Source organism: Chenopodium quinoa, unplaced genomic scaffold (assembly GCF_001683475.1).
Source record: "Chenopodium quinoa cultivar QQ74 unplaced genomic scaffold, ASM168347v1, whole genome shotgun sequence".
Taxonomy (NCBI): domain Eukaryota; kingdom Viridiplantae; phylum Streptophyta; class Magnoliopsida; order Caryophyllales; family Amaranthaceae; genus Chenopodium; species Chenopodium quinoa.
The window spans coordinates 12789075-12894497 of NW_018742204.1; the positions used below are offsets into that span (position 1 = coordinate 12789075).

At 36.0% G+C, this 105423-nt stretch overlaps 3 protein-coding genes and 1 long non-coding RNA gene across 7 annotated transcripts in view; 3 read left to right on the forward strand and 1 right to left on the reverse strand.

The window, feature by feature from the left end:
• Positions 1–4705, forward strand: part of LOC110718868 (chaperone protein dnaJ 15-like) — an 11395-nt gene extending 6690 nt beyond the window's left edge. The window contains exons 8-12 of the mRNA XM_021897795.1: positions 1929–2018; positions 2112–2220; positions 2515–2663; positions 2970–3023; positions 3988–4705. Of these exons, the coding sequence (XP_021753487.1) occupies positions 1929–2018; positions 2112–2220; positions 2515–2663; positions 2970–3023; positions 3988–4221 (636 nt within the window). The 3' untranslated portion in view covers positions 4222–4705. The remainder of the gene's footprint in view (positions 1–1928; positions 2019–2111; positions 2221–2514; positions 2664–2969; positions 3024–3987) is intronic.
• Positions 4706–9632: 4927 nt separating this feature from the next.
• On the reverse strand, positions 9633–15640 carry LOC110718876. Of its 4 annotated transcripts, none has more exons than XM_021897824.1 (5): positions 15515–15639; positions 12532–12712; positions 12077–12298; positions 11862–11993; positions 9633–10542 (listed from the first exon to the last, which is right to left on the reverse strand). In XM_021897824.1, exons 3-5 carry the CDS (start codon positions 12252–12254, stop codon positions 9824–9826), a joined length of 1029 nt encoding a protein of 342 aa, XP_021753516.1. In that variant the 5' UTR covers positions 12255–12298; positions 12532–12712; positions 15515–15639; the 3' UTR covers positions 9633–9823. The 4 variants fall into 4 exon arrangements, with proteins under 4 accessions (XP_021753516.1, XP_021753507.1, XP_021753524.1 ...); XM_021897815.1 differs by lacking the exon at positions 12532–12712 and adding an exon at positions 15057–15225; XM_021897832.1 differs by lacking the exon at positions 12532–12712 and having other exon boundaries at positions 11892–11993; positions 15515–15640.
• An 18370-nt stretch (positions 15641–34010) lies between these two features.
• LOC110728772 lies at positions 34011–74877 on the forward strand. Its single transcript, XM_021908447.1, has 3 exons — positions 34011–34296; positions 74237–74583; positions 74629–74877. The coding sequence occupies exons 1-3, from the start codon at positions 34011–34013 to the stop codon at positions 74875–74877; spliced, it is 882 nt and encodes a 293-aa protein (XP_021764139.1).
• Positions 74878–80769: 5892 nt separating this feature from the next.
• LOC110718899 lies at positions 80770–85478 on the forward strand. Its single transcript, XR_002510992.1, has 3 exons — positions 80770–81238; positions 82992–83049; positions 85297–85478. It is a non-coding gene; the product is annotated as an uncharacterized LOC110718899 (long non-coding RNA).
• The last annotated feature ends 19945 nt before the right edge of the window (positions 85479–105423 follow it).

Genomic DNA, 105423 nt, shown 5'->3' on the forward strand with positions numbered 1-105423 from the left:
AACGGTCAAATCTCACAAAAGGACAGACATTTGTGCCCATATATGGCCTTAAAATAATTAGTTATCAGTTTCTCTAAAACAATGAGTTATTGAAAAGTCATTTACCTTTAGAAAGGTCTTGTAGACAATCGTAAATGATATTTCCTCCGTTCTCTTTTGATCGCAACATTTGACTCACACACACTCCTTTTACCATTTTTAGTGATTTACACATTAGGAAAAATATAGTATGAGGGATCTTGTTAGATTTTTCTTGATTTATAATGTCAAAATATTACTTCCTTTGTTATAATATGTTACGATTTGGCTGTTTTTCTCTCACAAAGAGATTCGAAATGTAACTAATAATAAACAATAGAGGGAGTAGCTTTCATTAATGTTAACTAAATTATATTTAAAGATATTGATTATATAAGATATGCATTGACAAGCGTGAAATGCCCAACAACCCAACATGCTTTCCATTTATTTATTTATTAATAATCTTTCCATTTTTTTTTGAACTGCTTTAGTCACACATTTTATTGTCTCCTTCAACAACATATCACTTAATTCTTGACAATAGCAAATTCTCAAACGTCATTGCTTCCGCAAATATAATACTAGTCTCCCCAATCAATTAAGCACTCCAATATCTTAGTAGAAACCTTATTGAACTTAATTGCAGCTTTCGCATTTACATATCTTGAAGCATCAAAATAAATCTTTTTAAATCCTACGGTGTGTGTGTGTGTGTTGGGGGGGGGGGGGGGAAGGGGGGTTTCCCAAGCGAGTTGAGGTCTAAGACTTCTAAGCATTTCCTTCAGTTCGGTAGCTTGGGTTATTTCTTTTAATAAACATGCAATGAGTTGATTCAGTGTATGCCTTGCTAACTAGCCAACAAATTTTTGTCGAACAAATTCCTTGCCGACTTCATATCATATTAGCAATTTTATTTTCGGGGATTGTATTTGATGTTTTTCATAATAAAGCAGTCTTTTCTTCTATTATATGGATATCTTCCTTTGTCTTATTAGGATTGTATGTGGTGTTTTTGATGATGAAGCAGTCTTTTCTTCTATTATATGGATATTTTCCGTTGTCTTATTTCACAAACATTTCATTTTCTATTGCTATCATGATACAGAGTGCCATTTTATTATTAACTACCTTCGTTCCATGAATTGCTATCCACTTTCTGTTTTGATACATTTCATGAATTTCTTACTCACTTGGCATCTTTTCTTTCTCGGTAAATCGCATGTAATTTAGATTTTTTGGACCACACATTCTCTCTTATCCAAGTATTCCTTTTCCTTTGAAATATATTCAACCCTCACTCTGACCTTATCTGTTTTTCTATCTTGGATTTTCGTACCACTTTTAACTGTTACTTGTAGCGTATGGGCTCTGACCTTAATTGGCTTTGGCCACACCTTTAGATTTATGAACTGGCAGTCCTAATACACTGTTTCTGAGAAGAATAAAGGGAAACAGATGGATGATAAGAAGCTATGTTACGCAGACTTGGCTATTAGTATTGGATAGGAGATCTTGTCTAAGTGTCAGACTTAGCTGCTTTATGAAAGATTTTGGATGATTTTTGTCCAAAATGTGATAATAAATTGTCCATACCCTTATTTAAGTGTCAAGTACCTAACGGTCTAACACGATATAAAATGAGGTGTCTGAATAGTACTGGCTATTGACCATGTGGTCCAAGTGATAGAAGTTCTTTTTCGTTCTTTCAGAAGAGAATGCTGCATCTAGTTTAGACTATGGGTCTGATGTTTCTCTTTAGGGATGCAGCTCTATGGTTTCTTATTAGGTTGCTTTGTTGCATATAGTTTCCAGTATCCATGCTATGCTTTGAGAAAAATCACTTAGCTGAATGGAATTGTTTCTTCTAATTAATTAACACAGACTCCAATAAATACATTTGTTTGCAGGAAGATAGTGAAAAGACAGGCAAGGTGACATCTGCTGGCATGTACTTCCTGCATTTTCAAGTTTATAGGTTGGATTCAACTGTAAATGCGGTAAGAATTGGGAATGCAATGTCATTTCTGAAATCGAGCTATTGTTGTTCATGGCTGTACGTGATCCTAATTATTTAATCTGTGGTTCTTCAGTTAGCAATGGCCAAGGATCCTGAAGCTGCTTTCTTTAAAAGGTTGGAGGGTCTACAACCTTGTGAAGTCTCAGAATTGAAGCCAGGCACTCACATATTTGCTGTCTACGGTCAGAATAACTCCATCAAGCTGTCACGTTTCACTGATGTTCAACTTTTATATGGTTGCATTCTATGTTACTCGGACTCTTTCATTTACCTCACGTGTCCGTGTCGACACGACTCGTGTCGGACACCGACACCGACACTTGGACACTTCATTTTTAACTAAAAACACAACTTATTTCAAGAAAATGGGCGAGTCCGATGCTTGGACACCCGTGTCTAATTTGACACTTCATCCGAGTCCAAGTAACATAGGTTGCATTGATTTATGATGTAGCTAACCAATATTTATATTGTAGGTGATAACTTTTTCAAACCTGCATCTTACACAATAGAGGCACTTTGTGTAAAATCTTATGAAGAAACGACAGAAAAATTGATGGACATTGAGGCACAGATTTTGAGAAAAAGAAATGAACTCCGTCAATTTGAATCAGAGTACAGGAAGGTACAACTGCTTGTATTCTTAACAAATACTTCCTCCATTCCCCCTAATATTGCAACAATTACCATTTTAGGAAGTTTCACAACAATATTACCATATATGCACATGTTTTCTCTCCCTCTCTCCCCATCACATGGGTCCCTATATTTGTTTCTCTCTATCTCTTTCCTCATCTTAAACGTGTCATCCCCCTTGTTGCAATATTAGGGGAACGGAGGAGATAATAATTTTATGCTCTTCGTTTCTGTAAAATCTGTGTATTTGGTGCTTTATTGTGCAATATTTATTTGTGACTTGTGTTAATGGCAGGCGTTAGCTCGTTTTCAAGAAGTGACAAACAGATACAACCAAGAAAAACAATCTGTAAGTATGATCATTTTGGTTCATAGTTTTAGTTAAGAGGTACGGAATATCAATTTATTTTGACTTGGGTATTTAGTTGGCTCCCTGAGTTGGATTTTAATCCGTATAATGGGTATTTGAGCTGTGAGTCTAAAATCAATTTGTGTAAGGTCCATATATATAACTAACCCTTTTTCACACTTACACCAAGATGAGCCCTTCAACCATCAACCAGGTCCAAATATAAACCATAAAATGACCGATATCTAAACTTGTGCATAAGTTTTGGTTATCCAAATGAGTCTGTTGAATTTTAATTTCCAAATGTAACCCAAAACAGTGATATCGTTATCAAATGTAGATTTATCAGTGTGGTCTTAGATTAACACTTGGTCAAAATTCAGTTGGGGTAGAACATGGGATTTTGTCCACAAAAAAAAAAAAAAAAAAAAAAAAAAAAAAAAAAAAAAAAAAAAAACCCTAGCACCCTAAATTTGACTGTTGGGGTACATAATTGTTATAGACCCGATGTTATTGTGGTTGATATATCTTGTTTTGAGAAGTGTCAAATTACTCATTTTTTGTACCAGAATCTCATTCATCTTAGATGTATCATTGGAACCCTTTGTCTGGAAGGCTGCCTATTGACTGGTGCAGACTGTATAGCATTACTTGAGTGCCTCCGTACCTCTTTATTATTCCCATTTTATTTATTTATTTCCGTATTTATTTTTACTAATAGAATATAAACAAATACATTTAGGCCCGTCTTCTCTCAAGATTCATTTGTATACAAAAAGATTAAAATCACCCATTGAACTATTTATTTCTTGTGAGTTAGGCCCTGGTCTGCAAAAATGAGGCCTATCATGGCATCTTAAGTGCAAAAAAAACTGAATTGATTCCTGGTTAACACCATGATGCCTGCATCACACTATGTCAAAACTAACCATATCATTATTTTATTCTTATGTCCTTGCTATAGGTTGATGAGCTACTAAAGCAACGAGACAGTATTCACTCTGCCTTCACTGTGGTCAGAACACTCAGTACTGGAAATGCTAGCAATTTGTCAAATGGAAGTACAAGTAAGACTTCTGCTGATGAAGCCAGGGGTGAAAGCCCAGTGGAAGATGGAGGCTCTGATGGAAAAGACAAATCATCTCGGAAGAGGTGGTTCAATCTCAATCTCAAGGGGTCTGATAAGAAGCTTGGGTGATTGCTTTGAGCGGAGATGCATAAACCAATTCACTTTTGATCATCATGGTGATTGCTTTCAGTGATCACCTTGTATCCATAGCTTAATTTTTGCCCCCCAATGATTCCGATAATCTGATTATTTCACCTATGCTTTCAGCCCTAGAAGAACGGAGAGGGGAACATACAAAAAGGTAGAAGGATATTTGTTCGATAAGTCGAGTTCTTTTTAAAATGTATTTTGTATGTGTTTGTTATTTATCAAGGAAGAGATTGATATTTTATGGTCTGTTGTAGATATTTTTAAAATGAGTGAATATTTTGTTGTAAGTATAAAATCTTCATTATTTGATTTACCTGACAATTTGGTTCTAGCAATATGCTTGTATACATTATGAGCAGTATGCGCGAAGCGTTTGTTCATTGCAGAATTACTGTTGCATTGTTTGATATTTGGATGAAGCAAACAATTGAACTGCTATAACCAATAGATACATTTATGCATGTTAAGTCCCTTGTTTGGGAAAGTTACAACTTACAAGGGTACTGCGGTACTGCCGGCTTGTGGTTGTCGTGTTTTTCTCATCCCTGGTACAATGTAAAGTTGTAAGAAACTCTTACGATTTGAGCATAATGTGTAGAGACCAAAGGTAGCTGTTAGCAGTTCCAAATAAAATGTCCAGAAACTTTCACATCAACCATAAACGTGTAATTGTTCGATGAAATACTCATAATGGAGTTGACCTGAACATGAATTGAAACTCGAACTTGACCCGATCTAAAGTGACTTGAAACCCGAAGTGACCTGACCCGATTTAACCTCGTATTGATTGACCCGAATCGACCTACCCGAATTCACATGACCCAAAATGACCTAATTCCTGAAGTGAATAGGGTGAAATACTTATATTAGGGCTTATCTTCTTTCCTAAGCAATATGTACTCACGATTTTACTTTATTTTTCCTACTATCTTTTAAAATGAATTTAATTTGGTGACCCAACCCGACCCAAATATTTGCCGACTCGAATATTTGCCGACCCGACCCGAATATTTGCTGACTCAACCCGACCCGACCCGAACAACTCGTTTGCCAGTCTAGAGACAATATATTGCTGCCAAGTGCCAAAAATGTTGGAGTATACGAGGTATCAATACATACAAGTTGATGGGAAGGAAATTGTGAATAAGAAAGACAATCTAATACGAATATATATATATATATATATAAGGAGAGCTTTTTCCCGAGTTTTTAGAGAGTCAGGTAGGATTTAATTTTTTTTTCAACGCGCCATGTAGTATAATAAATTTTAGTGGTAGCCAATTAAGAGCCTGTTCACATTAACTTAATTTCAGTTCAGTTCTATTCAGTTCAGCTCTAATCAGTTCAGTTCAATTCAGTTCTACTCTTAATTTCCCTCTCTTATAAAATATTCATTTCAGCTCAGTTCAGTAAAGTTCAATTCAGCTCCAATCAGTTCAGTTCAGTTCATTTCAATTCAGCTTAGTTCAGTAAATATGAACAAGCCCTAAATACGAGAATATTAAATTCTTTTAGAATTAAATAATTTAAATAACAAGTAAGTAAAATTGGCGAATGAGATTATTTCTCAATTTGAATTAATTAAATATAAAATATTATCTTTTGATATTAGGAATTTTATCTAAATATATAACACATTTTAGCATATATATATATATATATATATATATATATATATATATATATATTAAAAATCATTTTAAAAAATTCAAACAAATCATGCATCGCACGGGCTTCATCTAGCTGAGTTGGTAGGGGATGTAAGAATGCGAGGGTATGTCTAGCTTATTAGGGATTTGTATACTAATTTAGGGAGGAAATTAGAAGAATGGGAAAGGCATTGAGAAGTGTAACATGGTCTTTGCGCCTAAGGGTTTCAATTCGGATGATCGGATCGAGTTTGATATAGTCGGGTCGGGTAAATTTTTAAAGTTAAGTCATACTAAATTGTTATGTCCACGCGAGTCTAAATTTGAATCGGATATTTTTCGGATCGGTTTCGGATCAAGTTGGGTCAGGTGTGCTTTTGACACCTCTATTTGCACCACTATTCCAATTTTTCAAAATGTTTTGCCTTTTCTATATTACTTCATACGTTTTTTTTTTTTTACTTGACCCACTTTGACTTTTACACTATTCAGATCACCACCCTTTCTTTATCCGTCTTTTGTGAAGGAAAAACATATTCATGTTGAATGTTTTTGGATTCGTCTCAATAAGTACTATCATAGTATATAACTTTCATATTTTTTACTTACGGAGAATTAAAGTTATTGATCATTAAAGTTTTATATTGACAAGCGTGATAAAAAAAACAGATCAAGTAAAAAAGAACAGAAGAAGTATGCTTTTGTGTCATAACTTGAACTGAAGGGAAGTTTTGAGTCATTACAAGTGATATCCGTAGACACCTAAAAATGTCTCCCCAAACCAAACCCGATGATGAACAACATTTCACCGCCATTATTGGTCGGGTTGAGTATTTAATCTCTTAGAGTGCTTCAGGTAGCGATTACCACAAGAAAAAAAGTGAAAGGGGAGATGAGATCGGGTTAGGAATGAGAAATGGGAGGCAAATAGGGAGGGAAGGGAAAGATTGGGCCCAAAATGACGTCATGTGGTAGTTGGGAGATAAGAAGGTGGTAACTTTTGATGTTTTTGAAAATAAAAGGTGGTAATTTTCAAAAAAAAAAAAAAAAAAAAAAAAAAAAAGAAGGTGGTAATTGCTAAAATGGACATAATAGAAGGTGGTAATTGTCAAAATTTCCTTTATAAAATTATAGTTAAGATGGGTACTTGTTAGAATTATTTCAATCTATAGTTTTTAAATATCAATTAGAAGAATTAGCAAAGGGTTGAAAGCGGACAGATGCCATCGAATCAGATGTCTTCTTTCAATCCGCTCTTATTTATATAATTTATAGTATAAAACAGGGGACTTAATTCTTGCAAAATGTGGGGTAAAGGGACTCTATTTATTTTATAGAGGAAATGGGGATTGAGGTTAAATCTCCGGTGTTAGGGGGTATTTTCAGGTGACTTAAATCACCTTTACCCCAAGAAGAATTAAGTCCCTTGTAAAGAATTGAGTCCCCTCATTATTGCTTTGATTAAACCAGACAAATTCAATTCCATCATTAATCATTCCTGCTGATTAGTTCAAAAATATAACTGTTCGAAATTAAGAAAGTGCATCATCAGTACAAAAGTTTTGTTCTTGAAATTTTTTTAATGTTTGTTGTCCAAAAAAAAAAATTATTCTTTCAACAACAATAATAATAATAAAATAACAAAAAAAAAAGTCAAAACATGTTCTTCATCTCTGTGGTTTATTGTAGCTTATTTGTCTTGCATTTGTTTAATTATGTGATTATATTAGTTGGTAGTAGAGGTGATCAAATCGGACCGGGTCTAGACAAAACTCCTCGTGCCCAAACCCACAAAAAAAGTAGTGGGCTTGTCGAGTTTTCCAAGCTAGGTTCGGGTTTGTAACCAAAAATATGTTTTAAGGCTTGCCTAAACGTGTCTTATTTTTGGGCCGGATCAATCCGGGTGTGGGCCAGACTGATGTTGAAGGTGATAGGTGGGTTGACAGTCCATGTGAGTCAGAGTTAGCTTGTGAGATGGTTGTGATTTTAAAGAGAAATATAGAGTTGGAAGGTCGAGGATGTAATGAAGATGTGAAGAAAACAAACATTCAAAGTATTGTATTTCTATGCCTTATTTTAGTTTCAAAAAGTGGAAGGGATTCTATTTTTGATTGGTCTTAATTTTAAATAATTTAAATAAAAATAAATAAATAAATAAATAAAAAACCGAAGGGACTCAATTTCTTAACCAAGGGGAATTTTAAAGAGGCTTCCATCGGTTTTAACCGGTGGAAAGCCCCAATCCTAGTTTTTTTTAAAAGCTTTTTTAGGTTTTCTAATAATGTTTCCTCCTTTTGGGAGGAATTTTTCTCCCTCGAAAGAAAGGGTTTCCGACCTCCTTCGAAAGACAAGGGTTTTTCGATCTCCTTCGAAGACAAGGTTTATCTCCTCTTTTCAGGGGAGAAACTTCTTAGTTTTGAATCCATGATATTAGATCTAATGGATTGTCGTGAAATTATTTCATTGGTGAAAAAGTTATCAAGTTTTCGAATGCAGACAGATGAATCAAAAGAAAAACATCATCACGGCTACAAAGGATCGCTAGATTGTCTCTCCAACAAGGCTGTATTTTCCAACGATATAAGCGGGAGTTGTTCCACAGTGCAAGATCTACTCGACGATCGTAGTTTTTATGAAGGAAATTTTTTTTTTATTCAATATCTTGTGTATTTGTTAACGTCGAATCTATATTGTATATGTCGTATGACTTTTATTTAATGAAATATTTTTGCTATTAAAAAAAAAAAGGGGGACTCAATTCTATCCCTTATTTAATTATTAAAACCCACTGAAAATCTGAACCCATTCTAGTCTATTCCCTTTTCCTCTGTAAAATAAATAGTCCCCTTTCCCCACATTTTGCTAAAATTGAGTCCATTATTGTATGCTTAACTCTAAATTATAGTACTAATAATTAAAGATATTATTGGTAAAATTGTGCATGGGCATATGTGCCAAGTCAAATGACCCAACAAAATCCAAGAGGAACAAAATAAATTGTGACGTCATTCTCAAGCTGGTTGAAAATGGAATTGAATGTCAATTAACAAGTTACAGTAGTTAATATATATATACTTTTTAGGCAACAAATTTTCTGTTATCATTTGCAATTACTAAAGTGAGTACTTTTAATTATTGTATTTAACAAATTTACTCTTAAAACCCCATATGTCAAATCAGAATTTTGGGTTTCTCTAACTAAATAAAGTAACACAATTTTCCAACACAAAATTTTTAAAAAAAATCGGGTGTACTTGTACATCCAGATAGCATAAAATGATTATAAGTTACCCCTAAAATGAATAAAAGTTACCCCAATATGCGTAAAAGTAACCCAATTTAAATAAAAATTATCTACGCTTTATTAGTAAAGAATCACATTTTAATTGACTAAAAATCAATTATTAGTGATTCAATGTAATCAAATTACCTCTATAAAACTTTTCTTGTTATCTATTTATATAAAAATTGTATTATGTTTAAAGTTACCCAAAGAAAGGCAAAAAATTACCCTAAAATTAACTAAAAGTTACCCTTATACTGCTCGATGTACACTAATATTAGTGTAAACCGGATGTATACAAAAGTTTTTGATTTTCCAAACTCACACAAAGATCGCGATCCACATATAATCCACAGGATTATATTCAGAGTTTCTTTCTGTTGTGGCAACTCGTCAAATAGAATTTCCTTGGAAAAATTATGAACACCACTCTTGCCAAATTACAGCATGGTTCAAAATAAATAAAAAAATTACCTGACAACATTCACTAGCGCGTGCAAGATATATATACAGCTCAAAGCCTTAGCACACAAACGAATTTGGGAAAGAGGAACAAAAGTTCCCCCAACACTATAATCCTAAATTCCTCGCTAAATAAAAAGAAATGAGAAAGGGGGATGCAGGGGCAGTATTAAGAAAAAGGATTCGTCTACAATATATGTGGAAGCTGAGAATCTAATCTCTGTTGCAGTTCCTTCATTTTGGAAGAGAGCTCATCCTTCTGCTCCTTGAACCCTTCTATTAGATAGTCTTTCCCTTCAATTATTTCTTTCAACCCTCTGATTTCTTTTTTTAGCATTTGAATTCTTTCATCATCCCCGCTTTTCTCATGGAACCCAAAATTGGCATCCCCATTAAGGTACCCATTGGCATGACCATTTCTTTTCTCTGCCGGTGAAGTTGTGGTTGAAAGCTTTTCGTTAGGGTCCCCATGTGCCAAGCAATGATCTGCAATAGCTTTCCTCAGTCGTTGGATCTCTCTCTCGGAATCAAAGAGTTCCTTGTTTGTAGCATCAAGTTGTGACTGTAAGTTATCAGAATGAGACATCTGCGCATTAAGGGCATTCTGTAGTTCGGCAATCTGATCCTGCATCTCCACTATCAAATCATCTCTACGCTTCAACTGCTGCCTGAGTTTCTGTATTACATCCCGCTTACTAAACATGTCAGAGCCAGATTCAGAGACACATGGTGAGTCAGAATTACTTGAATGTTGAAACGGTTTTGGAGGTGGGTCACCACGCTCTGGAGACGATACCCAAACCATGCTGTATTCAGGTGCCGGAACAGTCACTAAAGGTAGTGACACCTCAGGTTCTGTCATAATAGGGCCGTTTGAAGAGCTCTTAACCTCTGTAACACGTTCTCCTACATCAACAACCCAAATGAAATTTTTATAATAAAATACAGCTCCTTTATTTAATCTAATCACATGCAGTGATATATAATGCTCCTTTGTTTTATATTCTTTTTCTCTACGACTATGGCTTTGCCACTTATCAAATACTTCTACTCCCCTTCTGTCCCATACTTGCCCCATATCCTTCAGCACAAGATTTTATGCAAGTGAAAAAATAGAGAAAAATAAAAAGGTTGGTTAAGCATGGGACTTAACTCAAGAAAGAACTCAGGGACTTAAAATTTCTTAGAGAGGAAATGGTGCAAGTGAGGGACATGGAAAATAGGGCAGCTAAATTGGGACAGAATTATTAATAATCTACGTAGAGACGAATAAGATCTAAAAGTAGCAATACTATGAAAATAGATGGTACAGAAAATAAAATCAAAAAAAGGTGATGGGTTCACAAAGGAAGCAAATTAAAATGGAGAGAACTGAACCATATCCATGTACAATCAGTTAGATATATATGGTGCTTTTAGAGATCTGTATAGCCTTATAAGTATTATATCTTTTACTATCATGTAATATCAACTCACAGCAATCCAAAAACAGCAAAATTAATATTTGTACATGGGCAGTTTAGGGTTCAAATAGAGAATAATCATCCCTACTCCCAAACTTTCAAGTCAGTTAATATCTGGCTCTAGTTTTGAGTCAAGTATTGACAGGTCAACAAGTTATGAAGTAATGCATCATATGCTCGACTTATCATTTGTCATTGACACCCATAACTGTAATTATAATGCCTCTCTTCTCTAATCTGAACCAACAGAATGGAGCTATACACAAATGTTTTAAGTTTGATAGTTAAAGTTGATTTCCTATATCTCTTTTAAGGTTACATAGACCTCATCAAGGTGAAACAAAAGTCAATATTGATTATTAATGTAGTCATTGGTTATATGAGGTTCAATAGATCATTGCCAAGGTTGACCTCATTTAGCAAACCAAACCAGCTCTTGCATCCATCCTTTGTATTGCAAATTTGTAATTGAAGTATTAGTATATGACCACTATGCAAAGTAAAAATTTCTTTTAGTCAAAGAACTTTAAATGACTGTTACATAACTTATTATATTCTTACTATGTATTCTAAAACTTTAGCAACCTTTGAAAAATTCTCAGACCATCAATGTAAAAAATGCAAGACATGTTTAGAATTGACTGTCATTAGAAAGTTAAAAGAAAAAAGGGAAACATTTACTCCGCAGCATCTTCAAAATTTCCATCTACCACTAAGACATTGAAAACAACAATACCTATATCAGAAAATTTTTGAACCTACCAAAGGTAGTAATCTTGTGGTAATCGCTACCTGAAGCACAATTATAGCAGTTATTCTCATCCAATCCATAAGAATGCAAGCTTGAATTTGAGCGACAATTTCCCAACCTCCGTCCAGCAGTTCTTTCATTACCTAAAATTTTAGCATCTAAGTGAGCTACAGAATAGGAAAAAAAAAAAAAAAAAAAAAGCACAAAACCTTCCATAAATCCAAACCTTTCAAGACAGAATTGTCTTGCTGTTTAGAATCAAGTGCCTGTTTCAATTTGAATCCGAGACGTACAGATAATGTACTTAATAAGGCACCACCTACAACGAGCACCCAATTCGGTCCCTCTCCTTGAACATTCTTAGGCCTCTGAGTCCTAGCTTCACTACTGACTCTTGATTTCATTCTTAAAGCAGAAGTTTGAAAAATAAACCATAAAGGGAAATTACCTAAAACAGAATATTCCGAAAAAATAAAAGTTAGCGTGCCAGTAAAAAAAAACACTCCCAAGGAACGAAAATAAGCAAGCAGAACCATTGCAGAAGGGACTTCTGTTCAGAAGACACTAAGGATCACTAAATCACACACAACTAAGGAAGATACCAAGCAAGAATGAAAACTATTTTAATTATGTAGCACCAGCTGGTGGCAAACCTAATTGCCAAAATAACAATTACCATACCTCCTGAAAGGCAGAGAGCATTTCTCGGACATAATTGGATGATATTGATATTGTACTCGGATTTTAAGTCATCCAAATACAAAATACAAGCTTCCCATGATTCCAAAAAATTTTCAGCTTTCTAATTTCAACTCTTTCAAAGAAGTTTCAACATATATGCTTATTCTAGTGATCCTATAATCTGGAAGATTTCAAAGAAAATACAGAAATCAGAAACAGCCATCTTAAGAATACTACATTACTAAAAGCATTCGAGAGAACTGAAAAAGAAGGTATACATGCCAGCATGTGGAGAATCTGGAGATGTATGCATATAATATAATTCATATGCACACTTGTGCAAAGCAGAGCTAGAAATCAATTGTGTATGGAAACCTAAGACTGCTAAGAGTATTTAGGATATTCTGAATTTGGCCAAGAAACTTGACAGGAAAAATCTCATCTAATAGCTGTATTTTGAAAAGATACTGAACTTAGCATTTGTCCAATAATAATCCCAATTATTAAAGATATATATTATAGTATACCAGACTTGCATGGCATGCTATATGGTAGTTTCTGTCTTTTTTTACACTCTCTAAACTCAAAAAAGAACTTAGCTTCCCTTTCATTTCCTCACACCAACTCCCCTTTCTGATCACCTTACCTCCACTAAACTCGTCATCCCTCTCTTCAAATCCAAGAATATCCATTCTTCTTATTATTTATCCCTTCCAGATTTCACCTTCAGTACCACATCCCTTCTTTGTCTTGTGTCCATGATTTCTAATTCTCAATCAACCCACCTTATAAGGTTAAGCAGAACACACCTTTAGTGACTTTTGCATCTTGATTTAAACTTGTCTTCTATATTTATCAACCAACTCAACAATAAGCAATACTTTTCTAAGGTATCTACTACCTTCTTAAATTTGACTGCATTTCTCAAATTCAATATTTAACAAACCCAATAGGTAAATAGTCTAAAATCTAAAGTATTGAAATTATATACTACAGGATTTAATCTGATTATGTATAAGAAACAATTGCTCAATAACTTGCATATTTATTAAATGGGCCTCATTGCTATAGCATACAATATTTAACACAATGGAAGAAAACAAGGGGGGGGGGGGGGGGGTAAGTGAGGGAGAGTTTGAGATGGAAAGAAATAGTGTGTTTCACAGGAGGAAGATATATTATCGAAGAGTTGGGGTTGTTCCCAAATTTATATATGAAGTATATTGGGATTTTTTTATAAAACAGGAATTGGTGAGAAATTGTCTTATCCTATACTCAATTTTCTCGCACTAGACTCACATGAACTAAATATCTCTCTTTCTTTGTCTCTTGCAGCTGACCTAAGCACTTCATGATTTATTTACAATTAAGAGAGGGTGCAATTCAGTCAATACAGACCTTCACAGGCTGAAGCCAGGACTCTCAAACAATTCTACAGAGATACCCAAAAATGAAATGAATTTCACAGAGCTCACTCAAAATGCAAGCCTTTTCATATTTATTTCAGCGGCGACTCTTTCTTCAAGATAAAGTATTTCTAGAACTTCCTACAGAGAAGGATACTAAAATTATTAACTAACAACAACTCTTAGCACCAACATCATCTCAACAAACCAAACCTATTGAGGAGAAATAGCTGTTCATTCACTAAATTTGAATCTCAATGTTGCAGAAACGCAACAGACTAAGCACGATGGGAGTGTTTTTTGGTGTTCCAGCCGGTTCACCTTTTGGGCTAATCCGGATTCAGGGATCTGAATGGTTAAATTCCAATCCCCTCCCAACTGTTGTTGCGGGGGATCAAACACAGGTTCTCCCTACCAAGTCCAGTCCCAATCACCACTGCACCAACAACCAATAATATTAATTTATACATTATGTGTGTAGATCATAATTAATTTATCTTCACAATAGGATTGTTTGGTTGGGTGTTAATTACTTTCCAAGAATGTAATGGTAGAAAGCTCGCTAATGTCCAGAAACACCAATAGAAATGAGATGCAAAAGGTAAGCCAAGTCAAGTGGTGAAATTATTCCTAATTCAAAACTTTCTCCCAAATCCTATTTTTCTCCTTCTAGATACCACCCGTGAAGGGCAACTAATACCCTTCAGTAGGTTGTTATGATGCAAATGGTACACAAACAAGTACAAGAACCTTGAGCAATTTTGGACAAAGAGGATGCAAATGGTATGCAAACTCCTAACTGGTAGCCGGCATCACCTTTGACTCAATATAAAGAACCTGAAACTCTCCAGGACATACTTTTAATCCTTTCCAACCTCCTTTTCCTCTATTAGTTTAACAACGATGAACGATAAGCAAAAACAAATGTAGCTAACTTTGCCACACCAAGCCAGGAAAACCCATTCATTTGGGGATGTCAATCTGATAGATACCTCCGAAACAACAGAAAGACTGCTAGGAAAAGTCGATACAGAACAGATATTAAGCCAGAAATGTCAAATTCTACGAAATTTCGTTATATCGAAAACAGTCTTGGATAAACAAAATGACTTGCCTTACATTATAGATAATGAATACGATACTTGTATTACACAACGATCCTCTAAAGACTAAACTAATAAGCAAGCCGGTCGCCGAGCCAGGGAAGGAGCGACGGCCGCACTCGAACAAGAAAGAAAAGGTCCATTTTCATGGTTCCTTCCAACAATAAAGGATAATAAACAACAACCTGAAACACATTATCAACAAAATTTGGCTCAATTATCAAATTAGGCTCCAAAAATCACATCAGATTCATCTCGGTTAATAATATCAACGTAAATTGCACACTGAGAACCTCTAGAAACAAAATCGATCGTAAATTGCAAAAAAAAAACTTGAGTAATTATAACCAAAAGTTGAATAATTCACCTCTAAAGAACCCTAAATTGATTATACTGGCAACGAAATTAACGATGAATCCTAGATTGTGAAATTGATAATCGATGATTTGAAAAAGAAGAAATGAAACATTTTACCTGAAAAGCTGCTTCAATGGAGGAGAGAGAGATAGAGAGTGAAAGCGAGGTGCAGCGTAAAAGTGAGAAGCTCTAAATGAGGAAAAATAATGAGAACGTAGGAGCAAGATTAATTAAATGAGTGAATAACACACATGTAGTGAGTAGAGGTGAACAAAAATTATACTCCGTACTACTACTTGTATTATAATTTGTACTTGTATTATTTTTCAACAATTTTGTATATAATTGCCTAATCTGGGTATTTGGAATTCCAAAAGTATAGAAATTGGTTGTAACTAAACTAATTATGGTTCCAAATTTTAGGACATTGTGAACAAAAATTATACTCCATTTCACCCCCAATGTCTCTTTATGTTCTTCGCGTCAAAAAAAAAAAATGTCTCTTTATGTTCACTTCATTTGACTTTGTGCGGTCTCTAAACACGTGTTAAAACGTTTATATTTCCATTTCTAAACGTTTTAATTATATTAAGTCAATATTAATTAAGTTTACAATGAGACAAACCAAATAAGATCTTACATGACTATATTTCCTTTTATAAAACAACGAGAATTTAATGTCAAAGTTTTTAAAGCTTGACCCATATTTTGGAAATGGGGCAAAAAAATAGGGACGGAGGGAATACTTGTATTAAATTTCAACAATTTTGTATATAATCGGGTATCCGAAATCGGAACTGGTACCCGATGATTACAATTTCAATTCCAAAGTTTAGAAATCGGTTGTAATTGTTCTAATTTTGGTTCCAAATTTTTGGACCGATCCTAACCAATTTCAAGTCCTATTTCTTAAATTTTGACGAGTACCCACTTTGCGTGAAAGTCTAGAAAATGGTGTATTCTTCTTACCTATAATAGATTTGATCTAGTCATAAGAATTTTTTTAATCAACTTGTGTGATCATTATCAATTGGCACCTTGATAAAACGTCTTGTATATGTGTAACACCCCAATAATTCTCTCTTTAAACCTGTGAGTACCCTAAACAATATCCAAGAGAATTACTGACGTGCTACCGCCACGTGTTCAACCATTAAGGCTATATCAGAAATTAGCAGCTGAAAAACTAAATCATTTATAAATAAGTTTCAAAACCAACAAACAAAACTAAATTAAGTCTTACAACTTGGAACCATTAAGGCCCTTATTCAAAACCCAAACCAATAGAATTAGTATAAAAATGAAATCGAGTTTAAATAACTTCAAAAGTAACAATCAAAATAAATTGAGAAAAGAAACACTCCACTCAAGATCCCACCACCTAGATACGAATGTTGCATGTGTAAGAACCTGTGGTTAATCTGCTCCCCAATATTACAAGTGTAAAAATTGGATCGTCACAGGGTCATTGAAGGGCGAAGTCCATGACCAAAGAAAGACACACAAAGCACGCAATCAGCAAAGCTGAATACATACAAGCTGCGAAATATAATAAGAAATCCCTAGCATGCTACTAATAATCAATCATCACGCATCATCAATTATAGACTCAACACACGACTCAACTATCAGTTTTATTAAGACTTCACTAGTTAATAGTAGCTAACTCATTTTATTTTATTCATTGGATTAAGCAATAGACAAGGTTGTTCATCCCATGCATGCTCCATTTGGAACATCAATAAAAGAAAAACCCCATGCCTCCTTTCGGAAACATCAATAAAACATCCAACAACCACGGGCGCGACTCCGTGATCGTAGCTAGTATGAGATCTCATCTAACTCCTAGTTTTTGAAAAGTATTTGAAATAAGAGACTCGTAGATCAAACGACCTCTAGAAAAGTGCATGGATAATACCTCGTGTACCCCAACCCCTGATTGTCATTACTCCAGATGTGTACAAATCCAGAATTTTATTGTTCATCCGTCTTGCACTTTACGTGATTTACAAGTTTAGACTGGGTGATGGCTCATTGCAAAACAACACAATCAACCCAATATCAATTCAATCAAGTAAAGCAAGTTTCCAGTTTCAATTCTTAATTTATCAGTGACAAACAACATTTATTATTTATTCCTTTAACTACCTCGGTGTATAAACACCTTGAGTGCATAAGGCACCCCAAAACCTTAACTTTATCTTATAAGACTTAAAATCTTCCTTTACTCATTCTATCTCCATGATCATGAACGAGTAATAAATGAATCATTTTACCAAATCACATACCTTTGCCTCTAAGCGCATCTTGCATAATTAAAGCATAAATAATACTTGCAATATAGAATAGTGCACAGCATACGGAAATCACAATGTATAACCAAACAATTTAGCCCAGTCTTCTCTATACATGATACTAAGTTCTCGATACATCCCTAAACATGCATTTAAAGGCAAGGTTTCGTAACTCGTATGTATCCTTGTATAAACAATTCGGTTGGCCACTTTAGGAACTAGAAGTCGCCTTCTACAAAGTCCTCTTCTAAACCAAACAACAAGAATTAAATCAATTGAAAAACCCCAATAATTCTCTCTTTAAATCTGTGAAGACCCTGAATAATATTCAAGAGAATTACTGGCGTGCTACCGCGCACATGTTCAAACGTTAAGGCTATATCAGATATTAACAGCGGAAAAACTAAATAAGTTGTAAATAAGTTTTCAAAACCAATAAATTAAATAAAACCAAATTAAGTGATACAAGCTGGAACCATTAAGACCCTTATTCAAAACTCAAACCAATAGAAGTAGTATGAAAGTAAAATTGAGTTTAAATAACTTCAAAAGTAAATAACAATAAAAATAAGAAAAGCAACCAAAACATCACTCAAGATCCCACCACCTAGATACGGATGCTGCATGTGTAAGAACTTGTGGTTAATCTGCTCCCCAATATTACAAGTGTAAAAATTGGATCGTCACAGGGTCATTGAAAGGCGAAGGCCATGACCAAAGAAAGACACACAAAGCACGCAATCACCAAAGCTGAGTACATATAAACTGCAAAACATAAAAGAAATCCCTAACATGCTAATAATCAATCATCACGCATTATTAGTTTATAGACTCGACACATGACTTAACTATTTATATTACTAAGACTCCATTAATTAATAATAAGTAAATCATTATTTTTATTTATTGGATTACGCAATAGACAAGGTTGTCCAACCCATGCTCCATTTGGAACATCAATAAAAGAAAAACCCCATGCCTCCTTTCGGAAACATCAATAAACATCCAACGACCACAGGCACGACTCCGTGACCATAGTTAGTATGAGATCTTATCTAACTCCTAGTTTTGAAAAGTATTTGAAAAAAGAGACTCGCAGATCAGATGGCCTCGAAAAAAGTGCACGGTTAATACCCCGTGTACCCCAACCCCTGATTGTCATTACTCCAGATGTGCACAAATCTAGAGTTTTATTGATCATTCATCTTGCACTTTACGTGATTTACAAGTTTAGAATTGGTGATGACTCATATGCAAAACAATATAATCAATCAAATATCACATCATTCTAAGCAATCCAAAGTTCCAATTCAATTCTTGATTTATTAGTGGCAAACAATATTTAGTATTCATCAAATCCTGAACTTCGTCTTAAAAGACTTTAATGAACTTCCTCTACGTACTCAAATCATAATTAATTCATGAAAGAGTATTACAAATTAACCTCATGGAACCATTATCAAAATTAATTCCACTTATAGACAACCAAGAATCCATAACCTTTAGTTAATCATAACATATCTAATTGATAAGACAATCACTTATACATCACCCATAACCGTAGTCATATACTTATATCTCAAACATGCCTCATACACAATATACGGAAATCACAATGTATAACCAAACAATTTAGCCCAGTCTTCTCTATACATGATACCAAGTTCTCGATACATCCCTAAACATGCATCTAAAAGCAAGGTTTTGTAACTCGTACGTACCTTGAATAAACGAATTGGTATGCCACTTTACTATCTAGAAATCACCTTCAATAAACTCCTCTCCTAAACCAAACAATAACATCTCAATCAATACTCAATCAATCAAATTTACAGCAATACTAACTTACTTTAAAACCTTCAAAATCCAAATCAAACAACACTTTAAAACCTTCCCTTTAGTTAAAATTAAAGGCTTATATATAGTTCTTTAAATTTTCTTCATAAAAACCTTAAAATACACTCTTATACATGAAATTACAGCAATTTTAAAGTTTAATAAAAATCTGAAAATTATTTAAAAACCCCTAATAATCTCCCTTTTTAATGGGTAATCACACCCTTTTATTAAAATCACAATTATACTACTTTAAATAAAATCCCAGCATTTTAAACCAATCGAAAATCCTTTAAAACTTCATCAAAATACATCTTTATACTTAAATTATCCATAGAAACATTAAATTATCTCTTACCCTTTAAACTCAAGGATAAAATTTAAAGCATATAAAAACTTTGTTAAAAATCAAATACTGCCCGAAAATCATATTTAGAGGCTGAATTTTTTTATCAAAATCGGATGAGTTCAGAACCTGATCGGGATTAATATTAATGAACAAAAATCTAAAAAATTAAAACATGTATATAATCTCAAATTATAACCTTTTACCATCAAAATATAGATTTGATACTAATTATATCAATTTCAAACAATTAAATCAAGAACCCAAAACAATACTTATATAATTATGCAAATAGAAACAGAAATAAAGGGAAAAGAAGGAGAGGAAGACCAGCCACGGTGGGAGGTCGGGCTGGTGGTTGATCACCGGCAGTCAGGGGTGTCGGCGTCAGTTTCCGGCGAGCACAATTGGTTGCAGTAAAGTGAGGAGTAGCTCACGTAAAGGAGGAAGAATAGAAAAGAAAAAAAAAGAAAGAAAAAGTAAATAAAGGAAAATAAATAAAAATAAAATAAAGAGAAAAGAAAGTAAGACTAACCTTTTGTGTGGGGAAATTTTTTGGGGATTGATGGGGTATTTATAGGAGAGAATGTTGTAGGGTAAGTTAGAAAATTGGGCATCATAAAATTAATGGGCCAATTAGGTAAATGAAATGGTAGGCTTTGTTTGTATGATCATGAATTTTAGATATATATTCATATAATAGTTTGTGCTAAAATAATTTTCGACCTATATATATTAATAATTTAAAATTTTTGAAATTAAATTCCGGAAAAGTACAATTAAATATTATAAATAAAATAAATTTTCATTTATAAAATATTAAAAAATACGGGGGATTACATCAACACCCAAGCAAATAAATTTACAGCAATACTAAACTACTTTAAAACCTCTTAAACCATCAAAATATTGCTTTTTTTTGGCAATTCAGAGAGATTTTATTAATTACCAAGAGAAACATTTAAAGATTACACCACAACACTAAAAATCTGGCAAGCACTAGACCAGCCAAAAAGGACAAAAAACAGCAAAACTAACACAAAACTAACAAAAAATCCTCATAACTTCACTGCATCTGCAAGCAACCTTGAATCTGATTTCCTTGAACATCTGAGCAGCAGAGATAGTGTTATGGCTCTAATTGAAGATCTGGTCATTCCTGTACAGCCAGATAGCATATAAGCACTCAGCAAAGAACATCAACAACACCTGATGCTTAGCATTTGTCTTCTTAGCACTCTTCATAACCCAAATTAGTTCAACAGTAAAGGGACAAGGAGCTCTATAAAATTGCAGGTGATTAAGGACCATAGCCCATACCTAAGAAGAGAAAGCACACTGAAAAAGAGGTGCTCCATAGTTTCAGGGACAACATTACAAAGACAGCAATCAGCACTGTCCACAACCCCCCAAATAGCTAACTTATCTCTAGTAGGAAACCTATTGTTAATAGCAAGCCAGGTAATAAATAAGCTTCTAGGAGAAGCCTGATTTTGGCACAAAACTCTACTCCAAGGAACTTTCTCAAAATCTCCTTGTAAGTACTTATACATTTCCTTAATAGAGAATAACCCCTTCTTGATAAATTTGTCCCAACCACCAGCAGAGATAATGGTTTGGGAGCAGTCAAAGATCTTCCTGAGAGCCCATGAGGTGCTAGCAGGGCAGCTAACACTAGTGATATCTCTATTCTTAGTATAATAGGCATCAATCCATTTCACCCAAAGCCTATCTTTCTTACAAGAAATAGCCCAAAGAAGCTTGCAAGTAGCAGCTTTGTTCCACAACACCATATCCTTAATGTTCCAGCCCCCAGCAACTTTAGGAAGACAAAGAGTGTTCCAAGAGACAGGAGCTTTTTTTGAGGAGACAGTGCTGCAAGTCCATAGAAACAACCTACAAATCTTCTAAATCTCCTTAATAACTTTCTTAGGCATTATGAAAATCTGGCACCAATAAGATTGTAAACTTAGAAGAATAACTTTGACTAGTTGCAATCTGCCTGAGTAAGCAAGAGTCTTAGCAGTCCAAACTTTAGCTCTAGCCACCACCTTGTCTATCAAAATAATGCTTTTAAATTACTCACAATAGCCAAAGTTAATAATACATTAGTTCACTATAAGTTTATGTGCTAAAATCATACAAAAATAGATAAAATTCCAGCAACTTTAAAGTAAGTGAATAATCTAAAAATTTGGTTTAAGTATATAAAATAACCCCATAAACATAATTACTTGATATAATCATTATATAGTAGGTTAGTGTGTTAGAAACCAAAAAATATACCAATTCGATGCCATTAGAGGCTTCAAAATAAAAAGTATAAAATCTAAAAATTTATTGTTAAGATTAGAATTTAAAGTTTAAGGCTTTTTAATCATGAACTACGCACAAACATTATTTTATAAGATTAGAAGCATAAAAATATGAAATTAACACAACTTGTTCATAAAAATTGAAACTTTAATAATCTGAAATTTTTACATAATCAAAATAATTATACTTTAACATAATTTAAACATAGTATGATTAGGTAACTTGATTAGCACGTTTTCAAGCCCTAAAACATGAAAAAACAATACTTAAACCCTTATTTTCTTATTTAAAAAAATCTGAAATTTTGTATTATAATTTAAACATATAAAAATTCATAAATTCATGATCTTTTATAACTTATGTATATAATCAAATCATAATAATGATAATTTAGAGCAAAATTTAATCAAAGATTGAAACTTTAATCAAACTAGGTTAGGTCTTGTGCCATGCACGGTTATTTTAATTGCTCCATATTTTGATAAATTATTTTATAGCATACAAAATATAAAGGTAATATCTTTGTAGAATCAATTATATTCCACCAGAATTACATCTTCTTAAAAAAAAGATTATTTATTTCCTTATTACTATGTACTTAATTGTGTAACAACCTAAGAAAAGTATATATTATTGCTTGTTTATTTTGTTGACAAAAAGAAGCTTTTTTTTACATAATTTCCTTAAATAAAATTTTCGATTAAAAACATTTGGAAAGAAAAAAAAAACTAAATACTAAGGACACACTAGAAATTAACATGTGTCATTTCTGGTGTGTCTTTTAGTATATAGTTATTGATTGATTGATTAATGAAACAAAGAGAAGTGAAGAAAGAAGAGAGAGGAGGGCGAACAGTCAAAGGGGGTGGCTGCCTGGTGGCATGCGGCTATCGACAGGCGGCAGGTGGTGGCCGGAGAGGTGGGCATCGGCTGGCAGCAAAGTGAGGAGTTTCGAATTTTTTTTTTCTCTTGTGAATGCGTGAAATAGGAGCAAGAGAAGTGAGGGAAGGTAAGGGTTTTTGGGGTTTTATGTTTTTGTAAGGGTATGTGCTTAATTTTCCTAATCCAAGTAGGAGTAGGATTGTTGCTTGGGCTTGAGTAACATTTAAATATTGGGCTACTAACTAAAAGAGGGTTATAATTTAGACTAAAAACTTAATAATTTTAGCTTACAAATAATGAAAACATTATTACTTTTGCCTCAAAATAATTTATACTAAAAAATTCAAATAAAAGTATTTGTATAAATAATAAATAAATATACTTTAATTAGGTTAAAAATATGGGGGATTACAATATGATATTCGTCAATTAGGGCTTCTCTTCTTGATCTTCTTGAGAAATGTCAATTGTTATACTCTCATTTGATGATAAATGTTACAACTAGATTGACACATAATTTTAGTAGGTTTAATTGATAAATTAGATATACTCCTTATGTAAGATAGTAATTAAAAAAAAAGGGGGGGAGGGGAGTGCTAAACGCAGCCTGACTTTACTTTGGAACAACCCCACTCCCTTCATTTTTTTTAAGTTTAAAAAAGAAAAAGAAAAAAAACCTTTTGTTTTCTCTCCTCTTGTTCTCAAACACTCCAAGCTAACAATTGAACATTGACTTAACCTAAAATATACTATGAAATAATTTGCATAGGAAGATGATTTTGATGCTAAGCTAGTTGATTTGAATTTAACAAAGAAGACTACCAATCTTAAATGAGAAAAACCTTGATAAACAATATTTCAAGTAGCAAGACTATAAATAAATCAATAACTTTTTTTATTAATAATGAGTCCCACATGTATTGATATAGTTACGAAAATGTCATGATTAACCATGTTTGTTGATTTATTTACGATTTTACAATTTGTTTATCTATAATGTATCAAATTGAGACTTTCTAATCTAAAATATAGATTTCTCATTCTTACAAAAATATAGATTTTGTTATGAAATATGAGAAATTTAAACTAGTGATGTGGTGAATATATTGATGAGCTGTAAAATTTACAATTACATGGCTTATATAGATTTAGGGACATATGAGAAGTTTCTTAAAATGAGAAGAATAAGAAGGATTTTTTGTATTGAATGTCCATATTTTTAAAACGAAATGTGCAAAAAAAAAAAAAAAAAAAAAAAAAAAAAAAAACTCGTATATTGTGCATAAATGTTGAATACAATGTGCCTAAATTTTCTTTTTTCCTAATCATATATACCATGGCATTATAATCCAACGCCTATAAAACAAGTATTGGTTTGGCAATGAAATGTTCATATGTGCATATTCTCATAGTCTAATGTGCATAATATTTACATAGAATATGCATAATATTCAAACAATATGCTGTGCATATATTATGATTGGCGGAAAAGGCATGATAAATGATGAGCATATTGAGCATAATATGCAAATTAGAATATTAGATATACAAGCAAGCATAGTTTTAATTTCATCAAAAATGTCTACAACTAGTAGGCTACCTAATCTACTCTTTGATTGACTCTCGCATCTCAATAAGAGCAACTCACTAAATATGTGCTATTGAATGTTGTAATCATCATAAGATTAAGGTGAAATTTATTTTTAATAAAAACGACTACAGATGCCATGATTTTTGCATAGTGAAAACAAGTAGAAGGGAGAGAGATAATCTAGGTTGCACGGAAACGGGAAACGAAAACGGATAAACGGAAATTTTAAAATATTAAGAAACGGGGGTACGAAAAAATACATTTTAATTAGAACAAAATACCAAATTCACAGAATAAATAACTACAAAAATTTAAAATGCTTCCAAATTTTCCTCTTTTCTTACATGTCCCCACTCCCCACCTTCAATATCTTTCACTTCCTCTCAAGCAATAATATATGCAAACACTTTAATTGCAAACAAAAACCAAAATTAATCTTCTCCTACGCAGTCAAGCAGAGGTCAATGAAGATAAGGTCGAGGAGTTCTTTTATTTCTCCAAATCAAAACAAAAATTAACCTCAAATCAGTGAAATCGATCGATGGTACTTGCCTTGACATTGTTTGGGCGAGGCAGCTGGAAAAGCAAGGAAAATCTCTTATCTATTCCTTAAATTAAGTTTCCCAAAGGTTTCCAAAGTTCCAAATTGTATGAAACGTTTCATGAAGCAAGGAAACTCTCATAGGCATTTCGTAACGCGTTTCAAAACGCAGTACGTTTCTGAAACGTTTCAGAATTGATACATTGGTGAATTTTAATGTTTCCGCGCATCATAGTAGATAATAGAGCAAGAGTATGTCAATTAAAAGTGCACGTAAATTAGTGAAAATTCGGGGAAGAAATTGGTTGAGCTTGATTAAATTAAATGGAAGATTTTGAATTAGTGGGAGCTAGATGGAAATCAATCCTCAAAGTTCTATAAACTGACGATAGATTTGGTGAGGAAGATGAAGTTTTTTTGTTTTAAATATTAGCCGTTACTCCGTTAGATTGTTTCTATGAATGGCTAAGATCTTGTCTTTCTCATCCTTCTCATTGGATTTATATATATATATATATATATATATATATATATATATATATATATAAAAGCAAGGCTATTGTTAAAAATGTCAACATATCGGATTTGGGTGGGAGCTTCACACGCATTTACTTGCTCACTCCATCCGCTCCACCCGATTCACCCGCCGCCCGTAAAACCCATCACCTGCATCTGATCCATCCCATCTGCAGATGAAACAGGTGGATCAGATGCTTAGCGAGTGATGATTTTTTTTTAAAAAAAACAATTATTATTTCTTATTTTATGAATACATAAAATATTTTGATGTTAATATTGAGAGTGATAGCCATATTTTCAACTAATACATCAAAATTATCGATGTTCATTTTGTAAAAATAAAACAACATCAAATTTAATAATTTTAGAAATAATTTACATTGGAAACATTTTTAAGTTGTACAATACTATAATATATAAGGTCTCAGAAAATTTTGGAAAAAAAAAATTGCTCCATAATAAGTACTACAGAATAAGGAGTATAATATAATTTTTTTTTTAAAAAAAGAGTATACTTTAATAAGTACATTACATCAAAATAACATTTGAGAAATAATTTAATAAGTAATATAATATATAAGGTGTAAAAAATGAAGAAATATAAATATATATCGGGTGATAAACGGATAATGGATGAAACGGAGCCCCACCCAAATTCAACCCTATCCGTCACCCGCCCTTCATTCATTTAACGCGGATTTTTGTCTTTTTATTTATATCGGGTGGATTAGATTCACGAATATCCATTTATAATTGTCATCCCTAGCTATGGTTTTAATACCCCGTATTTTTTTAACCCGTTTACTAATTTGGATTTTTCTGAGATATTTCAAATATTATGTTATTATACAAAATAATTTATTTAAGTCATTATATACAAATGACAATTTTATAATTACGTTTTATAATAAGTTTGATTATACTAATTAAGTTAAAGTTATCCTGCTCGAAAACGGGATTTTCTACCTTAAGCTCTTTGTTCCTGTAGACACCCGTTTGTGTCTCCCCAAAACCAAACCAAGTGATGAGTACCTTTCACGTCGAATCATAATCGAATAAAGTGAAAGTGTGGAAAGTCTAGTGTTGCGGATAGTTTTTATTTTTTTTCTCTTCTCTCTGTTTTTGAAAACCTATTTTAAGAAAACAGCCAATCCAGTTTGGTTTGGTCCATGGAAAGGGTCCAATAGTAGTGTAGTTGGGTCGGGTTCGAAAAGAGCTTTCCAACGATATATTAGAAGCCCAATTCCGATGAATAATGAGGAAGTTATGGCCAAATTACTAAACTAGGCTCGGTTTGATGTTTATATACGGCCCAATGATCTAGAGGAGGGCCTAAGATTTGATTTATCATTCCTAATGCAATTAGAATTGATTATAGTCTTCTAGATTCTTCTAGAAGGTTCTTTTCATTCCTAATTTAATTAGCATTGATAAATTGACTTTAGTTGACTTTTGAGAGTTTTAATCAGCATAAAAGAAGTGTTTTTAAGGAAAATACGATTTTTCCCTTCTGTACGGCTAAATTTTATCAAATTAAGAAAACGCGTGGAAACTGTTTTCTAGCGTCTGACGACAGGATTAGCGCTTGGCGTCTGGCGCTAGCCTTGGCGTCTGGCGCTAATGTTTGGCGTCTGGCGCTAATTTGTTTTATTCTCTTCGAAACTCTGATTCGTTTTTTATCCATCCGGCTGATTTTCTCTATAAATAGCCTCCTAAAACCTTTGTTTTTAATCATCAACAACAATTAATTTTCTCTAATTCTCTCTTTCTCCATACTCTCTTCAAGAATCTCTTAAATACTCTCTCTCTTTTCTAAACTAGCTTTTACATACAAAATTCCGCATTCACAAGATCTAGAAATACCTAGCATTGTTCGAAGTTGCCTTTGCCCTAGACGTGAAAGGTTTTAATTACTGAGGGTTTGGTCCCAAATCTCTATTTCAATTATTTAATTTAATGCTTTGATTTTATATTTTCCTTGAAGTTACTATCGCGTGTATTTTGTTATTAGAAAGAGGTACGAGGCATCCAAGTAAGTGCTTTAATTGATTTATTGATGTTATGATATAGAAATCATGTCTAGGTTATTATGATTCCTAGTATCATGTTAGGGCGTTTTGATCTTCCTAGTGTCATGTTTAGGGTAATAACTGTAATTTCTAATATCAAATATGACAATTATGATTCCTGCGATGCTTCCTATTCTCTTCTTAATATATATTCATGTTAGTATCATGTTAGGGCTATATATTTGATTTTTATGTTTACTGACATGCTAGGGTTTGTTATTAATCTTGTTAGTATCATGCCTAGGATCTTGCTATTATTATGCTTTAACATGATTATGATTATGGTTATGATTATTGTTATTATGATTATTATGTTGCTTGATTATATTTATTGTTATTGCTTGATCACGCCTTTTATGAATGTTTAAAGGGAATTTGTACTTGTAATCACGCTTAATAAGATAATTAATAATCTTGTTTAGGGTTATTATGATTATAATTCAAGTGATCGCCAATAATAGGTTTATTTGTGCATTAATATTCAACCAACATAGATAAACAGGTTTAGGGTTAAATCTATTGATTGCATGTTAGTCAGGAAGCGCACATGAATACGATCAGAATAAAGTACAGGCTTATTATTAGAGCATGTTCAATCTCTTTTAGGTTGGATTTGTACCTTCATCCCCGAACTACCAGTCATGGTTCCAGACCTATTGGAGTTAACAATCTCCTGGATCGTTAAGGGGTGTAACCTTCACCTCGTGAACGGTTTACAAGTTCCTAAAACTTGTTGGCGACTCTTTTGCTCTAGCTTCCTTCCCTTTGGACGCCACCGTACTTTAGTGTATGATCACAGTGGGGTTCAATTTTGGGGTAATGCTTGAAATATTCCCTACAGTTCTCGAGCAAAATATTTTGTTCTCGAGTGAGTCTACAAAGTGCCAAAAGTATTTAATATCCTCTTTGCTAAAGTCAATTCTAAACTTCCACCCAAATTGCTCCACGTAGCTCCCTTTTACACCATTCATCTTTATTTTCGTCCCAAACTTGAGCAGTCTCAGAAAACACCTGCGATCAAGGTCCATCCGTGGTCCAATTTGGCTGAAACTTTGATAGCTTGTTTGAGACATCCCAATCTTCAATTTCAGTAGTGTGATTGTTGTTTGATGCTATAGATCAAAAGTTATAGCTGCCAAATAGAAACTCGTTTTCTTGCTTCTAAAACCTTTTCATGTCGGCAAAAATGGAACCAAGGTTCCCACTTGTTCTTTCATTAATGGAGATAGGTGAAATAATGCCTAATTGAGGCTATAAATAGCCATGAAAATCAATCACACTTCCCACATTCATCTTCCCCAAACTAATCTCTTCATCCTCCATCTTCTCCTTTCTAATTATTCCTTTGATTCATCTTTCTTCCTCTTTGGCCGTGAACACCACGGCCACCACCACTCCGTCCACCTTGTTGCAGCCCTCCTACCGTTGCCGCTGCTGCCACCCGTAGGTAGTCCCTCCACCTTCCTCCCTTGCTTGATTATCTAAGCTTCCAACCTTGTTTTGATACTACATTGTTGTTGTTGATGATGTTCTTCATTTTGGGTCATACTACTACTACTACTACTACTACTACTACTACTACTACTACTACTACTACTACTACTACTACTACTACTACTACTACTACTACTACTACTACTACTACTACTGTACACTACTAGTACTACATATATACTAATGATAATCTATCATTATAAATTATTGTTATTATTATTTTGATTAAATCATATCAAACAACTACAATATTTATATTACTACTACTACTACTACACACTAAAATAAGTACTACTACTATTCATGATGTTATAAGTGTTATTATCATTATATTGTTGGTATTTTGCTACTCTACGTACTACTCCTACTACTACATGTTATTATTATTATTATTATTATTATTATTATTATTATTATTATTATTATTATTATTATTATTATTATTATTATTATTATTTTTATTGTTATTATTGTTGTCATTAATAATATAATTAACTCTCTTAATATTAAAAAGGTTTCTTGAACTATGAAAGTATAAGCATTACAAGAGTTAAACAAATTGACCGTGCACAACTAAATCAAGGGTCTACATTTTATGTACTAGTGTTTATGGGTTGAAGAGTTTTTTATTAGGACTTTGTGTTTATTGTTGTAGGGATTTCAAGTTCGTAATTAGGAACATCGTGCTTGTTTGCAAGGATCAAGTTACGTACACGTGGCTAGATCTTTCATAAAATGACTTTTATATGCAACGTGATTTACATGTTAAGTGATTTCAAACCATGTTTAAATGATTGCGAATCGGTGAAACATATTTTGATCGTTTAATTTCAAATGTTTAAATGTTTCATATGGTTGATTAAAAACTTGTACTGATATTCAAGATGTTTAAAAAGGAAGTTTTATTGTTTAAATTATCTCGAGTACGGCATATTGGAAAGTTTATTTAACAAGATTTATTCCTTGGATCTTTTGATTTTTAACTCCTACTATGCGGAGTAAATTGAAAACTATGGATTTTGTATGACCTACTCTTTCCCCTTGACAGCACTATGTAAAGGAGTTACTAGCTTGGAGGGGTGTGCACACTTATATGGGAAAATGATTTATGAAAATATGGATTGATCCATCCTATTCGGAATTATCTTTGGAAAGTTGGTTATTTCGGAAATTGGTCCTTTTGACAAGCTTTTATACTTGAATTTCTATTCATGAATGGTTTGGATAAATTATGATTTATTAAAGTTAAATCTCTTTGATAACATGTTTAATTAATTACATTGATTTACATGTCCAACATCTGTATGTACTTAGCATTTTGGCTAATACGTATTTGTTTTGTTTTGGCTTGACCCTACTTATCATTTTGTTGAGTAGATAGATGATGGCGATCAGACAACGTGAAAATATGCAGCATTGGGAACGATGGGCGTGCGGTGATCACCTAGTTTAATTTAGTAAACATAGTATTAGTGTTGCAGTTACTTTGGAAGTATTTCAAAACTATTACTATTACTATTATTATTACTAATAAAAGATAAGTATTATTTTCCGCTACAAAACTCTGTTAAAGCCTTACGTAATCACGTGGCGGTAATACTCCTAAGTTACTCCCTAAAGTTGGATTATTATTGTTAATATTAGAGAGTATTTTGGGGGTGTTACAAAGTGGTATCAGTTTTCGGGTCTTAAAAAGATAAAAATTGGAATATAAAACTGATGGGTAGACCCTAAGAAGGGCATATATAGGATAGAGTTTCGTATTTATTTTCTGAAAGTGTATATTAAGTATATATTTAAGTAAAAACTACTTTCCATTTTAATATGAAGAAAGATTAATAGTGGAGATTATTGGATTGGCCATGAGCTCTGGCTAGGCAGGACTTGGGCTCAGGGTAATGTCGTCCCTAACCTCTCCTACCCGGGATCTCATTGGTCCAATTAATCCACATTATGAATCAAGTATTCAACTTATAACCAATATATAATATTTTGAAACGTATTATGAAATGATTTCGAACTTTACATGAATTATGTGCATATGGACTAATCAAACGTCCAAACTATGTCTTAGAATATAATGGTTTGGATTAAATTTCGAAATGGATTAAGATGAGTATATTGGCGAAGGTTCATGGATTATTCGATAATTATTCAGGTGGAAATGGATTGGAAGGTGAATTGCACTCTTATGTGAATTACACTACGTGAAAAAATGGAATTGGCACCGGTTCAAACCCGGCCTAAGACACCGGTTTGAACTGGTGCCAATGTGGGGGGTGCCAATAAGTGGTTTAAAAAGGCACCGGTTCAAAACGGTGCCAAAACTCGGAATTGGCACCGGTTAATCGATGCCAAAAAATACAAAAAAAAATTTAATTCACTGTTTTTGGCACCAGTTAACCGATGCCAAAAGTGCCAAAAAATTGATTTTTTTAAACTTAAAAATTAAATAAACTAAAATTAAATGAGAATACAAATATAAATCGAACAACACAATCAATATAATCAAATATGTTCAATATATATATAATAAAAAAAATTTACAGTATAGATCAATAAAAAAATTACAACATATAAATCAAAATAAAAAAATTACAACATATAAATAAAAAAAAATTACAATATAAATAAAAAAAATTTACAACTTCACAATTAAAAAAACCCATACAACATCTAAATCAATATACTTGCATCTTGATTCTTCGATTTAAGATCTAAATCCATCTACCTGCACCAATTAAAACAACCAAAATAAATCGATTATAATGATTTAATTAAGCTGCGAAAAAAATTAAAAAAAACCCAGAAAATCGAAAAATAAAAAAGAAAATCGAACCCAGAAAATAAAAACCAAAATCGAAAATCAGGGAAAAAACCCAGAAAATAAAAAAATTTCGAATTTAAATCGAATAAAATTAAAAAAAATCGAAAAATAAAAAAGAAAATCAGTTGAAAAGAAAAAAACCAGAACATCAGTTACAAAACTAGAATTGAACCCAGAAAATAAAAACCAAAATTGAAAATCAGGAAAAAAAAAACCCAGAAAAAAAATCGAATTTAAATCGAATAAAAATAAAAAAAATCGAAAAATAAAAAAGAAAATCTATTGAAAAGAAAAAAAAAACCCAGAACATCAGTTAAAACCCAGAATTGAACCCGGAAAATTAAAACCAAAATCTAAAATCAGGAAAAAAACCCAGAAAATATTTTTTTTTAATTTAAATCGAATAAAAAAAATCGATTAAAATGGGCCAAAACGATTAAAATAAGTTAAAAACCCAGAAATTAAAAAAAAATCGAATTAAAATAGGTTTAAAGATCGATTAACCAAACCAGAAAATTAAAAATCGCTTAAATAAATAAAATTAAAATCGATTAAAATAAAAACAACATTCGAAAATCAGTTAAAAACCCAGAAAATAAAAACAAAACGAATTAAAATCAAGAAATTATACTCTAACCTTGCTCATGCATATGTTTGTGGTGGATTAAACCCATAAAAAAATCGAACAAACCCAGAAACGATTCGAACAAACCCAGAAACAATTCCAAAAAACCCATAAAAAAAATTCGAACTAACCCACAAAAATCAAGGGAACGAGAAAGGGATTTCAAGAAAGGGATTGAAAGAGAACAAGAAAGGGATTGAAAGAGAACGAGATCGAGAAAGAGCAGATGAAAATGCATGAGAGCAGATGAAAGAGAAAGGGATGAGAGAGAGAATGAGGGAGCGGCGGTTTTAGGATAAATGGGGTTTGAGTGAGAAAGTGAGTGAAATAGGGTTTGAGGGTAGTATAAATGGATTTTTTTTTAAAAAAAAAAAGGCCGGTTTTTTTTTTAAAGGATTGGTACCGGTTCAAACCGGTGCCCTTTGTATTTTTGGCACTGGTTTGAACCGAACCGGTGCCATTTCTCTTTGTCTAAAAACCCGCCCATTTTTAGGCCGGTTTTTGCCACCAGTTTGGCTTGAACCGGTGGCATTTGGGGGTTGCCTTTTTGTATTTTTCTACTAGTGTTATATGGTGAAGTGTTTTGTTGATTTGTGTGTTATAATTGCATGCAAATTATGATAAAATCTTGTGACGATTTATTTTTAGATGCTACCTAGAGTTGCTCTTAATGGCAATTTAGACTTACAAGTTAATTTAATGAAACGTTTAGTACTAAAATATTTTGTGAACAGTAAAGTTATCACATCTCTGAGTCCTTGTTGGATGGATAAATAATTTTTTTTGTAAATTCATGTGCTTAATTACCACATTATTCAGGATCATGTCTCTAAGGAAACGAATTAAGAAAGGGAGTATTTCCAAGGTCAACTCTGTCATCAAAAAGCTAACCAAAATAATCGAAAACATAGCTGGTATTGTCTCAAACCAGGGAAAAACCAATATGACCTTGATGCTTTTGGGGAAGTTTTTAAAAGAATAGCTGGCGGCCAAACCACCCACTTACCTTGGCAAAGTAGACCCAGCGAGCTTAGAAAATTGGGTGAGAGAATTTGATAAACTTTTTGATGCTATTAATTGCCCTGAGGAATTAAAAGTCAATAATGCTGTTTATTACCTTAGAGAGGAAGCCGATTTGTGGTGAAGTCAAAGGAGAGATGACTTTTTGAGTAATCCTAACTTTGAGTGGGCTGAATTTAAGGAAGCTTTGAGAGAGAAGTTTTACCCTGCCTATTTGAGGAAAGAAAAGTGTATGGAGTTTACAAACCTTAGGATGGGGAGCATGAAGATTAATGATTATTATAGCAAGTTCATTGAGTTAATGAGATTTGCACCTGAGGTAGTACCAACTGAAGCACTTAAGGCCCAGAGGTTTGAGCAAGGTTTGACTTTAACCCTTCAAGGGAAATTGGGAGGAGTGACTTTTGAGACCTTAGATGAGGTTTACGGGAGGGCAGCACACCTTTTTGGGATCAAAGGGAGAGAGCTAGAGGGAAACTATTCTGGGGAAAAGAGGAAGCCTAGTGGAGCTTTCAATGGGAGTGAGAAAGAAACCCAAGGTTGAGGGGAACCCGAGTGGGAATTTCAATTGAAAAAGGGACAACAAGGGTGTAGACACCAAATTTTGATCCTACTTTTGTAATTGTCACTATTAATTATATTTTATTATTATAGTTATCGTTTTTTTGCAAATAATAATTATTATTTTGCATAATATTTTTATAAACTTAATGACGTTTGTTTTTATTATTTAAAATGAAGAAAACAAGTAATAATAATGATTTTTATTTATAATTTCCAAAATACATGTTACAATTTGTACTTCTAAACTACTAAATTACAAAATATTGAAGTATAACTAACAATACATGTATTTTTACCCTGCTCCACTGAGGTAATTTTCAGGATTTACTTGTGGATTAACAAGTGTAGGGAATATTTCAAGCGTTAATCCCCTAGCTTGAACCCCACTGTGATCATACACTAAAGTACGGTGACGTCCAAAGGGAAAGAAGATAGAGCAAAAGAGTCGCCAACAAATTTTTTTAGGAACTTGTAAACTGTTCACGAGGTGAAGGTTACACCCCTTAACGATCCAAGAGATCCTCAACTCCATAAGGTCTTGAACCAAATAGGGTTCGGGGATGAAGGTACAAATCCAACCTAAAAGAGATTGAACCTGCCCTAATAATAGGCCTCTACTTTATTCTGATCGTATTCATGTGCGCTTTCTGACTAACATGCAATCAATAGGATTAACCCTAAACCTGTTTATCTATGTTGATTGAATATTAATGCACAAATAAAACTATTATTGGCGATCACTTGAATTATAATCAAATTAACCCTAAACAAGATTATTAATTATCTTATTAAGCGTGATTACAAGTACCAATTCCCTTTAAACATGTATAAAAGGTGTGATCAAGCAATAACAATAAATATCAAGCAACATAATATTAACAAATAATAATAATCATAATAAATATCATAATTATAATCATAATAAATTATAATAATCAAAATCATATTAAAGCATAATATTAATAGCAAGATCCTAGGAATGATACTAACAAGATTAATAACAAACCCTAGCATGTCACTAAACATCAAAGATCAAATATATAGCCCTAACATGATACTAACGATCATAAATATTAGGAAGAAAATAAAAGACATCATACTTTTAATCATACTTAGTATTAAATTTACCCTAGACGTGATAATACGAAAATCATAATAACAACCTAAGCATGAACTCTATATCACAACATCAATAAAAACCATTAAAGAACTTACTTTGATGCCTCGTACCTCTTTCTAATAACAAAATACACACGTTAGTAAATTCAAGGAAAAAAATAAAAACAACAATTAAATTAAATAATTGAAATAGAGATTTGGGACCAAACCCTCAGAAATTAAAATCTTTCACATCTAGGGCGAAGACAACTTCGAATATGGCTAGGCGTATCTAAATCTAATGAATGCGGAATTTTTATTTTTGAGAGAAGGCTAGCTTAGAAAAGAGAGAGAGAGTAATCAAGAAAACTTGATGAGAGTTGGTGAATCAAAACAAAGTTTTTAACACGTTATTTATAGAGAAAATCAGCCAAAAAGATAAAACATCAAAAACAGAGTTCTGACGCAAAAAGCCAAGTTAGCGCCAAACGCTGACCTTAGCGCCAGACGCTAAGGCTAGCGTCAGGCGCCAAGCGTAGCGTCAAGCGCTACAGCTGGTGTTTGGCGCTGACTCAGAAATCTACGCGTTTTCTTAAAATTAGATAGAAATTGCCGTACAGTAGGATAAAATCGTATTTTCCTCAAAAACGTTCTTTGATTCTAAATAAAACTCTAAAAAGTCAACAAAAAGTCAATTTATCAATGCTAATTGAATTAGGAATGAAAAGAACCTTCTAGAAGAATCTAGAAGAATAAAACCATTCCTAATTGCATTAGGAATGATAAATCCATATTAGGCCCTCCTCTAGATCATTGGGCCGCATATAAGGCTCAAACCGGGCCCAGTTCAGTAATTTGGCCATAACTTCCTCAATATTCATCGGAATTGGGCTTATAATATATTGTTGGAAAGCTCTTTTCAAGCCCTATCCAACTACACTTCTATTGGACCCATATCATGGACCAAAAAAACTGGATTGGCTGTTTTCTTAAAGTAGGTTTTTAAAAATAGAGAGAGGAGAAAAGAAATTAAAACTATCCGCAACACTAAACTTTCCACACTTTCACTTCATTCGATTATGATTCGACGTGAAAGGTATTCATCATCGGGTTTGGTTTTGGGGAGACACAAATGGGTGTCTACAGAAGCCTCCACTTTAGGTGAGTTTGGAGAAACGCAAGTTTCGAAAATGAAAGTCAAAGTATTGATAGGGACGGAGAATGATTCAGAACGTTCTGCGACCCTAAATCATTCTTGTAACGCCGATACCTGCAAACTAGCGTTAGTTAAACAGATAAAAGAGTTAAGAAACGCGTATCTTGCACCGTCAAGCACACGCCTCTGAAAGTAACCGATTTGCTGCCGCTTTACTATTTTGATGACCTCCTGCCAAGAGAATGCCATCCCGCTTGAAAACAGCTACGCTTGTAACTGCTTCCAACATTGAAGATTGCTTCGTTTGAAACAATCTTCTTCCACTTAGATAATATTCCACGTCTAAGGGAACACCATCGAAGATTGCTTCGCTTGAAACAATCCTCTTCTGCTTTGTGACCATCTTCCACGTCTAAGGGAACATGATCGAAGACAACTTCGCTTGAAATCACCTTCAGTTGTTTTTTGACAACTTTCCACAATCTAGGGAACGCCGTCGAAGATGTTCTCGCTTGAAGCTATCCTCACTTGTCGCGATAATTTTCCAAAGGAAATTACCGAAGATCTCCGCTTGTCGATCTTTAAAAGTTCGCTTGAACCTTGCTTCCGCTATGCCTTTACGTCGGCGCTTTTGCTGCTTTGAACCTGTATGTCGGTGCCCTTTGCTGAATGATGAACCAATATATCGGTGCCTTTTGCAAATGAACCAGTATATCGGTGCCTTTTGTTAATGAGCCAATGCTTAGGCGCTTTAAGCTAAGTGAGACGATCTTTTATCAGGTTGATCACTTTGTGCAATCAAGCCGATTACTAAAAATCGTGTCAAATTGCTTAAAGGGGCTAACTAGCGTACCAAGGAACCCATAATATTGCCAAAGATTAGAAAAAACATACTGAGTGGCTGAATGTTCTAGCGCCGTTGAAAAAACATCAGCGCCAATTAACTGGCTGTAGCTCCAGACACTGGAGTTAGCGCCAGGCGCCAAGCCTATCTGTTGACGCCAAGGTCTAGCGCTTGGCGCCAGAGTCGGGTTTTCCTTAAATACCCTTCTCTTCTTCATTTTCGCTGCTGCTCTTCGCATTTCGGCTTCGAAAATTCCCAGAACTTCAATTGCTTCGTTCTTGCTCGTTTCTCAACCAAATTCGCTCAAATTTGTCGCAAATCAAAGCTTATTTCATCCATTTTCCCGATCTATGTAAGTTTTCTTCAAACTCACACCGGTTTTTATGAATTTTGCATGTGTATATTCTCGAATTTCATGAAAATTCAAAACTTAGAATGCTTAATTCTCTTTGTTTGTTCAATTTTATGCCATGAAATTGCTTGATTATGTTTATGTATTGCCTTGGGAGTAATTTGAGACTTGTTTGACTCAATTTGGTGAAGAAATGAACAAATTGCCATTGTTGATCCTTTTAAGGTCGAGAATGCAATGTGGCTCGTTCTTGATGTTTTTGCTAGCAATTTTTGTCCAATTTGTCACAATAATTACTGTAGTATTGCAAGAAATTGTTTGATTTCTTGAAAAATGTCATGTATGATCAATTTGAATTTGTGCTCTGTTTTAGTACTACGTACTCTGTTTTTTTTTTTTTTTTTGCGAACATAGTATCATGCGGCTAGGCGAACCTTAGATACTATAGCACCTTAATTTATGATAATTTTGCACAATGTAGCATGGCTAGATAGGGAGGTTCCGGTTTACAGTCCCGAGACGTTCGACGGGAGCATGAGCCCATGGAGGACGATGCTGAGCCGTCCACTTCACTTGGTCGACTCCCCGAGTGGGATGAGCGGACCCTGTACTTTTCTCCGGTCCACCACATTTCTGAGAGGGTGAGACGGGGTATCACCGTTGGGAGGACGCGCTGTCATGGTTCCGGCGATGGTAGTCTTGCGGTCTTACTGCGCTGTACGAGACCTCTATGGGAGTCTTGCGATCTTACTGCGCTGTACGAGACCTCCAAGGCGATGGTTGCCTCCAGCGGGGGTCACCATGTAGTTCGTGCTCTGGTGGAGTTCTTTGGGACACCACCAACACTTTCCACTTTCCCTGGGGTGTGTTGATGGTCACTCCTACCGACTTCACTCTCATCACAAGATTGGAGTTTAGTTCCGTGCCACTGTCGTTCGACAGCGGGATCGACGTCTTTTCCCCTGAGGTCGAGCAGCTATTGGGTCCGATTGCTATTCGGGCTCGAGCTGAGGTAGAGTCGTCTCAGTTCAGCGCTAGGGGGATTCGCCGCTCGACTCTAGCAGCGGCTTTGGACGATGATGCGACCACCCGAGAGCAGCGGGTGCACATATTTGCACTTATTTTGTTGTTAGGGACGTTCTCCCTTGACAAGGGTAGTAGGGCGCTGCTTTACTACCTTCCGGCCGTCCGCGATCTACACCGGATCGGGACCTATGACTGGGCCAGCTTGGCCTACGCTGACTTCATTCGAGCACTGAGGGACTCGTGTCGACATCGGTCGTTTGGTACGAATGTGGCTTTGTCCAGCTTTTGGAGGGTCGTAGAGGTAAACCTTATTCCCTATAAAGTTTAGCTCTTCATTTTAGTTAACATTTACTGATAACTTTAGCTTCATGTAGATCTGGTTCTATGAGTACTTCCCTTCTTCTACGTCGGCGAGACCGTCGCCGCGCAGGTCAGTCACTGCTTCCTGGGGCAGCTGCCGTGTGGGGATGTCCACTGCATATGTCCGAGATTGGATCATCTCGGTATGATTCTAGTTTTATTTGACATTTTGAGATGCTTTACATAGATCCTTGTCTGATTGACGTTCTTTGTAGGAGCCTGAGGTGCTGAACCGACCGTGGGACAGTCTGGCAGTCCCTGGGTTAGCCGCGCAGTATTCTGCTGAGCGTTGCTATTTCTTAGGGACCTATGGAGCGGTCGCGTATCTAGGAGAGAGGGTTTCTATTCAGCATTCCTCCGATACTTTTGTCGTTCCTGCTCCTCCACCACGTCACATGTTTAACGCCGCGAGGTTGTTGAGCATGTTAGAGGGAGCTGGTACCCCTTGGCAATCTTACACAATCCCTGGGCGATGCTATGCGGAGGAGCTACTGCCGTTGTTAGCTCCATTTCCTGTACCGGCTGAGGATGTGGCGGTACGATTTTTTGACTTTTATCTTTCGTTAATTAGCCCCCAAGTGATGCTTCACTGATTTTGTTTTGCCATGTCAGGACGACGCTGCTGAGTTCGTGCCACCCCTTATGTCTATCCATTACCAGGGGACATATGGGCCGATTGAGGAGATGATTCCTCTGGCTCCTGAGGACAAGCGCTTCGTAGAGCGGTCGATTCCTCGCCACTAGACTCGGGTAAGCTTGTTTATTTGCAACTTTTGTCCATATATATTATGCATGTTTACTGACTTTTTTCTTTGACAATTCTCACGTGAGGTGGCTTCGGCGATGGCACGATGCATAGATGCCTTCCAGAGCCAGCTTGTCCGGATGAGGAATGTGGCTACCTGCTGTCGGGACGACGCCGTTCAGGAGGTAGTCTTTCCTTTATATGTTTTTGTATTACCGCTTTGATTTTTCCTGTCTCTGATTTTAATTTCTTTTGCAGGGTCAGCCCATTCCTTATCGCACCCGCACGAGACCTGAGGTGCGGAGGGATCCGGCGAGGTCTAGCTCGAGACGTCGCCGCACTACTTCGGGAGGTAAGGGTGGTCGCTCTGAGGCTGCCTGTACAGATGTGGTAGAGGGCTCAAGTTCTTCCTCTGAGGGTGCACATGCTGCGCCGGTAGGCCAGGGAGAGGCTACCTCGGCTCTTAGAGGTGGTGGGATGTACGAGGTCGGCTCGTCATCGCAGCAGCCTCCGCAGCCTCAGCCTCAGGTTGATCTTGGGTGGACTGGTCCCACGTTGAGCTGTCCTCCTCCTGCGGAGACCGGAGCTGATGCTGGAGCTGGTGGAGAGGTTACTCCTCGTACAACGGAGTTTTATGCGATGTTGGGTTTACGTCCTCCAGCGCCGTAGCTTATACCTGTGCTTTTTATTATTTATTTGACTTTGTATAGAACTTTACCTTTTAGTTAGACTCATTTTTTAGATATATTTTGTATACACATACTATTATGAGTTTATTTTATTTATCATGTTTTTTCATTTTTTATTATTATTATTATGTGCATGTTTGTGTGTGCAAGAAAATGTGACAAATTATTTTGCGCAAAAATTCCGTCATTTTTAGTATTGATGGAGGGTATCCGACTTTCTCCCCCAAAAAGAAAAAGAAAAAATGAAAAAGGAAAAGGCAAATGAAATATTGGATTTATAAAAACTTGGAAATTAGTCTAAATAAAATCCACAAAAATAATATATAATTAATATAATAGCCATATTAATTAAAAAAAAGGAATAAAAATATATTTAGAAAAAGATAAGGAAGCCGTAAAGTCATTAGCAGACTCGAATTAAGTTAAAAATGCGGTTATAGAAAGCGCGTACGACGAGGAAAATTGGCGCCAGCTGGCGCCACGCGTTTTAGTGTAGCGCTAGGCGCTATACTTAGCGTTTGACGCCAAGCTCTTGCGTCAGGCGCCAATAGTAGTGTCTGGCGCTAAAGGGCGCTGACTCCGTATCCTTCCCCGATTAAAACTGCTCCGATTTCGTGCATAAATAGCCCTCTGCCCAGCCGATTCTTTTCATAATTTCAGCCAATAAAATAATTCTTAGCTTTAGAAAAATAATATCATGTCTCTAGTCACCAAAACTTTTACCCAATACACTCATGAATGGTGTCGGTCTCTTAATGCCAAAGAAAGAAAAGAATTAGATGTGTTTCACTTGGGGGGTATTTATGGTATTAAAGGGGTAGATCTTGACTCAGATTTTATTCATACCGCTCTAGAATATTGGGATGTAGATACTCATTGTTTTAGACCAGGGTATGATGAAATTAGCCCTTTGCCGGAAGAATTTGGTGCTATTTTAGGTTTCCCTGCAATAGATCTTGTAGTAATCCCTAGAATAGATGCTTATTATTATAAGGATTTTGAACGCTGCTTCAATTTAAAAGAAAAGGATCTATCAAAAATAGTTGATGGCAACATAGTTAATTTGAAAGAATTTGCTCGCCATTATTTTGATAAACCTTACTCCGAATCTTTTAATATTTATAGAAGAAGGGCTTTCTTATTTTGTATGCTTAATCAATTTTTTCTTACTAGTGGTAAAAATAATGAGGGTCAATCGATTATAACCACCGTATTAGAACAAACTGAATCAGGGAGAAATCCAATGCCTTTAATAGTTGGAGAGACTATGATTAGTCTAGATGAATTGATGAGGAATCCAAAAGCACCTTTTCGGGGCTCTCCAATTTTATTACAGGTAGAAAAATAATATTTTTAATCACAGAAATCAAAAATATATTTTTGTATAGTAATAATAATTTATTTGCATTGTAATTTTTTTGTATAGATGTGGCTAATGGAAAGGCTGGAATTAATTAGCCCTCCAAACAATATTGAGAAGTACACCCCAAATTGCTTCGTGAGGAGGAAGAAACACTTCTCTAAGATGGGGCGCCATGAATGGAAGAGGGTCTTCGAATCTCGCAATTTTGCCATCAAGTGGGTCATCCCTTGGTGGAAAATAGAAAGAATGGTTGGTGTCAACAAGCAACCTTTCTGCCGTCTTCCAAGCTTGTCCCGTATGACTTATTACTATCCCTGCAGGGTAAAAAGACAATACAGCCTACTTCAGACTATTCCTTCTGGAGATTTTCGTCCTCCCTACGAGTTCCCTGTCTCCTAGGAAGTAGACAAGTTTGCTGCTTATTGGAGTGCCAGACCTCTATGGGAAGTAATTACCCAAAAGGTTCCTCCTTCCTTGCCCAATGATGTGAAGAAGTGGCTGCTAAAGAAACCTTCAAAGGACTTGAAGAAAATCCAGAGCAAAACTGATGTGAAGAGTCGTCTAGGTGACAAGGTGGTTCCTTTTAGGGAACGCTTAGGTGAAAGAATTGAATTCAAAACACCTACAATGCCTAGGAAGAAAAGTACCACAAAAGATAAGGGAAAAAGGAAAGCTGACACCACAGAAAAAAGTTTGGGTAGAAAAGAAGCATGGAGTCCTAGCTGAAGGGGAAACTATCTACTCCAAGATTGAATGTAGGTCCTCTAAAGGATGCCTTCTAGCTAAGGTTATGGATGAGGAGGAGGAAGTAGACAAAAATTGGAAAAGGGTTAGGAAAGAAAAGGAAGATTAGGAGCATTGCTTAATTTCCAATTATTAGACTTAGTTTATTTTTTTATTTATTTAAAGTTAATTTATTTAAGCTTTATTTAAATTCCATCAATAATGTGATTTATTTTATTAATGAATTTCCAGATTTTAATAAAATTATTTACTTTAAATTTATTTTATTAAAGCAATGAAAACCGAAAAAAATTAATTTTCCAGAAATTTTTCGAGTACGGAAGTCGAAAGTTTTCTGAAAAACACCAAAATATTCCCAGAATTTAAGTGTGAATTGGCGCCACGATTTCGAGACTGGCGCCGTCCACGACAGTCTGGCGTCAGGCAACGGATGCCGTCGTCTGGCGCTGATGGTCATTGTCTGGCACCTGAGTTTTTTCTGCGACGCCGATATTTCGCCGATCTTCTGTCGAATTTTTAATTATTTCTGGGATGCGAGATTTGTAAAAAATAAAGTGGCCGCACCCGTAAAATTAGCATAGATTTGGCACTTAGGGAATCTTTTTACGTATTGATGGGAATCCCTATTCATTGTAGTCCAATAATATCCTTCTCGCATTATTTTTTGGACTAACATTTTGCCATTTATGTGAGTGCCACAAATTCCCTCGTGGACTATCCTCATTGCTCTTTGTGCATCCTTTTTTCCTACACATAAGAGAGCTCGACCCTTAGGTACCCTTTTATGTAGCTTGTTGTCTATGAGTACATATTGGGAAGCCAAGAGTCTTAATGCTCGTTTTGCTCTTTTGTCAGCATGGGGAGGGTATTCTCCTTTGGTGATATAATTGAGTATATATGTGTACAACAATTCTTCTTCTTCTTCTTCTTCTTCTTCTTCTTCTTCTTCTTCTTCTTCTTCTTCTTCTTCTTCTTCTTCTTCTTCTTCTTCTTCTTCTTCTTCTTCTTCTTCTTCTTCTTCTTCTTCTTCTTCTTCTTCTTCTTCTTCTTCTTCTTCTTCTTCTTCTTCTTCTTGGACTACTTCGTCATCTTCTATAGCCTGGATGTATGCTGGTTTGTGCCTTTTCTCTATAGTTAGAGGCATTTGCTCTATTTCCATGGGAATCCTAACCATCAAGGCTAGTCTTGCCAAGGCATCAGCAAATTGATTTTCTTCCCTAGGTAGATATGTGTATCTACCTTCTCTAACTGATCAGTAAGAGTTTCCAGATAGGTTTGGTAAGGGGCTAGACTTTCACTCCTTACTTTCCACCTTTGATAGCTTTTGATTGATGATTAAGAGTCTCCGAATATCCTTAACTTTTTTTACTCCCAATGCCAGAGTTGTTTCAAGGCCTACCACGCATGCTTCGTATTCGGCAGTGTTGTTGGTAACGTCGAAATCAAGCTTTATGGAGATTGGAACATGCTCTTCTTTAGGTGATACTAGTAATACTCCAACGCCACATCAAACTAGGCTCCGTTGAAGTACAAGGTCCAAGTATCATCTTCAGTAACCATTAAGTCTTCATCTGGAAATTCATTGTCTTGTATTGGCGTCGAGTCTTCTATTGGAAAGTGTGCTATAAAGTCTGACACCATTGATCCTTTGATAGCTTTTTGCGACATAAACCTTACATCAAACTAGGCTAAATTGACTATCCATCTCGATATGCGTCCATTGAGTGTAGATTTCTCGAATAGATACTTGAGTGGATCTAATCGGGAGACTACGAAGACGGTATGCACTAGCATTTAATGTCTTAACTTGGTTGTGGCCCACACCAAGGCGAGACACAATTTCTCAAGTGGTGTATAGCGTGCTTCATATACGAGCATCTTCTTGCTTAGATAGTAGATTGCGTTTTCTTTGCCTTCTACCTCTTGTGCTAGCATAACTCCCATTGTCTCTTTAGTAACCGTCATACAATCTAAGAGGTATTCCGGGAAGTGCTGGTGCTAATACGGGAGGATTTGCGAGATAGGCTTTGATCTTTTCAAAGGCTTTTTTTACACTCGTCATCCCATATTACTGGTACATTCTTCTTAAGCTTCTTGAAGATTAGTTCACATATCGTCGTCAGTTTTGATATGAACCTACTTATGTATTGCATTCGGCCAATAAATCCTCGAATCTGTTTCTCGGTTTTGGGCGGTGGCATTGACATGTTTGCTTTAATCTTGGTTGGGTCTATCTCTATTCCTCTAGAGCTTATGACATAACCCAAAAGCTTTCCTGAGGTGACTCCAAAAGCACATTTAGATGGGTTCAACCTCATATTGTATTTTCTTAGCCTTTTGAAAAATTTCTTTAAGGCTACTTGATGGCCTGGATGGTCTTTTGATTTCACAATCATGTCGTCGACATATAATTTGACCTCTTTATGCATCATTTCATGGAGTAAGGCAGTTGCTGCACGTTGGTAAGTAGCACCCGCATTTTTCAACCCGAATGGCATTACCGTGTAACAGTAAGTGCCCTATGGTGTTATAAAAGTTGTTTTCTCCATGTCTTCTTCTGCCATAAGAATCTGATTGTAACCTGCGTACCCGTCCATGAACGAGAGAAGTGCGTGATTTGCCGTGTTATCTACTAGAATGTCGATGTGTGGTAAAGGGAAGTCGTCCTTTGGACTTGCCTTATTTAGATCTCGATAGTCGACACACATTCTTACCCTTCCATCTTTTTTCGGAACTGGGACGACGTTGGCAACCCATTCGGGGTATTTAGATACCTTGATGAAACCTGCAATTATTTGTTTTTGGACCTCTTCTTTTATTTTGAGAGCTACGTCGTGTTTCATTCGACGTAACTTTTATTTTATAAGTTTCATTCCTGGAATTAGTGGTATAGTGTGTTGAGCTATTTCTCTATTAATGCCTGGCATATCTTCGTATGACCAGGCAAATACATTGATAAACTCTTTAAGTAAGTTAATTAAATCGTTCTTTCTTGTTCATTAAGTGTTAGTTCGATTTTAACTTCTCTTTTATTGGTTGAATCATTTGAGATATCAACCATCTCAGTTTATTCAATTACCGGTATTTTCTTTTCGAGCGTTTCCATTGCTTTAATAAGTTCTTTGTCTTTTTCATTGCTAGTTAAACAATGCTCGTTATCTTGGGTTAGAGAAGAACACAAGAAATAAGGAGAAGAAGAAATATTATTGTACTCTGAGATCATTACATCAAAGAGTGATATGTCCTCAGGGACTTGCTCACTAACTATTCTAGGGGAAGAAATAGAGGGGGGAGGTGCTACTACTACTACAGACCTAGATGACTTTATAGGGAGGGACTCCGACTCTGACTCTGACTCAGACGACTCTTCAAACATTGGTCCTTGCCCTGTCGTGATAGATATCTTCCTTCCACTTGGAGTAGTCACCTTGATAGTCTTGCGCCACCCTTGTAGTGATCCTTCAGCTAGAGTGATTAGCTTCGAGGGATCGAAGCTTTCGCTTTGTAGGACTGTTTGAATGGGCGAGGAGTTATCCTCTTTGTAAGTTGGCTCATTCTTTTCTCGCCCAAATAATAATCCCATGGCGTTAAAGTCAAAGCATGGGGGTGCTTTCTCCTTATGGACAGGAGTTGGGATTTCATCTGTGAAATAACAATCCAAGAAAATCTCAATTCTCGGTTGCCTTATGCCGTTTGCAACAAATGGCTCGGGAAATTCATGGTATGGATAGTCCTCTCTTTCTTTTATAAATTGACCATTAAGTGTAAGAGGGTACTGATCCATTGGGATTTCTTTCTTTTGAGTGCGAGCGTCTCTACGTGCCTTTGATTTTTCCTGGGCTTGCTTGAGATCTTTCCGAGTCGGTTTGAAACCAAGTCCGAAAGTGTCTAACTTAGGGAGGCCAGGTGACTCCAGCGGTTTTGCTATTCCTTTCTTCTTTCCTAGGGTCATCCCAGGACAATGTCCTTGTTTCTTCATAATAGCATTTACAATCATGTTGGAATGGGGGTCATGGCAAAGAGGGGTCCTTTCATCCTCCTGGATTAAGGAGACCTCTTCGTTAAAGCCCCATAAGTCTTCATCATCCTCGTCATGCTCCACGTTAATTATTGGGTTTCCTATGGACTTTATCCTCATAGGTGAAGCATCGATGGTGATAGGAATTCCCCCAACTATAGCTTTTACTTGTTGGTGGAGGGATCAGGGGACGACCTTTAGGTCATGAAGCCAAGGGCGTCCCAACAGTAGATTGAATGAAGCTTTAATGTCTACTACTTGGAAAGAAGTAGCATGTTCTATTACTCCTGTTGTTATGTTCATGGTAATTTTACCAAGAGCTTGACGACGAGTGTTGTCGTAGGCCCTTATTCCTTGTGTAGACGGAGTTAAATCTTCATCCCTTATGCCTAGCATCCTCTCAATTCTAAGTGGACAGATGTTGATGGCCGATCCATTGTCTACAAGAGTCATAGGGACATTCATTCTCTTGCAAACTAATGTGAGGTTCAATGCCTTGTAATGTTTGTCACCTTCTGGAGGTAAATCCTTGTCGGAAAAGGTGATCAAATTGATTGGATTAGGAAGATCACTCGTGAGGAAATTAGCCAACCCCTCAAGAGTGGTGTCAGAATCTATCCCTATTTTGTCCAAGGCATTCATTACAACCAACCTATGTTCTCGAGATGTCGCCAAAAGTTTCCATACATTCATTTCAACTTTTATTTTCTTAAATTGTTTGACGATATCATTGTCTTCAATGATAGGTATGGGAACTTGCTGTGTGGTTGGCATGGGTTGTGTTGAAACGGATTACATTCTCCCGGATCTTGTGAGGACGTCGATTAATGAATCTTATTCAGCCCAAAAGTCATTCATGGCGTATGACACAGAAGGTGGAGATCCTACTATGTCTTTTAAGTAAACGTCTTCTTCATCACTGTCCCAAACTCCATTAATGCTTGCATCGTCTTCTTGTGGAACTTGGACTAGTTTCTTTTCATCAATCATTTTCTGAATTAAATCCTTGAATTTAAAACAGTTTTCGGTAGTGTGACCCCCTGACTGATGATACTGACAGTAATATCTATCTGTCCTTTTCAATGATTCGAATGGTCTCGGTTCAAGAGGTTTGATCTTGCCACTCTCGGAGAGAATTTCGAACATTTGTACATAAGGGATCCCGATTGGAGTGTAGAGTCTATTACTCTTCTTGGGCTTTTCGGTGACTTGTAGAGGAAAACGCTTTGCCTCATAAGTCGTTCCCATAGGTGTGAATTCTCTCTTAGGTTCACCTTTCGAGAGTGGAACCTCTTCATATCTCTTCTGAAGTTCCTTTATAGCCTTGAGAGTTTCACATAACAAATGCGATCCTTCCATCATCGACAATGTGAGCGATTATATGTCCTCTTTGCTTGCTGAATCTTGAAGGCTATCTACGGCGTCAAAAAAGATCTCCTCCTCTTCTTCGATGGCATGGATTTCTTTGACAGGTTTAATGAGAAACGAGGGGTCAACCTCGTTTTCCTCATCAGAGATAGCCAAGGCATGAGCGAGAGGTGCATTATCAATACTTGGCTTCTTACTGGCAGGGGGCAATGGTAGCTTGTTATTGTCGATTAAGTCTTGGATAGCTTCCTTAAGCTTCCAACAGTTTTCGGTGAGATGGCCCCTACCTTGGTGATACTTGCAGTGTGCATTGGGGTTCCAATTAGCCGACCTCTTTTCGACTGGTGGGTCCCCAAATGGTCCAATAGGAGTTATAAGACCTTTTGCATTTAATCGATCAAATGCGGTGTCATAACTCATGCCAATAGGAGTAAAGTTCCTCCTAAATGGTTTCTTTTGTCCTTGATTGTTCATAGCAAGGACTTCACCTAGGTTAAAAGTGCTAACGTCGTTTGAGTGGGTGGTTTTGGAAGAAGAAGGATGTCGTTCTTCTTGCCTTTCCAGCGACTATTGGAGTTATTGTTGGAAGCTTTTAACTTAGCCAGGTCGTCTTCAATATTGATTCCAATGTCGTAGACGGCCTTGAAGGTATGGAGATTGTTTTGATACTTGAGATGATTGGAATATTTTTCTTGAAGGTTTTTGATGAACAACCTTACAAACTCTTTTTCACTTGGAACCTCAATCATCTTAGCTAAGGTTTCTCTCCATTTGTTAAAGAAGGAGGTGAAGCCTTTGTTCTCTTTCTGCTTGAGGATTTCAAGCTCCCTATGGCCAGTCTCAACTTGAATGTTGCATTTGTATCTATCAACGAAAGCGTTTGCTATGGACTCCCAGGTGGAGGTCTTTTCTTTCTCGAGAGAAAAGAACCATTATTGGCAAACGGTCTCGAGAGATAGTGAGAACAGAGAGGGGAAAACCTTCTTATCGATACCCTTAATACTCATTATTGTCTCGAAGGCTCTTAAATGAAAATAAGGGTTATCGGTTGCTTTGAATTTCGGGATGTCGTTGGCATTGAACTTCTGCAAAAGAAGATCTTTGTCCACCGAGACCCCTAGTGAACTAATCCCTTGAAACTTGTAGTCGCTAGATAGCTTTCTTAGACTCTCTTGCATGAGGTCCATCTGTTGCTGCTTCACGGGATCATCAATCTTAAGTGTGAGGAGCTTCAGTGCCTCAGTCACGGTAACCAGTTGGTTCCTAAGCTCATTGACTTCTTCTTGTGTTGCCATTATTGTCCTAGCTTTCCTCTTACGAGCTATGGGTTTGTCGAAAAGTTGGACTTGTACGAAGAGGTTGTCTTTGATTAACCGTCCTTCCTTTCGTGACCACGAGCTGTAATTTAAACCATTTTGCGTTTTAATTACTTGACTCAAATCGACTTGACTTTACGGTTTTTAAGAGGAAAAAAATAAAAAAAAGGGTGCATATTTTTAGGCAAAAATAATGTATATATTTTTAGGGAACTAAGTATAGTTTTTAATTTGGAGGATTATTATCCGACTTACCCCCCTAAAAAAATGACGGAAAAAACGCGCATACAAGACTCTCTTAAACATGGTCAAGGTATGTGTATTGGTGTGTGCGTTGAGTGTAAGTGACATGTTTGGACTCTTGTATAAGACCATGGGACTTAGTGCCTAAACTCAATTAATGACTTAACAAAGTATTATTGACAGCGAAATTTAACCGAATTAATTAGAAAACTGGTTAATTAGACACTAGGTGATGACTCGATTAATAATCCGAACTGTCGTCAAAACGACAAGACTGGCGCCTCTCTTTGTAGTATAGCGCCAGACGACAGAGCTGTCGTCAGGCGCCACACTCCACAGAGTGGCGCTATAGTTCAGACTTTGGCGCCATTGCTGGAGCTTCAATTTGGAACTGTTTTCGGTGTTATTAATCAACAGGGGTATGCCTAAAGTCGTACTAGGTCGATTCTGATTAAAATATTAGACTTTATTTACTCAAATTAATTAATTAATTAATTAATTAGGCAAAGTTATTTAAGTCATTAATTTATTTAATCTCAACACAAGTCAAACAAACGGTTAAGAAAACATAGTATATGCACAACAAATAATGCACAATTAGTCAAGTAGGCACGATATGATGCAATGAGTTTGCAACCTAACCATGGCTCTACTTCTCTAAAGTTCGGGATATGGGTTAGTCAATAGAGGGTCCATGGTTAATTGTCCGGATGCACCGCGCGAAAGCCTAACCGTGAAGGGTTGGCGTGAGTGGATGGGACACCGCGAGTTTTTAGAAAAAAACTCGCTTCCATGGTTTGGTGAATTCAACAATCTCGGATGTACCCTTTGTTGCTCAGAGCGTTCAATCAGGTAGATGGAGCATGAATTCCCAGAGGGTTATATCTATATGTAAAACACATATGGGTTTCAGAAAAGTGAGAAAAACTCAATCAGGAAGTAGGATCGAGCAAACAGTGCTAAAAACTGGTCAAAATTAGAACGCATATTTCTGGCTCGGTATTATTGGAAGAATTTGGCGCCAGCAAACAGAGATTGGCGCCAGGTTTTAGCTGTAGCGCTTGGCGAAAGAACTGTCGTCTGGCGCTACAGTTACAATTCTGGCGCTAATACTCTAGTCGCTGACGCTAATTCCTACATGCCTCAGCAGCTTTCTGTGCTCGATAAAATTTTCCAGTTTCGCGCAGTGTTATTTTGGTTCTAGTTGTGAAAGATATTTCTCAAATTTCCTACGTGTAAAATCCTATGTTTTAACTCATTACGGATGGTCTTTCTAATGAGATCTTTTTTATGCATATGACAATAATGTTAATCAAAATTACGCACATGAAATACTTAGAACTTTTCGAGTCTCATCCACTCATTCTAAATCATTGCCGAAATAATTTCAGAAATTAAAATAGAAATCCTCCCCAGTGTAGTCGCCAAAAACTGTAGGAAATATTTCAAGCGTTAATCCCCTAGCTTGAACCCCACTGTGATCATACACTAAAGTACGGTGACGTCCAAAGGGAAAGAAGATAGAGCAAAAGAGTCGCCAACAAGTTTTTTTAGGAACTTGTAAACCATTCACGAGGTGAAGGTTACACCCCTTAACAATCCAAGAGATCGTCAACTCCATAAGGTCTTAAACCAAATAGGGTTCGGGGATGAAGGTACAAATCCAACCTAAAAGAGATTGAACCTGCCCTAATAATAGGCCTCTACTTTATTCTGATCGTATTCATGTGCGCTTTCTGACTAACATGCAATCAATAGGATTAACCCTAAACCTGTTTATCTATGTTGGTTGAATATTAATGCACAAATAAAACTAGTATTGGCGATCACTTGAATTATAATCAAATTAACCCTAAACAAGATTATTAATTATCTTATTAAGCGTGATTACAAGTACCAATTCCCTTTAAACATGTATAAAAGGTGTGATCAAGCAATAACAATAAATTCAAGCAACATAATATTAACAAATAATAATAATCATAATAAATATCATAATTATAATCATAATCATAATAAATTATAATAATCAAAATCATATTAAAGCATAATATTAATAGCAAGATCCTAGGCGTGATACTAACAAGATTAATAACAAACCCTTGCATGTCACTAAACATCAAAGATCAAATATATAGCCCTAACATGATACCAACGATCATAAATATTAGGAAGAAAATAAAAGGCATCACACTTTTAATCATACTTAGTATTAAATTTACCCTAGACATGATATTAGGAATATCATAATAACAACCTATGCATGAACTCTATATCATAACATCAATAAAAACCATTAAAGAACTTACTTTGATGCCTCGTACCTCTTTCTAATAACAAAATACACACGTTAGTAACTTCAAGGAAAATAATAAAAACAACAATTAAATTAAATAATTGAAATAGAGATTTGGGACCAAACCCTCAGAAATTAAAATCTTTCACATCTAGGGCGAAGGCAACTTCGAATATGGCTAGGCGTATCTAAATCTAATGAATGCGGAATTTTTATATTTGAGAGAAGGCTAGTTTAGAAAAGAGAGAGAGAGAGTAATCAAGAAAACTTGATGAGAGTTGGTGAATCAAAACGGAGTTTTTAACACGTTATTTATAGAGAAAATCAGCCAAAAAGATAAAACATCAAAATAGAGTTCTGACGCGAAAAACCAAGTTAGCGTCCAACGCTAACTTTAGCGCCAGACGCTAAGGCTAGCGCCAGGCGCCAAGCGTAGCGTCAGGCGCTACAGCTGGCTTTTGGCGCTGACTCAGAAATCTACGCGTTTTCTTAAAATCAGATAGAAATTGCCGTACAGGAGGATAAAATCATATTTTCCTCAAAAACGTTCTTTGATTCTGATTAAAACTCTAAAAAGTCAACAAAAAGTCAATTTATCAATGCTAATTTAATTAGGAATGAAAAGAACCTTCTAGAAGAAGCTAAAAGACTAAAACCATTCCTAATTGCATTAGGAATGATAAATCCATATTAGGCCCTCCTCTAGATCATTGGGCCGCATATAAGGCTCAAACCGGGCCCAGTTCAGTAATTTGGCCATAACTTCCTCAATATTCATCGGAATTGGGCTTATAATATATTGTTGGAAAGCTCTTTTCAAGCCCTATCCAACTACACTTCTATTGGACCCATATCATGAACCAAAAAAACTGGATTAGCTGTTTTCTTAAAATAGGTTTTTAAAAACAAAGAGAGGGAGAAAAGAAATTAAAACTATCCGCAACACTAAACTTTCCACACTTTCACTTCATTCGATTATGATTCGACGTGAAAGGTATTCATCACCGGGTTTAGTTTTGGGGAGACACAAATGGGTGTCTACAACAAGTAAATTAATATAGCCATTAGGAGGACCACTAGCCCCACAATGTACATGAAGTACACCCTTATTATCTTCATGTCTTCCTCAAAGGTGAAGACAGGCTGATCTTCCTGGTTTTCTTGAAACATGGTGGCCGAGTTTAATGGTGGTTTTTTTGTTTGGTTTTTTCGGGTAAGGAGAAAGATGGATGAAGATAAGAATTAAGTGGTACGTGAGTGGAGATTTTGGATAAGGTTAATTTATTTTTATAGTAAAAAGTGAGTATTTTAGACAGTATTTTTATACATATATGTATAATAATCGTATAGTATAAATTACAATATTTTTTGTCTCGCCAGGGGAATTGACGAAGGGAAAAACTAGGTCGTTGAAAATAATCCTCCCCCGATCAAACTAAATTTATAAACACTTAACAAATCTATATACAAGTTTAGAGGCAAGTCAAGGGTCGAACCCAAAGGAACGGTAATGTTCAAGCACTCTCAATTATGCGCCTAAGCTAGGTGGAAGACAAAGATAAAGAGAGAACACTAACCAACTACCAAATAAAGAAACCAAACAAATAAAGCACTAGGAATGAGGATCAACAAATAATCATGACAATTGTAGCAACTCGGAAATACATGCAAGTTAATGGTTGTGAAGACTAATGGCAAGCTCAATCAAAAGAGTCAACAAGCTATCTCCTAGAGGTCAAACTAGCGCCAACTACGAGAGACTCTAACTAGGAGCATCACTAATCAAGCTTAATCGACAATTGCAAGCTACAAATCAATGGTCCGTATCAATGTAGACTCATAATGCAATCTAGCATAATTCTCAAGGCCTAATCAAATTACACACATGCAAACTTTCATTAATCGATTTAATCTCAACGATTAATCAACATTATTCCCAAATTAAGGACAATCAATCAATCATACAAGTTTCACCCAATTCCTAGCAAACAACTACACTAACATCATCATCTAATCAACAAACAACTAAACAAATCAAGAATCAACAATCTATGCAGAACAATTACACTAATCAACAATCACATATCAAAATCAAACCAAACAAATATGAACTCAAACAAAGCAATAAAATGAGATAGAGTTAAGAATGCTCATTGATAATAGAGAATATCTTCAACACAATTGTCACCATTGAATCTTCAATCTCTCAATCACCATTGAAATTCCTCACTTTCTCTCTAAAATCTACTCCTAAACTAACCCTAAAACTAGAGAGAGAAGCTCTCAACTACGCTAAAAATATGATCTAAAATGTGAAATGAAGCTTATTCTAAACTTGCCCCAAAAATCGGGTTTATAGAGGCGCGGAAACAAAAACCGAGCAAATAGATACCCAAGAAGGCGCGCCCGCGCTGTAGGGGAGGCGCGCTCGCGCCAAGGGGTGGCGCACCAACGCCCGTGCCTTGCGCGCCCGAGCATCTCTGGGTTTCTTTGATCTTCTCGCGGCTTTGTGCGTTCGCTAAGGTCTTCGAATGAACGCACAATCATGATGATGATGAACACTAAGTGAGGCAGTCCCAAAAGCACATGAATGTGGGTTCAACACCCCATATTCATGAGAGCACAAGAGTTAGAACTTGGAGAATCCACTTCCTTGCATCTTAAGCTTTCCAATTTCCATGAGCTTGCTCCAAAAGCTTCCTCCACCTTAGTAAATCACCAATATCAAGACCCAAACCTCGTACAATACCTACAACCACGAAAATAGAGTAAATAAAGGAGAAATGACTAGAAAAACCATAGAAATGCACAAAAGCTACAAAATAAGAGAGGAAAGGTAAGACTAAGACCAAAAGCATAAAACTAAGCATTTATTAAGCATGAAAGCCATGAAAAGAAGGTGAAAAAACAACCTAAATTCTCATCAAATGGGTGCCATTTATGACACCCATCAAATACCCCCAAGCTTACCTTTTGCTCGTCCTCGAGCAAAACAAAACCAAGGGAGAAATGATGAGCTTATTCAAACAAAGAAAAAGAAAAGAATAGACAAGAATATACACTAACTCCCTTTCGTAGGAATCACGGTCAATTTTAGCAACTAAAGACAAGCCATTTAAACCCCTAGATCGCCCTAGAGGACGAGTGATGCTCTCGTAAAGGTTTCCTAAGAGATTAACCTATAACTCTCGTAATAATACAGACAAGGCAAAGCATGAAAAAGAAACCAAAATACAAGAAAAGCAAACAAATTTTCATGAAAGGACTTTTCCAAACGTACAAGCATAAATGAATGCAAATCTTTCTAAACAAGTAAGGGAGTGCACGTTTCAAGATACCCGAGGTTGATTGAAACATAAATATGCTAAGCGTAGGAACTAGAGAAACGCAATCCACTTTCATCCCAAATGGTGTTACCGCGTTCTCCCTACTAGTCTCATATCTTCCCCTAGTGAGTATCTCAAAAGTTCCACGAAGGAACCGAAAAAAGAGATAATTTTGGGTTACTTAACGTCTTGACAATGCATCCCCTTTCCTTTGGATTTAACTCATAATGCCCTCCCCTGATATATGACTCAACCTCTAGGCCGAAAGGTCTTTCCCAATGGTTGTAATGTAAGGGCAAAAAGGGTGAGGGTAGGCTTAAAATTTTAAAATATGGCGGTATTCCTAATTAGTGAAGCAAAGGATGATCAAACCTTCTCCTCATAACCAAGCAATCGCCAAACAAAAACAAACTAACTCCCCAAGCTTATTCAAAGCTATAACCACAATCATATATACAAAAAGCGTAAATGCTTTTCCCCCAAGCTTAAAGGAAGCATTGTCCTCAATGCTTGAAAAGGGGAAAAGAATCACATCAAAATATTTTTGATTTTTCTTATTTTCACTTTTTTTGTATTTTCATTTCTTTCAAAGCAATTGTCCATGCCTCTTTAACTTAGGACAGCTTTTACAATTTTTACATTTGCATTGTCCTTGCCTTTTTTACTTTGGACGGCTTTTTCCATCATTCATTTTCCACACAAATATCACAACATAAACTTGCTTTCAAGAGAACCAAATATCCAAACTCCTCCACCACAAACTCCAACAATAATGATCAATTGCTTCACAAAAACCAAGAATGGAAACGAAAATGAAACAAAAGGCTCAAGATCTAAAGATGTGGCTTGAAAAGAAGGGAAAAGGCTCAAATGGTTAGCAAGAAGGCAAATGTAAACCCAATGAACTAAAAAGAAAGAAAATTAACCCAGAAAAGAAAAATTACCACCCCGAAAATATTCCTTTGTCCTCCCTAGATGGCTCGGTCTCGAGTTTGAGAATTATGAGCCAATATTCTAGATTAGGTCCGCAATAGTCAAGGATCCATGCCGCTCATGCAAATATATGTTGAAGGCTTGAAAAATAATGAACCTCACATGGATGTAGCAAAAACTCACTATTGGTGACAATTCGACTATAGGAAGCAACTACCAACATGCCACAAACAAGTAGATCCGGTTTCATGGTCCCACTAGTTCTAACCAACTACCTTAGCATGCTTTATCCTAGAATCAACCAAGCATACTCTCAAACCGTTCACACCGTTACCATTTAAGAAGAGAGACATTTAACTATACAAGTCCAAAAGTAATATGTCCAAAACAAGAACAAAACAAAACACATTGCAAATTTGCCTTGATAGAAACAAAAATCTTTTTGGAATTTTTCAAAATAAAGAACATGGAAAAGCATATACAAAGGTGCATAGCATATATGAATCAATATCCCACCAAACATGATAGAATACCCTCCCCCAAGCTTGAATGAGACAACATGTTCAAACATAAATCAAATAATCCATGGAAGGGGAAAATAAGGAGATCAATCCAACCAACCACCCTAAGTCCAACAAGTCTCCAATCAATAGAGAAAGAGCAAGGAAATATATTATCAGATTTGAGGTGGGTGTAAATACCCGCAAATGGCCCAATTAAACCTTTCAAAGCTAATTTCCTAAGAATTGAACCTTGTTTCCATATGCTAGCAAAAATAGGAGTCAACCTTCCTTGATTCTTGATCCAAATCGAAGCACCAAAGTATATCAAGTCATGTACCTAGCAAAAGGCACACAAACATTTCCATGAGAGAAAATCTATTCTAAAAAGCAAATGAAAATCTAATCTAAAGCACGGGTTACTTCCCGAGAAAGGCTTGCTTAAGGTCTAAGCTTGACCGCTCTAGTAAAATAATAATTCAACGCATGCAAGAGCTTGTCAAATGCACTACTACACATTTCATATGATAAGAGGTAGGCAAATGACTGGATAAGAACGTGCAACAAGATTGTTGCACGCAAGTAAGGAGGGAGGTGCCTAAAGAAAGAAAAAGAGGGATTAATAGGAAAAACAAGAAAATAAGAAGAAGGGGGAATAAAAGAATGGAAAGAAAAAGAAAAAGGCAAATCCTACTCACTAAAATATTTTTGGGTGGCAACATTACCCTTTTCCTCAACAATAGACGAATGAGGGACATTAAGATCATCACAGACAAGGGGGTCCCCAATAGGCTCATTGAGATAGGAAGGGAGAAAAATAGGGCAATAGGGGATGTGGTCAAACCTTTGAGAAAAAGGGGTATGAGAAATAGGCAAAGGGGTAGCTACTCCCTCAACACAAGGTCTCACATCGCCAATGAGGGTATGAAAATCAATCATAGAGTCCTCAAATGAAGATCTCTCACAATCTACATCTCCCTCAAGCTCAAAAACTCCAAAGGAATCAACCTCATCCTCCTTTGCACCACAATAAATAACCTTTCCTTCAACCAACTCAAAACCTAAGTCCTCAAAACCGTGCATGAATGGATGCAAATTCATCTCAAAATCATCTCTCTCCCATGAAGCATCCTCAATGAACTTACTTAAAAGGCTATGGATATTCCTTTTACACTCAATAAACACATTAGACATAACCTCAAACTAGTCTAAATACTTATGGATAGAAGAGTCACATTCATGCACAAGAGACTCATCTAGATGGGAAGGAGAGTTGGGATAATCAAGTTCAACACTCTCTTGGTTTTCAACTCTACCATCACTAAAATGCTCACCAAAGGGATCCTCACCCTCTCTTGGTTGCTCAAAATCATCATCATTATCCTCAACACACACATTAGATGGGGATTTTTCACATGCAAGCGCCAAGGATGACAATTCATTTTCCAACTCTCCTTTTCTTTTCAATTCTTCATTAAAAAGATCCTCACCATCTCTAATCATCTCCAATTGGCTCCTTAAAGTTTCCATCATTTGTCTCTCTAAGGGCCTAAGATTAGTATTCATCTCTAACTCCCTCAAAGATTCATCAATTTGGCTATAGGGGACTAGAGACTCATCACAAGAGTTTGGAGAATAAAAGGCAAAGAGGTTTGACCAATAGTAAAATAAGAATCACAAACAAGGATAGGACCATGCACATTAAAATCATGAGCATTTTTATTAAATAGGGGATTGGGAGCATTTTCAAATATCTGAGATTTGTAGCTTGAGCATGCACCTCATTATCATGAACAAAAGAGGAAATAGAATTTGAAGCATTTGTTCTAGGTTCACTAACGGGATCATGTGACACATCATGGGAAATCATGCTAGCATTAGAAGAATTAACACATTGCACATCAAAAATTGAAGCACGATTACCCATATTATAGACTTCCCAAGCAAACCAAACATAAAAATCCCAAGCATCTTCGATAGAAAATGCTCTAAATCTACCTTTATGCATTCCTTCAACTATATCCCTAGTTTCATCATTCAAACCAAAATAACAAATCTCACAAGCCCCCCAAAGACTACAACTATTATAGTCAAGAAATCCCTTAAGTCTATTGAAATATTCACAAAAAGGCTCATCGTCATATTGAGAAAATGAGAGACATGCAATTTTTTTTTTTTACAAAATAAACAAAAATCAAATAAAAGAAAACTATATACAAAGACCTAGACTAAAGCAATAAAAAACACTCAAACATAGACACCATTCCCCGGCAACGGCGCCATTTTGACGAAGGGAAAAACTAGGCCGTTGAAACTAATCCTCCTACGATCAAACTAAATTTATAAACACTTAACAAACCTATATACAAATATAGAGGCAAGTCAAGGGTCGAACCCAAAGGAACGGTAATGTTCAAGCGCTCTTGTAGGCGTCATTCGAAGTGCGCCTACGTTAAAGCATGTGGTGAATATGCTTGGCACTCATAGGAAGTGGGAATTGACATATACGATTAGGGACAAGGAAAGTAGGGAGCCGCCAACAAGTTTTTAAGGAACTTGTAAACCGACGGATCATAAAAGGAAACCACGAATAAGGGACAACGAAGGCAACAACGATTGACCCGTGAAGGTTACACCCCATTCATAATCCATGAGATTACTAACTCTATACGGTTCGGAACCACGAAAGGAGGATCGGGGATGATGGTACGAAGTGAGTCATGGAGTCACATTCGCCCGTATTGGCCTCTACTCGATTTTTATAGTGAAATGCATTCCTGTGATCTCAAAGGCATACAAACAATAATTCAATTCGCTCCAAGCAAACCAAAATTGAAGCACGATTACCCATATTATAAACTTCCCAAGCAAACCAAACATAAAAATCCCAAGCATCTTCGATAGAAAATGCTCTAAATCTACCTTTATGCATTCCTTCAACTATATCCCTAGTTTGTTCATTCAAACCAAAATAACAAATCTCACAAGCCCCCAAAGACTACAACTATTATAGTCAAGAAAATTAAAACTATGCTTTTACCAAACATCAAGACTAATCCATGGACTGTTCAAAAATATGAATTTAATAAAATACGATTTTTTAAGCACTCTCGAGGTTAAATACTAAACCCGACCAATAGTGGCGGTGAAAGGTTGTTCATCATCGGGTTTGGTTTTGGGGAGACATTTTTAGGTGTCTACAGAAGCCCCCACTTTGACTGAGTTTGTGGAAACGTCAGTTTTGAAAACGATAGTCAAAGTAGCCGATAGGGACGGAGAATGATTTAAGACGTTCTGCGATCCTAAATCATTCTGTATACGCCGATACCTGCAGAATAATGTTAGTTCTACAGATAAAAGAGTAAAGGGATAGAATGCTTATCTAACACTAGTGTATTGGTGGCAAATGAGCTTGGTAACTTCCTATGCTTGAAGGAATCCACTGGATGACGTCTGTTGAAATGCTTTCCATGCCTGAGGAAAGCCGACTGAGGAGTTTGGTAGTTTTCTAAGCCTGAAGAAACCTACCGAATAATACTTTCCATGCTTGAGGAAAGTCGACGTATGAATTTGGTGTCATTCTATGCTTGAAGAAATCCACCGATGATGCTTTCCATGCTTGAGGAAAGCCGACTTGGCAGTTTTCTATACTTGAAGAAAAATCCACCGATAACGCTTTCCAAGCTTGAGGAAAGCCGACTTGGCGGTTTTCTGTACTTGAAGAAAAATCCACCGATAACGCTTTCCAAGCCTGAGGAAAGCCGACTGATGAATATGGTGTCATTCTATGCTTGAAGAATTCCACCGATAATGCCTTCTGTGCTTGAGGAAAGCCGATTTGGCGGTTTTCTATACTTGAAGAAAAATCCACCGGATAATACTTTTCATGCTTGAGGAAAGTCGAAAGATGATGAGATTGCAAGTCTCTGTGTATCGAGAACCTTGCGCCGTGAAATGATGGTGGTCCGCTTGTCCCCGGACGTGGGTTTTAGATGGTCCGCTTGTCCCCGGACGTGGGCTGTAGATGGTCCATTTGTCCCCGGACGTGGGCTATAGATAAGACCTGCAAAAATAAATTTGCCAATGGACTCGTATATACAGTGATTGACTTGACCACTAACTTGACCAAGTTTGACTTGATGTGACATGACATGTGTATGACTTGTGAGTGTGTGTGTGCGCAGACACAAGCAAACGAAGATGCAAAAGCAAAAATTTTCCGTCAATTTTTGTCATGAGTGGAGGGTACCGACTTTCTCCCGAAAAAGAAATATGTGAAAACTGAACTTTTATTTTTGAACTTCCTTCGATGAAAACTTGGAAAAAGTTTTTTGAACTTCCCCAAAATAAAATAATGAAAAGGGAGAGAAGTTTTGAACTTCCTCCTTGAGCAAGACGAAATGAATCGTATGGATTGAATTGTTTGTCCTGAAAATAATGTATGCATGATGCATGCTCTTAGGCCAGGAGGCTAAGGACAATTACATCATGTGACACAAAAGATGAATGAACTTAAGTCATGGAGCTAAGCATCATATATGGTGTAAAGAAGCAATTTTGAACGTCACTTAGGTCTGGAAGCTAAGCACGTATAGTGATTATTGCATAATGAACGTTCTTTGGTCAAGGAGCTAAGCACGATATGCTTTGTATGATTAAAAATCATTGATATATAAATGTTTCTTAGCACATTATGCGAAACAATGAACATTGCTCGGGAAGCTAAGCAAGTATACAATGTTTCTTCTACTGAATGTTGTCTTTAAATATGATGAAACATGCACAGTGTTGAAACAAGATTTCATGATAAAGGGCTCTTAAAGGGAAGGATGATTGATATGGATATGGATGTGTGAGTGAAGTGTGTGAATGTGATACTAAGGCTGACTGCTAGGGTTATGGCGATGGAAAGAGATGTGAGAAGAGTCAAAGATGATGACTCTTTAGGCTAGGTAGGCTACATGATGTAGGTTCAAGCCCCCAAGTCTAGCTCTAAATGGGTAGGGGTAAGCGTTGGATATTCTTTGACTCGATCATGCATGAATATGAATATTGAATGTGGCCGCACCTCGATGTGAGGTTGCCTACGTATCCGTTAGGAATCAGGCCGAACGTAGCTCTAACCGAACTTTGCACAAGTGTATGTACACCTCAAAGAGGTCTTTCAAGGGTTGTAATGTAGTTAACTTGATGGTTTAAGGAAGAAAGAGGTAAAAGTGTCAAGAACCGAGAGAAGCCCCCAAGATGTGTAATTGTGAATTTGAAAATTTTGAATTTTGCAAGTTTATTTTCAACACATTTTTTTTTTTTTGCTTTGAACTTTTTTTTTTCATTCTTTTGAATCAATGTAGGCAATCTCAGATCATGCAGTCCATCACTCACTTAGCATTCATGTTTCTCAGGCACGGTACCGAGCACTCGATGAGAGACGCAATTTGAGACGTGTTCATATCAAAGACATTGGAACACTTGCCTTTAGACATTGTTTTATTGTTTCTTTGCTGCTTTCTTTTTTTTTTACTTGCTTTTTGAATGTTATACAATTACACATCTTCCAATCCCAGGGTTAAGTGAATGTGGGTTGAAGAAATGAAGGTCAAACGTTAGACGAGGCTCAAAATGGTTGATGACGAAATGGAATGTGATTGAACGGTTAACAGGGAATGACATGGTTGCAAAGGTGCCTCAAGTCATTGGTGTACCTTGGGTTTAGTTCGGTAATTGATTTTTTTTTTAATTATTGTTTTTTATTGAGAATGAATGAAAAATTCTATGATCGAGATGTAAAGGAAAATTGCTCATTTTATTAATGGAAAAGGTGAACGAAACACATGAAACATATACAAAAATTCAAAGTGGAAAACCTATGCTAGACATGAATGGGGGAATGGAGAAGAATGATAAAGAAAGAAATCATGAAATGTTGCATGAAAGATCTGTGTGCCTTGTATTCATTACTTCTTGCCGCCAGGAAGTTTGTTTGTATCCATCAAGTCTTGAATGACGTCCTTCAAATTCCAACATTGCTCCGTAGTGTGGCCCCTTCCTTGATGGTACTTGCAATAGGCATTGGGATTCCATTTGGCGCTCCTTTCTTCAGGTTTTGGCTCTGGAAATGGCCCAATAGGTGTGATCAAGCCTTGACTGTAAAGGCAATCAAAGGCCGCATCATACGTCATTCCTAAAGGAGTGTAAGTTCTTTTCTTCTTGGGCAATGGAGTATCAAGAGCTAACACTTCGTTGAGATCAACTTGACTTACATTGTTGGTAGTATTTTCGTGCTTAGAAGACGAAGAAGAAGGATGGTCGTTCTTCTTGTTTTTCCAAGTGTTATTATTGTTACTACCAGCAGTCTTTATTAGCTCATCCTCGATATTGATGCCGATGTCGTATACAGTTTCGAAAGTGTTCAGTGGAAGAAATTTGAGATGTTCCCTATATTTATGAGTCAGATTTTGAATAAAGAGGCGAACCATCTCTCTTTCTTTGGGGGGATCTACCAAGAGTGAAGCTGTTTCCCTCCACCTGTTCAGGTAAGCGGTGAAGCCTTCATTCTCTTTCTGTTTGAGAATGGAGAGTTCACGTTCAGAAGTTTTAGTTTGAATGTTACACTTGTAACGATTCATGAAACTTTCGGTGACATCTTGTCAAGTCGCAGTATGCTTGACATCTAAGGAATAAAACCATTGTTGGCAAGCATGTTCTAAGGAGAGAGGGAACACCGTAGGGAAGAGTGTTACGTCCAATCCCTTAAGAGCCATGGTTGCAGAGAACGCCTTCAAATGGAATATTGGATTGTCAGTAGGCTTGAACTTTAGAATATCAGCAGTGGAGAACTTTTCAGGGAGTCTGTCCTTCACATCCAAAGGAGTGGGAGGTCGTTCCACATTAGTGAAATCCTCAGAAATCTTACTCATTTGTTCCTTCAGTTTGTCAAGGGTGGAAACAGTGACCTTGTTTTGTTCCATGGTAGTGACCCTAGTGGTAAGGGTTTGCATCATGGAAGACAGTGCCTCAATGGATTTGTTGATGTTCTCAATGTCTTCTTTAGTGGCCATTGAAAGGTGATGATTAACGGAGATGGCAAAGTTCTCTTTGAACGCCTATTAGATCTGAGAGATTGTTGCGGTAATGGCTCGAGCCGTATTGATCTATCCCTGTTCCTTGACCAAGTACTGTGAAATAAAATAATTCACTTAATTGTTTGACTCATTGCTCAAGATAGGAAAGGAAGGAAAAAAAATAGACATTTGAAAACAGGTGAGAAAACTCCACTCACTTTTTTTTATTATGACGAAAAAAGGGTGCATGAACCTAATATACGATCATAAACGACCTGGTGCACGACTCGAGTCGGAACATAAAGAAAGTGTGTGGACTATACTTGACTCGTGAGTGACTAAGTGATGTTATAAGACTCGTGGTATGATCGTATGGCTAGACATGTGAACAATAACCAAAATGACTGACGCGAGGACCAAATTAACACGGAAGACTTGACTGATGCTTTCTAGTTTTTTTTTTTTGGAAATTCCACCGTGTCACGGTGGAAATTTGCCGTGACACGGTAGAGTTTCCCGTGGCGCGGCAGCCCCCTCTTTTTTTTTCTTTTGCAGGTCCACCGCGCCACGGTGGACCGTGTCGTGACACGGTGGACAGTCCCGTGTCGAGGCAACCATTCTCGTGCCACGGTGGATGCTGACGTGGCACGGGAATTCTTTTTTTTGCAGGTCCACCGTGCCGTGACACGGTGGACAGTCCCGTGTCGCGACAACCAATCCCGTGCCACGGTGGATGCTGACGTGGCACGAGATTTTTTTTTTTTTTTTTGCAGGTCCGCCGTGCCACGGTGGACTGTGCCGTGACACGGTGGACAGTCCTGTGTCGCGGCAACCATTCCCGTGCCACGGTGGATGCTGATGTGGAACGGGATTTTTTTTTTTGCAGGTCCACCGTGCCATGGTGGACTGTGCCGTGACACGGTGGACAGTCCCGTGTCGCGGCAACCATTCCCGTGCCACGGTGGATGTTGACGTGGCACGGGAAATTTTTTTTAAAAAAAAAATCTATAAATTCTACTTGTTTATTTTTAAAGGGAGGATACCATCCGACTTACTCCGAAAAAAAAACGACACAAAAACAAGACTTCCCTAAAATACGGTCAAAAAAGTGGTGCACGACTTAAAGCAAAAAAGTGTGTGAACATGACATGTGAGTGATTAAGTGAGGTTATAGACGCGTGTTTTGACCATATAGCTAGACATGACACAAAACTGGACACAGCATTCGCACAAAAATCGAAAAAAAAAGACTGACAGGACACTTTCCTGGGCACCGTGTCACGGTGCAGACTGTCGTGACACGGTGCAGTCTGCCGTCAGACGGAAGACAGCCCCGTGTCACGGCACTGTTCACCGTGGCGCGGCAGAACATGTCGTGACATGGTGCGCAGTTCCAGGTCAGTTTTGTGATTTTTCTAGATTTTAACCTATTTTAGATCCGTACTAATTACTATGTGAGAATAAAAACCCTCGATCATGGGTTAAACAAAAGAGAAAACACATGAAGGTTAGCACCAAACAACCACATAGCATTTAGGCACGATGATGTAAAAAAGTTCGCAACCTAGAGTCAAGATCTATGTTCAAATATTGGTCAAGTTTTGGGTGTCAAAAGAGTACCATGGTTAAGAGTTTGGACGCGTTAGCAAGGCAGCCTCCCTTGAGGGAATATGCCAACAGGCGGCTCCGCGAGTTCGTGATGAAATCGAACTCGACTCCATGGTTTGGGTGGATTTAATAACTCGTATGAACCCTTATTTCCATGAGCGTTTTTGGGTCGATAGAGCTTAAATCCCCCGGGCTAAGACGCATGTAGAACACATACGTTTTTTCAGAAAAATCGAAGGAAGTCGACTATGAAGAAAGAAAATAAGCCACCGAACTGATTTTAGGACTGCCGTGACACGGCAAAATTTCCCGTGTCACGGTACTGTGCACCGTCAGACGGTGCACTGTACCGTCAGAAGATCTGACTGGTGCCCTGTTTTCCTTCGCGCGCAACCAAGTTATCCAATTTTTCCTACGGGACAGACATGAATGCGACGTTAAAACGTCTATGCAGATGAAAAAATGCCAAATTAATCACAAGAATATTTTTTCAAGAATCTTTTAAGTCTCATCCACTCATCTTAATTAAATACCGATCACTCAAATCGATAAATAATTAAGAATCCTCCCCAGTGGAGTCGCCAAATTGTAGGCGTCGTTCGAAGTGCGCCTACGTTAAAGCATGTGGTGAATTTGCTTAGCACTCATAGGAAGTGGGAATTGACATATACGATTAGGGACAAGGAAAGTAGGGAGCCGCCAACAAGTTTTTAAGGAACTTGTAAACCGTTCACGGATCATAAAAGGCAACCACGAAAAAGGGACAACGAAGGCAACAACGATTGATCCGTGAAGGTTACACCCCATTCATAATCCATGCCCAACAAAGGACCATGCACATTAAAATCATGAGCATTTTTATTAAATAGGGGATTGGGAGCATTTTCAAATATCTGAGATTTGTAGCTTGAGCATGCACCTCATTATCATGAACAAAAGAGGAAATAGAATTTGAAGCATTTGTTTTAGGTTCACTAACGAGATCATGTGACACATCATGGGAAATCATGCTAGCATTAGAAGAATTAACACATTTCACATCAAAAATTGAAGCACGATTACCCATATTATAGACTTCCCAAGCAAACCAAATATAAAAATCCCAAGCATCTTCGATAGAAAATGCTCTAAATCTACCTTTATGCATTCCTTCAACTATATCCCTAGTTTGTTCATTCAAACCAAAATAACAAATCTCACAAGCCCCCAAAGACTACAACTATTATAGTCAAGAAATCCCTTAAGTCTATTGAAATATTCACAAAAAGGCTCATCGTCATATTGAGAAAATGAGAGACATGCAATTTTTTTTTTCACAAAATAAACAAAAATCAAATAAAAGAAAACTATATACAAAGACCTAGACTAAAGCAATAAAAAACACTCAAACATAGACACCATTCCCCGGCAACGGCGCCATTTTGACGAAGGGAAAAACTAGGCCGTTGAAACTAATCCTCCTACGATCAAACTAAATTTATAAACACTTAACAAACCTATATACAAATATAGAGGCAAGTCAAGGGTCGAACCCAAAGGAAGGGTAATGTTCAAGCGCTCTTGTAGGCGTCATTCAAAGTGCGCCTACGTTAAAGCATGTGGTGAATATGCTTGGCACTCATAGGAAGTGGGAATTGACATATACGATTAGGGACAAGGAAAGTAGGGAGCCGCCAACAAGTTTTTAAGGAACTTGTAAACCGACGGATCATAAAAGGAAACCACGAATAAGGGACAACGAAGGCAACAACGATTGACTCGTGAAGGTTACACCCCATTCATAATCCATGAGATTACTAACTCTATACGGTTCGGAACCACGAAAGGAGGATCGGGGATGATGGTACGAAGTGAGTCATGGAGTCACATTCGCCCGTATTGGCCTCTACTCGATTCTTATAGTGAAATGCATTCCTGTGATCTCAAAGGCATACAAACAATAATTCAATTCGCTCCGAACTATTATTTAACTAAATTGGTTTAATATTAATGCACACATAATTCTAAAATATTGGTGATCACTTCAATTAATAATAAGATTAAAAGGACCCTAAACCGGTTGTCCAAATTATCTTATTAGGCGTGATTTTCAATTACATATTCCCTTTAAACATGCAATATGGTGATCATAATAAAAATAGTAGAACAACATTAATATTAAAACCAAATTAATCACAATTCCAACAACATAAAATCGTTAGAAAAATAATAAAAATAAAAGGAGCATGATCCTTACTTTGATTCTGTTTGTTTGCAAATACAAAATAATAAACGAGTTAGTAACTTCAAGGAAATAATAAAGCAATGATTAAATTAAATTAAATAAAGTAAAGTTGATTTTGAGGCCAAACCCTCAAACAATTCTACCTTTCATGCCTTGGATTAAGGATAGAACCACGAGTAAAGTATGGACTCCTTTGAGTACTTGTAGAAGGAATTTTGAAGTGAAAAGGGTAGGCTAGTGTTTAGGCTAAAGCATAGAAGAGGGAAAATAAAATTAGAGAATTACTCGGTGCCCCGTTCATCAGAAATGAGGGGGTATTTATAGGGAAAATGTGCAAAGGGAGCACACGGAACCTTAAAATGATAAAAACCCTAAAAAAGTGTCCCGTGACACGGTCAAACTGTACCGTGACACGGGAAGCTCCACCGTCAGACGGTACACTTTCCCGTGACACGGTACATTTTTGGTGTGACGCGGGAAATTTTCAGAAAACGGGATAAAAAACGTGTTAAGGGTTTACGCGGAAAAGACACGGAATGTCCCGTGTCACGGGAAATCCCACCGTCAGACGGGAAGGATTCCCGTGACACGGTAGGTACCTGCCGTGGCGCGGGAAATTCCAGCCTGTTTTTCCGTCTAAATACATTTTTAACCCTAATTTCCTTCGGCATTTTAAGTGCCGATTGATAATTTCGGGCCTTTTCTGACTTTTTATTATTCGGGCTAAAATAAGAAAATAATTAAAATTAAAATAAATAATAAAACAATAAAATAAAAAAGGCTTGGGCTAAAAATTAATTAATAAGTTTGGGCTGAAATTAAAACTATGCTTTTACCAAACATCAAGACTAATCCATGGAATGTTCAAAAATATGAATTTAATAAAATACGATTTTTAAGCACTCTCGGGATTAAATACTAAACCCGACCAATAATGGCGGTGAAAGGTTGTTCATCATCGGGTTTGGTTTTGGGGAGACATTTTTAGGTGTCTAGAGCTCTCAATCATGCGCCTAAGCTAGGTCGAAGACAAAGATAAAGAGAGAACACTAACCAACTACCAAATAAAGAAACCAAACAAATAAAGCACTAGGAACGGGGATCAACAAATAATCATGGAAATTGTAGCAACTCGGAAATACATGCAAGTCAATGGTTGTGAAGACTAATGGCAAGCTCAATCAAAAGAGTCAACAAGCTATCTCCTAGAGGTCAAACTAGCGCCAACTACGAGAGAATCTAACTTAGAGCTTCACTAATCAAGCTCAATCGACAATTACAAGCTACAAATCAAAGAGGTCCGTATCATTGTAGACTCACAATGCAATCTAGCATAATTCTTAAGGCCTAATCGAATTACACACATGCAAACTTCCATTAATCGATTTAATCTCAACAATTAATCAACATAATTCCCAAATTAAGCATAATCAATCAATCATACAAGTTTCACCCAATTCCTAGCAAACAACTACACTAACATCATCATATAATCAACAAATAACTAAAGAAATCAAGAATCAACAATCTATGAAGAACAATTACACTAATCAACAATCAAACATCAAAATCAAACCAAACAAATATGAAATCAAACAAAGCAATAAAATGAGATAGAGTTAAGAATGCTCATTGATAATAGAGAATATCTTCAACACAATTGTCACCATTGAATTTTCAATCTCTCAATCACCATTGAAATTCCTCACTTTCTCTCTCTAAAATCTACTCCTAAACTAACCCTAAAACTAGAGAGAGAAGCTCTCAACTAAGCTAATAATATGATCTAAAATGTGAAATGAAGCTTATTCTAAACTTGCCCCAAAAATCGACTTTACAAAGTATTTATAGGGGCGCGAAAACAAAAACCGAGCAAATAAATACCCAGGAAGGCGCGCCCGCGCTGCATGGGAGGCGCGCCCGTGCTGCAGGGGTGGCGCGCCCGCGCCCGTGCCTTGCACGCCCGCACATCTCTGGGTTTCTTTGATCTTTTCACGGCTTTATGCGTTCGCTAAGGTCTTCGAATGAACGCAAAATCATGATGATAATGAACACTAAGTGAGGCAGTCCCTAAAGCACATGAATGTGGGTTCAACACCCCATATTCATGAGAGCACGACTTGAGAGCGCGAGAGCTAGAACTTAGAGAATCCACTTCCTTGCATCTTGAGCTTTCCAATTGCCATGAGCTTGCTCCAAAAGCTTCCTCCACCTTAGTAAATCACCAATATCAAGACCCGAACCTCATACAAACCTACAACCACAAAAATAGAGTAAATAAAGGAGAAATGACTAGAAAAACCATAGAAATGCACAAAAGCTACAAAATAAGAGAGGAAATGTAAGACTAAGATCAAAAGCATAAAACTAAGCATTTATTAAGCATGAAAGCCATGAAAAGAAGGTGAAAACAACCTAAATGCTCATCAAATGGGTGCCATTTATGACACCCATCAGGAATATGTCATTTTCTTTATAAACAAGCGTTGTTTACTCCTTTAGAGTATAATAAGTATATTCGTATGTTCACTTAGACTGCTAGAGTAAGTTTTATTCTTTTTATTTTATCTAGTGATTTTTGCGATTTGTGCACTACTCTATTATATGACCAGTTTACCTAAGCTATAAAGTCCACTACTCTAAAGACTCATGCCCAACCAATATAGGGAAATAACAAACATCCCCACACCTAAATGAGTACTATATGTTATATTGCTAAAGGGACCTCCTTTTATGTACGCTTGTTATAATGTCTTTGTCTTTTTGTCCCGCAGTTAATACTTAATCCGATAAATATAAGTTCGAACCAAACCCATCGATAATTATCTAAGGACAATTGAGTATTGTATGGACGAGAGTAAACGGTAAATATTTGTGAATACGACGCGTAGTAATGAAGTATGTATGAATAGTAAAGATAGATGAAAATTCGGATCGTGTATTGAGTTTCTGTGAATGATGTTGCATGATTATCTTCAATTTTGGTATCTTACCTATGTTCGTTCTCCACATACTTAATGGCTCTGACATTCCCTTTTTCTTTTTTTTTTTAATTTTTTTATTTTGTTTTTTAATCACTCTGTTTTGCTTATTCAGTCTAGTTAGTGTATTCTTTTGTCAATTTTTGATGTATAATCGTCAATAGTGAATTAACGTTACCTTTTTTTTATCCCCCGCGGTTAATATTGTATCCAATAAATTTTAATTTGGATCAATTGTATCAATATTTACCCGACGCTAATTGGGACAGCTGAATTTCATACGCGTCATATATTGCATTTCACTATGTAAACACTATTTGACACTATTCCAAATAGTAATTTCCGTTACGTTAATTTGCGTTGCCGACATGAATTTGGTCTTCTATTTTATTTGTTTTCCTGTTGTTTTGATCTAGTTTCGTATCTTTTATCTTTTTTTTTTACGATTATGATAAATATAAATTTGTGTTTTATCAGTAGAGTAAAGCAAGATAAGGGTTCACCTTTTTTTAAGGTCATCTGGTCAAGGAAATATAGTTTACTCTTGACTACCTGGAATTTATGTCGTATGACTTAATAATATTGTATTATTTTTCATGGTGTATTTTCAGTTTGACCATGTCTATCTTATGATTTTATATTATTTACCTTACTTTATACTTTTAGTAAGGGTTATTATTTGTAATGCTTGTACTTTTAAGGTTTTGCCATATGTTTAGATGTTCTTGGGTAAATTTATATGTACAATCTAATAAGCGCAGGGGTTATTGTTTTTACTTTTTTTTTTATATAAGCTCTAAAATATTTTGTCCAATCCTATTAGTATTGTAACCTAATATCTTTGTGTAACTTTCAGAGCTAACATCTCAGAGCTGATATTTATTTTATAAGTGTTGTTTTAATACCTTGGTAAGTATAATAGTCACTAAATAAATTTAGGCACTCTGCTATCGTATACCATGTGAGTATTACTGAGTTGTGCCATAACTTGATCATTTTTTTTTTGTAATACCATGGCATTTTAGAACCTTTTTATGTGAATATTAGAGTTGATTTTATTACGGTTTTCTTTATTTTATCAGTTTAAGTGTTGCAAAATAGATTAAGTAAGTTTGTTAAATATAAAACGAAAAAATTTAATATCAAGATTCTCATTATTACCAAAATCTTGATATTTACCAAAATAATCCTTGATTTTTAATTTATTTACCTTTTTAATTTAAAAATTAACCCCTTTATTTTCCTATAAATACCCCCCCTAATTTTCAAGTTTAGGACACACAAAAAATTCCTACAAATTCTCTCTCTAAAAATTCTCTCTAAAATTTTTTCTCCTTTAATCTTTGCTTTAGTTAAAATCTCTCTAATTTAGCTTTATTCTTAAATTATTAGCTTATTAAAAGCATCTTATAATTAAGTTGATATTTTTATTTTTATTTAAGAGTTGTTATCATCTTTAATTCCTATAAAAAAAACACAAAAATATTTCAAGTTCAAGCATTATTTTTTTCATTATACTTGTTAAAAAATATTAGTATGTCTATATTAAAAACCAAAAAAAAAGGGGGTTTGTTTCTCAAGATTTAGCTTTATTTTTCAAGTTTATTTTCACTAATAAAAAAAAAAGTTCTTTAGCTTTATTTTTGCATTAATTTCCTTTAATATCTCAAAACTCCAAAAAAAATCACTTAGTCTCCTTTATTGCACTTTAATTAAGGAGTGATCATCTTTTCATCCTTGATAAGTAAGAAGGGTTATCCAAAAAATTGCTACATCTAGTTCGAATTATTATCTTTATTCCTATCTTAATTTCCTTAATTATTATTATTATTATTATTATTATTATTATTATTATTATGCTAACTAATGTGTTTGTTTTCATGTGATGTTACCAATAGGGGTAATGACGATATTAGGTGCTAAATTAGCCCTAAATCTTTCAGTACTTCACATTAGAAAACCAAGCCTATTGGTGAGGTGATATGTTACAAAGAGGGGGGGTTAATTGCATTTTGCATTGCATCTCTTTATAATGCATTTTAAATATGAAAGGTTAATACATTCATGTGAATGACTAATATATATTTTAAAGAATGATTTATTTCTTAAAGTGAGCTTAAAGACCTAAGGAATTAAAAGTTAAGCAAAGGTTGTTCAAGAGTAAAAAATTACTTACCACGACCCAAAGATGGCCTGTGAAAAAACACTTACGACAAGAATCAGTTCCATTTATTTAGCTCAAGTGCTAAAACTTTTCAAGAGCTTTCCAACCATATCTCACAATAAATTTTTCGATTTTTCTATGATTTTTAATGATTTGTTTAGTTCAAGCTATCAAAGAGATGAAATATGCAAGTTTTTCTCTTAATTGCTTTTTAAAAGTTGTATTAATTTATTTTTAAAGAAATAATGGTGGTATGAAACCTATATTACACTATATTATATATATACTTCTTAACTTATGGAGTTTTAATTAAAATGTCTTTAATCTTATTTTAAAAATGACTTTAGAAATAAAAGTTTTAACCAGCCTTAATTCTAAGTGTTATTTTAAGAATCTTTTATTTTATTTTAAGATGACCTCAGAAATAAAGTTTTAACAAACATTATTTTCTTTTATAATTTCGTGAACCTTTTTATTTCAAACCCTTTTGTGACTCAAGAATGAATCATAACTTTGCTTGTTTATTTCTAATAATTAATGATAGTTAATATAAGGTTATGGCCTTATTTCCAAACATGAGGTTAAGATTAATTATTTAGTTGTATAAGGTTGTAACAATTTTCCATCTCCATAAAAATAGGCTTATATCCCGTCATAGTTACTCGATGGATTAATTGGCAATTGGATATGATTAAGTAGTTTATTGTTCCCTTTTATTTGGAAGTAAGGCCTTGACAAGTGTCGTGGTTTACTTGGTCAATTCCATTAAGCCTAAACACATAACCCGTAAAACCTTACAAAATTACCCTTGAGTGATTTTAAACCCAAAGTGAGATTATATAGTGACCCCTTACATTTTCACTCCAAAAAATACCTTGATCCACTTAAAAGTCGTCAATCGGGATGCATTTGTTAAATTGTCTTATTCAAAAGACATCTTTGGTGATCGCTAATCGGGGTGAATTTCCTCAACCAAGGTGGTTCATTTTACTTTTATGAGTGAATCCGTCAAAGATCACTAAAATCCCACTTACAAAAATGACATTTACGTCAATAACCCAAATTAAAAACCCAATGGAATTGGTTATTTAAAACATGACATATGTCCGAACTACGAAGCTTTTGATCCGTGAATGAATTTAAAATCTCACTATGATCGGTACGTAGTGCAACTTTGGTGCTCAAACCTATGTGGTTTACTGTTTACATGTCTTAAAACTTGATTTTTAACAACGCAATAGTAAGAGCCCATTCCTTAGAACGGAAGGGAAGACAAGTTCTAGACATTCAATTCTCTTAACCTAAACCCCGAACCCTATGCCTTATTTCTTTTTGTGGAGTTAGCAATTGATTTTTTTTATTATTTAAATTGACTGTTTTAAAAATCCGTCCTTATTCGGATAAAAATAAGATGGCGACTCTAAGTTTTTAATTATAAGTCTTATCAGACACTTAAGTGGAACCTTTTATAGACTAATCTCTTTCTAAGGCGTAAACCAGGTACCACAAGGGGTAATGTTGAAAGAGAAAATGGGAGCCGAGGGAATGGAGACAAACCTAAGAGAACCTATTTTTGTAAGAGATGTGCGAAAAATCACCCAGGAAAGGATTGTGAGGGAAACCTAGTGACTTGCCGCTACTGTCCAAAGCTAGGTCACCATGAGTATGATTGTTATAAGAAGGTCTCTGATGAGCAGTCGGGTAAACCCCAAGATGAGAAGAACCAACCCAAGCCAGCTCACCCTAGTGGATTCATTCCCAAACCTACACCCAACAACAGTGGAGCCGCTCCCAAGGGTCATGTGTTCATGATTAACAGCCGTGAGGCTGCAACTGCTTCTGATGTGGTAATTGGCAATTTCTTTATTTGTTATATGTCTACTAAATTCTAGTTTGATTCAGGGGCGTCTCACTCTTTTATTTCTAGAATTTTAGTAGATAGACTCAAGTTAGAGAGTGCGGTGTCTGTTTCCTTAGATATTGCTATCCCGTCAGGGGAAGTGGTGAGTTGCACTAAGATGCATCAGGGTGTACCTCTTTTCATTTCAAGTGTAGAGTTTCCGTTAGACTTAATCGAGCTTGACTTACAAGATCTCGATGTTATTTTGGGGATGGACTGGTTAGGCAAGTACAAGGCATAAATTGATTGCGAGGCCCAAAAGGTCACGTTGTGTGTCCCGAGCAAGGTTAGAGTAACTTATCGAAGGGAGGGGAGGAAACAAGGGTTAACGATCATATCTTCTTTGCAACTTAAGAAGTGTGTAGCAAAAGGACATCCACTGTATATGTGTAGTGTCCAAAGGATAGAAGAAGGAGATGGAGATGATGGGAAAAATATTCCAGTAGTAAATGAATTTCTTGACCTTTTCCCCGAAGAAATTACAGGGATGCCACCTGTGAGGGATGTTGAGTTTACTGTAGACATAGTGCCCGGGACAAGACCTATTTCAAAGGCTCTATATAGGATAGCCCCGGCTGATATGAAAGAGTCGAAGACTCAGTCAGACGACTTGCTGGAGAAAGGATACATTCGACCAAGTTCATCACCATGGGGTGCACCGGTGTTGTTCGTAAAGAAGAAGGATGGAAGCTTGAGGCTATGTATAGATTACCGAGAGTTGAACAATGTGACGGTTAAGAAGAAGTACCCGTTTCCTAGGATTGATGATTTTTTCGACCAGTTGAAAGTGGCGGGAATATTTTCGAAGATCGATTAGAGATCAGGGTATCATCAGTTGAGGATAGTAGAGTCAGACATTGCAAAAAGTGCTTTTAGGACTCGTTATGGGCATTATGAATTCACTGTTATGCCTTTTGGGTTAACCAATGCACCTGCTGTTTTCATGGATTTAATGCACCGAATTTTTAGGCCATACTTAGGTAAGTTTGTTGTAGTGTTTATTGATGATATTTTGGTGTATTCGAAGGATCGAGATGAGCATGAGGATCATTTGAGGGCGGTATTGTCAACCTTAAGAGAGCATCAATTGTACGCTAAACTCTCAAAGTACGAGTTTTAGTTGGAAGATATAGCTTTCCTAGGTCATGTGATTTCTAAAGAAGAAGTATTGGTGGATCTAGCAAAGGTAAAGTCTGTAAGTGAATGGCCGACCCCGAGGAGTGTGTCAGATGTTCGTAGTTTTCTTGGGTTAGCGGGTTATTATAGGATATTTGTTAAGGATTTCTTGAGAATTGTAAGGCCTATGACGAGCTTAATGAGGAAAGAATGTAAGTACGAGTGGACTCTGGAGTGTGAGAAGGCTTTTCAGACATTAAAAGAGAAGTTGACTATGGCACCTGTGTTATCCCTGCCTGATGGAAGTGAGCAGTATGAGGTGTATAGTGATGCGTCAAAGTTAGGGTTAGGTTGTGAGTTGATGCAAAATCAAAAGGTGATTGCTTGTGCCTCGAGACAGTTGAAGCCTTATGAGGTGAATTACCCGACACATGACTTGGAGTTAGCCGCAATAGTGTTTGCATTGAATATTTGGAGACACTACTTGTACGGAGTGACATGTAGAATTTTCACCGATCACAAGAGTTTGAAGTACATATTCACTCAAAAGGAGTTGAACATGAGACAACGACGATGGTTGGAGTTGAAAGGATTACGATTTGGAGATTCAGTATGATGAAGGGAAAGTGAATGTTGTAGCTGACGCATTAAGTAGGAAGTCAAGTCATACAATTAACGCCCGATGATTCTTCCATATCAATTGTGTGTGGAGTTCCAAAAGATGAATTTGGAGGTATTGGAGCAGGGAGAAGTAAAGAAAATTTTAAGTGCCTTGTTGAGCAAACCGTCGATTTATGATGAGATTCGAGAAAGTCAACCTGGGGACGATAAGTTGAACAAGATTAAATAAAAGATCAAGGAAGGGCAAATATTGGACTTTGCAATAGCCGATGATGGAAGCATGAGGTTTAGAGGGAGATGGTGTATTCCCCAGAATCGAAGCGATTTGAAGCAAAAGTTAATGGAGGAAGCTCATAGTTCTCCTTATTCAATGCATCCCAGAGGGGATAAGTTGTATAAGGACATGAAAAAGACGTTCTGGTGGCTGAATATGAAAAGAGAAGTGGCATAATTTGTGACTAGATGTTTGACTTGTCAAAAGGTCAAAATCGAGCATAAGAGACCCTAAGGAACAATTCAACCCTTGGATGTGCCTATTTGGAAGTGGGATTCGATCTCTATGGATTTCATGGGAGCCTAACCCAAGACTCGAGCAGGAAAATGATACAATTTAGGTCATAGTGGATCGATTAACAAAGTGTGCAACGTTCATACCCATGAGGAGTACGTGGTCAATGGATCAATTGGGAAGAGCGTCTATGAAATTTGTGGTAAAATACCATGGTGTGCCAAAGGACATCATATCGGATAGGGACTCAAGGTTCTTATCTAAATTCTGGGAAAGTTTACAAAAGGCTATTAGGACTAAGTTGTTAATGAGCATTGCATTCCACCCGGCAACCGATGGTCAAACAGAGAGAACAATACAAACTTTGGAGGATGCTGAGGTCATGTGTTATGGAGTATCAGGGTTCGTGGGAAGACCATTTGGACTTGATAGAATTCTCCTATAATAACTGTTATCATGCAAGCATTGGGATGGCGCCATTCGAGGCTTTTTATGGGCGAAAGTGTAGAATCCCGATATGTTGGAACGATGACAGGGTAAAGTCGTATCCCCTAATCAAAAGTAATTCCTAAAACCACTAACTAATAATAGATAGGGAAGTAGGGTCGAATCCACAGGGAAACTGAGCTTTCTATTCCTAATTAATTAAAGTAATCTAAATTATCAAGTAACCAATATGTAAATTCGGATATAATACTAAACTACGGAGATTAAGGATAAGGAGAAAACAATGAATAAAAGGTCTAGGTCATAGATTCACCAATAAATAATATTCCAGGGTAAAACATAATAATCAATCATCAATGCATACATTAATCAGATCATAAAGGGCTTTCGCTACGTATTACAATCACACAATTAATTTACCGATATTAAATCTCATCTCTCGAATCTCGACTTAACCATTTATAAATTAACCTGCCTATTGAAACTAGAGCTAAACATTAATTCTCATCTTTCGAATCTCGAATCAATATTGTCAAACTCATGCATAAAAGATCTGCGCAAATCTAGTCACAGAGCATTAAATCAATCAATAGGAAATAAATCTAGCATTGACAATTAACAACAATAAATTACCCCTTCATATTATTTATGGATCCCCACAAACCCTAGAAATAGAACTACTCACACATAATTAATACTAAACTAATCAAAATAAATAAACAAGACATGATCAAAGGAATAAAATAAATAACTAAGATTAAGAGAAGAGAAATCGTTACCAAAGAAATCTGGAATTAAGAATAAAGTTAAGAACAAAAGTATATGAGAGAGAAAACTAATCTAAAAGCTAAGTAGAGAGAGAAAATTTAAGAAAGAATTAAGAAAGAGTAAAATAAAATCCTAAACTCGCTTAACGGAAAAGTATTTATACTAAGCGAGAATCCTAAACTAAAACAAACTTAAACGTCGAAAATTAACTCCTAATAATAACACGCGCCCGATCGGGCGAGGCACCGCCCGATCGGGCGCGCCTTTTTCCCTTAGGTATACTTCTCGCGCCCGGCGAGTTTGGGCGCCAGCCTTGCTTCCCTCGCCCGATCGGACGCGCCTCCGGGCACCAACCTCTTTGGTCGGGCGACACTCTTGGGCCACTATTTGGACTACGATTGGGCTCCATTCTTTGGGCTAATCTGGGTTTCCTCTTCGGGTCTTGAATACTCAGTCCAAATGCCTCGGTATCACATGTACCGAGCCCTTAATCACCTGTTCGATGACTCTAACCGGCCTTAGGGTTCAAAGATGGTCGTGCTTCTCTAATGCTCGTAATTGCTCTATAATATCTCGGGAAAATGCTCCAAAAGTGTAAATCCCTACAAAAGCCAACCAAATCTACGAAAACACTAGAAAACACCAATTAGTAACAAAAACACTACCAATTATGACCAAGGGACGGGGGTAAAATACTATATAAAATAGACACATCAAACGACATAAGCGAGATTGTTACACTCGGGCCAGACATGATCGAAGAAACGGTGAAACAAGTGAATATGATTCAAGAGAAAATTAGAGCCGCACAAGATTGTCAAAAGAGCTATGTGGATTTGAAAAGGAGAGACGAGGAATACGAAGTAGGAGAGAAAGTTTTATTGAAAATATCTCCGATGAAGGGAGTAATAAGGTTCGGGAAGAGAGGAAAGCTAAGCCCAAAGTAAATTGGTCTATACGAGATCATCCAAAAGGTGGGAAAGGTAGCATACAAGTTGGATTTGCCTAACGAGCTAGAAAAAGTTCACAATGTGTTCCATGTGAGCCAAATTCGAAAGTACATACCAGATGTTTCCCATGTTTTACAGCCTGAAACTATTGAGATGGACGAGAGCTTGACTTATGAGGAAAGGCATGTGAAAATTTTACATAGTAAAGTGAGAAGCACTAGAAACAAGGATGTTAAAATAATCAAGGTTTTATGGTCAAATCATAAAACCGAGGAAGCTACTTGGGAAGCCGAAGAAGATATGAGGAAAATATATCCAGAGTTGTTTTCTGAGGTCAATAGTCGAGTTACGGGGGCGTAACTCCTTTTAAGGGGGGTAGAATGCGATAGAGTTTCGCGCTTTTGCCCTTTTGGCTAGTTTCTGGGTCATTTTGAGTTATTTTATGTTGTGCATGACTTCCAATATGAGTCATTTCAAATCGTTATAAGTTGTGCATGAGTCAGTTAGTACTAACTTGGATTGTTTAACCAATTTTGACTTAAGTTTCGAGGTCGAAACTTCTTTTAAGAGGGGTAGACTTTAATACCCAGTATTTTTTAAACCCGTTTACTAATTTGGATTTTTCCGAGATATTTCAAGTATTATGTTATTATACAAAATAATTTATTTAAGTTATTATATACAAATGACAATTTTATAATTACGTTTTATAATAAGTTTGATTATACTAATTATAAATTAAAGTTATCCTACTCAAAAACCGGATTTTCTACCTTAAGCTCTTTGTTCCCGAGCAAAATATTTTGTTCCCGACTCATACTACAAAGTGTCAAAAGTATTGCTAAAGTCAACTCTAAACTTCCACACAAATTGCTCCACGTAGCTCCCTTATACACCATTCATCTTTATTTTCATCCCAAACTTGAGCAGTCTCAGAAAACACCAGCGATAAAGGTTTATCCGTGGTCCGATTTAGCTGAAATTTTGACAGATTGTTTGAAACATCCCAATATTTAATTTCAACGGTGTGATTGTTGTTTGATGCTATATATCAAAAGTTATGGCTGCCAAACAAAACTCATTTTCTTGCTTCTAGAACCTCTTTATGTCGGCAAAAATGGAACCAAGGTTCCCAGTTGTTCTTTCATTAATGGAGACAGCTAAAATAGTGCCTAATTGAGGCTATAAATAGCCATGAAAATCAGTCACACTTCCCACATTCATCTTCCCCAAACTACTCTCTTCATCCTCCATCTTCTCCTTTCTAATTCTTACTTTGATTCTTTTTTCTTTCTCTTTGGCCGTGAACACCATGACCACCACCACTCCGACCACCTTGTTGCAGCCCTCCTACCGTTGCCGCCGCTGCCACCCATAGGTATTCCCTCCACCTTCTTGCCTTGCTTGATTATCTAAGCTTCCAACCTTGTTTTGATACTACATTGTTGTTGTCGTTGATGTTCTTCATTTTGAGTCATATTATTACTACTACTACTATTGTACACTACTAGTACTACATACATACTAATGATAATCTATCATTATAAATTATTGTTATTATTATCTTGATTAAATCATATCAAACAACTACACTACATATATTATTACTACTACTACATACTAACACTACTACAAAATTGAGCTTAAGTAACACTCATTGGTAACACTTTAAAATTTTCATGATTATTTGATTTTTAAGTAACACTTTTGTAACATTGTGGTATTGAGTAACATTTTTTGTAGCACTTTAATATTAGATAATACTTTATTGTAACACTTTAATATTAGGTATCACTTGGTTGTAATACTTAATTTTTATTTTTTTTTTTTTGGAAGGAAAACACTTATTTTGATACTTCGTATTCTTTTTTTCCTTGTCAATTATTTTTACTGTATCAAAATCGACCCTCATAGCCTCACAAGTCACAACTTTTTTCTCCCTTGTATTTCTCCATCCCTCAAGCTTTCACCGTCTCTTTACGCTGCATCTCCTATCCTCGGCTTCCACCGCCACCACCTTCTCGCTTCCGGTGCTCCACTATAGTCCACGTCCACTATAGACTCCCTCCATTCCAACCTGTGCTCCAACTCAAAGACATACACAACAGCCCGTGCTCCAAGTTGAAGAGACGACAATTGCCACCTACTGGCCTTCATCCTCGGCGGCTTCCACCTAAAGTTTGGGTGGTTAGGTTAGTTTAGTTCTGTCTCCCTTCCATATAAATTAGAGCTACTGGCTCTAACAAGAATTAGAGCTAGCTAAAGTTAGGGTTTCAATTCCGTCTCTCTAATCTTATTGATGATTTGTTAATCTGATATTGAATTTGCCTATTAACAGGTTTAATTTCATTATTTTCATACTGAATTTGGCATGGATCTAAATTGGTTGAAGTATTTAGATGAGTTTGGGAATTTTGTTTTTTCTTATTTTCGAAAATTTTGATTACTACAGATTTTATATAAATTGGTTGAAGTATCTAGATGAGTTTGGGATTACTGCAAAAATTTTGTTTTTTCTTCCAAAAATTTCGATTACTGCAGATTTTGATTTACCTTTTAATTTGATGTTTGTTGACTACTCTGATCAATTTTAATTTAATTATTTTCTTTTCTGAATGATTCATCATAAGCTTGTCGAGAACCCAAGTAATTGTGGGCAAAAGAAATGCAGAAATCTAAGGCCATGCCAATTATAATTGGAGGAATGATGTTTATTTCTTGGTCAGATTATGCTCTTGATCAGATTACTATTATACAAAGTATTTTTAATAAGTTGTTTGGAAATTCATGTAATCTGTGGAATACACTACTATGAAAATGTTATCTTGATTGGGGACGCAGAGAAGGGGTGAGGTTGGACTGGTGGTGCTACTGTGTAACTAAGTGTTGCTTAGTGATTCATAAAATCAATAAGAGGTATTTTGTTTTGTGTTATTTTTTTTTATGGGCTATTTAATTGTTTTTCATTAATCTGCTAAGACATATATTCTAATTTATACTTCATGTGTTGATTAGTAAAGATTAATAATAAGTCTAATGTATATGTATTTATTCTCAGCGCTCCCTTTTTTTATCATGGTTTTGATAAATCAACCTCTTATTATAATATAGTAAAATGGAAAAAAAAAATTTAATTGGTAGCTTAATTGTTTTAGTTCACTGTTTTGCATGAAAGTTAACTATAAAAACATTTACATTAGATAATTTATTAATCATTACTAATCAACACATGAATGTGATTGTTATCGAGGGTATTTGTTACTCGTGATATGAGTATTTGACAAAATGGGATTGATCAAGGAAGCAAAAAGAATTTTCCCTGAGATGTGAAATGAATGTTACTTCGTACTATCCTTGTGCAAAGTTTGTGAACAAGTAATTGTCTGATGAGATTGGGATTATGGTCATTGTATTAAGGAAAATAAGTTAAATGCTAGCATTCTAATTTTATTAATGAAAAATAAGTTAAATGCTAGCATTCTAATTTGACAAATGTTATGCCATACATGTGCTGACATAAATAATGCATACACGTGGACTTTTATTTTGTGAGGGTGTTACTAATGAGTTCCATTTGGGAAGAAATTTTGGTTGTGCTTTGCCAATTACTAATATTTATAAATCCAACACGTATGAGATTGATATAGAGAACTTGTGACTTTCACTCTCGACTCTCTATGCCATGGCAGATTAGATAGGCTGTGAGTATTGCCTAGCGTGTATCTTTGTTATATGGATTATGTGAGAATATATATTGTCAGTTTAAGCTGGTTGTTTTTTTTACCACTTTTTTTTTTATAGGAATATGATGTTTTGCAGGCAGGTTTCACTAGTAGAAAAAAGTAGATGGCAAGCGGTTCAAAACTTCAAACTAGATTTTTTTACAGGAATACTCTTTCTACTAAGCGTTGTAAGCAATTAATCTAGACTTTGTTTTATGTGCAGTCAGGTGCTCAGGTGCTCTTTATGTGCTCAGGTGCTTGAATCTACAGTAAAGTCTCAGGTGCTGCTTCTTTGTTCCCGTCTCTGTCTATCATTTTTCCTTTTTCTACTTATATTGAAACCCTATGTTACTAGGACTCGGATGAAGTGTCAAATTAGACACGGGTGTCCAAGCATCGGACTCTTCCATTTTCTTGGAAAAAGTTGTGTTTTTAGTTAAAAATTGAAGTGTCCAAGTGTCGGTGTCGGACTGTCGGTGTCCGACACGTGTCGTGTCGACATGGACACGTGAGGTAAATGAAAGAGTCCGAGTAACATAGTTTGAAACCAGCATGTAAAAAAAGAATTGATCATGTATGATGGGAACTGTGTTTTTATTTAATTTTGATGAAATTCTAATATTACAAGCATTTATTAATAAAAATATCTAAGTTTATATATATATATATATATATATATATATATATATATATATATATATATATATATATATATATATATATATATATATATATATATATATATATAATGTTTTGTTTATCAATTTTGCATTTTTTTAAGCATAAAAGCTAAGGCATCTATTTGGCCCTTGAACCGGTGTGGATTAAACTTTTTCTAGTATTAGTGAATAATAATAATAATAACAACAACAACAACAACAGTTGGTGTTGTTGTCAATTACTACCGCAAGTTAATACCACTTTGTAAATTACTACCGCAAATAAAAAAAGTTGTGAATTACTACCGCAAAAAATTTTAAGATGTTGCGATTACTACCAAACCCCCATTAAACCCAACTATGATGTCATTATATCACTTTAACCTATGTTTGACCATGTTTAAGGGCTTTAACCTGCCAAAAAAAAAATGGGTTAGGGATATAATGATGACATGGTTAAGGGATTTAACCCATGTTTGACCATGGTTAAGGGTTTTAACCATGGGTTAAAGAGCTATAATGACGTCATAGTTGGGTTTAATGGGAGTTTGGTAGTAATCGCAACATCTTAAAAAGTTTTGCGGTAGTAATTCACAACTTTTTTAATTTGCGGTAGTAATTTACAAAGTGGTATTAACTTGCAGTAGTAATCGGCAAATATTTTTAATGAGAATTGAATGATGGTCTAATTACCAATAGGCCCGTTTCTGAGATTTTTGGGGCCTATGGGCGAACTTTAAAATTAGGCCCTAATTAACTAAATTATTTTCTTTTTAAAAAAATTCTTTGGATATGCCAAAAAAAATCCATATTTTTGCACGACACTTTTTTAATTACACTTCGTATTCTTTTCGCAAACAATTAGAGTGTCACTTGGGCGTTGCCTCAGAATATTACTTTGAGTAATTTTTTTTTTAATAAAGTGTTTAAAGTTTTTTTTTTTTTGAGGAAAGTGTTTAAAGTAATAATAATTTGGAATGTATTGTTGAATATTGAATAGAATATAAAGAATAATATATGTCTCTTTGTTTTTGAGCTTAAGTGCAATTTTGTATTCTACATGTAAATATATTTATGTGGAACAATCAAATATAAATTATTGGTAATTAAGATAATAAGACATGTAGTGTAATTCCATGAGGTTATGAGAAACTGATTAGAATTTGTGGTATGAAGGAGGAATACTCACCGTTCAAAAAAAAAAAAAAAAAAAAAGGAATACTTATAGGTAAATACGAAGCTTATATTGGGATGTGGTAATTCATGCTCTATTATTAATTAGGGAAAATAAGATACTCCGTAATAATGGAGGGGATTAAATGAAATTGATTAAAATAATATGGAAATTTCCTTCCCAAGATTAATGAAATTAATTATTTATAGAAGTTGAAGTATGAGTAATATGGAGTAGTTTAGGCGCAAATTTTAGTTAATTAATTAAAATTTAATTAATGTTTTTATTCCGCTATACGTATTTTGGGCCTAAAATTTGGGGGCCTTGGGCATCTGCCCTGGTCTAAATACGGGCCTGATTACCAATAATAAGTTTGTCATAGATTCCATTGGAATAAGATATTTATCATTAATTAGAGGAATTAGCTGGTTTTTATGCATAGCCCTTAGGGCTATGAATAACAAAACTATTTATGAAAATATGGATTGATCCATCCTATTCGGAATTATCTTTGAAAAGTTGGTAATTTCGGAAATTGGTCCTTTTGACAAGCTTTTATACATGAATTTCTATTCATGAATGGTTTGGGTAAATTATGATTTATTAAAGTTAAATCTCTTCAAAAATATGTTTAATTAATTAAATTGATTTTTGTTTTGTTTTGGCTTGGCCCTACTTATCATTTTGATGAGTAGATAGGTGATGGCGATCAGACAACGTGAACTATGTGCTGCATTGGGAACGATGGGCGGTGATCTCCTAGTTTAATTTAGTAAACATAGTATTAGTGTTGTTACATCTTTGGAAGTATTTCAAAACTATTACTATTACTATTATTATTACTAATAAAAGATAATTATTGTTTTCCGCTGCAAAACTATGTTAAAGCCTTACGTAATCACGTGGCGGTAATACTCCCAAGTTACTCCCTAAAGTTGGATTATTATTGTTAATATTAGAGAGTAATTTGGGGGTATTACAATATGGTACAACAATTTCTCACATATAGACATATGAGTTCACTGGATTGTATGTATTTGAGCATAGGAATCAACTTATTGGGCATTCACATTGGACTTATTTTCTCAACACTCCCCCTTGAATGCCCATACTCATACATGAATAAGGCATATTGTAGGCGTCGTTTGAAGTGCGCCTACGTTAAAGCATATGGTGAATATGCTTGGCACTCATAGGAAGTGGGAATTGACATATACGATTAGGGACAAGGAAAGTAGGGAGCCGCCAACAAGTTTTTAAGGAACTTGTAAACCGTTCACGGATCATAAAAAGGCAACCAAGAATAAGGGACAACGATAGGCAACAACGATTGACCCGTGAAGGACCTCATTCATAATCCATGAGATTACTAACTCCATATGGTTCGGAACCACGAAAGGAGGATCGGGGATGATGGTACGAAGTGAGTCATGGATTCACATTCGCCCGTATTGGCCTCTACTCGATTCTTATAGTGAAAGAATGATTCCTGCGATCTCAAAGGCATGCAAACAAAATATTCAATTTGCTCCAAACTATTATTAAGCTAAATTGGTTGAATATTAATGCAACATATAATTCTAAAATATCGTGATCACTTGATTAAATAACAAGATTAAAAAGGAACCTAAACCGGTTGTCCAAATTATTTTATTAGGCGTGATTTTCAATTACATATTCCCTTTAAACATGTAATATGGTGATCGATAAAATAATAATAATAGAATCAACATTTGGAAGCAATTTAACAATAATAGCGTTAGTCAAATCAAATATAAAATTAACCTAATCATGATACTAGCAATATTAAAATAAAATAAGAGTAATTAAATTAATTAATTACTCACATTTCGCGCGTTCCTTTAAATTGCTACATCATGAATAAACTGTTAGTAACTTCAACAAAAATATAAATCAAATTGAAAATTAAATTAAATAAATATAGATTTGATTTGTTTCAAACCCTCATTTAATTCTACCTATCACACCTTGGTTAAAGTATAGAACTTCAGGTATTATTGTATGGACTCCTTGGAGTGCTTAAAGGAAGAAATACTGTAAGAATAGGGAGGCTAGTGTTTAGGCTAAAAAGGGAGAAGAGAATGATTTTATGATCAAGATTGTTGATGATTGAAAAAGGGGTGATATGACCTCTATTTATAGAGAAAAAAAAGGGGTCGAAGAATTAAGATAAGATCCGAATTAAATCGGAATAAAACTCGATAGACTGCAGTTTTTACGGTTTTTGTTTTTATCATATCTTTTGATCTAGAAATAGGAATGAGATAAATAAGATATAGTTGGAAAGATCTTGAAGTCTAATTTCTAACCCAATTAGAATCAGATTAAAATATTTTGTAGAATAAAAGATATGGCCGAAATAGTGAGACGATGTCAGTTTTGGATAGAGTTTAACATTTTATTCATATCTTTTCCGTTATAGCTCGGAATTGATATTATAATATATCATTGGAAATATAATTTCAAGAGATATCCAACCATATAAAATTTGGATAAAAAATATGAGGCACGAAAATAATATCTGTCTATCTTTGAATGTCTTTCAATTCGGATAGAATTAGGACTTTCAAAAAAAGGAGTTCTATTCAATTTCAAACTCTTTAATCTTATCTTTTCAAAAAGGATAATTAAGATCTTTTAGAAACTTATATAAGATTCTAATTAATCCTAATTAGTTTAGGAATGGGATTAAATAATTTGGACCCTCCACATGATCATTGGGTCGTAGGTAAGATGGGCTTAGGTTCGGTTTGGGCTCAGTTTAATATTTTGGTCATAACTTATTCGTTATAACTCGGATTTGGGCTTATAATATATCGTTGGAAAGCTCTTTTAAAGCCCCATCCAACTATTTAATCATTGGACCCAGAGTATGGACCAAAATAAACTGGATTAAACGTTTTTATAAAAAGGACACGAAATGAATGATTTTAAAGGACACGAAATGAATTATTTTGGGTTTAAAGGCACAAAAAGAGGAAAATAAGTTATGGTTTGGGGAAATGGGCTAGGAATTGGGTTGTTTTATGAAATGGAAATATGGATTTAAGCACTCCAAGATTAAATACTCAACCCGACCAATAATGGCGGTGAAAGGTTATTCATCATCGGGTTTGGTTTTGGGGAGACATTTTTAGGTGTCTACACATATGTTGCCTCATTAATTTCTCATATTATTTGGGAACATGTTCCATTATTAAGATAAGAATTATTAATTGTGAATTTTTATTTGATCTATCATTGATATATGAGATCAAAAGGTTGAGCATTATTATTTTATTCTTGGTTTGAGGCTCGATGCTATATACCTTAGCCATTAGCATGTTGGTAAAGAGATGATAACCATTAGTTGAGAATAAGGTACATTCTTCATTTTTTTATGGTCCCCTACAGTAGGATTTGGTATATATGTTAGTCATGGTTCGTTCAAGGTGTTTTCTGGTTATTGAGAGTATTTAAGATTTTAAACTTGTTGGTTAATTTATTTGAATTAATCATATCCAAGGCTAGGTATTAAACAAAGAGCGTGACACACTTATTGGTTAAATGAGTTCATCGAGTAAAGGATCGTGTTTACTATATTTAAGGTTGGATTCTATAAGTGAAATGCTAAATATCGTCATCCAAATTTATTGACACCGCCATTATTTCAAGCAAACCGACAATCTTGCCCCTTACTAAACCCTTACCCATTTTTCACCCTTATTTTTTTCTCTCTCCTCAAACACCTACCGCCCACCTTTTTTACTACACAACCTCCATAACCACATATATATTTGGTATTTACCAGGAAGCAATTGGCGCGCGACCTCAGGAAGCAGGGGCGACATAATGGGTAGTTTTCTAATTTATGTTTTTTTCGTTTTTTATGCAATAAGTGGCTAGTAACCAGAGGTGAAATCCGATTTCTAGCACCGGTAACCGGCGACCAAATTTTGTTGACCGCAGCCAACAGTTACTAGGGACGGTGAACATGATTTGGTGTCCGGTTACTGGTAGTGGGCAACCGGTTTTCAGTGGAGCTATCGATTCGGGTCAACTTGGGTCGGCTCAATTCGGGTTAATGCCGTAACCTATGCGGGTCGGTTTTGGGTTGGGTCATGATTAAGTCGGATCACGTCGGGTCATACATCTTATCGGGTTTAGGTTAGGTTAATAACAGGTTGGGTTACATTTGGGTCGGGTGAACAATAGGTCAGGTGTAATTCGGGTTTTCACTGGTTAAAACGGGTTAGGGTAATTCTCAAGTTCAAGTCGGGTTCGATTTAAGTCAATAATTTGCGGGTTAGAATCAGTTCGGGTCATTCTCGGGTTTGAGTCGGGTTCGGTTCAAGTCAATAATTTGCGGGAATCAGGTCAGATCATTCTTGGGTTTAAGTCGGGTTCGGTTCAAGTCAATAATTTGCGGGTTATGATCAGGTCGTGTCATTTTCAAGTTGGGTCATTCTCGGGTTCAAGTCGGGTTCGGTTCCAGTCAATAATTTGCGGGTTATAATCAGGTTGGGTCATTTCAAATTCGGGTCATTCTCGAGTTCAAGTTGGGTTATGTTCAAGTCAATAATTTGCGGGTTACAATCAGGTCGGGTCATTTCCAAGTCGGGTCATATTCGGGTTCAACTAACTATAAATAGATAATTATGATTTTTATCAAGCTAATTATTTCCTTTGACTATAATATATATGACAACATACTAGGTCACTATAGTCTATAATTCAGGAAGATAATTATTTCCTTTGACCATACAACAAATATGTACTATATTTAACTCTTAAAATTGGGGATGATGCTCCGTTCTTTTGCTAGCCTAGACTGACTCGGTCTCCCTAGATAAAAAGCTTTGACCAACAATAATAAGGTGGTCTAAATTGAATTTAAGGTGATTTGAAATCGGGTCAGGAACAATTTGAGTTGAATTTAGGTCGGGTTAATAACAAGTCGTCTTGATTTCGGGTCGGGTTAGTAACAGATCGGGTTAAATTTTTGGGACGGGTTAGTAATAGGTCGGGTAAAATTCGGGTCGGGTCAATAAAAAGTCGGGTTTATTTTGGGTCGGGTCAATAATAAGTCGGGTTGATTTCAAGTCGGGTTTGTAATAGGTCGGGTTAAATTCGGGTCGAGTTAGGAACGGGTCGGGGTTAATTCAAGTCAGGTTAGTAACAAGTCGGGTTAAATTCGGGTTTTGACGGGTTACAACAGGTTTGAGTAAATTTCGGTTCTAGTCAGGTTCGGTTCAGGTCAATAATTTACGGGTTACATTCGGGTCGGGTCACCTCCTGGTTGGTTCATGTTCGGGTTCGAGCCTCACATACTCGAGTCAACTCAGGTTTAGGGTTGGTTTTAGGCCGTGTCAGGTCCATTTTGGATCACCATATTTTCGGGTTCAGATGGGCCGGTTAATAATCGAGTTAGGTTTAGTATTTCGGGTCGGGTCAGCTTTTGACAGCTCTAGTTTTCACCTCCGGTTACCAGCTGTAGACACCTGATTGTGTCGCCCATGCCAAAAACCAAACCAAGTGATGAGTATCTTTTACATGATTGATTTATCGAGTAAGGTAAAATGTTGAAGAATCTCGGGAATTTTCCTTTTTTAAAAATGTTTTAATTCAAAAATAATTCATTTTATGTCCTATTTACGAAAATATCCAATCCAGTTTAGTTTTGTCCGTAATATGGGCCCAATAATTATGTAGTTGGATGGGGTTTGAAAAGAGTTGTTCAACGATGTATTATAAGTCCAAATCCGAGTTATAACGAAGAAGTTATAGCCAAAATACTAGACCGAGCCTTACCTACACCTAATGATCATGTGGAGGGTTCATTAACCTTAACCCCATTCCTACAAAAATATTAGTATTTATTATGAGCTTCTAGAAGGTTCTAATCTATCCTTTTTGAAAGATAAAGATCAAGAGATTGAAATTGAATAAATTCCTCTTTTTGAAAATCCTAATCCTATTCGAATTGAAAGAAGTTCATATATGTTTTTTGTTCCTCATAATTTTTATCCAAATCTTAGATGGTTAGTGTAATACTCCGTATTTTTATGTGTTTTTTATAAAGTATTTAAGTATGTATAAAGTATATTTTAAGGGCCCAAGTATTTTAATTAAATATTTTAAAGAGTTAAACTAATTTAACTATAAGTTTTTATAAAGGTAAAATATATTTTGGGTCAAACGTTTATTAATTATTGGGCCTCATTTAAAATATTGTATGTAATCTAGTCCTACATACTCTTATTGGAATAACCCAATTCGTTTAAATAAACTCAACACTTTATTTGAACCCTTATGGGTCAAATATTCCATACCTCAAGCCCACTTATTTATTGAGCCCAAACTTAAACCCTATTCTTTACCCTATAAATACCTCCCAAAATCCCAAAATTTTCCCACACAAGAGATCAAAAATCATATTTGGGTAAGTATTATTTTCCTTTATTTCTTTTTCTTATTTTTCTTTCTTTTTTTTTCCATACTTTTTCTTTCTTCTTCTTTCATGTTTCATGCGTGAAACACCACCAACCTCAAGCCCAAGCTGCCACCTTGCCACTTCACCTAGGGCCGCCCAGCCACCGCCGGCGGCCAGCCCGACCATCGAATGCGGTGGTGCTTTTCTCCTTCTCTCTCCTCCTTGTTTTTAAGTTAATTTATGTATTATATTTTTGGGTATTGATTTTGATTGTTAAAATTATAATTAGTATGTTTTAAAGTTGTGTTTTAATCATTAAAGAGTATAAATTTCAGATTTTGTATTGTTTTAAATTATGATTTTATAAGGTATTAAAAGTTAAGGTTTTTATTATTAAAGACTTGATTTTTAGGGTTCTTTTTATCAATTAATTTGGGGATTTTGAATACCCAATGATTTTGATTATTAACCAAGTATAAAGATATGATTTTCATGAGTTTTAAGGAGTTTTAACAAAGTAATGTTGTTGGAATTTTATTTAAAGTAGTAGAATTATGATTTTATTAAAAGGGTTTAATTACTTATTAAAAAAGAAGTTATTTAGTGTTTAAAAGTGATTTTCATATTATTATAATCTGTTTAAAGTGAGTTTAAGTTGCTGGAAATTGTGTATACAAGGGTAATTAATATAGTATTATTGTCCCTTTATGTAGGAGACCTTATTCGAGAATTGTTGTAAAGTAATCGGCTACTTTAAGGGATTAATTGAGGTACGTTCGCATACTCAGCATAATTATATTGATGTAGTAGCATGCTAAATATGTTTAATTGATTACAAGTAGTATCATGCTAGATTTGAAATGGAAATTATTATTTGAATGTTATTGGTGATTGGATTATGAAGCATGATTTATTTGTGATGGATTATTGAATGGAAAATAATAGTTTGGAATATTATTTATGAACCACATATATATTTGTGGCATATTAGAGAGCATGTTTAATTAAACTAAATGTTTAATTTGGTTTGGAATATTGAAAAGGATTTTTATTATGGTTCATATAATTTTTATTGATGCAATAAGCATGAGGAAAAAGCTATATAAGTGTCTACGTACACGAGTAATAAATTGTACGTTGGTGCCTTAGTGCACTTAAGGTTTTTTTAACACCGAGGGATATGATTTGTGGCGCTATATGCGTTTAAGGTGTCATTGGCACCGAGGTAGAATTAAAAAGGATTCAACATTAAATATTATGTGGTCACTAATTATTTGAGAATTAAATTGGTATATTTGATCGTTTGAATAATTATTGTTGATTGAATGATTATGGTTTGAGAGTCATCACCAAGTTTAATAATATGTAAATAACGTAAAGTGAAAGAGATTACGCACCAAAACTCTTGGAACGTATACACCTTGAGTATGAACATATGGGGGGAGTTATATGAATTTATATTTGATCATAACTTCTATTGGAGTACAGGACGCTTTACATTCCTTTTATTATGCGCAGGAACTCCACCACCTATGAGTGGTTTTGATGCTGGCACAGTAAGCTCCCGTGTCAGTAACCTCATTTATTGGGGGAGGTTGAGTGGGAAACCCGTTCGATGCGTAATCAACGCTAAAGCTATGTTTGGATAACAAAAAATGGAAGGAAAGGAATGGAAAGGAAAGGGAGGGAGACAAATTTCCTTGTTTGGATAATATGTTGGGGGGGGGGGGGAAGGAGGGGGAGGGAGGTATCAATTTTCCCTCCTCCTTTAATAAAGACCATCCCTTCAAAATTGGAGAGATTTGGAGGGAAAATGGAGCTCATCATTTCCTCCACTTTCCCTTCCTTCCCCTTCCTCCTATTTCCCTCCCTTCCATTTCCCTTCTAATTTATTATCCAAACATAGCATAAATAAATTATGTAGTTGTCTAGTTGAGAAGTTTTGTTGAATGTTGTATGCTTGAAAAACATATGAAGCAAGCTAAGTTGTGTGTTGATAGGTAAATGCATGTTAGTGTGTTAATTACACTTATGTACTCGGCTTTGCTGATTGTGTGTTTTGTGTGTTTGTTGGCCTTGTCTTTACCTTGGCCCTATGATGACCCATTTTTAATGGAGAGTAGTGGAAACAAGTAGAGAGAAGTTTTTCAGGTGATGAAGCATATTCATGAATGGGCTATGAGTGAAGAACGAATCATGCTAGTTTCCATAAGTATGATGTGTTTAATGCTTTGATTATTTATGATATTATTATGCATGACTAACACAAAAGTTTTGGAAGTTGGTTTGGTTTTAATAAGGGTCTTTAAAGGTTCCAAATTGTAGGTTGATTTTATTTTACTTTGTTTGACTTTACTTTTGTTTAGGTTGACTTTATAGTTGACTTGTTTTGAATGTTTTTAAAGATAGTCTTCCGCTCTATGTCTTTGATAATTGCCTTAGCCGTTTTCACGGTGGCGGTAATGTCTTAGATATTCCTATTTAAAGTTTTAAATAGGGAAAAACAATTATTTTAGAAGAAAGGAAAATCTAAGGTGTTACAGTTAGATGGCCCTTGAAATTATCTTTCCAACGATATATTATAATACCAATTTCGATTTGAAACAAAAAATATATGAATGAGATACCAAACTCTATCTACAATTGACACCCTTCCACTATTTCGGCCATTTTTTTTATTCTACAAAATATTTTAATTTGATTCTAATTGGGTTGGAGATTAGAATTCAAGAGATTTCTAATGACATATTATTTAATTTAATCCGATTTCAAGACCAAATAAAAGATATGATAAAAACAAAAACCGCAAAAAAAACTATTCTGTAGCGTGCCGCGATATTTCTATCACCATGGGATGAAAGGAGTTTTATTTCGATTTGAATTCTGTTCTCTTTTATGGTCTGTAGACACCTAAAAATGTCTCCCCAAAACCAAACCCGATGACAAACAATCTTTCACCGCCATTATTTGCCGGGTTCAGTATTTAATACCGAGAGTGCTTAAAAAATCATGTTTAATTAAATTCAGTTTTTGAATAAGTCCATGGATCAATCTTGATGTTTAGTCAAAACATAGTTCATTTTTAATTTTGACCCAAACCTTTTTATTTTATTTTCCTTTATTATTTTGGCCAAAACATTTTTTTTTATTTATTATTTTGGCCCAATTAATAATAATAAATCAGAAATGGCCCGAAATTACCAATCGGCACTTAAAAATGCTGAACGAAATTAGGGTAAAAATGAATTTAGACGGAAAAACGGACTACAGAATCCCGCGTCACGACAGTAAGCAACGTGTCACGGGATCCAATGCCGCGCCACGGTGGAATTCCCCGTGACACGGTGCCTGTGCTGTGACACGGGGCAACTCCGTGTCCTTTCCGCGTAAACCCTTCACGCGTTTTATTCCCCGTACCCTAATTATTTCCTGCGTCACACCGTTGTCCACCGTGTCACGGGAGTTTGTCCCGTCTGACGGTTAGGGTTCCGTATGTTCCCTCTACTAATTTTTTCTATAAATACCCCTTTATTTATGATGTACGGGGCATCAATTAATTCTCTCTTTTTCTCTCTTCTATGCTCTAGCCTGAACACTAGCCTACCTTTTCTAGTTCAAAATTCCCTCTTCAAGCACACGGTGCCTGCTTTGTGTCACGGGGGCTAATCAGAGCGCGTTTTTACTTGCAACAGTACTAGAGAGCCCTTCCTGATGGCTTTCCGATCAGCTTTTGCTTCGCCAAGGCCACACAAAGTTTCTCCAAGACAAGTAGGCATAGGAGATCTCTCAAATTCAACATGTTCAAGCACAGACGCTAAGCAAGCATGTCCTACCCTACCGTTTGCAAATAAAAGCTTGCTAAACATGCAAAAAATATAAGCCCTTCTACGGTATACATGATAAGACTCAGAGACAGGACGATTGAAATACAAATTTGCAAGCTTTTCTAAGTATACTTTATTACCACACACAATTTTATTTAAATCTGGATCTGTCATATTCAGATGGCGTTCAAAGTCTTGGTAACAATATTCACGTAGGGTAGGCATGGCAATGAGATTTCTGGCAGGAAACCAAAGATGACGTCGAATTCCTCCAGCAGGGGACAAATTTCATCATAATCAAATTTGAAACAATGTGTTTCTGGACTCCAATAATCTAAAGCTTCCCTAAGAAAATCATGTTCAATTGCTACATGCCTCAAGGCTAATAAGCCCCTGACATGAAACAATTTTAACTCTCTTTTGTCAGCATTGGTCAAAGAATAAGACCAGTCGCGCAATGTATTATCCAAATTCTGAGACATTATTATTGAAATATGAAATTCTAATTATTTTATGTTTCGTAATTATGCATATCACGAATAAACTGGTCCTATTTTATAGCCAAAACGCTTGGAAATACTCAAAATCTATCTTTCTATGCGTGCAAGATACACCGCTGAAGAATAAGCGCACCGTGACACGGGAAATTCCACCGTGTCACGGGAAATAGTGCCGCGACACGGCAGGCTTTGCCGTGACACGGTGTACACAGTCGTGTTGCGGTGCCCACGCGTCTTCATATTTTTATCCTTTACCTACTTTTATCCGGATTTTTATTGTTTTACATTAACCGTTTATCTCTTAATTCTGTTTTTCAAGAGTTTCATTCCTAATAAAATTCTCCATTTATTTTTATATTTTTATTTTATTTATTTATTATTATTTTATTTTTATTTTTATTTTGGGGAATTTGTAAAACTTGCCCTATTTTCACTTTTTTTTTATTTTTTTTTTATTTTGGGGGAGTTGAAAAACTTGTCCCATTTTTTTTATTTCTTATTTATTTTGGGAAATTGTAAAATTTGTCCCATATTTCATTTTCTTTTTTTCTTTTGGGGAAGGTCAGTACCCTCCACTTACGATTTTTTTCGCGTCATTAATAAATACACAATCACACACAATGAGTCTCAAGCACACACTAATACACACTAATAAATGCATAAATTGTGTATAAAATACACAAAGTGAATCATGATGCATAAACAGCGTCAAGTGTCATCAACCAAAGTACAAAATAAAAAACCCTCGGTAAAAAATCTGTAGAACTAGAAGAGTGAGGATCAGTGTCATCTCCAGCCTGCAAATACGGGAACGGTGGACCAAAGAGTCCCTCCATCATCCGGGTACGAGGAGTGGTATCCCTACTAGTTCCTTAAGCTCCAGTAGCAGACAAACTCAAAGCAAGACCTGTCCAACTAGAAAACGGCGTAGACTGATTCCAAGAGGTAGTAAGCGTCGATAGAGGCATCGTCCCAGACAATGGAACTGAAAATAAGCCCTGCACCGGTGGAGGAAGAGGCCCAGACAATGAAACTGAGTATAAACCCTAGTCCACAGGGGTAAGGACTGGCCTGAACTCGGGCTGTGAAGGCTGGGAAGATGAAGGTCGCTGCCACTGATCCTGAAAGTTTTAGAATGACTGGGAAGGCTGAGGTTGCTGCCACTGAGTCTCCTGAAACGGCTGAGAAGACCGAGGCTGCCGCTGAGACTGAGAATGTCGACGAACCTCAAGAGATCGTCTGCCGTGACTAGGCTCCCCCTCGTCCGAGCCTCTGTGCCTCGAACGCGAGACCTCCGTCGCTCCTGAAAAGCACAAAATGAAAAGATGTCAATAGTGCAAGATAGAACACACGGTAATATGGGGAAAAAGGTGAATATACCTCGAGAACATCGCCAGAACTGCCCCGACAACTCGCACCACGCTGAAGCTTGATGATGCAGTACTTCAAAGCGTCAACCAGCTTCATGAATCCTATCATCTCCGGGTGCGTAGGCTGAGAACAAAGCAAAGAAGAATCAGTAACAAGCAATATCAAAAAAGATGAATAATGTGTCAAAAAGAGTACCGGCTCAAATACATTAGGCAGAGACTCCTGTTCCTGTCTGAAACCCTTTGGCGCGTTAGCAATATGATCCTCAGTAATACTGATCGACCCCCGGGTAACGAAAAGATTTGAGGCTGGACCTCAATCTTCCCCATACGACGCGTAGTTGTCTGAAAATACGATCGAATAATCAATTTATTCGACGGTTTAAATAGAGACTAGCGACAATACTCTTAAAAGAAATCATACCTCGGGAAGACGGGGTGGAGGAGCCAAAGAAGGAAGCAAGTCCTGCGAATAATCGCCCTCCATGTGCACAAGCTCCTGCCAAGGAAAAGTGTAGCGCTCTCCCCTGTTTATCGACTCCCTAAGCAAACGTGAGTCCAGCATCGACTTCGGTGGAGGCAAGGCACCACAAAGCGATCAGCGCTGTGTTGACGAAAAACGCGCTCCCCAAGATACCAAGCAAAGCATCCAGTACCGACAAAAATAGTACAGTACGCCGAAAGCCGCACGGCCTCGGGAAGATTAGTCATCCCAGCCCAAGGCCGATACTGTATCTCAATAGCAACCTGAAAACCATAAAAAGTTGCAATGAACGCCGAAAATAACATCAAAGTAGAGAATAACATGCTGCAAAATCAATTCTTACACCAACGGAAGAGGTGCCTCGGCGCAGAAGCCCGCGCAGCGTAGGGACAGACTCCACACGTGACTCGCCTCGGTCACGCCAGCTGGTTCTAACAAGGAAGTCATGGACCGCTCCACGACACCGTCGAGGGGCCAATCCCGAAAAGTACTCATAGAACCACAGCTGCAATGAAAATTAATCTCAAAGCACATGAGTTAAACTGGTAAAAACAAAACAAGAAGAAGAAAGATCGTCACCTCTACGACTCTCCATAAATCGTAGACAGTGACAGAGGCCTGGTCATTCAGCAGCCTGTAGCCATGACGCAGCAACGAGAGTAGATAAGCATATCTAAGGCTGGCCCAACTATAGGATCCTATCTCGCCAATCCTGGCCAAAGAAGGAAGGTAGAAAACGAGCGCACGTGAACTCCTATCAGGAGAAAGAGTCACAGAAATGAGAATCAAAATAAAGATCTACACTCGCTGCTCAGGTGACGTCTCATCCATGTCAAATCCATAGGCCAGAACAGAATCCAACTCTGAACGCCCGCTCTTAGGTTCACCTCGAGGCACCGGCTGAGTCCTGATATGCTGAACGATCGGACCTAATAAATCTTCTACCTCAGCCGCCCCCCAAGTGAGGTCAGGAATCTGCTGTACGACCCGCTCGGTGAAGCGTAAGCCACTAATCACGCTAAAATCCATAGGGGTCACTATCATCCCCCCCCCCCAAGCAAAGTGAAAAGTGTTGGTAGTATCCCAAAAATACTCCAACAACGCACGAACAACTGTCGGGCCACAACCCTAGGGGCTGCAAAATCCTACGACCGCCAAATAAAAAATCTCCTAAACCAGCAGACTCCCACAAGGCGTTCGTAATAGGAACCCTCGTGATAATCCCATACAGCCAGGGAACCAAATCTCCAGCTCCGCATCCATGATGGCGAAGCGTGCCACCGACTATGCTGGCAAGCGGATGGTGAGAAACATGGTTCTCACGGCAGAAAACCAACTCATCTGGTGTCCACGGAGGTGGAATCCACCTACCCCTACTCAAAGAAGGGCGAGGCTCGGTCTCTAGGGCATCGTCGTCCATGCCCTCAGGAACTGTGGGAGTGTCCTCCCGAAACACTTGACGTCGGCCGCGAGTAGAAAGATCGTGATCCCGTTGTCTAGGCATGTTATTACAAAAATAAAAATCTAAATGCTTAGCATCATTTCCTAAGTTATTTAGTTATTTATTCAAAAGCGGCTCACAAGTTGCATTTTTCTTAGCAGCATTTCCTAAGTTATTTAGTTATTTATTCAAAAGCGGCTTAATAGTTACCACAAGTTACATTTTCTATTATACGCAAAATTTTTACCTCAAGGCTAAAAATTAGCAAAATAATGGAATTATTTCTAGTATTTAGTTTCTCCATGATGAACTAATACTAGTTCCCCTAATTACATGATACTATGTTCTCCATGACAATATAGTACATACACAAAACAGAACATGTTTCAAATTTACACAAGAACAATAGATCGACACATCATGGCATATTTTACAAGATCTACAACCAATATATCACCGTTTCAAGTGCAAAAAAAATAACATGAACAACAAGAACACCATTTCACACAAGAAGTACCAAAAAAAAATGGTGATTTGCTCAATTCCTCACCAAAACACACAAACTTGCTCTCAAATTGTTCATAAACGCATATACATTCATATACAAGTTAATTTATGGCAAGAATTTTGACATGGAAGCTTAAAATCAAAAACCCCCAATTTGATTTTTATAGGGTTTCAAGCAAATATGGAATTTACAACAAAATTTGAGACATAAGCAAGAGAAAGTTACATGGATTATTGTAGTAAATCGAAAATGAAGAGGATAGCACAAAATCGAAGCAAGATTGATGAATATTTGAGCTCTATAAGCTCGAAAAACCGCGGAAGGGTTGTAGCTCACCACCGCAACCACCATGGCACGGTGGATTAATCTGTGACACGGTATAGCTTTCCCGTGTCCAGTGATACTTTGATCGCAGCGGAGGACTTCTAACAGCAGCAACGTCAAGAAAACGGCAAAACAAGTTGTCGTGCACCGAGAACAGACGTCGTGTCACGGTTACTGGCGCCGCGTCACGGTGATATCTGACGAGCGACGGTGCTAGGATCCGTGGCACTGTGACCTAAGAGAGAAAAATGAAAAAAAAAGAGAAGTGAGAATAGAACAATTTTGAGAATGAAAATGGTGAAGAAGAAGAAGTGAGAAAAGGGGAAAGCAGCCGCGAATTTAAAGCCAAAAAGTAGTCGTTACGCTCCTCCGTTCCCGTGTCACGAATCCCGTTACCAGGTAACGGTAAATCTACGCGTGACACATTGACAATTTCAGAAAAAAACAATCCCGCGTCACAGGGATTTCCACCGTCAGACGGGGTTGTCCACCGTGTCGCGGGATAGCTCCCCGTGGCGCGGTACCCTGTTGTTTGTCCTGCACGCTCCTTTAACCTTCTGGCAGATATTTTAGCATCTTTGACCAAGTTGGAACGATTTTCCGCAACTTTTGGTCAGTTATTTTCTCACCGGAATTGCGCAGAAAATTTTAATTGGTATTTAAAGGGTACTAAAATTACTGATTTACCCCTAACAAGCATTAGGGTTGCATTTTCAACACTTTAAACACATAATATAGTCGGATAGTCAACTTGAAGGTAAATCATCTGCGGCCCAAGTTCGGGGATAATCGAACCATCATACACTTGCAAATTTCAGCGATTATATCAGTTGTCAGTTTTCCTCAAGCATGGAAAACATTATCGGTGGATTTTTCTTCAAGTATAGAAAAGGCTTTCCTCAACCATGGAAAGCATTATCGGTGGATTTTTCTTCAAGTATAGAAAACCGCCAAGCCAGCTTTCCTCAAGCATGGAAAGCATTATCGGTGGATTTCTTCAAGCATAGAAAAACGCCAATATCATATGTCGACTTTCCTCATGCATTGAAAGTATCATCCGGTAGGTTTCTTCAGGCTTAGAAAGCTACCAAACTCATCTGTCGGCTTTCCTCATGCATGGAAAGCATTTCAACAAAATGTCATCCGGTGGATTCCTTCAAGCATAGGAAGCTACCAAACTCATTTGTCACCGATACACTGGTGTCAGATACGTATTCTATCCCTTTACTCTTTTATCTGTGGAACTAACATTTCTGCAGGTATCGGCGAATACAGAGTGATTTAGGATCGCAGAACGTCTTAAATCATTCTCCGTCCTTATCGGCTATTTTGACTATCGTTTTCAAAACTAACATTTCTACAAACTCAGCCAAAGTGGGGCTTCTGCAGACACCTAAAAATGTCTCCCTAAAACCAAACCCGATGATGAACAATCTTTCACCGCCATTATTGGTCGGGTTCAATATTTAATCCCGAGAATGCTTAAAAAATCGTGTTTAATTAAATTCAGTTTTTGAATAAGTCCATGGATCAGTCTTAATGTTTAGTCAAAGCATAGTTCATTTTAAATTTTGGCCCAAACCTTTTTATTTTATTTTTCTTTATTATTTTGGCCAAAACCTTTTTTTTTATAATTATTTTGGCCCAATTAATAATAATAAATCAGAAATGGCCCGAAATTATCAATCGACACTTAAAAATGCTGAACGAAATTAGGGGAAAAATGAATATAAACGGAAAAACGGACTACAGAATCCCGCGTCATGGCAGTAAGCACCGTGTCACGGGATCCAATGTCGCGCCATGGTGGGATTCCCCGTGACACGGTGCCTGTGATGTGACACGGGGAAACTCCATGTCCTTTCTGCGTAAACCCTTCACGTGTTTTATTCCCCGTACCCTATTTATTTCCCGCGTCACACCGTTGTCCACCGTGTCACGAGATTTTGTCCCATCTGACGGTGCCTGGCACCGTGTCACGGTGTACTATGCCGTGTTGCGGTGTTATTTTTTAGGATTTTTATCATTTTAGGTTTCCGTATGTTCCCTCTACTCATTTTTTCTATAAATACCCCCTCATTTTTGATGTACGGGACATCAATTAATTCTCTCCTTTTCTCTCTTCTATGCTCTAGCCTAAACACTAGCCTACCTTTTCAATTTTAAAATTCCCTCTTCAAGCACTCCAAGGAGTCCATACTTTACTCGTGGTTTTGTCCTTCAGCCAAGGCATGAAAGGTAGAACTGTTTGAGGGTTTGGCCCCAAATAAACTCTATTTAATTTAATGTAATTTAATAATTGTTTTATTATTTTTCCTTGAATTTACTAGCTCGTTTATTATTTTATAGTTGCAAGCAAATAGAATCAAAGTAAGAATTATGTTCCTTTTATTTATATTATTTTTCTAACGATTTTATATTGTTGGATTTATTGTTAAATTGCTTCCAATATTAATGTGTGTTCTATTTATATTTATTGATCACCATATTGCATATTTAAAGGGAATATGTAATTGAAAATCACGCCCAATAAGATAATTTGGACAACCGGTTTAGGTTCCTTTTTAATCTTGTTATTAATTCAAGTGATCACGATATTTTAGAATTATGTGTTGCATTAATATTCAACCAATTTAGCTTAATAATAGTTTGGAGCAAATTGAATATTTTGTTTGTATGCCTTTGAGATCGCAGGAATCACTTTTCACTATAAGAATCGAGTAGAGGCCAATACGGGCGAATGTGACTCTATGACTCACTTCGTACCATCATCCCCGATCCTCCTTTCGTGGTTCCGAACCATATAGAGTTAGTAATCTCATGGATTATGAATGGGTTGTAACCTTCACGGGTCAATCGTTGTTGCCTATCGTTGTCCCTTTATCGTGGTTGCCTTAAATGATCCGTGAACGGTTTACAAGTTCCTTAAAAACTTGTTGGCGGCTCCCTACTTTCCTAGTCCCTAATTGTAATGTCAATTCCCACTTCCTATGAGTGTCAAGCATATTCACACATGCTTTAACGTAGGCGCACTTCGTACGACGCCTACATGGACTTTTCGGTCGTTTTCCTCTTTAAAAAGAGGACGATGTCCTCCGTTTTTATTCACCAACAATCACCATCTCTTTCACTCTCTAAGCTTAAGTTTATTCTCTTTCTCCGTCTCTTAAATTTATAAGCCTATCCTAAACACATCAAACACACCTCTTTGATTTTTCTTTGATTTGATCACCATTCCTCATTTACGAGACTCGAATACACATAGCCAAGCTCGAAGTTGCCTTAGATCTCGACGTGAATGATTGATAATTCTAAGGGTTTGGTACCAAATCTATATTTCAATTCTTCTTTGATTTGATATCTATTGAAGTTACTAACGTGTGCATTATTTGATAGAAAGAGGTATGAGACATCAAAGTGAGTAAATTTACTATCTTTATTATTTTTTTGATGTAAAAATCATGCTTAAAATATTATTTTAAAAACTTAGTATCATGTTAGGATATCATTATGATTCCTAGTATCATGTCAGGATGTCTTTATGATTTCTAGTATCATGTTTAGGGTGTTAATTAATATTCCTAATATTATGTTTTCTAGTATCATGTTAGGCTTTGATTTTTATTATTTAGTGACATATTAGGATTTGTTATTATTAATCTGTTTAGAATCATGCATAGGATCTCGCTAATATTATTATTTTGATGAATATTATGATGATGGTTGTTGTGTCAATATTAATAATTATGTTGCTTAATTATTTATATATTATTGTTACTGTTTGATCACGCCTTTTCTGCGGGTTTAAAGAGAATTTATATTTAAAATCACGCTTAATAAAATAATTAATAAATTTGATATAGTTTAATATGATTTTAATCCAAGTGATCGCCAATAATAGATTTATTTGTGCATTAATGAACAACCAACATAGATTAAATATGCTTAGAGTTAATTTATTGATTGTATGTTGATCGAAAAGCGCACATGAATATGATAAGAATAAAGTAGAGGTCTATTTAGGGTGGGTTCAATCTCTTTTAGGTTGAATTTGTACCATTATCCCCGAATATCCAGTCATGATTCAGGACCACTATGGAGTTAACGATCTTTGTGGTAGTGAATGAGGTGTAACTTTCACACCCGTGGACAGTTTATAAGTTCCTAAAACTTATTGTGACTCTTTTGCTCTAGCTTTATTCCCTTTGAACGCTACCATGCTTAAATGCATGATCAAGTGGGGCTCAAATTTGAGAGTTTGAAATATTTCCTACACCAACCACCTTTTTTATAGTAGCCTTTTTATAAGAAAATTGAGCAAATTTTGAATTGAGCTCCGATTACTGCCTACGGTAACTGGTTTTGGCCCGGTTTTAGCCTCCGATTACCAGGGATAACTGTAGGGAATATTTCAAGCATTACCCCAAACTTGAACTCCACTGTGATCACACACTTAAGCATGGTGGGGTCCAAAGGGAAAGAAGCTAGAGCAAAAGAGTCGCCAACAAGTTTTAGAAACTTGTAAACCGTTCATAGGGTTAAGGTTACACCCCTTAACGATCCAGGAGATCGTTAACTCCAATAGGTCTGGAACCGTGACTGGAAGTTCGGGGATGAAGGTACAAATCCAACCTAAAAGAGATTGAATCTGCCCTAATAATTGCCTCTACTTTATTCTTCTCGTATTCATGTGCGCTTTCTGATTAACATGCAATCATTAGGTTTACCCTAAACCTGTTTATCTATGTTGGTTGAATATTAATGCACAAACAAAACTATTATTGGCGATCACTTGAATTATAATCATATTAACCCTAAACAAGATTATTAATTATCTTATTAAGCGTGATTACAAGTACCAATTCCCTTTAAACATGCATAATTGGCGTGATCAAGCAATAACAATAAATATAATCAATAAACAATAAGGAAATTTTGTGTAGAACTACCTTAAAGATAGGGTCATTTGTGAACAACTACCCATTTTTATTTATATGTTTAGAACTACCCACAAGTTTGAAAACATTTGGGTAGCACCACCCATTAACATTTTTCGTCCAATTAAGACGTTATCGGAGCTCACTTTTTTCACTTTTGCCACCCAATTAACTCTCCCAATTTGTATAAAGGTTTTAATTTACCTTAATTAACCTATTTAAGGTTTTAATCATAATTTATTTTAGGATTCATGAGTGTAGTATTATTTTTGGATTTTAATTTCTAAGGTTTGGGGGTTTAATTGAATTGGGATTTTTGCTTATTTTAGCATTAATTGACCATTGTAGTTGAAAAAGGTAAAAAAAAAAATTGGGCCAAAATAACGTTTTAATGGGACGAAAAACATTAGTGGGTAGTGCTACCCAAACTTTTCCAAACTTGTGGGTAGTTCTAAACAAATATAAAAAATGGGTAGTTGTTCATAAATGACCCTATCTTTAGGGTAGTTCTACACAAAATTCCCCAACACTAAGAATCATTATAAGTTATCCGTCACTTAACAAATAACATGAAATAATTCGTAAATTAACAAATTACGTAAAATAATTCGTAAATTAACAAATTACGTTAAATAATTCGTAAATTAACGATTACGTGAAACAATTCACTAATTAACAAATTATGGTAAATAATAATTCGACACAACAATAATCATAATCATAACAGTTATAAAAATAATCATGTTAACAATAAAACATAATAATAGCAAGATCTAGGCATGATACTAACAAGATTGTTAGATAATATGTTAATATTATCTTGTTAATATTCTGTAAAGATATATTTTGTGTAATTTAGGTTATCTCATATTTTAGGTTGTAAATCCTATATATATTGAATTAATGAGAATGCCTCCTCAAGGAGAATTACACTATTCTACATGGTATCAGATTCCTCCTAGGGTTTTTCCTCTCTTCTTTTCTTAAAACCCTAGCGATCC

Bases quoted from the DNA above. Each gene is read 5' to 3' on its own strand.
- LOC110718876 (XM_021897824.1), bottom strand. From the start codon at position 12,254: ATGAAATCAAGAGTCAGTAGTGAAGCTAGGACTCAGAGGCCTAAGAAT. The intron at 11,994-12,076 runs GTTTGGATTTAT...CTAAAATTTTAG, and splicing joins AGACAATTCTGTCTTGAAAG to GTAATGAAAGAACTGCTGGA. The intron at 10,543-11,861 runs GTAGGTTCAAAA...TTGTTGATGTAG, and splicing joins CCACAAGATTACTACCTTTG to GAGAACGTGTTACAGAGGTT.
- LOC110728772 (XM_021908447.1), top strand. From the start codon at position 34,011: ATGGGGAGCATGAAGATTAATGATTATTATAGCAAGTTCATTGAGTTA. The intron at 34,297-74,236 runs GTTGAGGGGAAC...GGCGTAAACCAG, and splicing joins GAGTGAGAAAGAAACCCAAG to GTACCACAAGGGGTAATGTT. The intron at 74,584-74,628 runs GTAATTGGCAAT...ACTAAATTCTAG, and splicing joins CTGCAACTGCTTCTGATGTG to TTTGATTCAGGGGCGTCTCA.